The 125,129-nt window shown below is 37.6% G+C and overlaps 2 protein-coding genes across 3 annotated transcripts; both read right to left on the bottom strand.

The window, feature by feature from the left end:
* Window positions 1-2,126: 2,126 nt before the first annotated feature.
* Window positions 2,127-68,858, bottom strand: LEMD3 (LEM domain containing 3). Of its 2 annotated transcripts, none has more exons than XM_057556876.1 (13): window positions 67,297-68,858; window positions 36,138-36,172; window positions 31,843-31,909; window positions 29,488-29,555; window positions 16,010-16,089; window positions 15,778-15,923; window positions 14,730-14,831; window positions 14,519-14,621; window positions 13,664-13,842; window positions 7,418-7,499; window positions 4,732-4,837; window positions 4,547-4,625; window positions 2,127-4,326 (listed from the first exon to the last, which is right to left on the bottom strand). In XM_057556876.1, exons 1-13 carry the CDS (start codon window positions 68,831-68,833, stop codon window positions 4,163-4,165), a joined length of 2,748 nt encoding a protein of 915 aa, XP_057412859.1. In that variant the 5' UTR covers window positions 68,834-68,858; the 3' UTR covers window positions 2,127-4,162. The 2 variants fall into 2 exon arrangements, with proteins under 2 accessions (XP_057412859.1, XP_057412858.1); XM_057556875.1 differs by having other exon boundaries at window positions 36,138-36,175.
* Window positions 68,859-91,570: 22,712 nt separating this feature from the next.
* Window positions 91,571-101,533, bottom strand: LOC103020328 (metallothionein-1-like). The gene is made up of 2 exons (XM_057557529.1): window positions 101,380-101,533; window positions 91,571-91,578 (listed from the first exon to the last, which is right to left on the bottom strand). Exons 1-2 carry the CDS (start codon window positions 101,531-101,533, stop codon window positions 91,571-91,573), a joined length of 162 nt encoding a protein of 53 aa, XP_057413512.1.
* Between the last annotated feature and the right edge of the window lie 23,596 nt (window positions 101,534-125,129).

Consider the following 125,129-nt stretch of genomic DNA (forward strand, 5'->3'; position numbering starts at 1 on the left):
GCCTTCTTTCCAACTTTAAGGAGCATGTGCAGGTCTCCAATGTCTACCCATAGAAGAAACGGTATAGCTAAGTACTCAGGTTCTACTGGCATTAAAGTCCAAGAATCAACAAAATGAGTCTATCCTGCTGCCCCTGGTAGAGGTTCTTGGGTACAGAAATCTACCATCAGGATGTATTCCTAGTCATAAAGTTTCTCCAGTGGGACTTACAGGCAGTAGCTAGTTATGCTCACTAGACCAGTAGAATGAGCATTATGGACATTCAGTTTCTTTAAAGCGCAACTTCTGGTTTCTAATTTTCAGTTAAGTACCTGTTCTTGAGCATCCTTTCCAAAAGAGTGGCTGCCAAAATTCTGCTTGATTTAGCATCTTTTGTTGAGTCATCTGGAAGAAGTGACTTGCCGAGATAAGTCTAGGAAAAAAGGGCGAAGAAGCCATGTAGATGACCTACAGTAATATCATGTCACTAGGAGCAGGGAATGAGAATTGCAAGGTCAATCTTATTAAAGGAAATGTTCCGGGCACATGATATATCAAGACACTGTTCACTTGGAAATCACAATTTGTCATCCACACAAGGAAAATGTAACAAAGTCCAATATCAGGCTTCAATATTCACAAGATATTCAGGTTTCTACCGACCAAAGAGCATGAAAATGGATTTTATAATAACTCAGGTTCCAACACGTTAATTTTTATGAGCTCATCTCAAGAACAGAAGCTTCCCTCAGAGCTCACAGGAAAAGAGACTTACCATTGTACCTATATTAATTAAGAAGTGTCTGATAAATTTTACCTCGTCTGCCCTGATGTCTTCTCAATCTATTAAGATGCATAAGGTACCTCTCTAATCTCCCAGAATTTTTTAAAAAATTATTTATTTTTGGGTCTTCGTTGCTGCCCATGGGCTTTCACTAATTGCAGTGAGTGGGGACTACTCTTTGTTGCAGTGCGTGGGCTTCTCATTGTGGTGGCTTCTCTTGTTGCGGAGCAGGGCTCTAGGCATGTGGGCTTCAGTAGTTGTGGCACATGGGCTCTAGAGCGCAGGCTTAGGAGTTGTGGCGCATGGGCTTAGTTGCTCCGTGGCATGTAGGATCTTCCCGGACCAGGGCTTGAACCCGTGTCTCCTGCATTAGCAGGCGGATTCTTAACCCCTGCACCACCAGGGAAGCCCTAATCTCCCAGAATTTATTCTGCTTTCTTCTCTCACTATATTTTCCACACTATCTTTTAACTTAGCTGCCCTAGGTTCTCTAGATTGTGCCCATCTTGAAGACTGTGCCATGTCTTTTTCATCTTTGCATCCCTAATATGTAACAGTGCCTGACATTTGTTAGCAACCAATAAAAGTCTACCAACTAAGTCAAGTCTTCTTTTTAGTTGATTAAACCATCGAAAAATCTAAACCAATGCTACTCAAAGTAGCTAGCCCATAAACTATTTTTTTATGATAAGGAGTTTGAGCCAGAATGTGTAAAAGAATGGCTTCCTTTGAGAAAGTCTTGCTATGAAAAAATGTCTAGCTGGGACTTCCCTGGTGGTGCAGTGGTTAAGAAGCCACCTGCCAATGCAGGGGACACGGGTTCGATCCCTAGCCCGGAAAGATCCTACATGCCACAGAGCAACAAAGCCCATGTGCCACAACTACTGAGCCCGCGTGCTGCAATTACTGAAGCCCACCTGCCTAGAGCCCATGCTCTGCAACAAGAGAAGCCACTGCAATGAGAAGTCCGTGCACCGCTACGAAGAGTAGCCCCCGCTTGCCACAACTAGAAAAAGCCTATGTGCGGCAACAAAGACCCAACGCAGCCAAAAAAAAAAAAAAAAGTCTAGCTAAACTAAGTAGTGCTTTAGTGATACATCTGATTTACATTCTTGCCCCACTTTAAGCCAAACACTTGAAAGTTAGACAAAGACATTTTCATAAAGAAAAGATGCTGAGGAATGGATGGTTAAAATTAACTTTAGGGTCTTCATCCATTTTTATAAGCATACATATATTTACAGATACCAAAAAAGATTAAAAATAAAGGCATCTATTTTCACCGGTAAAGAAAATAAAATAAAATAAAGACACAGGGCACTTAAAAAAAATTTTTTTAACGCCAAGACGCATTTAAAAAAAAAAGCCTAATAAATTTTTAATTAGAATTTTTTCCTTTTTTTAAACAGGACAAGTAACAGATTACATCAAAATTCAGAACTTCTCAAATATCTAGTTATTATACACATTCCCATCTGTCTTGCAGGGAGGGATCCTGGTCGGCTTAACAGTTTCAGGTAAAATAAGCTGCATAAAAGTATATATTACAATAATAAATGTACAACGTTTACATGGAATATGTTTTAGAAGCAAGAAAAAGATGCATCTGCATCAAAAGGCGACCTCTTAAAATGCCACAACTCTTTTTTACATTCACTCTTGTAACAGGTCACAAGATGGAGTCACTAAGCACAGATAAATCACTGTGATGCACATAAAATATAGAAAGATTGGTTATTTTATATATTATATATATATTTATATTTTCACACTTTAGCATCTGAGACATAAACTGAGAATTTAAAATTTATTCTCTTCAGATAACAAATCATTTTTTATTCTTCATAAACATGGTGCCCACAAAAGCACATAGGTAAGGCACAATAGGGTTTTCTGTTACAGAACAGTGTGCATCATGTTTACTTAACCAGAAAACGTGCATTAACTGTGCAAGTTCATGCTGCAAACCCAACACATATACAATTAAAAAAAAAAAAAAAAGAAAGAAAACTGAGCTTTAAACAAAATCAAAATTGGTACAATTCCAGCTGTTTCACATATTCATTTGGACTGACAACGACATATCAACAGGTTATTTTTAAAAAGCCAATTGTTACATTACAAGTAAACTTTGCTCCATAACTATTTTAATCTGAAATCATAAACAGTAATAAGGTAACTTCACTGAAACAAAGTAAATACTGAGGCACAAAGCAACCATCACTCCTGCATTTACTGTACTGCAAACTTTCATGACCCAAAATTGCAAATATAATTTCTCAAATACACATTTTGCTGCAACAATGTGCCCTGCTTTAAACTTGACATACAACAGGGAAGCTAACATCTCATTAAATTATAAATAGATTGGGAAAATGACTTAATCCCAATGGTACTATGTCATAGCCCTAGTATTTATAATAAATACAGCTTTTCACAAAATACTTTTCCAATATCTGCCAATTGCTTTTTTATTGCTCACATAAATTTGAATCCATTACAACTGGTATCGGAACTTTCACACAATATCATACTCAGACATTTTTATATAAAACCTATAAAAGATATTTTAAACTTTTATCTAATACTTCCAGGTGTTTGGCTGTTTGATCTATATGATAGTACAGCCATATGTATATATGTGTGTGTATATATACACATATACACATACATATATATATATATATACATACACACATATATACACATACATATATATACACATTAGATTATGAATAAAATAGGAAGCTTATTTTACTGCTTTAATGCAGACATCCTCACAAAACAAGACTACTTTCGCCATCACCAGCATTTATACATATATACAAAAGCCAGTTTAAGTACATGTACATCCACTTATACTTATATGTAACCACTAAACCCAAATTGATTTTCCCATATTCCAGCTATAGCAAATGAATCTCTTACAAGCAATAGAAACCTAAGATTAAATTGGGAAATTAACAGTTTTACCACATTAGCCTGTAAGGAACTATGTAGGTGACTGTATACAAAAATTCACAACATTAGTTTACAGGAAATTATGGAAATACAAGAAGTCTTTTCACCATGCTTTTGTGTGGTTATCCAAACACTTCTTGGTGCAAAAATAACAACCACCACATCTGAAAATGCTTAATAAGGTCAATGTTCCTCATGCAAAACTTTAAGTGCATTGGTTTAACTGAGCTCCAAAAACTGAATGAAACAATTATTCTATCTACTCAGCATTGCTGCTTCACTGCTAAGTCCCTTTGGAACCTTAAGATTTCTGGAACGTTCAAACAGATCTGTACTCAATAAAAATATTACATACAAAAAGCATTTAAAAAGGGAGACGAAGCCAAACAGGAATTTTCCTGTTGTAAAGAACAGTCCTAGGAGTGGAAGAAAGTCTTTTCAGGAACCTCCTTGAGAATTGGCTAGGCCAGTCCGAAGACGAAGATGAGACATAGAGTTCATATGTTTATTTGATGGCTTCAAGGGAGTGTTGCAAGTAAGAGCTTGGGGAAAGCGATGGTGATATCTATCTAGTCGTAAATATTTTACTGTAACCAATTTCCCTGTTGTAAGATAAAAATAATATTTTAGATCTGTATGAATGTGCTTAATAGAAAACAAACTGTGGTAAAAGATATATGAACACAAAACACAAATAAAATAATCTAAAATTATTACTCTAAAAATGCTAACCTAAGATTCTTTAATTTAAAATCTGGTATAGTTTTAACAGTAAACCATAATTTATCTTTTCAAAATGTTTGTCATACTCAAATTTCTTACCATCAAACCAAGAGCCATGCAATGCCTTAAAAGCTTTCCCAGCATATTCTGGAGACAGACATTTAACATATACACAACCCTGTGGTATTTTTTAAAAAAATAAAAAGGGAAGAAAGAAAATAAATAGTCTTAGTTTAGTAGCAACAAATCCAAAACGTAGAATTCAATAGTAAAAGTTACTTTACCTCACGTGAATTTTTGTCTACTGCAATGTGAACAATGCCATCATTATCACTGCATTTTTCTAAAATTGCTTCTTGAATTGCCAAATGCCACTGATCCCCTATTTCCCTAAAAAATTAATGAAAACAAAAATCAACAGCCATCATCAAAAAGTCTACAAGTAATAAATGCTGAAGAGGGTGTGGAGGAAAAGGAACTCTCCTACACTGTTGGTGAGAATGTAAATTGGTACAGTCACTATAGAGAACAGTATGGAGGTTCCCTGAAAACTAAAAATAGAGTTACCATGTAAACCTGCAATCCCATTCCTGGGCATATATCTGGAGAAAACCATAATTCAAAAAGATACATGCACCCCAATATTCATCCAATATTCATAGCAGCACTATTAATAGCCAAGACATGGAAGTAACCTAAATGTCCATCGACAGATGAATGGATAAAGATGTTGTATATATACATAAATGGAATATTACTCAGCCACAAAAAAGAACGAAATAATGCCATTGGCAGCAACATGGATGGACTTAGAGATTATCATACTAAGTGAAGTAAACCAAACAGAGAAAGACAAATATCATATGATATTGCTTATATGTGGAATCTAAAAAAATGATACAAATGAACTTATTTACAAACAGAAAGAGACCCACAGACAAAGAAAACAGTTATGGTTACCAAAGGGGAAAAGGGGGGAGGGATAAATTAGGATTTGGGGATTAATTTACACACACTATATACACTATATACTTATACACAGTATTTTATATATATAATGTATACATAAAATAAATATAAAATAGATGTAAAATAGATAAACAACAAGGATCTATCGCATAGCACAGGGAACTACACTCAATATTTTGTAATGACCTATAAGGGAAAAGAATCTGAAAAGGAATATATATATACATATATATACACACACATATATATGTATAACTGGATCACAGTGCTGTATACCTGAAATTAACATGATATTGTAAATCAACTATACTTCAATAAAAAGAAATATTTTTAAAGAATGAGCAAAAAAAAAAACCCAAAAACACAAAAGATCTGTTGTACAACATAAAACTTTTACTTTTCAATCATACCTCAATACAGCTGGGGGAAAAAAGAAAAAAAAATCAACAGCTATATTCCTACTCAGAAGAAGTCTTTTGTTTCTTACAATATATATACCCAACTAGAATGGGGATAGTTTAAAAACCATATATTGTTAAAATTAACAGTACATTAATGCTTGTTACTAACAGTAGGTAGATTAAAAAATAATTAGCATTCAGAAGTCCCAGCCCTGCTCTCACTTTCCAGTCTAAGAATGCACACGCTGAGGCACTGAAGGATCAGCCTACTACAGCAGAATAAATGTGCTGTCATTTTTATGTTTAAAATCCTACGTACTTAAAGTCATTTCTCTTTTCTATCTAGGCAAATGTTAATGAGCACTTTAATGAGTTACAGTAAACTTGTAAAGTATTATTTTTTAATGACGTTTTCAAATCCTAAACTTAAGGAAAATTCTTAGTATATAGTGTATTCTGAGCTTCTTTTTTTCCAAAATAATAGAAGCGTGAATATAGGACACACATTTTGTACAAATAAGTCACCTTACTATTATGAAAGAGTTCCCGCTACAGTAACGCACATTTGTTTTTCTTGTGAGATATAGATGGTGGGTCCAAGGAAAAGGCTGTTACACTTCAAATTGTAAATCTTTATCTCAGGTAATAAAATACTGGACTGGCATAGACTTCCTAATCCCTAAGGTATGAGGTAAGATTCCAAATAGAGGGATCACCACACCGTTAATTGTTTCTACCTCTGCAAAATGGAGGGGATGCGTGCGTGCATGCGTGCGTGTGTGTGTGTGTGTGTGTGTGTATGTGTATACTGACAGTGCTTTGTCGCATTTACAATTTTGCTGTCACTTATTTGGAATCTTACCATATCAACTATTTCTTGAAATAAATGAGCTATCAGATGGGACTTACGGGTATTTTAAATGTAACACAATTTCTACTGTCAGCTTTTTTTAAAAAACAGAATTTGACTTGTCTTATCATTGGACAGATAAGTAGTCACCTCTAGGAAGCAAGTTCTAAAGATTATTACAGCTTATATGTGAAATATTATGGATTCTAAGGCAATAACTTTTGACTGTGCTATTTTCTGGATGCATGTGTTGTTGTAATTACATAGACAGAAAAGTTTCTCAAACAATAAACGGACAAGTCTTGTAGAGGGGAAGGTATGTACATTTTTGTAGAAAACTTTTTACGAGTAGGATTTGGAAATTTTAAAAGAGCAGATATTTCCATCTATATTGCCTACTGAGGCAAAGAACGGTGGCAGACATGACTTATACATCTAATAAAGGGTACTGTTGTTTGTCATCATATCTGTCATTAATTTGACTCAAGCATTTATCTGCTATGGGGATTCCCAGTGAATGCAAAGATTTATAAAAGTTTTACAAATCATTATACATCTGTGTCTTTTGGTGAAACCTTTGCTTGAAATTTAACAAAAAAGAAGAAATGAGAAAAGCAGAACATTTCGGTAGTTAGAGATTCAGAAGTAAAAGATTTTTCAATTATAGACATAGCATTATAAGAGTATCATGCATTTTTCAGCCAAATATTCCAAATAAAAATTACATGTACCTTTCGTCATAATACTTACATAACTGGATCAAACATATTTCGAATCTTTAGACATGGCGTCAAACTATTTGGTGGTGAATTTCTTCTATCTAAATGAAATGCTATAAAAAACAAATTAGTTTTACTATTTTCCATTGTTCCATTTTGTTGAAAAGTATTCAGCCATTCAGTTTATTCAAAAAGTATTCACTGCGTACTTTTATTATGAGCCAGACCCCTGGATCAAGGTGAATAAGACAGACACAGTCATTGTTCTCACAGACTTTAGTTTAGCGGGGGAGACAGATGAAAAACAGTGTCACCCAAGAAATCATAATTGTGGTAAATCCTAACAAAGAAGAGTACAGAAAGCTCTCAGTGTAAGTTAAGCTAATCTGTGAATATCAGGTAACACTTCAAGGAGAAAGTATAATTTATGCTGGGACCTAAAGAATAAATACAATATAAATAGGCAGAGTAAAGAGAGGTGTAAAGGACATCTCAAGCAAAGGTGACAGCTTGTACAAAGCCCAAGGCAAGAAGGAATTTGGTATATTCGAGTAACTAAAAGATAGTCACTGTGACTAGAGTGGGGACAATAGAAAGATAAACCTGAAGAAGGGGATGTTGGATTATGGAGGACCATGTAGGCCACATTAAAGCACTTAGACATTACCATAAAAGCGATGGGAAGCCACTCAAATGTTTTAAGGAGAGGAATAGTATGATGAGACCTCTTAAAATTATAAAATTTTTAAATAGAGTGTTATGTGGAGAATCAATTAGACGGAAGCAAAAGTGAATGCAAGGACACCAGTTAGGAGGTTATTATAGTTGTCAAAGAGGGAGATGATAGTAATGTGGATAAGACAGGCCAGCAATGCAGATGGAAATAACTGGACAGAATCAGGACATATTATAGAATAGATTTGACATGACTTGTTTAAAGACTGCACATGTAGGGGCTAAGGGAGAGATTAAGGATGACTCCCAGGTTTATGACAGAACCAACTGAGGAGGGGTAGGTATCATTAATTAGACAGGAACACCGGAGGAAAGGTCAGTTTGGAGAGAGACGACATTAGGTTCATGCACATGTTGAATTTCCAGTGCTTCTTAGAAAAGAAGACAAGTATACAGCTGGGTATAAAAATCTGAAAACAAGAACAGAAGACTTAGTGCAAGATATAAATTTGAAAGTTATCAATATATATATAAAATGAAGTTGCAGCATAAGATCATCTGGGAAGACAGGGAGAATGATGAAAGATGGCCTGGAAAAACCCCAATACCTAGAGGACCAGGAAAATCTAGAAAAGAAGATTTAAGAAAGGGTAAGAGGTAGGATGAATACCAGAAGAAAGCGGCAACCACAAAGCCAAAACGAGAAATTTCCAAGGCAGGCTCAATTGTTAATACTGTTCAGTAAAATAAGGACAGGAAAGAAAAATGCCCACTGACTTTAGCAATATTGAAATCTGAGAGCTGTTTCCTTGAAATGATGGGGATGGAAAACAGGTTGGAGTCAGCTGAAGAATAAATGGGAGGTGAAAAAGTAAAGACAGTGAGTAAATTGTTTAATGCTATCTGGCTATAAATAGGTAGACAGCTATAGGACAATGTATAGTGCACCAGTGTGTTTTAAAGATGAGACTACAGTATGTTTAAGTGCTGATGAAAAGATCCAGGAGAGGCAGGGATTTAAAACACAGTAAGGGAAGACACTTGAGAAGACCAGAGGGAATGGGATCCAGAGGGATCCTCTGAAGAGAAGGGCTCGGATCTTTGTTAAGTGAGACAGCTCCTCAATTGCAAGAGGAGGTGAGGATGAGTGTAGATTTTGGTAATTCTATGGATTTGGTGGTGGAAATTTGAGGCAGGTACAATCTGATTGCTTCTATTTGAGTCATCGGCTGAGAATTAGAAGACAGGAAGAAGGGCAAAAGGTTTGAAAAGAGGGGAAGAAATCTAAAATTGTTATTGAGTAGAGTAAGTAAGTGAAGTGACTAGTAAAAAATGGTAAGAATAAGAAAGGCAGGTAGTACTGAAGACCTAATTGAGGTTGATTAGTTATAAAGGTACTAGTATGCCAAGTTTCATGATTTTCTCCTGCTATGCTCAGCCATTTGCACATAGACAGGCACAGATAAACAGTTTCATCCTTGGTTGGAATATACCAGGGTAAGATGAAGGACAAGTGATGACTTAAGGGTACTAGCAAGAGTGATTGAAAAGATGGATCATGAACACTAAGATGCACAGGAAAAGAAGTAAAGATAGGAGAAATGCTGAAGAACTGGAGAAAGTAGGTGCATTGAAGAATCAGATTCTGGAGTTCCCAAATACATAAAGCAGGAAAGTTGAAAGGATGAGTTTATGATAAGGACCAGAGCATATCAATTAAAGATTTCAGAACTGTCAGTGATAAGAAACATCTGGAGCATAAACGTCCGAACAGTGCCTGATATGGGGTGGAGGAATGGTCACTAGACATGAAAAATCTTTGCCAAATCTCAGATCAAGAAGGTTTGTGAACATCTAGTACCTTCCGAACTTCTCTACCAGTGTACAGATTCTGTTCTTAGATGACCTTTTAGCTGCAGACAATCTGACTTCCTTGAAATTCCAATAATGGCCTGGGCCAGCAGGGCATGAACCAGAGAAAACAGAAGCATTCATACCACCTTATCCTAGCCTAGACCCAAGTTTCCACAAAATAACAGACCTGGGAGAAATTATCCTTGGCCAACTCTAGTCAGAAAGTAGTCCAAAAGATCAAATTGATTTTTAAGATATAAGCTTTATCTCCCTAACTAAACCCTAATTACCATGGCCATGTAGAGATACAGTAGTTATTGAATGATACATTTCAAATACCTCAGGAACTACCTTTGGGTCCTTCAAATGAATGTTGTTTATACCAAACATTACATTTGTCAGAAGCATAAATAATTCTCTGGCTCCCCAGCAAACTGGTACTTTAAAATAACTTTAGGGACTTCCCTGGTGGCGCACTGGTTAAGAATCTGCCTGCCAGTGCAGGGGACACGGGTTCGAGCCCTGATCCGGGAAGATCCCACATGCCACGGAGCAACTAAGCCCGTGCGCCACAACTACTGAGCCTGCGCTCTAGAGCTCGCGAGCCAGAACTACTGAATCTGTATGCCACAACTACTAAAGCTGCACGCCTAAAGCCTGTGCTCCGCGGCAAGAGAAGCCACCACGGTGAGAAGCCCGCGCACCGCAACAAGGAGTAGCCCCCCACTCGCCACAACTAGAGAAAGCCCGCGCACAGCAACGAAGACCCAACGCAGCCAAAAATAAAATTAAAATTTTTAAAAATAAAAATAAATTAATTAAATAAAATACCTTTAGAGATACTAATGTTATATTATCACTGAATTTATATTTAACTACTTTTTAGAAATTGAACTAAAAATTCAATAAAGCTGATTATTTAACAGTTACTTGGGAAAAGTATCATTAAATGACAACAGCTTGTAGTGGTAGTGAACTCAAAAGACTACTGTAATTACCAACCCTCCAGATATGTACCATTTATTTATTTGGCCATGCCGTGCGGCTATGGGATCTCAGTTCCCTGACCACGGATTGAAATCCAGTGAAAGCTCGGAATCCTAACCACTAGGCCACCAGGGAACTCCCCAGACATGTAACCTTTTAAACCACTGCATTTATGAGGGGAGAAACATTAAGCTTGTTAGTAAGTTAAACTATCTGTTCACATAAAAAACCATCAGAACCCTCTAGTATATGCCCATTTTTATACAGTACAACATTTGTGCTCAGATATATTTAAATGAAAGCAAAACTTATTTTATGTATTAATCATTTTAAAAAGCTAGGTCAGAGGCATTTAGTTACATTTAAATAGAATATATATTTAATAGCATAAAAATGTAAGTAATATTAAAACTAAATTCTCTCTGTATTAGAGCTATATGTTCTTAAATGAGGCAAAAAGATGTATAACTATCATTAAGAAAATTCCAACAACTTCTCATTATCAGCTTTTTGTAACAATTCTTCTTATGATGAAATTCTTAAAAGAGCTCAAGTCTTTCTTGCTATAAATCTAAAGATTTCCATTTTATCACCACAACCATCCAAAAATTGAATTGGTATACTTCAAGTGAATAGTTACCAAGTGTTCTATCTCAGGATTTGCTGCCTTCAGGCTAAAATTATCTCAGCCATTACACCTTTTTTTCTATTTGCTAAGTAGCAGGTGTCTTACTTTACTCTCAATTCCTTTCTAGGTCCAGGAACCCCTAATCACTGTAACTGTTTATCAAAGACCGTCAAGAAAAGAGAGATTAAATTTACAATTCTTTACATGGCCCATTTAGAAATATGCAAATTAAGGTAGCTCAGTACTTGGCATATAGTTTCCAAACATTTAATACACTGAAACCTGGATAAAACACTTAATACGTAAAAAGTAGCTGGAGGGCTTCCCTGGTGGCGCAGTGGTTGAGAATCCGCCTGCCAATGCAGGGGACACGGGTTTGAGCCCTGATCCGGGAAGATCCCACATGCCATGGAGCAACTAAGCTCGTGCACCACAACTACTGGGCCTGCTCTCTAGAGCCCGTGAGCCACAACTACTGAGCCTGCGTGCTACAACTACTGAAACCTGCACACCTAGAGCCCATGCTCTGCAACAAGAGAAGCCACTGCAATGATAAGCCCGTGCACCACAACGAAGAGTAGTCCCCGCTTGACACAACTAGAGAAAGCCCACACGCAGCAACGAAGACCCAATGCAGCCGAAAATAAATGAATGAATGAATTAATTAATTAATTAAAAAATAAAACTATAAAACTTCTAAAAAATATATTTAAAAAAGTAGCTGGAGATTTAAAAAATATTGTATTAATTCAGGTTGAGTTTTAACTACTACTATAACTTACCTAAAGTTGTATTTTATCATTTTTGCACAGTCTTTTCCTAGCTAAAGATAATGATAAAGTGAAAATAATAGTCTGAGGTTTTAAATCCTAGAGATTATAAAGTGTCCAACTTAACACACTTAAATAAATCATACCACTACTAATTTTTAAGAACAACATGGATTATCTAGTTGAAAATTGCCTTTGGATTCATCTTGAAAATCTCACTTATTTTAAATATCTTATTTTAAAATAAGACAACTATAATGATAAAAAAAATTCATATGAACAAATACAATGGCCTAGAACTTCAGATGCATACATGAGCACCAACTGTTAGCTCTATGATGAAATTAGGCTGAGACTCCACATGCATCATTATAAGGCACTAAGGTAATCAGATCTGACTGACAGCCTATGGTTTCATAGGACCCTTCTGCATGTACCCTAAAGCACATAGTTTATGGTTTAGTGTCATTTTGGCAACATAAAAACTTTATTTTTATGCCACGATTATAGAACCTATTACTCAAGCTCTTTGAAAGTGAAAATCAATTACAGAAAATCAGGAAGAGATTGGATTTTATTTTATTTCAATTTCAAAACAATTAACCTACCTTTCCCATGTAGTCTATGTTTAGCAAGCATTGATAAATATGCTTTTTATCCAACAAGATTAAAAGAAACTCAACTCATTCCTAGTTCTGAAATACAAATTAAACTAGCCATGAGATTTCTTTTTGTAAATAACCATTAAGATACAAAAAATTCAAATGAGGTAACAGTTATCACTTTGGGTACATAAGGCCAAACCCTTTGGGTACAAACACCAAACCCTCTTATAAACTTATAAATACCTGTTTTTGCAACTATGCAAGCATTAAGAAAAATATGGAACGATACCCACAAAAGCTACTTGGCATGGGATATGCAGGTAGAAGACTCTTAATGAAAAAGAGAAAGGCAAGCAAAAATTGAAAAAAGAGCAGTTAAAAGTTATGATTCCACTTACACATGTTTTAAATGCAGAACAAATTACATGTGTCTTATTTGCACAAAAAATCAGGGAAAAAGAATGCAGTTAGATCTTTAATATACTAAGTTGCTTTGGTAAGCGAAAGAGGAAAAAAAAATCAAAGTAATGTATCTAGAATTCTATCACAGTGAAGACAAACTATGTTGTTTATATTAGCAAGGAGAAAAGTGGGAGGACGTGTAAGAAGCTAACACTGATTCCTTCTATGGGATGGAACTGGAAGGGAGCTCTGCCTTCATACGTCTTTCAGTTGTACTATTTTACTTTAAACACGTAAGACTTTTTTATATTTGAAAAAATTACATTTATATTTTTTTGTTGTCTAAAAATACATACCTTGACCTTGCCACACTTTAGAAGGTATTACTAATATTTTGTCACAGGATGCAGAAGGCTGGATCCACCGCCAAACTAGAAAATCTGCACCACCTATTCTTCGTGTTTCCGTGCGAACTCTAGACTCATTAGCAGCAAGGAAGTCAACAGCTCTATCCCAGACTTTCCTCATTTTTCTCCTATCATTTGAAGGAAAATGACAACTTTACTATCATCTTGGCTTGTCATCTTTTTCAAATATTAGTCATTGAAGGTAGTGGTTACTCTTAACGCGGGCTGTTCTTATCACTGCTTATGGAGGAGTTTTTTCCAAAAAGATTTAGATGACTGAACCTCACCTCAGATTGACTATATTTGGAACAATGCACTGGTATCCCCCCCACCCCCCCAACCCCCCCGCACAAAAGCTCCACTGGTGATTCTGATGTGTTGCTAGGGTAAGAATGTTGCTTTAGAATGTGACATCATCTTTTATTTTCAAGATGTTATTGCTTAATTCTTTTATTTAAAAAGCTTCATTAACAACAAAAGGAAGTATTCTAAAACATTATTAATAAAACATCTCTGGCTATTCTCTGTCTCTGTTTCCTTATCAAGATAGAATTAAAGGAAATAAGGTAGAGACTGACAACAAAGAATCAAAAGTGTATATTTTGAAATCCAGTTGTCTATTATGCCACTCAAAATCAGGAAGATAATAGATGAAAATTTAGAAAAGAGTTTAAAGTACGAAAATAAAGCCTGTACAATAAAACAGGTCTAGCTGAGAAGGGTCACAACTCTCAGTGTAATTTTCATGACTGCAGAAGATACCAACATTCTGATTTACTTCAACTCATAATGTGTTGAACACACCTGTCGTGAGGCTGTATTAAGGAATTTCGCACATGGGGAATAGGCATGTATGGCTGTAAATCTTTATTTTCCTGGCAAGCTTCATTATGACTTCGTAAAACATCTGAAAGTAAATCAAACAAATTTACAAATGAAGCAATCACTGGACATCATGTCATTTATCACATAATGACTATCCTAGAAGTAGTTTAGATTTTTACAAATACTATACCTATAATCTTTACCACCATATCATACATCTGCCTTGTTTCTTCTTCCTCTTTTGTCCAGCGATATTTCATGTAACGCAGAACAACGCAAACCATCACTACACCTGCAATATTTATATATTGTGTTTTTAAAACAGTGGTCAATGGCATTCAATAATATTCACTGCAACTTGAAGTTATTTTGTCAGTTGTTAAATGTGGTATTAACAAAACAAAGCAAAAAAAAGCCATTTTGACAGTTTCTACAGTGACTATTTTAACTGCCATAATGGGATAATGGAATAAGCCTTCAAGACAGTGGTCTGAATTACCTACATGATCAAATTACACAGAAAAATTTAATATTAAACATTTCCCAGAGTGTCACTTAATATCTCCAGAAAAACCATTTCTTCATGACGCTGACAACTGAACATTTAAATTCTATTATTTTTTTTGAAAACAAAGTAACGTAACTATGTTTCACAAACTTTTTTCTTTCAGCACTAAGCTACGAGAAAAGTGAGTCTTATGAGACTGTAAACAAACTACCTCTAACTTTAAGTAACCTGAATTATTTTTACAGGACTTGGGCAGAAAAAAGAAAAAAAATGAGTATCTCCCAAACTCCTAATATGAATCAAAATAGTCACATAAAATCTAGGAATCTGAATGAAAATTTTAATTCATTTAATGGTATTTTTTTAATTAAAAATAATTTTAATGAAGTTAATTTCTAATATAGTATTTTAAAAATAAGCTTAATTTTTGTATCTTCCTGTTCTATTTCCTAAAGTAGATTTCTATCTATGCACTAAATTTGCTTTTTCTGTGACATTCACATGACAAAGTTTGATTCCCACCTCTCCTCACAGCACTGTTTTCTAAATCCTTAGATTGATACGGACATTATAGAAACCCTCAATATTATTATACCTTACTGAAGACTTCTGGATGTGATTTATAATGACAACTATCACAGAAGTATATTCTCAACCCTGGCATTTGGTGAAATACAGACACAAAAATTCTAGACTACAATGTATCTGCTTTCTCATCCTCACAACTTACCTAAGCATAACAACAATAACCTGTGGGTGACAGTAATAAAAGCACGTCGAAAACGACACCAGAAGGACATCTGTGGTCTTGTGGATTGTAAAAACTGTACATCAACTATATCTGTCAATTCTTCCTCAGGGTCATAACCAACACACCTATTTAAAAATAATTAAGGGAGAGTTTAGAGTCAAAATCACTTCTTAAACTACAAAATGGACAAAGTGGAAACCAAATCCTTTACCTTATTCCAACATCTTTTCCATTTTCAAAAATCCACTGCAATGAGATGTTAAATATATCTTCATATTCAGGATCTAAATCCTAATAAGAAAAATAGAGAAAATAACTAACTATTCTTAATAATTCACATCCACTTGTTATGGGTAAGCTGTCCTATAAATAACATACTTTATATAACACTTTAAACTATATAACATAATAAAAATGTATTATTCATTACAGAAAAATGAAAGGAGAAAAAAGAAAAAAGTCACCATTTCCCCACCACCCTAAGATAACCACTGAACACTCTGCTATGTTTTCTTTTCATTTTTTTATTTACAGGTTTAAAAAAAAATAATTTTCTTTTCAAGTATCATTGTGATTAAGAGTACATTAGCCGCCCCCCCCCCCCCTTTTTAAGGGAACACTATCTGTAGATGAACAAATGACAAATTATTCAGACTTGGATGTTTAACAGCCGTTTTCTCAACAAGTGAATGAAGTTAAGCCTATCAACTCCAGAAAAACAACTGATTGTGTTATCAATGATAAAATTCCAGCTTTCAAGTGAAAAGTAGAATTTCAAAAAATGCGCATCCCTTACTATGAGCCTAACAACTTCACAATACTTGAAAACCTTTGCAATGAGACTATGCTGTGATATTAACAAATATGACTTTTGAGCATGGCATAATAAAATGTGTCAACATTTGGAAGATCTGCATAACCAGTGAACCAATATTTTCCAAATGAACAATCATGAGCTATAAAGTCTTGCATGGGTAAAAGATCCATTCTAACTGCAAAACAGACCAAAGGGCTTTAGTATGAAAAGTATGAGTACGAAAAGTTCGCTGACATAGTTTTAAATTCTACATTGCCGCTAATCTTTAAGAAACTACTACTTGTAGAGTTTTGGTGTTGAAGAATATCTACAATTATCGGAATAGAGAATTAAAATACTTTTCCCTGTTTTGACTACGTATCTGTGTGAGGCTAGATTTTCTTGAGGTACTTCAACCAAAACAGCATCACGATGGATTAAAATGAAGAAGCAGATATGAGAAGTCGGTTATTTTTAATTAAGAGAGACATTAAAGAGATTTGCAAAAATATAAAACAATGCCACTTCTCATTAAATGTTTTTATTTTGGAAAATATAGTTATTTTTCATAAAAATACAGTATTTATGTTAACATAATAAATTCATTATTCTTATTTTAAATGAATAAGTAAATTTTTAAATGTTGTCTTAACTTTAACATGGCAAATATATATCTAAGTATAAATAAATACATATCTAGCCCATAAACAGATGTCATTTAGAATCATCAGTAATTTTAGGAGTGCAAAAAGTTTAAGAATTGCTGAGCATAAGTGGATTATGTATTTTTTAAATCAAAATATTAAAAACAAAAGTGGTATTACATTACACATACTGTTTTTCTACTTGCTTTTTTCACAGAATGAGGTGGCATGAATGTCAATGTCAGTACACATGGAACAACCTCAATTTTTTCCAGCAAGATAATATTCCATTGTGCGGTTATTTTACACTAATCACCCCCTTATTAATGAACATGAAGTGTTTCCAATTTTAGTATACCAAATAATACTGTAAATAAACATCCTTGAAAATTCTTTCATTCAAAATATTTATTGAGGGCTCACTATGTGGCAGGTACTGTTCTAGGACCTAGAGATGTAGCGCTAAACAAAAAGCCGAAATTCCCTGTGCTCATGGAGCTTGCATTCTATTCAAAAAGTATGTCTTCATGTACTTTTGGAAGTGCAAAAAATGAATTTCTAAAAGTAGAAATAAGAAATCACTTTTTAAAATCCCTTAAAAATGTTTATAAGTAATAGCTATTGAATTTTAACAGCATATTCTTCAACAGCTTTGGAAATTACAAGGTTCTCATTTGATCGGTTTACTTCCTAATATGAAACTGGCAGTTATTTTAATATATCAAATTTGAAAGTACAGTAAAGAATTTTATGAAGCAGAACTAATCTTGCTAGGCATCATTTCTTATGTGTAACTACTACCAGGATTTTCAGATGCTGAAGATAACTATAGGCTATCTGTTACTTTTTAAAGTGTGATAATTTTGGCAATATTTATAAATATCAAAAAATTGCAGCCAATGTTAGTATTTAATTATTGAGAAATGGTTTATATGTGAGATCACTTCAGTGGGATATTATGAATTTAGAAATGATCATGATGAGAGCTAAATAGCTATATGCTTTAAAAAGTAAAATACAACATTCAACTTGTTTATAACTATAAAAGATATATACTCATTTGAGTAAGAACTAGAAAATAATGAAGAAAAAGTGAATTTTGTTTAATATTGCCCCAAGATGTTATGCGACTATACAAAACAATTTCAGGCAATTACTGTTTTAATTGTTATAAAATTAGAAATCACTTTGTATATAACTAAAAATCAAACAGAATGCACATTCACATACTCTAAAATTAGAGCAGATTCAAGCTTTGATAAAGGAACACCAACAGAACATACTTCTGGTTACACTGCATGGATCAGGATTAGATAAAGCACAAGTTATACAGGATTTTGAAAATCCATAAAGCAATATTAATATGGGTTATTAATATGGGAGCTGAAGACCTTGCGTTGATTCCTCTTTCTAATGTATTGGTTTTTAAAAATGATTTTGTACTCATTTAGTTCCTTTCAAATACTTTATCTTTCAAAGACAAAGACATGAAGCACCCTTGAAAGACGTGGATATTTTAAAAAAATCAATGAAATACATACATTGTATTTAACCTGTTTTTACATATATGCTCTTCAGTTTGTATTAATACCATATGCAGAATATTATGACATGTTTGCATTATTACACAGAACTTAGAAGGCTAGACTATAAACATATGTCAAACAATGTAAAAACAAATAAATTTCCAAGTTTACTAGTTATATAATTTAAATATAAAAATTTTAGGAAGCTAAAAACATTATAAAAAGCATTACTACCCTCATTAATTATCCTTAAAAATGTACATAATGGTTCAAATTAACAAGGACACCTACTCTAATAAGTTAAGTATGTGGAGGAACAAAGAGCTTAACACTTCTAGTTATAAAATACTAAGGATAGAAAAGGGCATCCGTTGTTATCTTCCCATTTTCTGTTTTCCTTTCCTATGTTAATACCCCTGGATATCCAATGACTACCTGGAATACAATAGAATCATGGAATGTTCCTTTATGAATACAGATTTTCAAAAAACAAATGATAATTTATTTAAAACTTCATTAAAGATTAAAAGGGTGTTGAGTTCTTAAATAAGCTATTACTTCCACAAGTATTCTACATAGTACTTAGACTTCTACAGTATCATAAAATGTAATTTTTATAGACATAGAAGTTGAATTTTTTTCTGGCTTATGCTAATTAAATAGCTCATGCTAACACTGTAGCATACACAGCATCTACCTGATCTTAAGAGTCTGAAGTGTTTTACTGTTCACTTTTTGGAGCTACCTGGAAAGCTGTAAGGCAGGGGTAGGCCAACTTTTTTGTAAAGGGCCAGAGAGTAAATATTTAAAGCTTTGCAGCAGTATACACTTCTGGTCTCTGTCACTTTTTTTTTTTTAAGCAACCTTTAAAAATGTTGTAAAAACACAGCTAGCAGGCCATACCAAAAAATGGCTCATAGGCTGCAGTTTGCCAGCCCTTGAGGTAAGGCATTCCTGTATCATAAAATACCCATTTTCTAATAACTGATGACAAAACTCAGGAGGAAACTAAGTTTTTAATTGTTAAAGCAGGTCTAATATTAACATAATTGCTTATTACTAGTTACTTATAGGCAATAGTTCTAACACACTGCTGATTGCTTCATAGAAATCTTTCCAAATTCAAAGCATGTTTTCCCAAATCTTTAACAAATCTATTTTATATGTGTACACATACACACACACCCATGATTCCCAATTACTAATTTACTTATTTTCAAAATAACTAGCCAAAAATGTGTATTTAAAAACCTGTATCAGGGCTTCCCTGGTGGCGCAGTGGTTGAGAATCTGCCTGCCAATGCAGGGGACACGGGTTCGAGCCCTGGTCTGGGAAGATCCCACATGCCACGGAGCAACTGGGCCCGTGAGCCACAATTACTGAGCCTGCGCATCTGGAGCCAGTGCTCCGCAACAAGAGAGGCCGCGATAATGAGAGGCCCCCACTTGCCGCAACTAGAGAAAGCCCTCGCACAGAAACGAAAGACCCAACACAACCATAAATAAAAAATAAAAAAAAAAAAAGGCCTCTTTAAAAAAAAAAAAAAACCTGTATCAGATGCTTCAAACTTGGATTACAAAGTACAAAAATAATACTGTTTCATGCAAAAGATTCCGTTCATTAAATAAAGCAACAAAACATTTGTAAGGAGGGAAAATGATACTGGTACAGGGAGAAGTCAAGCAAAGATTAAAAATCTATTGGATATAGTTCACAAATGGATAATTTACATGGTAATAATAGCTACGTGGCTTTCTAGTTAGTGAATATTCTGCCTAATTGTGAGATGATATATGCCATACATTAGGTGCTACCTTTAAATTAAGTAAAATACGACACACAGAAATCAATAGTGAGTATGACTTAATTCTTGATGATTCAGTGGAAACTTGATCTTTCACCTGCAAGAATAATGGAAAGAACATGGTCCTTAGGATCAAAGAGGCCTGGAATCAGATCATGACTCCACTACTGAATAGCTATGTGTATAACCTTAAGCGGAAATAAGAGAAAGTAAGTCATTTATGCAGATGCATATACTTTGATCAATTCTTCAGATTCTAAACCCTATTCAGGGTCAGTCCCTTGACCACTCAATAGATGAGGGTAGGGGCTATAAACCCAGGCCTTCCATCTAAGAGGCAGAACAATACAGTGAAAAGAGCAAATACTTCGATTCTATTCACAGTTCCATCACTTACTAGCTGGATGACCTAGTTATGAAACCTCTCTGAGCTTTAGTTTCTTTATAAAGTGGGTCTGATACCACCTACCTTTCCGGATCATTGTGAAATCAAAGGTAACATACAGAAAGTACTACGATAAATTATACTTGAAATATTATAATTATTATGAAATGTATCCCTCACTCCATTTCTTAGAATACTTATTTTTCCACAAAGACACAATTTTATTAACAGTGATTAGCATTCCAAGCTAGTTCATAAAAAAATCTATCCAGCCCATAATTTGGCACATTTGCAGCTATCTTCTTTCCTATTATATTCTTCACAAACTTTAAACACATTGGGTTAAAAATTAAACAGGTCTTGAAAGTGATCTAGGAAATGAACCACCATCCATTACATCATTCTATTGTTAAGTTATCATACAAAGCTCCCACCATTTAACTTAAAAAGCAATCTATGTCTTTTCATGAAAATATAGTGCCATGTATTTCCTAAATGTTCCACCAGAGGGACCTCTTAACTTTTTACAAATCAAAACAAGCTTTCAATCTCAAAAATGAATAAAAAGTTCGAGAAAAACACTGGAGAAGTAAGAAAAAGTGTTTAAGTTATTTAAATTAATTGTCACATTTATTTAAATTTCCTTTGAAGGAGAAAGTGGGAGCAATAAAATAAAAATAGACTGTAAAGAATCAAATTGAAGAAAAATTTTAAACATTTTTACTGAGGCTTATTCACTCATTTTACTCCATCAAACATTTACTAATACTGTGCTTAAAATGCACTAGAAGTTGGGAAAAAAATTAGCTTATACTGTAGGAGTGCTACATATTCTCTGGCTCATTTACTCCTGAATGCAAAAACTTAATTGTGTTGCAGGTGAAACCATAGTACAAATACATAAAAGGTACAACAGATCTCTCTCCACAAGCAGAAAGCCTACAATATATATATGGTCATCATTATTTGATACCAGCTTCGTAGTGGGGTTCTTCCATACTTATTCTAGAACTTGGGTAAAATAAAATATCAATTTTGGATAGATTGTGCTAAAATTATCATTAAAAATTAGAGATTAATTTGGCAACATATATCAAAAGCATTAACAAAAGTTCTTTGAACAAGTAATTTCATTTCCAGGACTATTTCCTAAGGAAATGATCACAAAATCAAGTACTATAATGCAAAAATTAAGGTGCTTTCGTAATACCAAAAAAACCACAAACCAGTACAATACAATCATGTAAAGAAATATTATCCAGTGATAAAAAGAAACAATTTTTAAAAACCTGAACAATGACATGGGAAAACACTAACAACTTTAAGGAAAAAAATATGTAAATATTTATAATATGACATATTTATAATATTTATAGTGATACTAATTTTGGGGAAAAAAATATAAGACTAGAGAAACATGAACCAAAATGAGTGGCTAACCTTAGGTGGTGAATTTGAAATGCAATTTTCCTTTTATTTTCTGTATGAGTTAAATCATAAGCATGGGTTAATGTTATACTGAAAAAATAAGCATTATTAAAAACAGCACCTAAAAGCTTTTATCTAAACCTTAAAACTTTATTTTTTTGGAAAAAACCCTGTTTAATGCTTTTCTTCCTTTTAGTAGCAGTCCAAACTGCATCTTTGGTGGTAACAAGCCATACCAGATTTCACAGCATTTGAAAAGCTAAAAATGGGACTCCAAAAAGAAAAGAAAAGGTTAACACTAACAAACACACACACACACACACACACACCCCTAAATGTATAAGGATATTACCTACATAAAATAACTTCACTTAACTAATTAAGAAATTAATCCAAAATCTTTTGTAAAAATATACGTTAGAAATTCTACTGAATTAAAAAAAAAAAAAGGGCAAAACCCAATCTGAAACATAAAATAGTCCCAGAGGAAAGATATTAAAATCTTTTAAGACCGGAATTCATTAACATCACTTTTTTTTTTTTTTAAACTCAACACCGGCAGTTCCCAACTAACTCATGCATGGGTGTATCCATTAACTCCTTTGCTGTCAGTCTTTAATCTAACTAATCTCTTGTACCCTACTGCTACCTGGCTTAGACTCCAACTTGTCCCAACCCTGGTTCTGTGTCCTTCTTTTTACTTTATCCAATCAAATGGCTGGGGACGGGAAAGAGAGGCAGTTAATCATCCTTCCACAACAACCCGACTCTTCTTCAGCTCCAGCTTAACTACTGATCAAGCCCTATCCTGTTCCCAAGCCCTATCCCAACCAACCCTTTAGTCCTTCCTTCAAATACAATTCAGTAGATTTTAAGAGTCTTGAGGTTTGTCTGAAATGTAAATTAATCCTGCTCCAGGAATTTATGACCAGTGATAACAGATATCTGATATCCGTGCCATTACCTCTCTGAGAGATTCAACTGGGAAAAAAAAGAAGAGAAAGCAGGAGGGAATCACTGGTTGGGATCAGTTTTTCCCACTGCTAAAAGTAAAAACGCTTTCAAATCATAACGAATGGCTTGCTGGCTTTGGATTCCCACATGCTATGCCCTCTTCCTGGAATATTTGATTCTCTGTTCCCTTTAGCCTACTCAATCCAATCCCTTCTTTGCCCCCACCCCCATAATCTATCTAGCAATTTTTCCATCCCTTAAGACAAAGTCCCATAATCGTAAGCCCTCCTTATTTAGACCTTTTTGGATCCTAGTCCTTTAGGTATCCAATCTATTAACTATTACGCTATCCACGAATCTGCCTGTCATCAATGTTCTCATCTAGGTCAAAACTAAAAATGAAGAAAAGAACAAGGTTGAGAGACAAATCCTGCAGCATGTTATTAGAAAACTCTCTTCAGAGTGACACTGGTTTAATTAGTTAGGAAAAACACAAAAAAAGATATAAAATTTATTGGAAGTTATTATAATCATCAGGCACTGACCTAGGTACTTTATATTCTCACAAGTCTCCCAACAACCCTGACAGGCATTAATAAGAACAGTCCCACTTTCACACTGAGATACAGGTACAGAAACGTGAAGGGACTTTACCAAGACACACGGCTTCTATGAGCCAGTGCTAGAATTGGAATCAACATCAAATCTCCATCATATTATTCTGTCTCAACATCTTTTAAGTATCTACATATAAGTTATGAATTAAGTATCTACATATAAGTTATGAATTAAGTTAAAAACTGAGTCCATATTTCTCTTTTTTGACGAGCATATCATGGCAGATTGTCACTAAAACCTCGCTGAAAGCCTTAGAACTATACTACATTGTAAATTAAAAAAAAAGAGGGGGGTGACGTCAGCAAGATGACAGAATAGGAAGCCCCAGACCCTCCTTCCCCCATGGAGACACAAATTCAACAATACGCAGACCAGTTCCCATTGTAAGAAATCTAGAAACCGGTTAAGAGCCTCCTGCACCCCAAGCATGTGCAAAACTAGCTGCATTAAAGTAGGAAAATTCATAACACTCACTCACCAGAGCCCCTTCCCCTGGCATACCATAATATGATCTGGAGAAAATTCCCAACTCCTGGCTTATCTTTGAGGAGGGAAAGAGAAGACTGGAACATATGCCCAATGTTCAGACTTTTCAGGGGCTGCCAGAGGGACTGGCTTTTGTCTTGCTTGAATCTTAGCACTAATAGCTAAGGGCACCAGGTTGGGGGCTGCCAAGAACAAAGGCAATGAATGAATACACACTCACTTGCCACTGCCCCTCCCTGCAGCTCGGTGCAGAATAAGTGGCAGAACACCCCCAACTCCTGGTTTCTCCCCGAGGAGAGAAAGAGTTGGAACATGTGTCCAATGTTTCAGTTTCTCAGGGAGCTACCCAAGGGACTGGTTTCTGTATCACCTGTTTCAGAGCCCTGAGATCTGACATAGTCTAGATGCCTGGGGGTTGCTGAAAATAAAAAAGAGCTGGACAGCTTCCTGCTGTCCCAGAGGACCCGCAGTATAGCAGACAGACACCAGAGGGAGCAAGAGATTACAAGCTCCTATAAAAAGAAACCTGCAAAATCTCTCTAGTTGGGAATATACGCCCACAAGTCCAGAAAAGATGCATCCACAAAAAAGGTTTGAGGGGACCCCAGAATCTCTATCTGAGCTCAGTGGTAAAGGTCTTCCCCTGCATGAAGGCAGTCTGTAAAGACTGGGAGATGTGGCTGTGTTTTCAAATGGTAGATCCCAACACAAGGTAACAAGGCACACAAAGGAAACAAGGAAACACGACCCAACTAAAAGAACAAAATAAATCTCCAGGAACTGACCCTAAAGAAACTGAGCTATGTGAATTTCCTGATAAAAATCTAAAAATAACTGTCTTAAAGATGTTCAACAAGCTCAGGAAAACAATGCATAAATAAAATGAGAATATCAATAAAGAGAAAACACTAAAAAGAACCAAACAGGAATTTTGAAGCTGAAGAATACAATTACTGAATTGAAAAATTCACAAGATGGGTTCAAAAGCAGTCTTAAATCAAGCAGAACAAAGAATCAAGGAACTCAAAGATAAGTCGTTTGAAATTATCCAGAAGAACAGAAAGAAAAGAGAATGAAGAAGAATGAAGAAAGGCTTAAGGGACTTACAGGACATTGTCAGTTAGATCAATACATGCATTATGGAAGTCCCAGAAGGAGAGGAGTGAAAGGAGCAGAAAGCTTATTTGAAGAAATAATGATCCAAAACTCCCAAATCTGGGGAAAGAAATGGACATTCAGATTCAAGAAGTCCAACAGCTTCTTATGGGATACAGCAAGGGCAGTTCTAACAGGGAATTTCATAGTGGTAAATGCCTACATTAAAAAAGAAGAGACTCTCAAATAAACCACCCATCTTTACACCTCAAAGAACTAGAAAAAGAAGAATAAATTAAACCCAAAGTTAACAGAAGGAAATGTTAAGGATTAGAGCAGAAATAAAATAGAAAAAAATCAACAAAACAAAGAGGTGGTTTTTAGAAAAGATCAGCAAAATTGACAAACCCTTAGTTAATAAAAAGAGAGAGAAGCCTCAAACAAAATCAGAAATGAAAGAGGAAGTATTAAAATTGATGTCAGAGAAATACAAAGGATCATTCATAACAGACTACCATGGACAATTACTCACCAACAAACTGGATAACCTAGAAAAAAAATGGATAAATTCCTAGAAACATATAACCTATCAAAACTAAATAATGAAGAAATAGAAAATCTGAACAGACCTATAACTAGTACAGAAACTGAATCAGTAATCAAAAACCTCCCAACAAAGAGAAGTCTAGGATTCAATGGTTTCACTGGAGGATGCTGCTACTAAACATTTTAAAAAGAATTAACACTTAAGCTTCTCAAATTCTTCCAAAAAATTTTAAGAGGAGGGAACACTTCCACACTCATTTTATGAGGCCAGCATTACTCTGACACCAAAGCTGAACGAAGACACTACAAGAAAGGAAATACAGACCAATATCCCTGATGAATACAGATGCAAATCCTCAACAAAATATTAGCAAACTGAGTTCAACAGTTTTAACAACACATTAAAAGGATCAGACACCATGACCAAGTTGGATTTATTCCAAGAATGCAAGGATGGTCCAACATACAAAAAACATACACCACATTAAAAGAATAAAACTTAAAAATCACATGATCATTTCAATAAATACAGAAAAAGCATTTGACAAAATTCAACACCTTAAATTATTAAAAACACTTGACAGATCAGGAACAGAAGCAAATTACCTCAAAATAATAAAGGCCACATATGAAAAGCCAATGTCTAGTATATACTTAACTGTGAAAAACTGCAAGTTTTTCCTTGGAGACTAGGAATAAGGCAAAGATGTCCACTGTTACCATTTCTACTCAATATAGTACTAGAAGTCCTAGCTAGAGCAGTTAGGTGAGAAAAGAAAACGCATACAAATTGGAAAGGAGGAAGTAAAATTATCTGTTTGCAGAAACACAATCTTATACGTAGAAGACTCTACAGACTCCACAAAAATACCATTACAATTTAAGCAAATTCAGCAAACTTGCAGGATTAAAAAATTAATATAAAAAAGAAATTGCATTTCTATACACAAAAATGAACAATCAAAAAAGAAAATTAAGAAAATGTTCTTTACAAGAGCATCAAAAAGAATAAAATACTTAGGAATAAACATTACCAAGAATGTGATAGACTTATACACTGAAAACTACAAAGCACTGCTTAAAGAAATTCAAGACACAAATAAATGAAAAGGCATCCTGTGTTCATGACTGGAAGACTTAATATTGTTAAAATGTCCATACTACCCAAAGCAATCTACAGATTCAATGCAATTCCCATCAAAATCTCAGCAGCACTTTTTTGAGAAACAGAAAGATCAATTCTAAAATTCATATGGAACCACAAAGGATCCTGAATAGCCAAAACAATTTTAAGCAAGAAGAACAAAGCTAGAGGCCCCATACTTCCTGACTTCAAAACATATCACAAAGGTACAGTAATCAAAACAGTACGGTAATGATGTAAAGAGAGACACATAGAACAATGGAAGAAAACAGAGAAAGTCTCACATATATGGTCAACTGATCTTCAACAAGTGTGCTAAGAACACACAATGGGAAAAGGATAGTTTCTTCAACAAATGGTGTTGAGAAAACTGGATTTCCACATGCAAATGAATGAAACTGAAGCCTTATCTTACACTACACAAAAATCAACTCAAAATGGATTGAAGACTTAAACAAGACATGAAACTATAAAACTCTTAGAAGAAAATACAGGGGAAAAGCTTCATGATATTGGTCTTAGCAATGATTTTTTAAATATGACTTGGCAATGATTTTCTGGATATGACACCAAAAGCACAGGAACATAAGCAAAAAGAGACAAGTGGGACTACATTAAACTAAAAAGCTTCTGCAGGGCAAAGGAAACAATCAACAGAGTAAAAAGGTGATCGGTGGAATAGGAGAAAATATTTGCGAACCAAATATCTGATAAGGGTTAACATCCAAAAGTAAATAAGGAACTCCTACAAGTCAATAACAAAAAAATCAGATAACCTGATTTAAAAAATGGGTAAGGGACCTGAATAAACATTTCTCCAAAGAAGACATACAAATGTCCAATAGGTATATGAAAAGATGTTTGACATCACTAATCATCAGAGAAATGCAAATCAAAACCACTGTGAGATATCACCTTACACCTGTTAGCATGGCCATTATTAAAAAACAAACCAGAACCAAAAGAAAACAAAATAAGAGTTTTCAAGGATATGCAGAAAAGGGTACCCTTGTAAATGTTGGTGGGAATGTAAAATGGTGTGGCCACTATGGAGACCAGTATGGAAGTTCATCAAATTACTAAAAATAGAACTATTATATGTTCCAGCAATCTCACTTCTGGGTATTTATCAAAAGAATTGAAAACAGGATCTAAGAGATATTTGCACTCCTATGTTCACTGCAGTATTATTCACAATAGGCAAGAAATGGAAACACCTAAATATTCACAAGCATATCAATGGATAAATAAAATGTGGGGTATATACAGTAGAATATTATTCCGCCTTAATAAAGGAAGGAAATCCTGTCATATAGTACAACATGGATGAACCTTGAGGGCGCTGTGCTAAGAGACATTAACCAGTCACAGAAGGACAAATACTGCATGATTCCATTTTTACGAGGTATCTGCTGTAGTCAAACTCACAGAAGCAGAAAGTGGCATGGTGGTGGTCAGGGGCTGGGAGGAGGAGGAAAGGGGGAGTTGCTGTGCAATGGGTACAGAGATTCAGTAATGCAAGATGAAAAAGTTTGAGAGATCTGCTGCATAATGATGCATATATAGTTAATAATACTGTACACTTTAGGGTAGATCTCATGTTACGTGTTTTTTTACCACAAAAAGAGGGGAAATGAAGTTTGTATGACATAATTTGTTCACAATGAATGGATGCTAACTTCTAGGGATCAGCATTTCCATCTGCAAGTACTCACATCTTTATGGAATTATCTTTATGGAACTGGATTAACATCAAGCTCCCCAATATGGTTTTCAAAATCCACTATCCCCTTTTTGGAAATCAGAGTGACACCTGTCCATCTTAACCTTCTAGTACCTTTCCTTTTATCTAGGATTTCCTAGATTACTTACAGTGGTATAGAAAATACATCTGCAAGTTCTCTTAGAACCCTGAAATAAAATTATCCCGGGGCAGAAGAACTGAAATAAATGACAATGGTTAGATGCTTACTTGCTTTCTTATATGCTACTTACTTATCTCAATTTCTCTCTCACCAATGGTGTCTGCACCCTTTCCAAACTAATGTGCATTCTCTCACGGAGAATGTTCTAAAACAAACTAAAACAGAAAATGTTGAGTAATTTTGCTTTCTCTATCTGCTCACATTACACCAAACAGCAGGCCCAAGCTTGTAACAGTACAATTAAAGTAATCAAATGCATGGTACTGTAGATATAAGTTGTGATGATTTACATAAACTTTAAGAATAGAGCTATTAAAATTCTAATTTCACTGCTTACTTTCAAATATGCAGCTGCCTCTTGGACAGAAAGTGTTCTCTGACTAGAACTGCCACATTCATGATCTCCTGGAAAGATTAGCATATTATTAATTTTGAATCAGTACTATGTTAAACAGAAGAAAACAAATATGATTAATCAAACTAGTTTTACAAATTACACAATTATAGATTATATTACTATAATCAGTAAAGAAAGAAGATAAACACTCAATTTTATTTTCTAGAAATAAATTCGAATAGGCAATATAAACAAATATTTTTATATCAACCACAACCTTTAAATGTATTTCAGTCTAGATAGAAACATACATTCCTCTTACATTCCCAATGAAACTGTTGGCCAGGGGTAGGGACCGTGTCATGCTGATGCCTATCCACAGGTCTTGGCACGAAGAAAGCCCTCTAGAGATGTATTATTTTTCAAGGGGGAAAATTCATTGTGCTAACTCATACATCTATTAACTAAAGCTAATAATTCAAGAGTTCAAGTAGGTTTGAATTAAAATGTGCATTTTCGGAGTATTACTAAGCCTATCTTTAGCAAGGAGTATGCAATAACTTAAAAAATTATTATAACACAAGTCAACAGGGAAATTAGAAGCTTCTACCTATAATCTGGTTTCTACAAATACGTGTACTACATACAAAAGTTTGGAAAAACTACATTTTCCTTTTCTTGTAACTATTTATAAAAGAATCCAAAGCCTTTTTTTTTTCAGGCTATCTGTGGTTATTAGAGATCAATTATCCTTACATTGAACTTCAATTTTAAGTTTCTCCTACTTGTTTCTTTCAAGTACTTTTTAAAAAAAATTTAACATAAAAGTACAATAATTAAAGTAAAATCCTTGGCAAATTTTTCTATCATAAAAGCAACCACGTTATCAGTTTTGTTCAAGTAGCCAGATTTTAATGGTCATGGTTGTAAAACAGGTAGAAATACCTATTAGATGAACATGTAAGTCTTCAAACTTTATAATCCATCCTCAGAGATTCTGATTCCACAGATCTACAGCAGAGGTTGGCAAACCCACAGACCAAATCTGGCCTACCACAGGTTTTTATAAATGAAGTTTTATTGCAACACAGCCACGCTCATTCATGTATTATCTATGGCTGCTTTCAGGCTCTAACAGCAGAAATGAGTAGTTGTGACAGAGACAGTCTAGCTCGCAAAGCCTAAAAAATCTACTATCTGGCTCCTTCACAGAAAAAAGTTTGCAGAACCCTGCTGTAGAGGAAGGAATCTATATCTTTAAAAGCACCCCAGACTATACTGATCTAACACACTTCATAAAACACTGCTATAGAGACAGCTATAGAAGCTTGTATCAGCAACATGAGGAATTCCATGTAGATTATATACTTCATTTCTGGGTGCCACAGCATACCAAATAAATGTCATCAGTTTGCAGCATATGTATATAACAGTCTGTCAGTCAATGCAAAGAAGACTTTTAGTGATATACACATAATTATTAGCCCCAAAAAACTGACCAGAATTAAGGACCCCCCCCCAAAAAAACAAAAACAAAGATTGGTGAGAGGATGGGGAACTGTCAGGATTCTCAATGCTTCCATTCGACCAGAGAAGTTCCACATTCACCTACTAGGTTTCTACCAATGATCTAGTTTCTACAAAAGGATCTGCTACAAACAAAAGTTTGGAACACTACATTTTTCTTTTCTTGTTACTGTTTATATGAAGAGAATCCAAAGTCTCTTCTTTCAGATTATATGTGAAATAACTGAAAAAAGTTAAAAGGTAATAAACAGATAAGGTGCTACTACGGCTTTTATAGATGCTAAACTTCATGCCAATTCACCTATATTATTCTAATTGCAGATATGTTGCATACCTGAGAACTCTCAAAGTCTTACTAAGACCAGAATATGAGGAAAATGCGATGTTTCAGGAGAAAAAAATTCTGTAATATATTTACTTTATCCAAGGAAATGACACCTATACAATCACCAAAGGAAAATCTGCACTTTTATATTTAATCGAGGATTTTAGTTAATCCACTGCTTACCCAATTTAACTGATCTATAAGCTTTCAGAATTTTGTTATTATCAATGCAATAAAAAAATGTGATGACTTTTACTATAGAGTATATATCTATATTTCATCGTATACATATGGCAGGCAGGAAAAAGGCCTTGATTAAACGTATCTATACAGATAAAAACCCACTCCATATAAGGACTAAAAACTTCTAAAGAGAAAACACCCCACAAATATAACATAACAACACTGAACTTGGGAAAAACCATTTCTACTGATACTGCATGCTATATATGCAAATTAATTTTCAAAACAATTTTAGAGACTATGAATGTTAAAACAATTACCTGCAAGCTGTGCCAATCGATCATGAAGCTTGTATAAAGTGTTCATCATAAGATTTTTCTTATTTTCCTAAATTTAAAAGAAATTATTATAAAATATCCGATTCCAGGGGGAAAAATGCACCAATTAATAATTTTTATTCGAAAAGAAAAACAGTGAATGAATTTAAAAACCATAGAAGCTACATAATCTGAAAGACAAATTCATATTTAAGCAACAGCTACCATATTTTAAAGAAACCTTAATCTAAGAATCTAAACTATCACTCTAAATATTTTACCTTCTTGAGGATGATTGGGAAACTGGCACTAAGGTTAGTGCTAGAAAAGTTCTTATATACAACAAACTCCCCCAGCCACCAAAACAATGCTCCCAATCCCCCTCTATACAATGCAAGCTCCTGTATTTTTATGAGACTGTTTTCTTCATGTTTTGTTTTAACCTGCCTCAACCACATAATAAGGGAATGAGTAGTGACACTTCAATTAAATTAACCCTCAACCCCTCCTAGGTCCCAAAGTGGCCCTGTATAAATTTAAGAACCATTAAAGTGAAACAAACATTTAATGAGCCTCTACTAGGAGTTAAGAACTGTTCTCAGCAAAGCAAGAAACCCAGGGAACAAGATGGTTCCTGTTCTCAAGGGCCAAAAACATACTAAACCGTTATATTATAGTTGCAAACAAGGTACAATGTAAATACAGAAGATGGAGGGGAGGGAAGATCCATTTATGGAAGAGGGAATATCTGAATAGGGCTTCACAGAAAGAACAGAATTGACCAGCATTCCAGGCAGAAGGAACAGCATGGGCCTGAAGGAATAAAAGCTTTGGTTATATTTCTTACATAACCAGAGCCTACTTTGACTCAGCAAACTACTAGAAAAGTAGTTTGGAATCAATGGCTAGAGAGCTCTAGATACCAAGACAGAGTCTGACTTCATTCTGAACATTTAGGAGAAGAAAAGTAAAACAGAACTGTGCATCAGGAATATTATTCTGACCATATGAAAGGAAACCAGAGTGGAGGCTACTGCAATGTCTAAGCACCCTGACAAGTAGTCTAAAGCAATGAGACCTCAATTTAAGAGCAATCACAATTAAGAGAAACTGATATAAGCAACGGGAGAGGGTAGGTTAGGAGAGGGGGTAAGAATAGCTTATCACACTCTTTGAAATAAATTCATGATTTATGAGGGGGCTATGTCTTTATTATTTCCTTTCTCCTTAGGTTTCTGACAAAATAGGATTACTGTATGAATATGACCAGGAACAAATTCAGACAGGATAGTAAAAAAGCTGGGAAAGTAAAATTCATATGCCCAATGACATGTAATCTCATCCATTTGTTTTCACGCTATATGTTCAAGGACCGAAGAGACAAGTCTGCACACTATGGATGGCATGCTTCTATCAATGCAGCTTTAATGAGTGGTACTAGGAAGAGAAAAACTCATCAAAGGCTCCACAATCCTACCACCAGAGTCCCTGGCTTTATGTGAGATGGTTGATAGAGGTAAGTGACATTCCTTCAGCTGACTACTTGCCTTCCAACCCATTTGCTTTTTACCCCCTCAACTCTATCTCAACCTGATTCAGAATCAAGCCAGTCCTTATCACATAAGCTTAAAAATGCAAACTGCAAAAATCAGACATCAAAAAGTAACCGCAGGAGTTGAAATTCAAGATTCTGAAAGCTATGCATCTGTGATAGATTAAACCACAAAATCATTTTTTAATAAATATGTTCAATATAACAAGATGAGGAGTTCCAATGATAGTATAGGTTGTGGACTTGACATATAAAACCAAGGTAAATCTGATTAAGCTTCAGGACTAAAGTAGTTGAGAGTTTTGAAGTTTGTTTCCTTCCTTAACTGGAAAAGAGACCGATTCCCTTTTCGTTTTGCATGTCCTGATCATGCCTATCCCCACACCCCTTTCAAAACCAAAACTAAATCCAAAAATTTGACACTGTCCTCTGTGATTACATCTTTAATGAACGTCAGAGGCCTGGGAATAAACTTCATCTTTTGATTCACATATATTAACCCTGGACTAGGACTTCCCTGGTGGTGCAGTGGTTAAGGATCTCCCTGCCAATGCAGGGGACATGGGTTCGATCCCTGGTCTGGGAAGATCTGACATGCCATGGAGCAACTAAGCCCATGCACCACAACTACTGAGCCTACGCTCTAGAGCCCATGAGCCACAACTACTGAGCCCGCGCGCCACAACTACTGAAGCCCGTGCACCCTAGAGCCCGCGTGCCACAACTACTGAGCCCACGCGCTCTAGGGCTTGCGTGCTGCAACTACTGAGCCCGCATGCTGCAACTACTGAACCCGTGCGACTAGAACCCATGCTCCGCAACAAGAGAAGCCACCGCACTGCAACGAAGAGTAGCCACCACATGGCAACGAAGAGTAGCCCCTGCTCACCACAACTAGAGAAAGCCTGTGTGCAGCAACGAAGACCCAATGCAGCCAAAAAATAAATAATAAATACATTAAAAACAACAACAACAAAAACACTGGACTAGACAAGTAGAAGAAATAACAAAACCTAATCATATGTAACTGGATCTCATACTGGATAACATACATGCTATTACATTTGCATACAATGCGTTTAAACACCCCAAAAGCTCAGCTATAATTTTTTCAAGAATTATTTTTCCAACAGCAACTCATTCAAAATGACCATCTATATATTACAAGGGTGTCAAGTGCCATCCAAATGATCAACTAACTTATGATCTAAATAGTTTTTATGGACATTTTATTAATGGGAACAAACCAATTTTGAGAAATAGAAAGGTTCAATAATCTTTAGCACCAATATGCTAAACTAGAAGTAAATCTGAAAAGGGTGCAAATCAAATGTTAAAGTTACTTTCTTACAAAAACTTATATTGGCTTATAGTTTCATTACAAACTTCTTCCATTCTGTCTGCTTTCCAGATTGCCTCCTGATATTCAGCTTGAAATGTGTCTACTGATCACCCTGAAAACAAGTTAAAGATCTACAAATAAATCCATATTTAAGGTAAGCTTTCAAGTAACCTTCCATTAAACAAAAATAATTTTTTAATTTGAAATAGCTACCTTCTAATTGCATGTTTTGGTAAGCTCCAGATTTTCTTTTACTAACACAAATCATTCTCTGAAGCAAAGTTCTCATTCTTGGGGGGAAAAACTAGACTGTAGGGTGACTATACCAAATTTTCTCACATATTATCACCTTTAAATATTTCCTTCTTGTATCTCAGCCAATTTCCTCAAGGATATTTTCAATTTTTGTATCAAGTCCCTGATTAAATGATACTAATGGATTTTAAACACTTAGCATAGTGCCTGGCACAGAATAAACACTTAACGTAAGTTAATTGCCATTATCTTCATTACAATTATTACTATTATTTAGAGATTAGGAACTTCAGGTTCCCTCAAGGGGAAAATTATACAGAAGAAAATAAAGTCTTGTCTTTTCAATGTTCAGTGAGTATACTGTGCAAATTTAAATTATGATGCCAGCAGCAATGTTATACTTAATATGATAAAGCAAACTTTTTAAAAAAAACAAGTATCACCACAATAGAATACTACAGAAAATAATCATTACTAACAATCTAAAGTAACATTCTATGGATCTGGTTACACATTATTACATATCGTTTAGTACAACAAATAATGTTTTCCGTACAGGTCTGTATTACTGTCAGTTCCTATAATAAAAAAAAAAATTAACAACTAATTGTGCGTTATAATATAAACTCAAATATCATAATCTTTGGAGTGCCTATAATGATGAATGGTAAGTGAAAAATATTTTCATGTGAGTAAAACTTAGGTTAAAATTAATATTATAAATCCTTTAAAAATAAAAGGAATCATAAATAAGTTGCATAAGACTCTAAATCCTTTGCCTTCCTAACAGTTGAAAAGGCATGCCAATGAGCAAAAAATTGAAAGAGAACAAAAGGAGGGCAAAAAAGACAAAAGCTGCTAAGGTACCCAACAATTAAGGAAACAGGCATACTTTTAAGGGTAAGACCAGATCCCCAGATGACATGCCACTGCCATTTTACTTGGCAGTGGCTTTTACCTCAAAGTGATATACAGGTCAGCTCTTAGGTGGAAATCGGTGTCAGATTTAATTATACTGTGGTCAAGGAATGCTCAAAAATAAGAAAATCTACTGCCTTTAAAATTACTACTTTTTAGGTGATAGTCATCCTACTACCTTTATCATATAAAACATGAGACAAAGTATCAGTATTAAGATTTTTTACTTACTTTTATTTTTCCAAATGTTTCATCAAAGGGGTTTTCTACTATCAAGGAAAGAAAAAGAGAGAACTATTAGCATCATTTAAGAATGAGAATTAGAATCCCCCTAAACAAGCCCTCGGAAATGCCAACATGTACTATGCTAAAACTGAATGTAAACATGCAAACAATATATAAACAAACTGATGATAATAAGGGTTGGGGAACTAATTTTTCAGACTTACTATATTTACCATTCTCACTATGATTTTGTGGTTTGCTCTATAATACTTAGAGTGACTTGGTTCAAGTCCTAGCTCCACTACTTACTAGCAACGTGACCTTGAACTACTATCTACTTAGCCACTCTAAGTTGTAGTTTCCTCTTCTGTAATGGAAGGATGTAATGATGATACCTACCTTATACAGTTGTGAGGATTAAATGAGATAAACCATATAAAATGCTTGGCATAGTGGCAAACACTTAATATATGTTACCTATTATCGTTACTATTAATGACTATCATTTCTTCACCTTAACTTGGTTTTTCTTCAAAATATAGACTAAAGGCAGTTACTACTTGAGGAAATCTATAAGATGCTTTAAAACTGAATAATTCATTTAGAATTCTTACTTCCAATGATTAAAAAACAAAACTTCCTAGTCCTTGCTAACATTTGGAAAAGTGGCAAGAAACAAATATACACATCAAAGTAGCTAAGAATAAAGTCTCAGTATTAAACAACTTCTTAGTTCTAATAAATATTATAAAGAAAGGATTTACCACTTTCCATCCAACCTCCATACACCCACCCTCCCCCAAAAGATACAAACAAGTTCATGGCTGATTATGTAGCATCTCTCTGGTTATTACTTAGAATCTCCTCCTTTTCCTCTATTTTAAAATTGCATGCAAAAATATTCAAAGCTTTCAGATACCTGGATCTCTATACGCCAGGTCACAACTAAGACTAACTGAGCCTACAAAGTAGTTCACACTGACCAGGTTTCCTTTCTGAGGTGCTTTTCTATTTTTATTTGAGAAAACAGGAAGTCCCATAGGAACCAGGAACTGCCTGATTCTAAGAAAGTTCATGTGTGAGACCAGTTTAAGTTAAAAGGTACAATAAAAAAACAAGGCAAAAATGTATTCTGCTATCATCTAAAGGGATTTGGTAATGAATTTTCAGACATCAGTTTTCTATAAAGCAATAGGGTTTTCATGCTGAGAAAGAAAAAATTTTGAAAAACAGAAGATCAAAAGTACTCAGTAGGGGACTAGGAAGAGGAATATAGCTTAAAGATTAAATAAAATGTTAAGAATCAGAACATGCTTAGACTAAAAAGATACTTTTTAATAACACTAATTTTAATTAATGTAAAATTTGAACAATTTAAAATAAAGCCATATTTAGTTCAATATACTACCAAAAATGCTTTTGTCAATCTACTTAAAATAAACTGGTCAAACAATACTAAACAATGAGTATTTTATTTGCCCTCTATAAGAGTAATTCTAAAAAATATTAAAACATGCAATCCTAAAAACAGGTTTTAATATCTATGAAGAAAGGGCATGAGAGGACCATTTTTTGACTGCTTACAAATTTGTTTCTGTCAAAATTATTAAATGGAAAACTAGCTCTTCAAGTATCTCTATGAAAGTATTACTGCAGATTGTGGACGCTCTGCCACTAGACTGCTCTACTATGAGTTTCTCATGACAAGGGATCACGTGTATTCATGTTTGTATGCTTGGAGCCAAGCATAGTACAGAACATACAGTCAGTGCTTGAAAAGTACTATTTGAGCTGTCTAGGCTAAATCTGCCCTTCTTTACTCTACTCTATGTGTTAACACTGAAGCAAAAGTGTTAAACTCTGCAGGAAGCTGGAGAAGGGTATGTTCTGAGTAACCGGGAAGGGAGAGGAATAGGATAACAAAGAGAAAGCCAAAGAGCAGAACAGTAATTCTGTTGAAAAACACTGCTCTGCCATTTGTATCTTTCTAAGTTTCTGCCTCTTGTCTAATAGGCTTAGATACCTGAGAGTGTACCATATCTGAAAGCCAACAATATACATACCTACTGATAAAAAAATGTTCCCCAACTTCCTGTGACAACTGTCACCTATTAAATTAACAGATGGACCTATTAAATTAACAAAAGTAAATGTAGTCTTGAGGTTAAGTTTAGAAAGGAAACTCCATCTAAAAACAGCAATTTTAGCAAACCAAAAGCATTTTTATGCATCTAACTTTTATTCCCCTAAATCATTTCAGTATTTCTAAAACTACATCAGTACTTTTTATCTCATCCACATTACCTACAATTTTTAATGGATACAACAAATATTGTTACCCCTAGTGAAAACATTCCTCTCTCCCCCTGCTAACTAGGCAATTGTAGAGAAGAAACCATATTCCAAAAGCAATCTACAGCAAGTGCCACCTCATTTTTTAGCCTCTTTTCTAGGGATGGAAACTGAGAGTAAATTACAGTTCTTATCTCTTATCCTAAAGCAATGATAATGCCAAGTTGGTATTTCAAACTTATTGTCCTCCTATATCCCCTACACCCCGAACAGCTTCTCATTACTGCTTTTTCTCAAATTCTCTTGGTGTGGCCATTTCTCCTTCATTTTTCTTGTTCAGATTATTTCAAACCTCAAATATACCAAACTTTTTTTTATAAATGTCCTTAAATTTTGACTTCTCTTCTTCAGACTATCCTAATAATTGTACAAATCGAAGTCCTAAAAATATTTCTTTAATTATACTACTAGACCCCTCAAAATGGTCCAATGATTTCTCATCACATTTTGCTTCAAGGAACTAATTCTAATCTTGTGATACTTTGCTACTTACTTTCAAGACACATTGTTTCCTCTCCTTCTCTAAGCCTCTTTCTCTCACATAAATTGCAAAAAAAATGTTACTAGTTTTACTGATCCTTTCTATCAAGTGTAAACTTTTTTCCATTCTCTTAGGCTGAGATCAAATTGTCAACCATTATGAATTCCCAGATAAAAAGGAAAAAAATGAAGTATATTATAAATGTATGTACATTGTTTTTTTAGACATAAGGCTATTGCACGCTTAATGGACAGTATAGTGTAAGCATAACTTTTACAGGCACTGGGAAACCAAAAAACTCTTGTGACTCCCTTTATTGCAATATTCACTTTATTACAGTGTCAGGAACCAAACCTGTAATATCTCCGAGGTATGCCTGTATTCGCAAAGTATATGTTTAATGTTGACCAAATGAACTGATGTCCTCCTCAGGAAGGCCCCATTTTGGTCACTCAGTGGCAATAAAGGGAAGAAAAGTCTGTGGTGACCAAAGTTCTTTTACAACTCAGAAAGAAAGATAAAGTTTATTCATTTAATAAGTATTTACTGAATAGTTGGTGCTAAGCACTGGAAATGTGGCTGTGAATAAAATAAATGATATCTCTGCCCTCAAGGAGCGTATATTGTAGAGGGGTTAGAAAAGACAATGAGCAAATACACTTTTAAAATATATAGTATGTCAAATGGTTCTAAATGCTTTGGAAATAAAACAGCAGGAATGGTGCTAGACATGTGAGGGAACTTCTGTACTGTTTTCCATAGTGACTGTACCAATTTACATTCCCACCAACAGTGTACCAGGGTTCCCTTTTCTCCCCTTTTCTCAGATTGCATTTGAATAGAAACCTGAGAGAGCTGAGGGAACAAGCCGTGGACTGGGAAGGAAGAGATTTACAGACAGAAAGAACAGGAAGTGTATGGGCTGTGAAGTGGTGGCATGCTTGCCATACTACTGGAAATAGAGCAGTGTGGATGAGAGGCCAAGTAGCAAGAAATGAAGTCAAACTGGTAAAATTATTTAAGGGAGTTGGGAGGTAAGATAATGTAGAACCTTGAAGGCTTTTTATATATTACTCTGAGCAAGAAACCTCAGAGAATTGGAAACATGTTATCCGGCTTATGCTTTAAAAGAAAGACACATGTAATAAGAGACGGGCCACTCTCTGGATTAAGTTTAAGAGTCCTAAACATTTAGATAATGAATGATCTGCTATTCATGAACCAGGAAAACTGAGGAAATAGTACATTCAGGGTACTTTCCTCCTGCTTTCTCTACATCAGCACAGCCAACTGCAGACAGCCTCAACATTTTTCTGTTCTGAATACTTGAAACTACTATTACCAGTCATATAAAAATATTCTGTCAGAAAGAACTGAATAGACATTTTTGTAAAGAAGATATACCTGGCCAACAGGTACATGAAAAGGTGCTCAACATCACTAATCATTAGGGAATTGGAAATCAAAACCACAGTGAATTATCACCTCATACTTGTTAAAATGGCTATCCTCAAAAAGATGAGATAACAAGTTTGGTGAGGGTGGGGAGAAAAGGGAACCCTTGTACACTGTTGGTGGGAATGTAAATTGGTACAGTCACTATGGAAAACAGTATAGAAGTTCCTCAAAAAATTAAAAATAGAACTACCATATGATCCAGTAAAATCCCACTTCTGGGTATACATCCAAAGGAAATGAAAACAGGATCTCAAAGAGAGATCTGCATCCCCATATTCATCGCAGCGTTATTTACAACAGCCAAGATATGGGAATAACGTAACCGTCGATGGGTGAATGGATAAAGATGATGCAGTACGTATATACAATTCAGCCAGGAGACAGAAGGAAATCCTGTCATTGGCGATAACATGGATGGACCTTAAGGGCATTGTGCTAAGTGAAATAATTCAGACAGAGAAAGACAAATACGGTATGATATCACTTATATGTGGAATCTAAAAAGCCAAACTCAGAGAAACAGAGAGTAGAGTGGTGGTTACCAGGGGCTGGGCAGCGGAGGTAACGGGGAAATACTGGTCAAAGGGTACAAACTTCCAGTTGTAAGATTAACAAATTCTGGGGATTTAACGTACAGCATGGTGATTATAGCTAATAATACTGTATTATAAACTTGAAAGTTGTTAAAGAGTATTTCTTAGATGTTCTCACCACAAAAAAGAAATGATAATTATGTGACAGGATGGAGGTGGTAGCTAATGCTATGGTGGTAATCATTTTGCAGTACATAAATTTACCAAATCAACATGCTGTACACCTTAAACTTACACAATGTTATATGTCAATTATATCTCAATAAAGCTGGAAAAAAATTTCTGCCAGAAAGGCTCTGAGCTTTTGATCTTTCTGATCTTCTTCAAGCCTGAATGTTTTTCCTTCTCCTTCATTCTGTCTTTAAGGTCCAGTTTGCAGCTCTCCTGCATGAAGGATGCCTAACCACTGCAGCTTATCAGGACCTTCCTCTTCTCAGAACCTCCACGTATTTACTCTCAGTATCCCACTACCTTAACTATTTGTTGTTGTTTCCTCCACCAACAAGACTGCAAAATCTCTACCTGCTTTGCAGATACTGGGTGCTAAATATATGCCGAAAGAATAGAAGCTTGGAGGCACAGTGCAGTCTCCTAGAATAACAGCTTCACCAATGCCAGACGGGTACTATAATCCGGCTTACTCTACAAGATTCTCCTTTGAATAAAAAGGAAATAATATTTCTTGAGCTCTTGATATGTTCCAGGAATACTGATGCCACGCTTTTAGGAGGTAGCTCATTTCATCCTTACACCGCTATTTTACAGCAGGTATTACCCCTATTTTTATGGACAGAGAAACTGATGCATGATCCTTCAGGTAAATGCAGTTTAAAGAGCTGGGATTCAAAAAGATGGGATTCAAATCTATGTCTGACTCCAAAGCCTGCATTCTTTTCATTATAGAACAAAACTACAGAAAAGAAAATATTTATTCTATTTGGTTTAAGGAAAACATTCTTCTCTAGAACTTTCAGGTTTGGAATCATTAAACTTTAATCTCCTTATGATGTAATGCATGAAAAATGCCCAAAATCGGGATAAGGAGGAAAAGACACTGCTTTTGGGAAAATACACTGATGTCTCTTAGATGAGGAAAACTCTTCAAAACCAAGTTCTCTAATTGTAGTCTAGAAAAGATTTTCTATGACCTATCAAAACATAAAGTGTCTGATGACCACCACGGGCAGCATTAATCATTGCCCTTCTCTCTGCTGCCATGGCACTTTGTTCTTAACACTGCTATAAAACTTACCACAAGGCATCAGCTTTAAAAAAAAAATCATAATTTTCTAATTTAGTACCATACCACATCTAAACAATATTTTGGCTTCATCTGGTAACGTAAGATATTCACAAACATATATCAAGTTGCCTACTAAGTGTCAGGCGTTATGCTGGTTGCAGGATATTAAAAAATGAAAATATATAAGCCCTGAACTCAAGAGGTTCAGTCTGGAGGGCAGTAACTGCAGATATGTTCTTTCAAAGTCTCTTGTAATTCTAAAAGTCTATGACCTTAAGGCTAGGTTTTAGTCTTTGGAAACTTCAAGTCATCTAGGCAATTAAATTCAGCTGCCTAAATGACCAATTATCTCTCTGAGTTGTACCTTTTTGTAAACAGACATTCAAATTCTCAAATCCCATCTTCTAGCATTAATGGTTTAAACAGAGCATAATTATATGTGAAGAAGTGGGGGGTAAGGGGGAGGGCAAATGTTTCCAACAGCTGCAGAACACTGCACCTGTATGGCCAACTCTTCTGCATTTCACTGCCAGCCAGACTGATCTAAATATGGACAGGGTGAACAAGGCAGTACATTCTTTTGCAACACAGCACGCTGCCCATTTGTTCTCTGCAAGTTCACCTATTGTTTCACGGCTCTGCCAAATATGTGGTCATTCTAAAGCACAGGAACAGTTCACTTGAAGTGTACTTATTAGTAAACTACTGTGAATATTGAGATTAAATCAGCAATCAAAATAGACAAAATTATATGGACAAGAACTGTCTACTATAAAACTTGCCTAAGGTAAACTCTTATACCACCTTGTTCTACTCATAAATAACCTTTCCATGTTTACCCCACTTATCTATCTGGATTTACAGAGGTACAGACCTAGATGGGGATAATCAGTGCAAGAGAAGGGAAGGAGGGCAAAAACGCAAATACTTCTTTACTTCTCATATCCTACAGGACTCCCAACTTTTCACTGGCGCTATTTTGAGAAGCAACAATCCTGTGCTGCTTCCACATAAGTTTTCTTAAAGAATAACAGAATATACAGAGTGATTTTATAAAATAAAAATAAAAAGGGCTTTAAATGTGGTTATCAAAGTACTAAGAATATAGTGAAAACTGAAATAATGTATCCAAGGAAATAAAAGGTCAAAACTCATAATTAAATTGGCAATAGCCTTACTATTTGATTGGTTCTTATTCTTCATCTCTATATGATAAGGAACATTATGGTCTCTTTCAACCTTGTGGTCATTTGAAAGTCTCACATTTGCTCACCATAAAAATGAAGACTTCCTTGGAAAAAACTGATAACAGACTGTAATTGAAATTGCTATTAAATTTTTGTTTAATCTTCATTCAAGCACTAATTTCACATTATAATTGTACCCCAAGTTTGGGATCTCCGTAACAAAAGCTGTAAGAAAGACTTCTAACCATAGACTGTTCAACAAGTATTAATGGAGCATTTTCTATACACCATGTTCTGAGAACATGCTGCATACGGAGTAGTGGAGATAAACGAGTAGCTATGATATAACAGCTATATATACATGGCTATAATATATATAATAAAAATAGCTATAATATAATCAATACCTTAGAGTTTAGAATAGAGTGCTTTAAGAATTCAGAAGGGGATAAATAATTTCTGTGTAAAATAGATCTGAGCCTTAAAATAAACCAAGAGTAATAAAATGGAATGTACTAGAAAATGCAACATTAATATATCTCAAAAATATCATGCTGAGTGAAAAAAGCCTCACAAAAGAGTATTCTATGAATCCATTTATATGAAGTTTTAAAACAGGCAAAGCAAATCTATGGTGAAAATGATCAAAACAGTGATGGAGTATTGACTGGGCAGGAGGAAACTTACAGAGGTGACGGTAATGTTCTATATCTGTAGGGATTTAAGTTACACAGCTGGAAGCGTTTGTCAAAATCATCTGATGGTACATTAAAGATTTGTGCATTTGACTACATGCAAATCTTACCTAAAAAGAAAAAAACACCTCACTCTAGTTAATAATATACACGAAGTATGTAAGGGTGGAATATCCTAATATCTTCAATTTACTCAAATATATTTTTTAAAAAAACAGAACGGTGGATGGAGTGATGAATAAGATATATAATAAAGCGAATATAGGAAGTGTGTAAACTGTAGACTAGGTGTGGGTATGAGTGTTCACAGCACAATTCTTTCAATTTTCTGTTTGAAATGTTTCATAATAAAATGGTAGGGGAGGAAAAGTATAAAAAAACAAAACGATGAATATTCGTTGATGGTGCTAAAATCATATCAGAGAACTGGTAAAAGGTCACTTCACATTAGGTTAAACCCCAATTTTAAAAGCTGCAGCTTATTGTACAAGAAAAAAACTTTTCTTCCTTACAAATCAGTCTAAATTCTTAACAAATTGAAAACTGAAAAAGAAAATTTCCTCTTCTTTTGCAAAAAACTAGAAGAGTTACTGTAACATAAGGGTTTTTTTGTTTTGTTTTGTTTTAGAAAGACCTGGCTATTATAGTCCTAGTTTTAAAAATTCATATAATTCACATTTACAAATATGAGTTTATCTTTTTTACTAAAATAGTGTCATAAAGTTGGCAGATAGGGAAGTAGCCAAAATGTAGGAGCCTGTATCTAGTAATTTTTAAAAAGTAAATGTTTGACAAACATTCACGATTATTTTCTAACACGCTTAACCTACTGAGTTGGAGATAATTCATCTACCAATGATTTTACAAGACTGGCTTCATTTACCTAAAATAAAATTAATACTATCAGGTTGGCCAAAAGGTTCGTTCAGTTTTCCCATACGATGGCTATAGCGGCACTTAGCTGTCTTTAACTTCATTCAAAACAATTTTGTTAGATTGCACTGTGACAGCTGTCATATCAGCGTGCATTTAAAAAGAAACTTATCGGGCTTCCCTGGTGGCGCAGTGGTTAAGAATCTGCCTGCCAATGCAGGGGACACGGGTTCGAGCCCTGGTCTGGGAAGATCCCACATGCCGCGGAGCAACTAAGCCCGTGAGCCACAACTACTGAGCCTGCGCGTCTGGAGCCTGTGCTCCGCAACGGGAGAGGCCGCGACAGTGAGAGGCCTGCGCACTGCGATGAAGAGTGGCCCCCGCTCGCCGCAACTGGAAAAAGCCCTCACACAGAAATTAAGACCCAACACAGCCAAAAATAAATAAATAAATAAATAAATTTTAAAAAAAAATAAAAAGAAAAAGAAACTTATCAAAATTGATGAATTTTTGTGTAGCCATGTTTTTAATATTGAAGATGGAAGAAAAAAGCAACATTTCCTGCATATTACGCTTTATTATTTCAAGAAAGGTAAAAACGCAACTGAAACGCAAAAAAAAAAGATTTGTGCAGTGTATGGAGAAGGTGCTGTGACTGATCGAACGTGGCAAAAGTGGTTTGCAAAGTTCTGAGCTGGAGATTTCTCGCTGGACGATGCTCCACTGTCGGGTAGACCAGTTGAAGTTCATAGTGATCAAATCGAGACATTAACTGAGAACAATCAATGTTACACCACGCGGGAGATAGCCCACATACTCAGAATATCCAAATCAAGCGTTGAAAATCATTTGCACCAGCTTGGTTACGTTAATCTCTTTAATGTTTGGGTTCCACATAAGTTAAATCAAAAAAATCTTCTTGACCGAATTTCCGCATGCAATTCTCTACTGAGTAATGAAAACATTCTGTTTTTAAAACAAATTGTGGTGGGCGATGAAAAGTGGATACTGTACAATAATGTGGAACGGAAGACATCATGGGGCAGGCGAAATGAACCACCACCAACCACACCAAAGGCCGGTCTTCATCCAAAGAAGGTGATGTTGTGTATACGGTGGGATTGGAAGGGAGTCCTCTATTATGAGCTCCTTCTGGAAAAACCAAACGATTAATTCTAACAAGTACTACTCCCAGTTGGACCAACACGATGAAAAGCAGCAAGAATTAGTCAACAGAAAATGCATAATCTTCCATCAGGATAACGCAAGACCACATGTTTCTAGATGACCAGACGAAACTGTTACAGCTTGGCTGGGAAGTTCTGATTCATCCGCCTATTCACCAGACATTGCACCCTCGGATTTCCATTTATTTCAGTCTTTACAAAATTCTCTTAATGGAAAAAATTTCAATTCCCCAGAAGACTGTAAAAGGCACCTGGAACAGTTCTTTGCTCAAAAAGATAAAAAGTTTTGGGAAGATGGAATTATGAAGATGCCTGAAAAATGGCAGAAGGTAGTGGAACAAAAGGGTGAATACATTGTTCAATAAAGTTCTTGGTGAAAATGAAAAATGTGTCTCTTATTTCCACTTAAAAACTGAAGGAACAAACTCAAAATGGATTAAAGACCTAAATGTAAGGCCGGACACTATAAAACTCTTAGAGGAAAACACAGGCAGAACACTCTATGACATAAATCACAGCAAGATCCTTTTTGACCCACCTCCTAGAGTAATGGAAATAAAATCAAAAATAAACAAATGGGACCTAATGAAACTTAAAAGCTTTTACACAGCAAAGGAACCCCTAGACAAGACGAAAAGGCAGCCCTCAGAATGGGAGAAAATATTTGCAAACGAAGCAACTGACAAAGGATTAATCTCCGAAATATACAAGCAGCTCATGCAGCTCAATATCAAAAAAACAAACAACCTAATCCAAAAATGGGCAGAAGACCTAAATAGACACTTCTCCAAAGAAGACATACAGATTGCCAACAAACACATGAAAAGATGCTCAACATCACTAATCATTAGAGAAATGCACATCAAAACTACAATGAGGTATCACCTCACACTGGTCAGAATGGCCATCATCAAAAAATCTAGAAACAATAGATGTTGGAGAGGGTGTGGAGAAAAGGGAACCTTCCTGCACTGTTGCTGGGAATGTCAATTGATACAGTCACTGTGGAGAACAGTATGGAGGTTCCTTAAAAAGCTAAAAAATAGAACTACCATATGACCCAGCAATCCCACTACTGGGCATATACCCTGAGAAAACCATAATTCAAAAAAGATACATGTGCCACAATGTTCATTGCAGCACTATTTAAAATAGCCAGGACATGGAAGCAACCTAAATGTCCATTGACAGATGAATGGATAAAGAAGATGTGGCACATATATACAAAGGAATACTACTCAGCCATAAAAAGGAACGAAATTGAGTTATCTGTAATGAGGTGGATGGACCTAGAGTCTGTCATACAGAGTGAAGTAAGTCAGAAAGAGAAAAACAAATACCATATGCTAACGCACATATATGGAATCTAAAAAAACCTGTACTGATGAACCTAGTGTCAGGGCATGAATAAAGACACAGACGTAGACAACGGACTTGAGGACACAGATGGGGAAGGGGAAGCTGGGATGAAGTGAGAGAGTAGCCCTGACACTACCAAACGTAAAATGGATGGCTAGTGGGAAGTTGCTGCATAGCACAGGGAGATCAGCCCGATGCTTTGTGACGACCCAGAGAGGTGGGATAGGGAGGGTGGGAGGGAGGCTCATGAGGGAGGTGATATGGGGATAGATGTCTACATATAGCTGATTCACTTTGTTGTACAGCAGAAACTAACACAACATTGTAAAGCAATTATACTCCAATAAAGATATTTTTTAAAAAAACCTGAAGGAACTTTTTGGCCAATCCAATAAATTAGCAAATTAGATCACTAGCAAATCAAAATATCAAAATATTACATTTAAAAGACTTTAATGAGACAGTCTATTCCTTCTAAAAATTAATTCTGATATCTTAATAGAGCATCCATAACTCAAAGAATATCTGATAGAGTTACTGATTCCTGAATCTGAATAGCAAATAAAAGTGAAGTTCCCATTCAAAAAATGTTTAATCCAAAAGAAGACTTTGACTTTAAGAAAATATCAACAGCTTACTCTAAAATAAACTATAAAGATAATAATGAATTTCTCCCCACGTCAACAAACATACATACACACACACCCCTAGTCTCAAAACCAGAGGGAAATGATTGGGCTGCTGCCTCCATCTAATTTCATCAGCTAAAGACACTCCTGCAGTTTACCCAATATTGGGAGGAAAGACAGTATAAGAACACATTCAAATAAAGACAAAGCAATATGTCTACTTAAATTATGGGAGCTTTATACTGCCCAAGATCCAAAAGTTTGAGTGATCTGCTTTATCAGTACTTTCATAGTTTCTTCTTGAAAACTATTTTGCATATATGTCAGTTAAAGAATTATGCTACTCCATGGTGACAAATGAATAGAAAAATAAAAGTAAGTCAGCCCACAAAGGTTAGAAACAAACCTATAAATAATAGCAAGCATCTGTGCAACAGATATCTTGGCACCCAAAGGAATTTATGCTAATGCAATACTGCAATTTATTAAACATGGTGACAGCTCACTGTATTAAGAGATTTTAAACATTAACTGCTATACACTAGAGACTGGCTATAACACTTCCTCAAGGTTTACATTGCCAAGAATACAAAAGAAACTGTGTTATAAAGAGGGCTGTTCTGAAAGAATATTGCTAAAAGAGAATTTAGAGATCCAAAAGGGATCTGTGATACACCATACAACCCATCTCCAGCACAACACAATAAAGAAACATGCATTTCCCATAGAATTAAATTCATGAGGTCTTCTACTTAGTAACATTCTCAATTACAATATGTGTGTTTACCATTTTAAATGACTAGAGATAAACACTACCACCACTTTAGTTTTGTGTAGCAGAGACATTATGCAAATAAGAAAACTGGAGAGAGAAAAGCTACAGTGCAATGAAAAGGTGAATAGAAATGAAAAAAAAAAAGGACAGTAGTTCTTATTCCATTCATCAAACAGGGATAAGGAGCATAGCTCTGATAAAAGGGAAAAAGGCATTATATGCATAGACAAAGAACAGAGATTAAAGTATGACCAAAACTAACATATAAACTGAATATGGAGCTAAAAAATATATATATATATATATATATCCCTAACATTGACTTTATGAGCAACAAGCTTAAAAGTTACATCTTGACTTTTAGCTATGGAAGAAACCAGACAGAAATGAAAAGTCATTTGGGGAATAGAGGAATTTATCATCATTAGGTTAAAAAAAACAAAAAACAACACATTGGGTAAAACAAATATAAGCAGTTACGACACGTGGTAAACTAGGCTAAATGAGACTTTTTTGTTGGTTAAAATATATTATATGAAACCTTAAGAGTAAAACCCATGCTTCCACATGAACACAATGAACAGAAAGTACAACGTATGCTGGAATCATCAGATTTTCACCTAACGTCTACTTCTAACTTCTACTTGTAGCAGAAAGAGACAATAGGAATAAATGTGTGTGAACAAATACTTAAGGGGGGAAAAAAAAGGCATGCACTTCCCCACAACTGTAACTGTTACAGTCAATAGGCATGTGCCCTAGACAAAGCCTGAGATGGGAGATGCGATATTGCCATTCCCTCAGCTGCTCTCAATTTCCATGTGGCTCTCTCATAACTAAGAATACTTCAAACACTGAGTATGATTCTAATGTTTAAAGATGTACTATGTTCCTTAGTGCTCCATCAGGTACTAAAATGGTCTATTCTTACACTGGATGGGGGGGGCAAAAACTGGCCTTCTTGAGAGATCACACGGCAGCCTCTAAATCTAGTGGACTTTTCAACAGCAGTTTTGAACACACAAATTTTCCTTTATGCTCTGATTTCAAAAACCTAACTTCATAGAACTACTATATACTAGAGCTGGAAATTTGAAACTGTCAGTAACAAAACAATTTTCTGAACCAAGTAAATAAAACTGATGCTCTCATACCCATCTAGTAAACATTCAAGGTATCTTAAGACTCCCATATTATGACTAATTTTAAGCTTATTTCCCCACACACCATCTCTTATTTGTTAAATTCTCTTCAACAAATATTTTTGAACAATCAAAAACCAGGAGCTAAGGAATACAAAGATGAAAACTCATACAACCTTCCCCAGAGCAGCTGACAATGCAGTGATTCTCACTATTTTGGAGGGTCAGAGACCCTTGAGAAATGGATAAAATCTATGGACCCTATCCCCAGAAAAGTGAATACACTTTCAAAAATTTGCATAGAATTTCAAGGAGTTACTGTTCACCTGGAGGCCATTTATGGCTTCTTTAAGATTCAGGGACCACTGGGCTTAAGAACTCCTGGTCTAGTAGAATGTAAGACTTTTTTGGGGGGTGGTGATGATAATTCCAAAGGAAATCAAAAAAAAAAAAAAAAACAGGAGATGATACAGAATCATGTAGAGAATATAGTACAGGGACAAAGATCCCATACCGGAAGTCAGATTATCGGTATTCAAATCTTGGTTCTACTACTTACTGACTTTAGACAAGTATCTCCTAAACCTCAGTTTCCTCATCTAAAGGGAATGCTAATAATACCTCGCTCTTAGGATTGTTTTAAGAATTAAGTGAAATAATTGCATGCAAAATTTAGGACAGTGCCAAGACAGAGGCACACACACAAGTACAGACCCAGAGCCCTTTGAGTTGAATTGATTTCCTAAAGTCTTTACAGTCCTAGCCCACATACATCCTCAGAGTAAACCCTGTTTCTTAAGACTGTCTTTATGACCAAAAGAGCCCAACTAAAACATCATCTTCTCTCAAACGCCACTGCACAAAGTAGCTAGTGACTTCTAAAAGTCCTTTAAACTCTAAGGTGATCATATATGGCAAAAATGTTGACTTTATCTACTTTTATTTATTCAGTGTAACCTTCCTTCTTCCTTCCCCCAGAACCAGAATTTATTAACAAAAATAGCCAAAAAAAAAAAAAAGTATGGCAACAACCCTGTAGTAAACTGGTAGAAAAAAAGTCTTGTAAATTAAAGCACAAGATAACATATTTACATTCATATTGTGTCTGCTCTAGTTAGCAAACTGACTTGCCAGAATTTTGATTTACTACTTTAAGCTGTTTTTTTTTCCAAATTGTACACCCTACTATAGGCTATTTAATCTTGCTTTTTAAACATCAAAATCCATACACCATGGATTTACAAAATCCATTACAAAATTTATTACCAAAAAAGAATTTTAAAGAAGATAGGAAGTGTTTGCTTAAAAAAATAAAATAAGCAATCTAAACCAACCCAACAGAATGTTGTATTCCTATTTTTCTTTAATGTATTTGGACTGATATTCTGCCTACAACAAAATTCAGGCAAGGACACTAAATCACTCTAGTTTCTCTCATTTTCTAACTCAAATATTACAGAATTTTTTTAAAAGGTACTAAATATTTTCAAAGTAATTGGATGATGATCTTTATCCTTTTTCCTTCTTGGATGACACAGTATTAATATAATTTATAACTTTAATATATTAATTTCAACCTAGTATAATTTTTAAACTTTAAAATACAAATTAAAATTTTTTAATTTAAATAAAAATTTCCACTAAGTAATGCTTACTTCTGAAGTTAAGTCATTTAGATGAATGAAAAATATCTTTTCACACTGAAAGGCAGTGAGGTAAAATGGAAAAAAAAAACTCTCTGGAGCAAGGAATACTTCTTCCAAAATTTATGACTTGTGACCTTAGGCAAGTCACCCTCTCTGAGACTCTATCTAGTAAACTAACATAAAATGGGATGTTTTGTGACTATGCATACCAATATGGGGAGAAAAGAGATTAATAAATCTTAGCTTTTTTTTTCTTTTCCCAATCCTCGCATGAAATTAAAAAATAGACAGCACTCAGTTTACAAATAACACGATATACCACTACTCCACTCCTCATTCGTCTCTGCCATGGAGCTACTGGGAAGAAATGACAGAGTTCTCAGAAAATCTGTGAGTTAGAAAGAGACGAAACGGAAGACCTCAAGGCAAGGCTCCCTGCCAAAAACCTTCTTATAATACCTGAATTTTACACTAAATGCCAAAAATTTCACTAATCAGAGAGAAGCTGGGTTAAACTAAGATCTTGTATTTAAAGTGCAATCACCTCTGAGAAGATTAAAGGGCTTTTACCAGTTGATAGGTTGGTCAGTCAGTCACTTAAACATTACAACTGATTTCCCAACATTCACTATGATTGTCTTGAAAACAAATTCTAAAATATAACCAGTATATACAATTTCCTTATAGCATGCTTTAAGCAGTGTTTCTTCACTTTTTAAGTAAAAGGACTTCTTCATTTATATCAAGATGTTCAGGTCCCCAAAGTAGTATTTTTAGTATTCACATACTAAGAAAATATGACAAAATTCTACCATGAATATATAATTTTTTTGTATTCTAATCATAGCAGTATTGATACGTAGTTGAAAAATAATAGAACAATATGAGAAGGGCAAATCATTTGTTAGGTCCTCAGACAATACCTTGTAATGCATGGTGTTCCCAAAATGTTTTTCAGCGCATAAGTTGAGCACTATGGACCTAACTTCTAACTGAAAAATGTAGGCAACCCAACTAACTATACATATAAGGGTAAAGGATGATTTAGGGAAGCTGGGTTAATTTCTGATTCCATATTGGCTCAATCCTCACTAAAGATAATCACATTATCAAATTTTATCATAAAATCACATCATTTTTATTATCAGAATTCTATAATATTGTGAATTAATTCATTCGAATGGATTTCTCTATCATTTAGCTAAAAGTACCTGAACTGAGAAAATAAAGAGTTCCAATTTGGTAAAAGGGGAAGAGGGAATGCGAGAGAGAAATGCAGTATAGTACAATGGTTAGGGGATGAGCTTTCAAGTCATACTGCCACAGTTCAACCAACAAAGTAACGCCACAACTCCCCTCCCTGACCTATAACCTTGGACAGAGTGATTAGCTTAATCTTCCATTACAGATTCTTCATTTATCAAATCATGTAAAAAATGCTTAAGACTTAAATGCTTAAGTGTAAACATTTATGTTTATACTTGCCAAGCACCCAGTAAGTAGACCTACTATTTATTATAGAGTATTATACTACATGAAGTAAGTCAGACAGAGAAAGACAAATTCTGTACAATCTCACTTGTATGTGGAATCTAAAAAAAAAACAAACTTGTAGAAACAGAGCAGACTGGTGGCAGCCAGAGGTGGGGGGTAGGGAGGTGGGTGAAATGGGTGAAGGTGGTCAAAAGGTACAAATTTCCAGTTATAAGATGAATAAGTCCTGGGGATGTAATGTACAGTGTGGTGACTATATTTAACAATACTGTACTGTATAAATGAAAGCTGCTAAGAGAGTAGGTCTTAAAAGTTCTCATTACAAGAATATAACTATATATGGTGACGGATGTTAACTAAACTTATTGTGGTAATCATTTCACAAAACATACATATATCAAATCATTACGTAGTACACCTTAAACTAACACAATGTTATATGTCAATTATATCTCAATTTTTTTAAAAAAAGAAAAAATTTGAAGTACTGAGCACTTAGATGTTTAACCAAGATCACAGTAGAATGCCAAGTAGCTTAGGCCAGCATAAGAACAGGAATTAAGAGACAGAAAAGTATAAGAAGAGAAAACATAAAAAGCCAAAAATAAACTTGCTTCCTCCTAATCCAACTCCCACAGAACATGACCCACACTCTGAGGACCTAAAACTTACACCAATACTATACTAGTACTAAGACAGGATACGTTTTTTTTAATTGAAGTATGGTTGCTATACAATATAAGCTACAGGTGTACAATACAGTGATTCACAATTTTTAAAGGCTATACTCCATTCACAGTTATAAAACACTGGCTATGTTCCCTGTGTTGTACAATATATCCTTGTGGCTTATTTTATACATAATAGTTTGTACCTCTTAATCCCCCACCTCTATGTTGCCCCTCTTCCCTTTCCTCTCCACTGGTAACCATTAGTTTGTTCACTATAACTGTGAGTCTGCTTCTTTTTTCTTATATTCACTAGTTTGTTGTATTTTTTAGATTTCACATATAAGTAATATCATAGAGTATTTGTCTTTCTCTGACTTATTTCACTTAGCATAATACCCTCCAAGTCCATTCATGTTGTTGCAAATGTCAAAATTTCATTATTGTTTATGGCTGAGTAGTATTCCATTGTATATATACATATATGCCACATCCTCTTTACCCATTTATCTGTTGATGGACACTTAGGTTGCTTATCTTGGCAACTGTAAATAATGCTGCTGTGAACATTAGAGTGCATGTATCTTTTTGAATTAGTGTTTTTAAAATAGGATATGGTTTTAAATAGGCTTCTATGGGCTAGCCTGGGAACTTAGAAACAGTGTAGTTAGATATGTTCCAAGTTCAAACAACTATTTTACACATGATCTGGAAGACAACCATTCAAAAATTAAGGACTGTCCATTTTTTTCTTTTAGAAGTAAACAGCTTGTCTTTGTGAGCAAACATTCTCTATGAATCTAAACATAATTCAAAGAAATTACTCAAATTCATTAATGTTGCTAAGTATAGATCCATCATAAAATAACACCATTCAAAAGAACTGAGATAATTTTTATAATTCAAAGAGCATGATGAATAAGATCATCCAAAAATCTTTCTCAAAGTGAGGTACTGAAACCTTTAAAATTTTTTTTACTACAACAGAAGTTTTATTAGTCATCCTGTTTTCATTTTTCTCAATAGTAGCTGACTTTCCCCTTATCTCCCAAAACAGTCATGTGCCAGTATCAAAAGGTCACCCCTCCCTCCTACGTGTCTACTTTGAAGAGCTATACAAAGCAGTTTACAACAGGACATGGTGAAAAGAATATAAAGGAATATTCCCAATTAGAAATATAAGTAAGAATTTAGGGGATACCTCTTCCACTTTAACCTAAAAATGCTCTGTATTTATATTTTAAAACAAGGACTAATTAAATCAAAAGTCACTGCAGTGAATCAAAAATAACTGAGCAGTGGAAGAACGAAATCTCATTCACCAACCTGCCTTAGGTAAGTGGCCATGCTTTAAAACAGTGCAATACAATGAAAAGGACAAGAATTTGGGGGTCAGACTTGGTTTTAAATCCCTGCTCTCCTACAGACTACCTGTTTGACCTTAGACCTTAAACAAATTAACATCTCTTATACCTCACTGTATGTATAAAATGAGAAGAGTAAAATCTGCATCATGGAGTTATTATAAAGATTAACTGAAAATATTATAGAGAACACAATGCAAGGCACATTGTAAGATTCAAAAATTAGTAGCTGTTAGATCTCATTAAACCAACAATATAACTCCATAACTCAGGGCAGTCTAGAGCTGCGCTATCCTATATAGTAGCCACTAGCCACATGTGGCCACTGAGCACTTGAAATTTAGCTAGTCTGATTTGAGACAGGCTGTAGGTATAAAATAGGCTGTTAGTACAAAAAAAGAATGTAAAATATCTCAATAATTTTTAAACTGATTATGTTGAAATGATAATATTCTAGATTACCAGATTAAGTAAAATCTATTATTAAAGTTAACTTCACCTGTTCCTTTTTACATTTTAATATGGCTACTGGAAAAACTAAAATTACACATGTGGTTTATATTTCTATTAGACAGCTCTGGTCTGAAACCACATCTTTGATACAATTTCAAATGCAAAATGAGATGAAAATTTCATTATGTGCTTCATATGAATTATCTAGGAGACTTAAGATCCTAATGTACTTTAAATTCCTTATAATTTAATTAGCATGATTTTAATGTTTATCGAATTCATTTTATTATTTCATCCCCCCCCCATTTCTTGATTACCCCCACTCAATCTATTGCCTATTCATGGGGACACACCTCACCTTCCCACTTTACCAATAATAGTACTCATGGTATCTTACAAACGGGATGAAGAACAGCATGTGACAGGCTATTCTTCTCTACCAGCTGCAAGTACTTTCTGTCCTTCAGATAATGTTAACAGAAGACTCATCCATATTCCTAAGAAATGTTTTTCTGTCTCAAATTCACTACTATATTTGGATTAAAGCAATGTATCCCATCTCTGTCTTTCCTATCAGCAAGTCTACCTTCTAGCGGTCCAGGAAGCTAAAATCTAGTTTCAAATTGTGCTTCACAATCTATTACATTAATATAACTGCAAAGATAGAAAATTCTTTTTCAGCACCTAGAGATAAGGCACTAACTAGGTAATGTAAAAAGATGATTCCTTTTATCTGCTCAGACAACTTGAGAGAAAGCTTTAACAAAATACTGATAAGAACTATAAATTTAACCAACTCTTCCATTACTTATTAACATTACCGACAGGACATGTCATAGTGCTGAACACGTGCTGTTTAAATTAAACTACTATAGCTGGGAAATTCTAACTTACAGCATTAAAAATATACATTTATACAACACTTCTAATTTCTCCAAAGCATTTCCATAGACATTATCACATCAGTTCCCTACAAAAGTCACTGGCTGGAAGTAGAGCTGATTTTACTATCCCCTCATTTGACAGATGCAAAAACCAAAGCCCAGAGGTCACAAGCGATTTACCTGCCGAAATAAAGTTAGTAGGTGAGAAAAGATACCTAAGAAAATCTACAGCTTCCCAGTGGCTAAGACTGTGGACCCTTAGTCAGATCATGGGTTCAAATGCTGGCTTTAAAACTTAGTAGCTGTGGGATCTTAAGTCACACCTAACCCTATTCCCTCTATATTTCAGTTTTCTCATGGAGATAACATTAATAGTTTCCCTCATGGAAATTAATATAAAGGTGCTCACACACAGAAAGTTCTCAATAAATGCTTTTATCATTTAAGGCTTTAGAATCTAAAAGAAGGGACATTTAAAGGTGATTTTCTTACTTTAAAAAACAAAGTAAGACTTTTGTCATAAGCATAAGAACATTTATAGAACATCTTAAACCACAATCATAAACATTTCAAATTGATAACATTTTCATTTTTGACAAATTCATTCTTCATGTCTCTTCCTTTTTTTACTCTTGAAATTACTTCTAAAATCCTGTAAGAAATGAAACTATTTCTTTTGTAGTAAACTTTATCATAGGGCATACTCAAATTTGCAGAAACTAATTTTTAAAGTCATGTTTCCGGAGTCACAATGGACAAATCTGAAACAATGTTGCACAGTAACCAAATCTCAGTTCTGAAGGCTAGCTAGTGCATTTTAGGAAAAAGAAGAGAATGTGGGGGCTGGGAGGGGGAGGGAGGCCGCGTGCTGGGGAAAGAGTATCCCTCCTACAGTTCTAGAAAGTATATACTCATCTTCCGGTATCACATAGTAGGCGATCAATAAATAATTTATGAGTGAGTAAATGGATGAATGAACAGGAGAACTAAATCAAGCAAGAAAGCATTTGTGTTACCATAGTAGGTGTCCTTCTAAACCCAGAAGTCATTACCAAGGTTTACCAAGGTTCTAAGCCATAGCCCAGGGACTGGGAGAAACAAATATTCTAAGATTTCCTCCTGCTAATTAATTTCAATGACCCTCTTTATATGTGTTTAAAAAATTATACCTAGGTTGACATGTATACACTGATGTGTATGAAATGGATGACTAATAAGAAAAAATAAATAAAAAATAAATAAACATTAAAAAAAATTATACCTAGGTGAATTCCTACAGAGCAAAAGCTTCCTTTGTAAGTATAACGTGCTTTCAGGAATTAGCCACAATCAGCAAATTCCTTTTGTACATATATACACACATAAAAGGGGTCTCTAACTGCAAAACAAAATTGATGTTCTATGTGTTAAAATGCCCATTGCTCCTAAAGGATTTTTTTCCATTCATGTATATTCAGGACAGGAGAGCAACTGTTGGTGTATACTTAACCACTTACCACTCAACTTGCAGTTTTGCACCCAGCCTTATTTTAAATGTTAGCTTGCCATTTGATATCAACATAGCTATAAAGATGAATTTAGAAGTCATCTTGCAAAAACATTTTAAGCAAAAAACTATGACATAGAGCAATAACTCTGCTACCCAGGCAAAACAAGTGGTATAATTTTAAACTCTATACCTCTAGAAATAAAGAAAAAAAATTAAGACCTTGTAAAAATAATAATGACGACTTCAATGTGACAGACTTGTTATCCTATTTTCAGATATTACCTGTTAGTATAAATTTTCACAATCTTTTTAAAAGCTAATTTCCTTAGAAATATATTCTCAAAAGAATGATGTAAAACATGTAAAATTTAACTATAAAATGTTAGATAAATAAATATTAAAACCTAAACACTTCCTTCCTAGTCAACTCTTGTTTTGCTTTGTTTTTTAAAGATTTTATTTATTTATTTGGCTGTGTTGGGTCTTCATTGTTGCGCGCGGGCTTTCTCTAGTTGTGGCGAGTGGGGGCTACTCTTCGTTATGGTGCATGGGCTTCTTATTGCGGTGGCTTCTCTTGTTGCGGAGCACGGGCTCTAGGAGTGTGGGCTTCAGTACTTGCAGCACGCAGGCCCTAGAGCGCGCAAGCTTCAGTAGTTGCGGCACATGGGCTCAGTAGTTGCAGTGTGTGGGCTCTAGGGAACATGGGCTTCAGTAGTTGTGGCACTCGGGCTCAGTGGTTGCAGCACACGGGCTGAGTTGCTCCGCGGCATGTTCAACTCTTGTTTAAAAATTATTTTTGACAGTGATGTTAATAAAGAATATTAATTAGATCAAATTTTACATATTTTTTTTAACTATCACTTGTGTGATTCAGGTTAAAACATGCATTATTAAAACAGCAAAATCCAAATATACTGCTACTGGTTCACTTTAAAATCTGTTAAAAATAAATTCTGGGGCTTCCCTGGTGGCGCAGTGGTTGAGAATCTGCCTGCTAATGCAGGGGACACGGGTTCGAGCCCTGGTCCGGGAAGATCCCACATGCCGCGGAGCAGCTAAGCCCGTGAGCCACAATTACTGAGCCTGCGCGTATGGAGCCTGTGCTCCGCAACAAGAGAGGCCGCGATAGTGAGAGGCCCGCGCACCGCGATGAAGAGTGGCCCCTGCTCGCCGCAACTAGAGAAAGCCCTCGCACAGAAACGAAGACCCAACACAGCCATAAAGAAAGAAAGAAAGAAAGAATACACAGCTTCTTTAAAAAAATAAATAAATAAATAAATTCTGAGTATGAAAGTCAAAATATAAAGTTAGGAGACAATACATGTTATAATAATTTCTACAATTAGTATTGTGCTGGATTCCCAAATTAAATAGTAGCAATTTTTAGTGTATAATAAATTAATACAGGATTAGAATAAAGATATACCATTAGTAATATGCTTTTCGTAAAGAAGTTACTACTACTTGCTTACCATATATTTTACAGATTTCCAAAAGTTTAAGGTATACTTCATTTTTTATTTATTTATTTACTTATTTAATTTTTGGCTGCGTTGGATCTTCATTGCTGCGCATGGCCTTTCTCTGGTTGCGGCAAGTGGGGGCTACTCTTTGTTGCAGTGTGCAGGCTTCTCACTGTGGTGGCTTCTCTTGTTGTGGAGCATGGGCTCTAGGCTCGCGGGCTTCAGTAGTTGCAGCACATGGGCTCAGTAATTGTGGCGCACCGGCTTAGTTGCTCCGCAGCATGTGGGATCTTCCCAGACCAGGGATCAAACCCATGTCCCCTGCATTGGCTGGCGGATTCTTAACCACTGCGCCACCAGGGAAGTCCAAGGTATACTTCATTTTTAAACTCTTATAAACTAAATATCTCTTTGCACTGACGTTATAACCTCTTTGCTCTGAGGTTCCTTTTATTTATATAAAATATTTTTCAGATAGGTAAATATATAGAATGATTAGTGAGCGAGGAGAAGCTATTTTAAAACTTAATAACTCTACTGGGTAATCATAAAATTATCTAATTTTTTAAAACATCCCTGAAATTACAGAATGCTTCATTTCCATTGAAACAAATATACGCATAGGGAAAATACATTAAAAGCTTTTTTAAAAGGTGCAAAAAAAGGGAGAACAAATGTACTAAAAGATTTTTACATCTTGAAAATGAACAATGGAAAACCTAAGTTTTAAAGTGGTAATGCAGGGGACTCCCCTGGTGGTCCAGTGGTTAAGACTCCGTGCTTCCAACGCAGGTGGCGCGGGTTCAGTCCCTGGTCAGGGAACGCCGCGTGGCCAAAAAATAAAAATAAAATAATTTTTAAAAATTAAAAAAAAAAAGTGGTAATGCAAATCAGGGGACCACTATCCCCACCAGTCTGAGACTATGCAAATCTTTTAAAAATTAGAAATAGTATCATATGCCTTATAGTTTTACATATTAAATAATTTGTATTGTATTATAGCAGACTGCCCTCCTCATATATCAATGAATTGATTAATCTAAAACCTTATAGAAGGATAAACAGTTCCACATGATTCCTAATCATCAAGTAAGTACAAATTTGTACTTTCTTGTACTAACGTTAGGTTTCAAAGATAATCCTTGGCACTTCTAGGATTTCATGCATTAAGCAGCTTCACCCATCCATATCTTTCATAATTTCCTAGATAATAATAATAGTGGAGAACATATACAGAGCCCTTATGTACTTGCACATATTAAAAGGCAATCTAGCAGGGTGGTTAAGTGCCACTATCTGAGTCCAAATACTGCCTCTGCACTCATGACCCTAGGCAAGTTATGTAACTTCTCTGTGTCTCAGTTTCTTTATCTATAAAATGGGATAAATACCTGCCTCATGAAGATTACTTGACAATTATAATTGTTTAGGCTCAGTGCCTAGCACAAAGTGTTACATAAGGGTTAGCTGCTGTTATTATTATTCCTATGTGTCATGTGCTGAGTCGAGTACTTTACATGCATTATTTCATTTAATTCTGACTTAACTCTATTTTACAGATGAGAATATTGAGGTTTACAGGGGTTCAGCAACTTGCCTTTAATAAAAAAGCTAACAAGAGGAAGGGCCCAAATTCAAACCCAGGTTGCCTCTTTAATGATCCAAGCCCTGATATCTATGCCAATGTTTCAAACTAGGCTCCATGAATACACTCATAGGGAACTTACAAGTTTTCACTCTGATGATTTTTATTTTAAATTATGCTAGAGATAATTTTCAGATGAAAGACATTTTTACATAGTAGATTTTAATATCTCAAATCATCAGACTGGGATATGCAATCCCCTGGTATTCCCAGGAATATTCTTAGAGGTCTAAGAATTTTTTTGTTCTTACAAAGTAGTCAACTTCTCACTCAGCTATCATTCTTCAAGAATGAGGGCAACAACTACTTTTCAAAATCCTTATGCCCATTTCATTACAGATTCAAAGTTTTGACCTTTTGGCTAGTCTACTTGAAAAAGTAAAAATATAATTTTTTAAAAACTATGGTACCTTTTGCAGCACTCAGTCTTGTCTTTAAGAACGAAACACCCACACGAAAAGAAGAAACAAATATTAAAAAGGTTATCTATTCCTTTAGTAAACAGTACTTTACTTTCACATTAAGCATCAGTTTCTCATCTTTAATCCAATTATATAACTACAATAGCCTACAGGATATTGCTACTTGAATAACTCAAAAAATAAGCCCCAAATAAACTCATTTTCTCTATGCTGCCTTTCCCCCAAAAAGATCCCTTTTCAACATCTCTAATTCCTGTCAATGGTATTACTGTTCTCTCAGTCATCCAGGCTCATGACCCTGTGGTCAAGAGAGAGAAATGAAAGAGCCTGTGCTCTTTTCCAGTGTACTCAATTCCTCCTGTAGGAACATTACCTCAAGGAGCTGTAATCTATCTGGCACAGTGGACATACACAGTTATAAACATGAAATAAATGCTATGAAGGATGCATAAGATCTTCTTTGAGTAGAGAATGATGGGCCAAACTCTAGGGTAAAGAGGATAGGGAGACAGAGAAGACATCCAGAGGTGAGGCTTTTAAGAACGAATAGCAGGGCTTCCCTGGTGGCGCAGTGGTTGAGAGTCTGCCTGCTAATGCAGGGGACACGGGTTCGAGCCCTGGCCTGGGAAGATCCCACATGCCGCGGAGCGGCTGGGCCCGTGAGCCACAACTGCTGAGCCTGCGCGTCTGGAGCCTGTGCTCCGCGGCGAGAGAGGCCGCGGCGGTGAGAGGCCCGCGCATCGCGATGAAGAGTGGCCCCCGCTTGCCACAACTGGAGAAAGCCCTCGCACAGAAACGAAGACCCAACACAGCCAAAATCAATCAATCAATCAATCAATCAAACATACGCATCTGATTCAAGATCCTCATTAAAAAAAAAAAAAAAAAAGAACGAATAGCAGTTAGTAGAGAGGAAGAAACAACCTGCACATGCACAAAGGCACAAAAATCTCAGTGACATATTCAGTGAACACCAAGCAGTGTTCCAGAAAGTTCCAGTTTTCCAGAAAGTAAAGTGTGATAACAGGGACTGCTAAGAAATGAAGCTAGAAAGAGCAGGCATACTTAGATCATGAACAGCTTAGCCAAGGAGTTTACATTCTATCCAATGAGTAAGGGAAAGCCACTGAGTAATTTTAAGCATGAATGAATTACTGCATTCTTGTTTTAGAAATATTGCTCTGACACTGAAAAACAGACGGGAAGAGCTACAGCCGAGAAGCACGGACAACTGTTAGAAGACTGCTAAATCAGTTCAGGCAAGAGACTAGCCTAGAGCAGTGGGGAATGGAGAGAAATAGATGGAGTCAAAAGATAGGTAGCAGGTAAAACTACAGGATTTGGTAACAAGATAGACTGTGCTTTGAGGTTTGGTAGGAAGATGGAGGAAAGGAAGGAATCAAGGCAAATTCAAGGTTTTTAGCTTGAGCTCTGGGTGGATGGAAATGCCATTAACTAAAACAGGGAACAAAACAGGAGAAACAAGGTAAAAGGAAGTAAAGCTGATGAGTACAGATGGTGTTAGTACTTCTGGTACATCCAGAAGAAATTGTCTAACAAATGGTTAAGTCTAGAACCCAAGAGAGAAAAATTTAAGATGAAAATATAAAATTGGGAGGTATTAGCCAGTAGAGTGGATGAAACTGCCTAGGAAAACTGTACAAAAGGATAAGCGTTCCAGAGACCACCAATATTTAAAACACAGGCAGACAAATAAATGAAAAGTAGAAGAGAGTGGTGATACAGAAGTTTGGAAAGGAGAGTTTCACAAAGAAGGGAACTGTCAGTGTATTGAATGTATCAAAGAGGTGAAGAGAACTTTAAAGCTTCTCTCTTTAGCAATTAAGTAACTGGTGACAGAGAGGTTACAGAGGAATGGATGGTGAAAAAAAAAAAAGCTAAACTAGACAGGGGTTGAGTGAATGGCAGGGGAGGAAAGAGTTATCTTGGCTGAGATGAGACTAAGAGCTAGAGGAGAACAGAGGGTTAAAGAACATTTTCAGGATGGCAGAGATTTTAGCATTTTTATCGGACTAGAAAGGGACAAGTGAAATGTGAGATTTTTAAATTATGCCTTTGTACTTAAACTTACTACAAGGAGAGCTACCCATTATACAATACTAAGTGAAAAAAGAAACTGAAGAATATGTATAGTAGGATGTTACTTAAAATAAAATTCAGACTCTGTTTTATGCCTTTCAAGTTACTACCATTACCATGTGTTAGCAACTATCTGAAATTCTTATTTGTTTAGTTGTCTATCTTCCCCCCTAGAATGTAAGCTCCATGAGAAGAGAGGTTTCATCTGCCTTGTTCTCCACATATTCCTGCTGCTTAAAATAGTGCTTGGCACATAGTAGGCACTCTACTGTTGAATGAAAATGTGTATGTGCACACACACATACATATATATGAATGCATGTATTTACATGAAAAGCATAAAGAAAGTTCTAATTTATTATTTGAACTTATTTATGCCAAGGGTGAGTGTGAGACTAGGAGGAGAGGTAAACAATACTGATTCATTTTTTGCTTCATAGATCTCTATTCAAATTTTCTACAAAAATCATGTCTTTTGTAACTGAAAAACAACTTTTAATAATGATCAGATGAGCCTAAGAAAGTTAATCTATTCTGCCTCTCTATGTTCTTTTGGTGGGTTGTCTTGATCTAATCTGACTGCAGGCTGATCCTTGAGCTGTTTTGGTAGGGCAGTTCAAAGCTAGAATCTTAAACCTTAGAGCTGGAAAGAACGTAGACATCATCTAAGCCAACTCCCTAGTTTTACAGATGAGAAAGCAGACACTCATAGTAACTTAATAAAAGTAACTTAATAAAAGTAACTTAATAAAATTAGGGTACTGATGAGAAGTTTTTAAAGAACAAATGATTAGGAACTATTTAAAAGGCTAATCTATTACATGCTATACATAATTTAAATGGTAACTAATGAAAGCTTACGAAAGCTTACTCTCACATATAACCTACAATCTTCTGGTGAAATTATTACTCAAAGTAAAACTATTTCCTTAAGCACACTATTTGACCAATGAACCCTACAGTTAAGCACTGGCTAACCATTATAATATGACAAAGGATTCAGAATACATAAATATAGGGAGTGAGGTTATTCACCGTTAGGTGTGCAAACTAACTGAACTAACAGGCACTTCTTTCTACCAGGATACACAATAGGTCGAGTATATAATACATTTAAGGATTCATCACACTTTGACTCAAATTTCTGTATCAATGTCTACAATGTGTATTTAATAGAATTTAATAAAAATTAAATGTTGAATAGGTAAGAAATACACTACTAAATATTTACAGAAATGACTTAACTATTTCTCTTTACATATATACTGTAGTTTACCAGGAATACAACAAATTTTATCTAAACTTCTGAATATCACTTTAAGCTTGTTTACAAACTATCTCATTTGATCCTCACAACAACTCCACAGACAGCAGAAATTATTACTCCCATTTAATATGTAAGAATGAGGCTCAGAAGTTAACTTGACGAAGGTCATTTTGACAAGTCCTAGGACCCAGATCCTCTACCTCTTAGCCACTGTTCTTTCCATCACCCAAGCTACCTCATATTTACCATTTATTAAAGTGCAAACCACTTTATAATTTCCTTCCTTCCACAATGGTGGAGGTGGGGGGGGCAGGTACCTAAGCCCTAGCAATCCTATCCCTAGTACTTAAGAGAATATTAGCCATTCATCTTAATAGTGACAAGAAAGATGTGACAAGTCACCTTAGTTGAGAATTGTGCACATCAGTAATTCTGTATGAAATCCTACCAAGTACTCAATTATTTTCTTAATTCTAATAAAAGCATCCTCTTATTTAGAAAGCTCTCTATAAACAATACCCAAATTAGTATGGGCTTAATAGTTGAAAAAAATCTGAAAACAAATCTTAGTCCTATCACTCACTAGCTGGTCAACTGTGGGTACATTTCTTAACTTCTTTGAGTCTCACTGTCCTCATCTCTAGAGTGACGATGACACCATCTGCCTCTGTGAGTTGTTGGGCAGATTGAGTGACAATAGGTGCAAAGCCTTTAGTTCTTAGAAAAGGGCCAGAACAGACCAGGTTCTGTTGGAGAAACAAACATGCAGGAAGGCACTACTCATGGGTAATGTCATTTATGTGAACTTTACTAGTATAACTTCTAGTGTGACCTTATTTCTTGTCTCTCTCTAATATCTGGGGCAGGATACAATATATCACTCTTGCTCCCAGGGTACCAATTTACAGTGAGTGCTGGATTTCAGCCCTCTTCTAAATCCTCTAGTTAAGGAATATCATAATCTATTATTTGACTATCTTAGAATTGGCTATACCAAACCAAAGCTTACACTATTTTCACTCCACTCTTTATGTCTGCTAACTGTATCATTCACTATTTTGAAATAAAGTAAGAGTAAGCCAATTTTATAAATACAAATCATGATACAGCGAATTCATGTTGGGTAAAAAGGGCAGGAAGCTTCAGGGGGCAGGGGGAGGGGAGAAGGACCTAACATTGAGAAATTATGTATTCAGCAGTCCATCATGCACTAAATTTACTTTCTCTCTTTTAATCTTCCCAGGCATCATTCTAATCAAGATTAGCATCGCTTTACAGATTTTGCAAGGGAAGCTTAAACTCTGGCTCACTCCCCCTTGCTCAAGGTACTATAACCTACAGGAAGGCTCTTGCTCAACTCAAGGCCTTTCCTCCTCCTCTTGTGATCTCTGCCCAGAATGCTCTCCTGTCTCCTACAAGGCCGTCGCCTTCTCCTGCTTCAGGTCTCACTTCAAATAGTTCCTACTCTCTCTATCTCTAAAGTAGAATACACCAGTTACTCCATCCTTATTTCCTTCATAGAACACAAAGCCATCAGTATTCATCTTCCTGTGTTGAAGGGCAGCATAGATGATGCTGGCTTAATGAATGAGTGAACACACCTGCCTACAGACATTTGGCAAGTAAAAGGCAGGGCCTGGAGACCAATCCAGATTAATTTGACTGCAAACCCCTGCAGTTCCCTACCACTACTTTTTTCCACTGGTGGAAGGGGAGGTGCTTCGGGCTGGGAAATCAATGTAGAGGTATGCCTTCCTACTTTCTATCTGTATTCATTCACTTTAAAGAAATTACAAAACTACCTACACACATACTTAATACTACAAAACATTTAACCAGAATTTCAAGAGATCTTACATTGCCTTTTAGAACCACAACTCAATTTGGGAAAACAAAAACAAACCAACAAAAAACCCACTGCATTTATGATGCCCCTGAACAAAATACCTCCAAACTGTTGAGTAATTGGATTGGCATCTCCACATATGGTTATTTAAGGCCAAAAGAAAATTTAACAGACTTGCTTGTAATACTTTGTTCTTTTATAAGATGTTCTGAATTTCCCCGTACTTCATACAGAAAAATCTTAAAACCAGCCATGGGATTATCATTCTTATCATGGTAATCACGTTCTTTCTTAAAGAAAGATGATACGAATGCACTTCATCTGTTGTGTTTCACTATCAAACCACGTTCTTGCAGACAGAAGTCACCTCGGGTAAAACGCCCAGTGCGGTGAGAGCCGACCACTAACACCATTCCCTTTGTTGCCTTCCCCACGGGGTTTAATACTTACTGCTGAGTCCTCCATCCTCGGAGACTCCTGTCCCTCTCATTCCTAGGTAAGTCAGTCCCAATATGAGGAAAAATAGGCAGGCAGCAGTTAAGAGAAACATCGACAAGTAGTGGGCACTGAAACCCCCAGTTGGGGACACCTCCTCCCGTTTAAATTGCTGGAGAAGTTCCTCCTCAGGTTCGGAAAGCTTCGGTTTGTTATATGTGTTCTTCAGGTAGGTATGATTGGAGCCCGTGTGATTGGAGTGATTGATCCTGAGTGAACTAGAGGCGGCCACCGCCGCACTGGGAGGGAGGCTGTTGGAAAAAATCCTGGGGGAGTCCACGCCGAAGGCCACACCGCCGATATGATTATTGGTTTTAAGAAGGGAGCCTGCGGACGAATCCAAGGTTGAGTCCACGTCCGCGAGCGGTGGCTGCAGGAGAGGGGCCAGTTTCTTAGCGTTAGCGCGGTATCTAGGAATGGGGCTGGAGTCCAGGGGATCAAACCCTCCTCCCTGCTCCGCCGCCGCCGCCGCCGCCGACTCTTCGACGTTTCGGCTCCTGTCTAGACTCCCGGCGGCCGCCGCCCTGTCATTCATCGCGATTCCTCCCCCTCCCTGAACTGAGGTCTCCAGTCGGCCGCCGGCCGATTTCGCAGGCAGTGGAGAGAGAGGCTTACTATGGCCCCGCCTGGGCCGATGCCGGGAAAGGGAGTCGTCCTTCAATACCTGTCTGCTGGAGGCCACGTCGTCGTCCTCCTCTTCTTCCGAGTCCGAATAGTTCTCCCGGCAGCTGTAGGGGAGAAGCCGGCTGCCATTCACGGTCCGGCCGGACCACAGCGGCTCCTCGGTCTCCGGGTCCCTGTCCTCGCCGTCTTCTCCCTCCTGCTCCTCGTCATCCGCCGCCCCATCTCTCCCCGACGGGCTCGGCAGCTCGGCAGCCGCCGGCCTCCTGGCCCCCCACCACGAGTGGGGCTTCCTCCGCTCGGCCGAGTTGCTGTTAGTCACCTCGCTGGAGGCCAGGGGCGCCGACGTCGGTTTGAGCCCGCGATACTGGAGCGGAGCCCGGTCTTTCCTCCCGCCGCCGCCGCCGCCGCCGGCCTGGTCCCGGGGACTGGCCTCCACGTCCGACTCGTCCGAGCTGAAGCCCAGCAGTACTTTGCTGCCAGCCGTGGGGGCGGCCGAGGCGCCCCCGGGCCCTCCCAAGGGGCTCTCCGAGCCAGAAGCCGAGATCCGGCCCAAGCCCCCAGGAGTCCGTAAGTAGGAGAGGTCGCCTGAGACCTGCCGGACCCCCATCCCCACGGCCGCCGCCGCTGCTCCCGCGGCGGCGACCGTGGCGGTTGCCGTGTTATTGTTATTACTGTTCCGCGTCTTGGTGCCGCGGCCCCCGGACCGGTGCTGCTGCTGCTCGTCCTCTCGAAGCTTCTTCAGTTTCTTGAGGTAGACCGGGCGGGTGCTCTCCGTCACTGGGCCAGGAGATAGGCCGTAACGGCGGAGCTGAGAGAAAAGCTCCTCATCCGAGAGCTGTTGAGGCGCCGAAGCCGCTGCTGCCGCCATTTTCTCTCCAGGGTGTTTTACAAGCTCCGCGCTACCGGAAGTGACGCGCCGCCCTAGACCCTGAACTAGACCGGACTGCGTCGCCCTCCCAGCGCCACTGGCGCCTTGGCCAATGGGAGGCGCGGGAGGAGCTCACCTGAGCGGGAAAGGGCCACCTGAGTCGCGCGCGGCAGAGACTTCTGCGCTTTCACCTCGGGGTGCCAGCGCCTTCTTCCCCTCCCTTTCTGTCACCTTCTCTGGCTGTTCTCCGCCCTGCCCTTCCCAGCGCCTCTCCCGGGAACTACCTCTCGCCAAACCACACCTTGACCTCTTCTTCCCAGGTTCCTGCCACCGGGCAGTAATATTGAAGGGAAAACTGAAGTTCATGGCAGTAGTTTTCTTTCATCTTGATTACCGCTGCCAAGGGGAGCTTAGAGACTTAAAGGAATCTTGATGGCCAGACGATTGGTAATTTCCCTGCCTGACTCCTGGTACTCTCTTTTCGCTTTGTCTTTCGGACTGACTTACCAAAAAAAAAAGTGAGTTACTCTCGCTTCTCATTTTGAGAAGCCTCTCCTTTAACATTCCAAGGAAAAGGTAGAGTAAACCAGCCCCAATACAGTTTTCTTCAAGAGTAATGGCTATTCGTTCCCTAGTTCGTTGTAAGGTATTATCGTTTTTCCCCTTTTAAAATCTGATAACCTTGATAGGTCGTCGTTTTCGGAATTGAAAGAGCCAATCACATTATATGACTGAAAAAAAGAGAACGTGCCATCCTGCTTATTTCCTTCTTAAGACCTTTCTAACCTATAGTTATTTATTTATTTATTGCTAATGAGTATTTTTATGCATTTGTTTTCCTATTTTTTAATTTATTTATTGTCTTATCCCTTTGAACTGTAAGCTTTATGAGCAGAGGAACCTTGCTTCACCGCTTTAGTGCTTGACACTTCAGGCACGTTCAGTAAACGTTTGTTGAACTAATTAATGAATTGCAAAGCTAGGGTAGTGTGAGATGAATATTTTGACATGGGAGTGGTGACAGATGAAGAGGAGAAACCTTCACACACAGTCAAGAAAACAGAGACGATTAAGACCTGGATATCCAACCCCCTCATTTATAGACTAGGAAATGAATCTCAGAGAGATGAACTTTTCCCAGTTTGGTAAAGATCGCTTCCCTTTTCCTCCAACACTGGCAGAGCTGACACTTCTTGAATACTTAAACCCTAGCATCTACATGGCAGCACCCAGCACAATATCTGGCACACTATGATAAGTTTTGTCAAATAAATTATTTTGCCCTATTACATTATACACATCTGAATGGAAAAACATGTTAGTCAAAAGCATAGATACTAGCTTTTCAACATCCTGAATCCAACAGCAGAATAATACTCATTAACCTGAACTTTTGATTTTTCTTAGCAAAAGCTTGCCGTCTCCTCAAAAATACTCTTACGTGGACGGGCACTTCCTTGTCCTTTATCAGAGGACTTTAAAATCTACAAATATTCCTGAATTCTAGGACTGTTAAGTACTTTAAAAAGCGCTTGACATAGAAAATTTTAGCCACTATGATGATAATGACCCCAAATTTATTACCATAATTGTCTGGGTGGGGAATCAAATGATTACAAACGTATTAGACCTGTGTCTCAGGATAGCAGAGGAGTTAAGCTGTGAGTCTGAAGTTAAACAAAACTGGATGGGGACCCAGCCCTGTCACTTACTTTCAACATTTGTTCCACACCCTACTGGCTCTCCAGGTAGGAATCATAGAAGTCAGCCTCTGATTTTCAGGGATCTTTTGATATCCTATAAGGATTTGCAGACCATTTATATTTCTGCCTGTGACTTAGGGCAAGTTACTTAATCTTTCTGAGCCTTAGTTTCTATATAAACAAAAGAGAGATGATGAACCTTCCTCAGAAGGCTATTTTAAGGATTAAATGAGAATATGTCTCCATAATTCTTAGCACCACACCTAACACACAATGTACATTCAAATGTTAGCCAGTAATGTACAGCCAAGCATTGTGTGTGTGTTTGGTAGCATGACTTCTGAGAGAGAACTCCATGTAACAGCAGTTAAGGAAAATACCACTGCACAGACAGAAGTAGAAATGGTGAACCTTTGCCCAAGGCATCAAATAATCACATTTAGTAATTAATGAAGACAAAGGGGTTTGGCAACCATAGTCCTTGGTCGTTTTAGCCCTTGGGGGCAGAAAGATTTGGAATGAACTAGGAACCAAAGGTCTGGAGTCTCCAAGTTATGGGACTTAGGGAAAATCTTAGGTTCTCAGAACCTCAATTTATTCTTTTCTAAAATGCTGATAATATTGTCTATCCTTCTTGGGCACACAATTAATATTCAGTAAGTATCTGTCAAGAATAATGAATGAATACTGTATGTGAAAATTCTGTTCAAATACGTTGTTTACATGCTAGGTATTATAGCCAGATATTCACAACGATGAAAACTACAATTGGTATAAACTTTATACTTTACAAAGAGATTTTATATACATGGTCTCATGGAGTCTACAAGAAACCTTTCCTCCTTAAAGATACTGAGGGCATGATTTATTGCATGGAACTATGTGGGGTTATAATTACCCTTTGAGTGTTTGTGCAGATCTTATACTTTCTCAGGAGAACCTTCAGGGACTCAGCACTGTCACTACCTGCTTCCAAAGTTCTCCTCATTTACCAATGGATCTTACTCCTGCTTCCAGATTGGCTAACTTTTAAAGCACAAGCCTGTAAATTAGCAACCTGCACCCATGGTCTGCAGGGAATGCAATCTCAAACTCACTCCTGCTCTACAGCTTTCAAAATTTTGACTAAGGGAAACATTTATGAAGGATTATAGAAGGATAGGCAGTCTATCTCTTCCTCTATATGTTTTTAATATTATCTCTGCCTTAAGCCTGCTGGTCAGAGACCAGTGAAGCTTGGGCCACATTGCTAACACCATACTCCCCCTGGTTCCCAGTTAAAATACATATTGCCATATTTCCCTTCATAGTCATGACATCAGCCTTTATTGAAGGACCTTCTAAAGAATGATAAGACACTCAGCATTATGTTCAGAGATATTGTTAAGGGTTTATTTCCTTAGAGAATGTCCTTTCAGGCCTCAGTATTAGTATTAGTTGTACTTTTCCAGACAACTCATTTGTTTGGGTTTTGGATTGGTTTTGCTTTGTTTAATCTATTTATTATTTTTTTTTATTGAGGTAAAATTCACATAGCATAAAATTAACCATTTAAAAGTGCACGATTGGTGGCATTTTGTACATTTTCAAAGTTGTGCAACCATCACCTCTATCTAGTTCCAAAACATTTTCAACATTCCCAAAGGAGACCCCATACCCATTATGCAGGCATTCCCTATTTCTCCCCCTCTTCAGCCCCTGGCAACCTAATCTGCTTCCTGTCTCTATGGATTTAACTATTCTGGATATTTCATATAAATGGACTCATACAATAATGTGACCTTTTGTGTCTGACTCCTTTCACTTAGCATTTTGAAATTCATCAGGATGTAGTATGTGTCAGTACTTCATTTCTCTTTATGGCTGCATAGTATTTCCTAGTATGGATATACTACATTTTGTAGATAATTCATCCATTGATGGAAATTTTGGTTGTTTCTACCTTTTGCTATTGTGAATAACGCTGCTATGATGTACAAGATGTACACTGATGTACAAGTATCTGTTTGAATACCTGTTTTCAATCATTTTGGGTGTGTACCTAGAAATTTCAGTTCATATGGTAATTGTATATTTCACTTTTTGAGGAATCACAAAACTACTAATTTGTTTTTAACCTAATGGATGGATGCTGTTGGTTTGCTGACTTGCCATGTTTCCCTGTTTGAGATGACAGCTAGGAAGTTCATACTCAAATTTGTGTCCCAACTATAGCAAGTGTTTAGGGCTCCATAGCATATATTTTAAAAATTAATCCCATTGCTAATGCCATCTAAATTTTCTGACTTTATATTCATGTGCCTCATTTTAAAAAAGTGATTTCAATTTTATTTTCTCTTCCAAAGATGATATGCATCTTTTTAGCTGTCTTTTAATTATTTGGGGAATACCATATAATTCCTTTGACAATCCAAAGGGTAGGTTTTATTAGTTTTCATCTTTTAAAAATAAGGAAACTGAGGTTAGAAAAGTTACTTGATTCAAGTCTCAAGAAGCAGATGGAAAACTGAAACCCATGACCTCCGAGTCCAAATTTCATGTTCTTTCCACTACAGCACACCACTGTTCCCTCTTTTCTCACCCATCCTAAAGAGGGAGTAGTCTGTAATGAGGTGAGGAAGACGACAAAAGCTTTTACAGTTGACCTATTTCTTAGTTTTATTTCTACATGCAACAACTAGAAAGAAAACTCAGAAATATAAACTGATTATTTCACTTAACTTTTTAGCAGATCAAAGAAGTAACACAATATCATAATGATGGTATCACTTAACTTCTCTTAAAGTGCCTCAAGGATGTCTTCTCTAGTTTGATCTACAAAGTTCCTGATGTTTATTTTTCTTTTTAATTGCTTAACTTTTATTCAACACCAACAGTGATTCTAAGGAAGAAGCCAGAATAAACAGGCTGAAAATACAACATGGTATTGAGAAATGTTAGATAAAATTCTTATCCTATGTTGTTGTGAGAATTAGCCAAGAAAGTTTCATAGCAAGAGCATCTGTTTTATTTTTCTGTATATAACTCAGACAGGTAAGGAACGGTCATACAACTCCAGTAAACAACATACATATGATTGATAATTATAATCTACTCTGTGCAAGAAGGTGAATTGCTAAATCATATACTGGGAGTCGTAGAGAGTATTTCGCATTAATATGTGAGGGACAAGGGTCTAAAAGTTACGAGATTTGAGTTCTGTTTCCAGTTCTGCAGTTAATTAATTGTAGTAATATTTTACATTTTTTAAATTGCCTCATAATCAGTAGCGCCTTTTCATGATCTCATTTGATCTTTCCACCAACCCTAATAGGCAAGCAATTATAATCCTTGTTCTGTAGAGGAGAAAACTAAGGCTTAAGGAAGTTTGATCATTTGTTCTTTATGAGAGCTTACTAGATGAGATCCAAAATCATTCCTAGATTGTCTCACCCTAAGTTCACTGTTCTTTCCAGCCCACCACAATGCCTCACATGAGTTGACTGTACTTCACAGAATGAGTTATTTAAACTTTTTTAGTTTCTTCATCTGTAAAATGAAGAAGTAAGAATACTTGACCATTAAGGTCTCTTACACATTCAAAACTTTCTGAAAGTACTTTCTTATAATACTTCTTATTGTACATTTTTATTAGACTTATTTATATACTTGCCTTATTTCTCCATGTTCTTTGAGATAAGGATCTGTGTCTGATTGAAATTTGCATCCCTCCAAGCTCCTGGCTTATTAAGTGATACCACATGTCACAAAATAGTATTAGAAAGACTTTGAGGTGACACACAAAGGAGAAATACATTAGGGATAAGACTCGTATAGGATTATCTAGAAATAGGAGAGAAATGTGAGTCTACAAATTCGGCATGAAGTTTAAGGAATACACCTGTAAAGAGGCTCATGACCCAGGCTGCTCTAGAGATTTGGTTTCCTTAAGCAGCAAAAGGCATCTTAACACCGAAGTTTTCTGTCCCACATCATATAAGCAATGGTGTAAAGAGATCTGAACGCCTCAGTTTAGATTATCTATTCTTTTCAATGCAATCCTTTAAGTGTTGTTTTATTTGTTATACAGGAACTTCATAGGAGATAGGCATAGAGAATCATCAGGTTTGTGTTTTATAATACTTTCAAAGTTTGGGTTATGTATCCTTTGATGTTTCTTATCCATCCTTCCCAGAAGCTTAAGCATGGAGAGAAGGGATAACAGGGGGACAGGACCACTTTCAGTTTTTGTTGATGGGATGGAAAGCTTTGTCTCCCATCACTCATGACTGAAACTTGTTCCTGACCCCTGCTTGCCTCTGAATAAGATCATTTCTGGCCACCCATACGAGAAGAACATTTCTTCTTCTTCTTCTTTTTTTTTTTTGGCCGCATTGGGTCTTCGTTGCTACGCACGGGCTTTCTCTAGTTGCGGTGAGCGGGGGCTACTCTTCATTGCGGTAGGCAGCCTTCTCATTGTGGTGGCTTCTCTTGTTGTGGAGCATGGGCTCTAGGTGCATGGGCTTCAGTAGTTGTGGCACATGGGCTCAGTAGTTGTGGCTCGCGGGCTCTAGAGCACAGGCTCAGTAGTTGTAGTGCACGGGCTTAGTTGCTCTGTGGCACGTGGGATCTTCCCGGACCAGGGCTTGAACCCGTGCCCGCTGCATTGGCAGGCAGATTCTTTACCACTGCGCCACCAGGGAAGCCCTGCAACTTACATTTTTGGTCAATACATTATTTGTGCAATTCAGATGTATGTAACTCCAATTCAGGCATTTTCCCTATATCAAATCAATGAATGTCATGCCAACTTTTCAGTTGCTCATGTGTATTTTGTCAAGTCTCTAATTAAGACTACAGGGTTTGTTCATTCACTTGTTCAACAAATATTTATTGAGTGCTTATTGTGGGCCAAACATTGTTCTAGGTAATGGAGATACTACAGTGAACAAGGTAACATCATAGACCTTACATTTTAGCTCAAGAAGGTAGACATTAACAAATAACATGTAATGGGTCAGTTAATGATAGGTGCTAAGAAGAAAAACAAAACAAGGTAAATGGGATAGGGCGTAAAGGGGACAGGTGGATGATGCTATCTCATGTGGGTGGTTAGGAAGACCTTTCTGATAAAGGGCCATTTGTGTAGGCATCTGAAGGGAATGGTAAGGACAAAAACCCAGAGTGAGAATGTGCAAGGTGGGATCCTGCTTTCACAGAAAGGAAACCAGTATGGCTGGTGAAGAGGGGTGGGGTGGGGCATGAGCCATGGAAGATGAAGTCAGATCAGCGGTGGAGAAAGAATGGAGATCTTGTAAGGCCTTTTAGGCGATGGTAAGGACTTTGGATTTCACTCTGGGTGAGATGAGAAGCCAAAGTAGGGTTTTGAGGAACAGAGCAACGTGATCTAATTTACTTGTAAGACCTGTTGTGTTGAGAATAGACTTTAGGAGGGGAAAGGGAAAGAAAAGAAATAAGTTAGGAGGCTATTGCAAAAATCCAGGTGAATGATTACGGGTTGGAACATAGTAATAGGGGGTGGAAGTAAGAAGCATTGGGATATTTTAAAGGTAGAACTAAGCGGGATTTACTTACAGATTGGGTGTTGGATATGAGACAAAGGAGTCAAGAATGACTCCAAGTTTTGGGGGCTGAGTATCCAGAAGAAAGGAGTTGTTATTTACTGAGATGTAGCAGCCTGGAGATACGATATTTTTCGGGGGGAGTCAAGAGATTCATTTGGATATGTTATGTTTGGGATTTCCAAGTAAAAGAGTCTGATAAACAGATATATTATATGAGTCTGGGCTAACGTTATAAATATGAGTATCAGCAGCATATGGATGGAATTTAAAACCATGGAAAATAACTAGATAGAAAAGAGAAAATGTAAGGGAACTGAGCCCTGAAGTACTGCAACATTTAGGGGATGAGAAGATAACACGAAACCTGCAGAGGAGACTAAAAGCAAGCTGGTGGTGTGTGAGATAGAGAAAAACTAAGAAAGTGATGTCTTTGAAGGTGCTAAGCCAAATTTCCGAAGATTCTCCTCATCTACTCTCCCTGTGGATAATGGACTCTTCCCATGAAGTCCTACAGTTGATTATTGCCCCAAAGTTAAGGAACTCAAATATAAACCTGAGTAAATTTATAACTAATTAAACTAAATTAAATAAAACTAAATTAAAAACTAATAAATGTTTATAAAGTTTCATACAGTAGTGGGATTATGAATAATATAATATGAATTTTGCTTTAATCGTTTTAAATGTTTAATCACGTTTTTAATAAAAATTAGCTTTGTAAAAGAATCTGAGGTAATGTCCCAACTCATCTTTCTCTTCTTCGTTCATATTAACTTATGTTCCCTTCTTAGCATTTTGACATTTTTGTGTAAAAGTCCAAGTGGTGCATTTTTTCTAAAGGAAAGAAGAAGTAACTGATGGCTAATGTCTGAATCATTTAAACTTCTTATAAAAAGATTAACTATTTTTATTTAAACAAGATGCATTATTGTTATTAAAGTCTTTAGTACCCATGGGTTTTGGGTGGGGTCTGAGCTACAAAACTTATATTCAGTAAGTGGAAAATTCTTTCTAGTTTAGCCCAAGTGGTTTTTTAATTACTTACCTAAACTTCTTGGTTTCAATTTGGTGTTTTAGGACTCTTTTAAAAGGCTTTAGCTCTTACAGGCCTTGCACCTCTGCTCCTATTTGAAATGCAGCATGAGTATCTTAGTCATTATAAAAGCCACCAGACATGTACCTTAATGAAGACAAATGTGCAAGTAAGACTTGTGTTATTCTTGAGTGTGGGCCAGCATGACAGCTTTTCAAAAATTCAAAAGCTGAGAGGGATCTTAGAAAGTATGTAGGCAAATCCTATTGTTTTTAGGTTAAAAAAATAAGGCATAGCAGGTTATATTGTTTGTCCAAGGTGCCTCAACTAGTTAGTGAGAAAATGAAGGTTAGAACGCAGGCATCCTAACTTCAGACCAGCTCTCTATACTATAGAGCTATATTTTAAGGGGGAAAAAAGTAACAGGATAAGAGAAGAAGCTTACGAGTTCCCTGGTGGTGCAGTGGTTAAGAATCCACCTGCCAGTGCAGGGGACACGGGTTCGAGCCCTAGTCCAGGAAGATCCCACATGCCGCGGAGTAATTAAGCCTGTGCGCCACAACTACTGAGCCCGTGTGCCACAACTACTGAACCCCGCGTGCCTAGAGCCCATGCTCCGCAGGAAGAGAAGCCACCGCAATGAGAAGCCCACACACCTCAACAAAGAGTAGCTCCCGCTCACAGCAACTAGAGAAAGCCCATTCACAGCAACAAAGACCCAACGCAGCCAAAAATAAGATATAAATAAATAAATAAATTTATATTAAATAAGAAAGAGAAGATGCTTGTCTGATTGTAACTTGGTTAAGGGTCTCTGGCCATTTTTCTTATTTTATATCAATACTCCTTTGTCACTGCCATGATCTCACTGAACAACCCTATTGAATGGCAGAAGCAAGTTATGATTCTCAGTTTATATAGGTGACGAAGTTGAGGCATAGAGTTTCATTCACTTCTCCAAGATCACAAAGCTAGTAGATGTGATAGTACCTAGGTTTTCTGAATTCTATTTAATTTTTCTTTCTATAATTAATCATATCAGGAGAAATATTTAAATATCTAGCAAAATAGTCTCAGCAAAAAACAAAACAAAACAACAACAACACTTTCAAGGTGCATACCAGTTGGAAGACAAGGGGGACAGGCTGATGATGGAAAATGTAATGGCTGAAAAAATAGTAACAACTAACAGTGTTGCCATAGTAGCAAAACTGAGCAATTAGAAGCATCGATGCAAATGTCTTTGAACAAAAAGAATCAAATTCTATGAAAGAAGTAATTTTTGGTCAGTCCTTACATTGTTTCAAGATACCAACTGCACAAGTGCAAAGATGAGTAGATTTGAATTAACATCAATTTCTGGGTGAAGACATGGGAATTTTCGTTCATTAAAAACAGAATGGATCCAATGTTATGACACGGCTGCCAAAAAAGCTATTGTAATCCTACGTGACAGTAAAGGACAGTAAAGGATAAAAGGATGTATGGAGTAAAATTCGCTGATTATACTAAAATTGTATAACAATGTTAATCTTGGTGCCACATTTTAAGAAGGACACTAAAAACCTAAAGTTCATATAAGAGGCTGACCAGAATGGAAGTCTGGAAGCCATTTGAGCCATTGAGGAACTTTTTAGGAACTAGGGCATTAATTTGAAAATAAGGAGAATTAAGAGTTCTCTAAATTTATTCATTCAGTCAACTAAAATTTATTGAGTGCTTACTACATGTCAGATTAGGTAGGGCCTTTTAGGTGACTGCAAAGACTTTGTCCAGTTTCTGCATGAGCTGGGGAGCCATGTGGAGGATTTTAGATAGAGGAGTGACTGTATCTCACGTGTTTTTGAGGCATCATTCTGGTAGTTATGTTGCAAAATAGGCTGTTGGGGGTGGGGCTAGGGTGGAAGCATGGAGACAAATCAGGTTACTGAAATAATCAGGCAAGAGCTGATGTTGTTTGGACCAGAGTGGTGGCAGTGGAGGAAAAGAGAAGTGATTGGATTTAGGATATATTTTGAATTTGGGATATATTTCATATATGTGAAGGTTTTTTTTAGGTTAAACTTAATTTAAATCTCTGTGTCTCCAGAAGATAGCACCAGGATCCGTGGATGGTGTCGGGAGGGGAAATGGGAGCAGGAGGAGGGGATTTGCCAATTGACAGACTTTTCAGTGGCAGAGAGAAGAAGTGGGGGGTGGGGGAGGTGGGCAGAGCTGGAACATGAGTCTCTCCCTCTATGTCAGCATTTTTACTCTGTCACAGAGGAAGACAACATTCAGAGCTGTGAGAAATATTATAGAATTTCAAAAAGTCCATGAAATTAGCAATATAAATTGCAAAGCATAAAACTGCTATTATATTTGTTCCACAATAGTGTAAAAACAATACATTTTTTACAAAATATAAAAGGAGAAGAAAGACTATGACCCACCACTTTCTTAAAGAGTCACTTGGAATTACTAATAGCAAGTTATCTGCATGACCATCACCACCTCACATGCCCATTCATCCCACAATCATTTTTTGCACTCTACAACTATGAAACATAAGAAGTAACTAATAGGGGAATTCCCTGGCTGTCCAATGGTTAAGACTCAGCACTTTCACTGCTGTGGCCCGGGTTCAATCCCCGGTGGGGGAACTAAAATCCCGTTAAGCCATGCAGGGCGTGGCCAAAAAAAAAGTAACTAATAGAAAAATGAACAGCAAGGCTAAATATAGACGAATATTTCTACCTCAAAATGGTCTGATGTAAAAGTAATTGAAATTGGACTCATAGGACATGAACACCATACCTATGCCATTTGGGGAAGAAGAATTGAAATGTGGGCTGAAAGCAAGTCTAACATAAAAGCAAAGGAGAACTCTAACTAGTAAAGGTATCACAATAATGGGCTGATTTTTTTATTGAAGTGTAGTTGATTTACAATGTTGTGTTAGTTTCTGGTGTACAGCAAAGTGATTGCTATATATATATATATTTTTTTTTTCCCCCTGTGCTATACAGTAGGACCTTGTTGTCTTGTTGTTTATCTATTTTATATACAGTAGTTTGTATCTGATAATCCCCTTTTGGCCATCTGCATGTCTTCTTTGGAGAAATGTCTAGGTCTTCTGCCCGTTTTTTTGACTGGGTTGTTTGCTTTTAGTATACGAGCTGTTTGTATATTTTGGAAATTAACCCCTTGTCGGTCATATCGTTTGCAAATATTTTTCTCCCAGTCCGTAGGTTGTCTTTTTGTTTTGCTTATGGTTTCCTTTGCTGTGCAAAAGCTTGTAAGTTTGATTAGGCCCCATCCATTTATTTTTGCTTTTATTTCTATTGCCTGGGGAGACTGACCTAAGAAAACATTGATATGGTTTATGTCAGAGAATGTTTTGCATGTGTTCTCTTCTAGGAGTTTTATGGTGTCGTGTCTTATATTTAAGTCTTAAGCCACTTTGAGTTTATTTTTGTGTATGCTGTAAGGAAGTGTTCTAACTTCATTGATTTACATGCGGCTGTCCAGCTTTTCCAACACCATTGCTGAATAGACTGTCTTTCCTCCGTTGTATATTCTTGCCCCCTTTGTCAAAGATTAATTGACCATAGGTGTGTGGGTTTATTTCTGGGCTAAAAAATCTAAAAAACAGTGGATACATGTATACATATAACTGATTCACTTTGATGTACAGCAGAAACTCACACAACATTGTAAATCAACTATACTCCAATAAAAGTTAATTTAAAAAAATAAGAGGGATTGCTTTTTTCACTGTCCCTTTCTGATATTTCATCATTAGTGTAAAGAAATGCAACCGATTTCTGTATGTTAAACTGGTATCCTGCTACATTGCTGAATTCGTTTATCAGTTCTAGCACTTTTTGTGTGGAGTCTTTAGGGTTTTCTATATATAGTATCATGTCACCTGCATATAATGCCAGTTTTACCTCTTCCCTTTCAATTTGGATATCTTTTATTTCTGTTTCTCCTCTGATTGCTGTGGCTAGGACTTCCAATACAATATTAAATAGAAGTGGTGAGAGTGGGTATTCTTGTCTTATTCTAGATTTTAGTGGGAAGGCTTTCAGCTTTTTACTGTTGAGTATTATATTGGCTGTGGATTTGTCACAAATGGCTTTTATTATGTTGAGATATGTTCCCTCTATATCCACTTTGGTAAGAGTTCTTTTTTGTTGTTTTTTTTTTTAACATCTTTATTGGAGTATAATTGCTTTACAATGGTGTGTTAGTTTCTGCTTTATAATAAAGTGATTCAGGTATACATATACATATATCCCCATAACTCCTCCCTCTTTGCGTCTCCCTCCCTCCGACCCTCCCTATCCCACCCCTCTAGGGGGTCACAAAGCACCGAGCTCATCTCCCATTACTATGCGGCTGCTTCCCACTAGCTATCGGTTTTACATTTGGTAGTGTATACATGTCCATGCCACTCTCTCACTTTGTCCCAGTTTACCCTTCCCCCTCCCCGTATCCACAAGTCCATTCTCTAGTAGGTCTGCGTCTTTATTCCCGTCCTGCCCCTAGGTTCCTAGGTTTTACATGACTTTCTTTTTTTTTTTTAGATTCCATATATATGTGTTAGCTTATGGTATTTGTTTTTCTCTTTCTGACTTACTTCACTCTGTGTGACAGACTCTAGGTCCATCCACCTCACTACAAATAACTCAATTTCATTTCTTTTTATGGCTGAGTAATATTCCATTGTATATGTGTGCCACATCTTCTTTATCCATTCCTCTGTCGATGGACACTTAGGTTGCTTCCATGTCCTGGATATTGGAAATAGAGCTGCAGTGAACATTGTGGTACATGACTCTTTTTGAATTATGGTTTTCTCAGGGTATATGCCCAGTAGTGGGATTGCTGGATCATATGGTAGTTCTATTTTTAGTTTTTTAAGGAACCTCCATACTGTGCTCCATAGTGGCTGTATCAATTTACATTCCCACCAACAGTGCAAGAGGGTTCCCTTTTCTCCACACCCTCTCCAGCTTTTATTGTTTGTAGATTTTTTGATGATGGCCGTTCTGACTGGTGTGAGGTGATATCTCATTGTAGTTTTGATTTGCATTTCTCTAATGATTAATGATGTTGAGCATTCTTTCATGTGTTTGTTGGCAATCTGTATATCTCCTTTGGAGAAATGTCTATTTAGGTCTTCTGCCCATTTTTGGATTGGGTTGTTTTTTTTTTTGTTATTGAGCTGCATGAGCTGCTTGTAAATTTTGGAGATTAATCCTTTGTCAGTTGCTTCATTTGCAAATATTTTCTCCCATTCTCAGTGTTGTCTTTTCATCTTGTTTATGGTTTCCTTTGCTGTGCAAAAGCTTTTGAGTTTCATTAGGTCCCATTTGTTTGTTTTTGTTTTTAGTTACATTTCTCTAGGAAGTGGGTCAAAAAGGATCTTGCTGTGATTTATGTCATAGAGTGTTCTGCCTGTGTTTTCCTCTAAGAGTTTTATACTGTCTGGCCTTACATTTAGGTCTTTAATCCATTTCGAGTTTATTTTCATGTATGGTGTTAGGGAGTGCTCTAATTTCATTCTTTTACATGTAGCTGTCCAGTTTTCCCAGCACCAATTATTGAAGAGGCTGTCTTTTCTTCATTGTATATTCTTGCCTCCTTTATCAAAAAAAAAGGTGACCATATGTGCGTGGGTTTATCTCTGGGCTTTCTATCCTGTTCCATTGATCTATATTTCTGTTTTTGTGCCAGTACCATACTGTCTTGATTACTGTAGCTTTGTAGTATAGTCTGAAGTCAGGGAGCCTGATTCCTCCAGCTCCGTTTTTCTTTCTCAAGATTGCTTTGGCTATTCGGGGTCTTTTGTGTTTCCATACAAATTGTGAAATATTTTGTTCTAGTTCTGGGAAAAATGCCAGTGGTAGTTTGATAGGGATTGCATTGAATCTGTAGATTGCTTTGGGTAGTAGAGTCATTTTCACAATGTTGGTTCTTCCAATCCAAGAACATGGTATATCTCTCCATCTGTTTGTATCATCTTTAATTTCTTTCATCAGTGTCTTATAGTTTTCTGCACACAGGTCTTTTGTCTCCTTAGGTAGGTTCATTCCTAGGTATTTTATTCTTTTTGTTGCAATGTTAAATGGGAGTGTTTCCTTAATTTCTCTTTCAGATTTTTCATCATTAGTGTATAGGAATGCAAGAGATTTCTGTGCATTAATTTTGTATCATCATGCTACTTTACCAAATTCATTGATTAGCTCTAGCAGTTTTCTGGTAGCATCTTTAGGATTCTCTATGTATAGTATCATGTCATCTGCAAACAGTTACAGTTTTACTTCTTCTTTTCTGATTTGGATTCCTTTTATTTCTTTTTCATTTCTGATTGCTGTGGCTAAGACTTCCAAAACTATGTTGAGTAATAGTGATGAGAGTGGGAAACCTTGTCTTGTTCCTGATCTTAGTGGAAATGGCTTCAGTTTTTCACCATTGAGGACGATGTTGACTGTGGGTTTGTCACATATGGGCTTTATTATGTTGAGGTAAGTTCCCTCTATGCCTACTTTCTGGAGGGTTTTTATCATCAATAGGTGTTGAATTTTGTCAAAAGCTTTTTCTGCATCTATTGAGAGGATCATATGGGTTTTATTCTTCAATTTGTTAATATGGTGTATCACATTGATTGATTTGCATATGTTGAAGGAGAGACCGAAGATATGATCTATCTTGGAGAATGTTCCATGAGCACTTGAGAAGAAAGTGTATTATGTTGTTTTTGGATGCAATGTCCTATAAATATCAATTAAGTCCATCTTGTTTAATGTATCATTTAAAGCTTGTGTTTCCTTATTTATTTCCATTTTGGATGGTCTTTCCCTTGGTGAAAGTGGGGTGTTAAAGTCCCCTACTATGATTGTGTTACTGTCAATTTCCCCTTTTATGGCTGTTAGCATTTGCCTTATGTATTGAGGTGCTCCTATGTTGGGTGCATAAATATTTACAGTTGTTATATCTTCTTCTTGGATTGATCCCTTGATCATTATGTAGTGTCCTTCTTTGTCTCTTGTAATAGTCTTTGTTTTAAAGTCTATTTCATCTGATATGAGAATTGCTGCTCCAGCTTTCTTTTGATTTCCATTTGCATGGAATATCTTTTTCCATCCCCTCACTTTCAGTCTGTATGTGTCCCTAGGTCTGAAGTGGGTCTCTTGTAGATAGCATATATATGGGTCTTGTTTTTGTATCCATTCAGCCAGTCTATGTCTTTTAGTTGGAGCATTTAATCCATTTACATTTAAGGTAATTATCGATATGTATGTTCCTATTACCATTTTCTTAATTATTTTGGGTTTGTTATTGTAGGTCTTTTCCTTCTCTTGTGTTTCCTGCCTCGAGAAGTTCCCTTAGCATTTTTGTAAAGCTGGTTTGGTGGTGCTGAATTCTCTTAGCTTTTACTTGTTTTTAAAGGTTTTAATTTCTCCATCGAATCTAAATGAGATCCTTGCTGGGTAGAGTAATCTTGGTCATAGGTTTTTCCCTTTCATCACTTTAAATATATCCTGCCACTCCCTTTTGGCTTGCAGAGTTTCTGCTGAAAGATCAGCTGTTAAACTTATGGGGATTCCCTTGTGTGTTATTTGTTATTTTTCCCTTGCTGCTTTTAATATTTTTTCTTTGTATTTAATTTTTGATTGATTAATATGTGTCTTGGCATGTTTCTCCTTGGATTTTTCCTGTATGGGACTCTCTGTGCTTCCTGGACTTGATTAACTATTTCCTTACCCATATTAGGGAAGTTTTCAAGTATAATCTCTTCAAATATATTCTCAGTCCCTTTCTTTTTCTCTTCTTCTTCTGGGACCCCTATAATTTGAATGTTGGTGCATTTAATGTTGTCCCAGAGGTCTCTGAGACGGTCCTCAATTCTTTTCATTCTTTTTTCTTTGTTCTGCTCTGCAGTGGTTATTTCCACTATTTTATCTTCCAGGTCACTTATCCATTCTTCTGCCTCAGTTATTCTGCTATTGATTCCTTCTAGAGAATTTTAATTTCATTTTTTGTGTTGTTCATCATTGTTTGTTTGCTCTTTAGTTCTTCTAGGTCCTTGTTAAACATTTCTTGTATTTTCTCCATTCTATTTCCAAGATTTTGGCTCATCTTTACTATCATTATTCTGAATTCTTTTTCAGGTAGACTGCCTATTTCCTCTTCATTTGTTTGGTCTGGTGGGTTTTTACCTTGTTCCTTCATCTGCTGTGTGTTTCTCTGTCTTCTCATTTTGCTTAACTTACTGTGTTTGGGGTCTCCTTTTCACAGGCTGCAGGTTTGTAGTTTCTGTTGTTTTTGGTGTCTGCCCCCAGTGGCTAAGATTGGTTCAGTGGGTTGTGTAGGCTTCTTGGTGGAGGGGACTAGTGCCTATGTTCTGGTGGATGAGGCTGGATCTTGTCTTTCTAGTGGGCAGGTCTGCGTCCAGTGGTGTGTTTTGGGGTGTCTGTGACCTTATTATGATTTTAGGCAGCCTTTCTGCTAGTCGGTGGGGTTGTGTTCCTGTCTTGCTAGTTGTTTGGCATAGGATGTCCAGCACTGTAGCTTGCTGGTCGTTAAGTGGAGCTGGGTCTTGTCGTTGAGATGGAGATCTCTGGGAGATTTTCACCATTTGATATTACATGGAGCTGGGAGGTCTCTGGTGGGCCAATGTCCTGAACTCGGCTCTCCCACCTCAGAGGCACAGGCCTGACACCCGGCCGGAGCACCAAGACCCTGTTATCCACACAGCTCAGAATAAAAGGGAGAAAAAAAGAAAGAAAAAATAAATAAAATAAAATAAAATAAAAAAGTTATTAAAATTAAAAAATAATTATTAAAAATTAAAAAGTAAGAAAAAGAAAGAAGAGAGCAACCAAACCAAAAAACAAGTCCGCCAATGACAACAAGCACTAAAAACTATACTAAAAAAAAAACAAACGGACAGACAGAACCCTAGGACAAATGGTAAAAACAATGCTATACAGACAAAATCACACACAGAAGCATACACAAACACACTCACAAAAAGAGAAAAAGAAAAAAATATATATATATCGTTGCTCCCAAAGTCCACTGCTTGAATTTGGGATGATTCATTGTCTATTCAGGTATTCCACAGATGCAGGTACATCAAGTTGATTGTGGAGATTTAATCCGCTGCTCCTGAGGCTGCTGGGAGAGATTTCCGTTTGTCTTCTTTGTCCGCATGGCTCCTGGGGTTCAGCTTTGGATTTGGACCTGCCTCTGCGTGTAGATCGCCTGAGGGCGTCTGTTCTTCGCTCAGACAGGACAGGGTTAAAGGAGCAGCTGATTCGGGGGCTCTGGCTCACTCAGGCCGGGGGGAGGGAGGGGTACGGATGCAGGGCGAACCTGCGGTGGCAGAGGCCGGCGTGACGTTGCACCAGCCTGAGGTGCACCGTGCGTTCTCCTGGGGAAGTTGTCCCTGGATCACGGGACCCTGGCAGTGGCGGGCTGCACAGGCTCCCGGGAGGGGAGGTGTGGATAGTGACCTGTGCTTGCACACAGGCTTCTTGGTGGCGGCAGCAGCAGCCTTAGAGTCTCATGCCCGTCTCTGGGGTCCGCGCTGATAGCCCTCAGCTCGCGCCTGTCTCTGGAGCTCGTTTAAGCGGCGCTCTGAATCCCCTCTCCTTGCGCACTGTGAAACAGAGGCAAGAAAAAGTCTCTTGCCTCTTCAGCAGCTCCAGACCTTTTCCCATATTCCCTCCCGGCTAGCCGTGGCGCACTAGCCCCTTCAGGCTGTGTTCGCGCCGCCAACCCCAGTCCTCTCCCTGCGATCCGCCCGAAGCCCGAGCCTCAGCTCCCAGCCCCGCCCGCCCCGGCGGGTGAGCAGACAAGCCTCTCAGGCTGGTGAGTGCTGCTCGGCACCGATCCTCTGTACGGGAATCTCTCCGCTTTGCCCTCCGCACCCCTGTGGCTGCGCTCTCCTCCGTGGCTCCGAAGCTTCCCCCGCCACCCGCCTGTCTCCACCCGCAAAGGGGCTTCCTAGTGTGTGGAAACCTTTCCTCCTTCACAGCTCCCTCCCACTGGCGCAGGTCCCGTCCCTATTCTTTTGTTTCTGTTTTTTCTTTTGTCCTTTGCCCTACCCAGGTACATGAGGAGTTTCTTGCCTTTTGGGAGGTCTGAGGTCTTCTGCCAGCATTCAGTAGGTGTTCTGTAGGAGTTGTTCCACACGTAGATGTATTTCTGATGTTTTTGTGGGGAGGAAGGTGACCTCCACGTCTTACTCTTCCGCCATCTTGAAGGTCCCCAGGTAAGAGTTTTTTATCATGAATGAATATTGAATTTTATCAAATGCTTTTTCTGCATCTATTGAGATGATCATGTGGTTTTTATCTTTTCTTTTGTTGATGTGGTGTATAACATTGATTGATTTACATACGTTGGACCATTCTTGTGATGCTGGGATGAATCCTAATTGATCATGGTGTATGACCTTATTTATGTGTTGTTGGATTTGGTTTGCTAATATTTTGTTGAGAATTTTTGCATCTACATTCATCAAAGATATTGGCCTGTAATTTTCTTTTTGGTAGTGTCTTTGTGTAGTTTGGTATCAGGGTCATGGCATCTTCATAGAATGACTTTGGGAGTGTTCCCTCCTCTCAAGTCTTTTGGAAGAGTTTGAGAAGGTTTGGTATAAGTTCTTCTTTGTATGTTTGGTAGAATTCCCCAGTAAAGCCATCTGGTCCTGGACTTTTTTTTGCAGGGAGTTTTTGTTTTGTTTTGTTTTTTTAATAATTGGCTGATTTTTGGCACCTTACAAGTATTCTTAGTAATTGATAGAAATATTTTGGTATTGTAATATAATCAAGAGTTTATGATTCAATCAGTAATTTTAAGTTAAGCCTTATCACTGTTATTATACATTTGTATATAATCAGAATTATGTTGTAGACGTAAGTGATAGTTTATTGAAACTGTATGTGTCTTTTATGTGCCAGGCAATGTGTAAGGGATTTAGTCCTGAACAGGACACACTAACTGTGCCACGTCCTCAAGTAATTTATATTCTGGCTTAGTGGTTCTTAAACATTAATGTACTTGAAAATCACCTAGAGAATTTGTTTAAAATGCAGATGGCCAGCTCCTTCCACTCCTACTCCTGCAGAAATGCTGATTTGGTAGATCTAGAGAGAATCCCAAGAATCTATCTCCATTTTAAACAAACTTCCCAGTAGATTCTAATGCAGGCGGTCCATGGACATCACTCTGAGAAATCCTGGAATATGACAGAGAATGAGGAGAAACGATGGGTCTCTGTCAGCCTCTCGGGGGCAACAACTGGTGACTAGAATCAGTATGACTACTTACAAACAAACAAGCAGGTATCCTTTGGTGGAAAGATTATTCTTAGTGAGTAGGAAATCTTGGATGATTCTTAGAAAAGGATAACTTCCAATTCCCAGGCTATAGTTTTTCAAAATATCTGACCTTGTGGGGAGCATTTATCCATCAAACACACACCGGACCAGTCAGTCCATTTACCAGGTACTCCCAACAGTACCTTCTACCTTGACCTGCCACATCCACTGCCTCTAGAGGGATATACAGTTAACCTGCCCCTACCTCTTCCCTAGCTGATTTGACTAAAGGTGAGTAACTCAAAGCCAGCCAATCTACTGGCAGCCAGAGAGCACATTTTTCTCCCTTGGATAATCTGAACTAAGAGACATAGAGTTGTAGTCACTGATTGTATGTTAAGCTAAAAGATCATGGACAGTCGATATGAGATGATTAAACAGGAACCCAGGGGCTTCCCTGGTGGCGCAGTGGTTGAGAGTCTGCCTGCTAATGCAGGAGACACGGGTTCGAGCCCTGGTCTGGGAGGATCCCACATGCCGCGGAGCGGCTGGGCCCGTGAGCCACGGCTGCTGAGCCTGCGCTTCTGGAGCCTGTGCCCCGCGACGGGAGGGGCCGCGATAGTGAAAGGCCCGCGCACCGCGATGAAGAGCGGTCCTCGCACCGCGATGAAGAGTGGCCCCCGCTTGCCGCGACTGGAGAAAGCCCTCGCACGAACCAAAGACCCAGCACAGCCAAAAATAAATAAATAAATAAATAAATAAAAATTAAAAAAAAAAAAAAAAAATTAAACAGGAACCCAGCAAGAATAGAGACAAGAATACATGTGTAGAAAATAGCAGTGAAGCCACAAGAGAGACACAAATATGAAGGAGAACGCTTGACTCCTGAGAGATGGAAAGAAAAACCACAGTTCCTGACTTCCCATTTCCCTGCTTCAGTTCCCTTGGACACAGCTCTAATTCCTGTCCTTAGTGCCTTGAGGCTTCTTTGTGCTCTTTCAATAAAACTCATTTTTTGAGTTAGCTGGAGTGGGTTCTGTCTATTGCAACCAAATTGTCCCTAACTAAGTTAAGCAGCAACTAGACACTTCAGGGAAAAAAAGCTACCCACTCATTCATGTATAATGTTTTGGTTAGAGATTTGAATTGCAAGCAACAGAAACTCTAAAAGATAATTTAACCATTGGGAGGCTATTGGCAGTGCTTAGACTTGAGATTAGAGAGCCAGATTCTGAGATGAACAATAACCAAGGTAACACAACTTTATCTGAAAGCTGAAAGTGCAGCCACTGTCTCATAACTGCACATGTAGTTGGCATACTACCTCTGTGCTGAATGATGTCTAACTTTTTTTTTTAATTCATGCCACATTCTCTTAAAATTAAAAAACTGAAGAGAAAGTTGACCAAACCTAGGACACATACTTTTCCTGGTTTTATGAGGGCGAGGAAAGGAAAGATTTGCCCTTTGTTTCCAAAGTGGGAGGCAGGCACACAGGTTTTTTTCTTCCGAAAACCATACATCACAGAAGAGATATGATTTCCTAAAAGGAAATTGAGGCCTTTTGTGAGTGGGAATGGATATCTCTGGAGAGATATACAGAGATACTTTGAAACAGAGATAAGTAGCAAAAGACCATGTGCTTACCCTGAGACAGAAAAAATTACAGAGAAATGATTTGGTATTCAACATTAAAAACAAAGTTCTGATGACTAGAAAAATGGAATAGCCAGGTTTGTGAAATAGTGAACTCTCTATCACTCTAACTATTCAAGCAAGAGCTGGATAACCATTAGTCAGTAACATGGAGGGGATTTCTAAATTAGATGACAAATGGGCTCAATGACTTGTCTGACTACTTACAATTCTTAACGGTATATGAGGAAAAATACATATAAATATATATATCTATTTCACATCTTGGGGGTAATGAGTACCATACATATACTAAATACTTTATGAAGTACCTTTGCCTTTTATTCACCTTGAAATTATTCTTTTAAGCTTTAAACTGCTCTGCTTATTGCCCTGTCCCTGCATCTCTCTAATTGTTATCGCTGAGATAGCTTCACATTGAGCTAAAGGTATAATCTTGCCCAGCAATTTGGGATCAAACTTGTCCCTAGTTGTAGGGAATGGCAGGAGCCACAAGAGCCCCAGGACAGAGGTTTACCAACTCAACACACAGGCTGCATTGCAGCACAGCCTGTCCTGAAGTTGATTCTGGTTCCCTGATAACTAGGGTAGTGCATTGTTTTCTTTGATAGAGACTGTGTCTGGCACACCTGTCTCTCCAGGGTCTTAATTTCTGTCCCTGAACTGGCTGGTTATTTCCACATCTGCCGATTACTGTTTGTTTAAACCTTTGCTGAATGTCTCTCCTGACTGTGTGTATCACAGTGCTGGAAAGAGATGCCACCTGAAGTATTTTAAACAGAAAGGGATTTATTACAAAGAATTAGATCATTTTAAAAAATCACTGGAAGGGCTGGAAGACTGAGTTATAAGCTGAGATCCAGAAATGACTCCTTAAACATCACAAACTGATCTCCCAGTGGCGTTACCTCCTCTGCCATAAGCAGGAAGGTGGGGAATCAGGAGTTTGCCACTAGGACTACTAAAGTTAAAAACAAAATAAAACCAACCAACAAAACACTGTAGCTGCAATCCAGAGGTCAGGAAGCTGATTCTACCGCCTCTTGAGAGCCATGAAACTGGAGACTGGACACTGCCGAAAACCCCACAGTTCCATGACCGTGTTTGTCATCAGTAAATAGCCAAAAGCGGCAGTAAGAGGACCTCCACTTTAGCTTCACATTTTCTCATGTGTGTACGTGTATCTAATTGGTGGAATCTAGCCAACTGTAGAACTCTGATGCCAAGGGAGTCTGGGAAACTTAGTATTTAGCTTTCCATCTACTCAGCACAGAAGGTCACACTAGAAGGAAGTGGGAAGAAATGCCAGGTGCTGTATCCACCACATCATGCCCACGTTGTACTGGAAGTCCTAGCCAGTGCATTAAAGCAAGAAAAATAAATTAAGGGCACACAGTCAGAAAGAAGGGAGTAAAACTAGTCTTATTCACAGATGACATGTTTTAGTACAAGGAAAATCATCAAGAACCTACCAAAAAAAAAAAAAAAACCTACTAGAAGTATTATTAAGTATATATATCAAGATCCAGAATATATGGTCAGTATTTTAAAAATTCAATTTTTTTTCGCCATGTAAGCAGTTAACAACTGGAAATTTAAAAATTTTAAATAACAATAAATAATAAAAATAATAAATTTACAGAAGCATTATAAAACCTGAAATACTCAAAGATATGTGTAACATTTGTACATTGAAAACTATAAAATATTGCTGAGTGAATCGAAAAAAGACCTAATTAAATGGAGAGTTGTATTATGTTCACAAATTGGAAGACTTAATATTAAGATGTACACACTCCTCAAATTTACCTTTAAATTCAATGCAAGTTCAACCAAAATCTCAGCAGGTTTTTTAAAAAATTTATTTTATTGAAGTAAAGTTGATTTACAATGTTGTGTTAATTTCTGCTGTACAGCAAAGTGATTCAGTTATATATTTATTTACATTCTTTTTCATATTCTTTTCCATTATGATTTATCACAGGATATTGAATATAGTTGCCTGTGCTATACAGTAGGACCTTGCTGTTTATCCATTGTATATATAATAGTTTGCATCTGCTAATCCCAGACTCCCAATCCTTCCCTCTCCCAACCCCTTTGGCAACCACAAGTCTGTTTTCTATGTCTCTGAGTCTGTTTCTGTTTTGTAGATAGGTTCATTTGTGTCATATTTTAGATTCCACATATAAGTAATATCATATGGTATTTGTCTTTCTCTTTTTGACTTACTTCACTTAGTATGATAGTCTCTAGGTTCATCCATGTTGCTGCAAATGGCGTTATTTCATGCTTTTTTATGGCTGAGTAGTATTTCATTGTATATATGTACCATTCATCTGTTGATGGACATTTAGGTTGCTTCCATGTATTTTTTTTAATAAAAGCTTTATTGAGATAAAATTAACATACCTAAAATTCCCCCTTTTAAAGTGTACAATTCTGTGTTTTTTAGTATATTCACAAGGGTGTGCAGCCATCACCACTATCTAATTCCAGAACATCTTCATTACCCTAAAAAAGACTCCATACCTAGTGGCAATCAATCCCAATTTCCCTCTCTCCCTAGCCCCTGGAAACCACCAATCTTTTGATACTTTCTGTCTGTAAAGATTTGCCTGTTCTGAACATTTCATATAAATGGAATCATATAATATGTGGTCTTTTGTGACTGACTTCTTTCACTTAGCCTAATGTTTTCAAGGTTCATCCATGTTGTATCACTACGGAATTTCCTTTTTATAACCAAATAATAGTTAATTGTATGGATATATGACATTTTGTTTACCCATTTGTCAGTTGACAGAAATTTGGGTTGTTTCCACTTTTTTTTTTTTAACATCTTTATTGGAGTACAATTGCTTTACAATGTTGTGTTAGTTTCTGCTGTATAACAAAGTGAATCAGCTATATGAATACATATATCCCCATATCCCCTCCCTCTTGCGTCTCCCTCCCACCCTCCTTATCCCACCCCACTAGGTGGTCACAAAGCACTGAGCTGATCTCCCTGTGCTATGCAGCTGCTTCCTGCTAGCTATCTATTTTACATTTGGTAGTAGTGTACATATGTCAATGCTACTCTCTCACTTCGTCCCAGCTTACCCTCCCCCTCTCTGTGTCCTCAAGTCCATTCTCTATGTCTGTGTCTTTATTCCTGTCCTGCCCCTAGGTTCATCAGAACCTTTTTTTTTTTTTTAGATTCCATATATATGAGTTAGCATACGGTATTTGTTTTTCTCTTTCTGACTTACTTCACTCTATATGACAGACTCTAGGTCCATCCACCTCACTACAAATAACTCAGTTTCGTTTCTTTTTATGGCTGAGTAATATTCCATTGTATATATGTGCCACATCTTCTTTATCCATTCATCTGTCAATGGACATTTAGGTTGCTTCCATGTCTTAGCTATTGGAAATAGTGCTGCTATGAACATAGGGGTGCATGTATCTCTTTGAATTATAGTTTTGTCTGGATATATGCCCAGGAGTGGGATTGCTGGATGATACGGCAACTGTACTTTTAGTTTTTTGAGGAACCTCCATACTGTTTTCCATAGTGGCTGCACCAATGTACATTCCCACCAACAGTGTAGGAGGGCTCCTTTTTCTCCACACCCTCTCCAACATTTGTTATTTGTAGTCTTTTTAATGATGGCCATTCTGACTGGTGTGAGGTGGTACCTCATTGTAGTTTTTTTTTTTTTTTTAAGGATTTTCTTATTTATTTATTTATTTATTTATTTATTTTTGGCTGTGTTGGGTCTTCGGTTCGTGCGAGGGCTTTCTCCAGTTGCGGCAAGCGGGGGCCACTCTTCATCGCGGTGCGGGGACCGCTCTTCATCGCGGTGCGCGGGCCTTTCTCTATGGCGGCCCCTCCCGTCGCGGGGCACAGGCTCCAGACGCGCAGGCTCAGCAATTGTGGCTCACGGGCCCAGCTGCTCCGTGGCATGTGGGATCTTCCCAGACCAGGGCTCGAACCCGTGTCCCCTGCATTAGCAGGCAGATTCTCAACCACTGCGCCACCAGGGAAGCCCCTCATTGTAGTTTTGATTTACATTTCTCTAATAATTAGCGATGGTGAGCATCTTTTCATGTGCCTGTTGGCCATCTGTATGTCTTCTTTGAAGAAATGTCTATTAGGTCTTCTGCCCATTTTTCAGTTGGGTTGTTTGTTTTTTTTGTTATTGAGTTTTATGAGCTGTTTGTATATTTTGGAAATTAAGCCCTTATTGGTCATATCATTTGCAAACATTTTCTCCCAGTCCATAGGTTGTCTTTTCATTTTGTTTATGGTTTCCTTTGCTGTACAAAAGCTTGTAATATGATTAGGTCCCATTTATTTATTTTTGCTTTTATTTCTATTGCCTTGGGAGACTGACCTAAGAAAACACTGCTACAATTTATGTCAGAGAATGTTTTGCCTATGCTCTCCTCCAGGAGTTTTATGGTGTCATATCTTATATTTAAGTTTTTAAGCCATTTTGAGTTTATTTTTATGTATGGTGTGAGGGTATGTTCTAACTTCATTGACTTATATGGGACTGCCCAACTTTTCCAACACCACTTGAAAATCTCAGCAGGTTTTTAAAATAGACATTAATAAACTGATTCTAAAATCTATACAGAAATACAAAGGACCTAGAATAGCCAAAACAATGTTGACAAAAACCCCACAAAGGTGGATATCTTACATTACCTGACTTCAAGATTCTTTTGGGTTCCTTGACCCAGTTCCAATGTATGACGTATGTGTGCATGCTCACTGGATAGGAGGAATTTCCCACACAATACCAAACAATTCTCTGGCATCAACAAGGTGTCCACGAATTCAACTCAATTCTGACACTACTTACCCAGAGATAGCATCAGATTCCACAGGTAAAGGGCTCAGTCACAGATGACTAACACCCCCCAGGACCCCTCATCCCCTGCAATTCAGATGCCCCTTGCAAGCCCAGATTGTCATTTGTGCTTCTGACCAACTGGCTATAGATTGGGGGTTCCAATGACTCCCCCCGACCTTGGACTTTAGACACCAGTCACAAGTTCAGGTTGCTACCTATACTTCTGACCAACTGGCTATAGATCAGAGGTTTCTAGGCCCCCTTCCCCGTGTTTGATTAATTTACCAGAGCAGCTCATGGAACTCAAAGAAACATTTTACTTACCAGATTGCTGGTTTATTATAGTAAGATATAACTCGGGAACATCCAGATGGAAGAGATGCATTGGGCAAGGTATGGGGAAAGGGCATGGAGCTTCCATGCTCTCTCCAGGTGCACGATTCTCCCAGCACCTCCATGTGTTCACCAACCCAGAATCTCCCAAACCATGTCCTTTTGGGTTTTTATGGGGACTTCATTACATAGGCATGATTGATTAAATCATTGATGATTGATTCAACCTCCAGTCCCTCTCTCCTCCCTGAGGTCAGACTGAAAGTTCCAACCCTGTATTCACATCATTGGTTGGTTCCTCTGGTGACCAGCCCCCACCTTTATGTAATTTAGGGATATTCCAAAGATCACCTCATCAACATAACAAAAGACACCTTTGTCACTCTCAAAGTAATTCTTAAGTAATTCCAAGGGTTTTAGGAGCTCCGTGCCAGAAATATATATTTCTTATTATAAATCACAGTATCACAAAGATATGTTGTCAAGTTACAGTAATCAATACAATGTGGTATCCATATAAGAGTAGAGATACAGATCAATGGAACAGAACAATGGTTCCAGAAATAGACCCACACAGACTGTCAATTGATTCTCCAGAAAGGTGTCAAGGTAATTCAGTGGGAGAAAGGATAGTCTTTTCAACAAATGATGACAGAGCAACTAGATATCCATCGGGGGAAATGAATTTCAATCCTTCCTCACACCATATACAAAAATGAACCCAAATGGATCACAAACACAAAAATAAAAACTAAAATGTAATACTTCTAGAAGAAAACATAGGAAAATATTTTCATGACTTTCACATATACAAAGATTTCCTAGACAGGATACTGCATAGTATTTAAGATCCAAAGGGATTTGGAGTCAGGTAGACTCTAGTTCTGCTACTGATAATATTTAAGCATTTAGTCTACTTATTTTATTACTCAAAATCCAAGTTTCCTCTTCACTAAGGCTTTTTGTAAGGATTAAATGAAACATTATATGTGAAGTATTTAGTACACTGCTTTGAATATCATACACCCACAAAATGATACATATTAATATAAACAAAAGTGTTTATAATATAAACAAAAGTCATATTCATGGACTTTTGTAAGATTTACCTAGATTCTAACCTAATTCTGCAATTTTCAAGCATCCCAAGTGAATAACAGAAAGGTAGCAAATTGAAGCTGAGGCTTACATTTTCTTAAGCTGGAGTTCCTAAAGTTCTAATCATATTTTTAAAGAACGATAAATGAGATGTCATTAAAACTAAAAACTTCTGCTCTTTGAAGACCACATTTAGTAAAATCAAAAAGCAAACCACAGACTGGGAGAAAATATTCACAAATACATATATCTGATAAAGAACTCATATCTCAAATACTTATAATTCAATAAGAAGACAAACAACCCAATTTAAACATGGGCAAAGTATTTGAGCGGACACTTCTCAGAAGAAGATGTATGAGTGGCCAATAAACACATGGCAGTATGCACAACATCACTAGTTATTAGAGTAATGCAAATTAAAACACAGTGAAATACAATCACACACCTACTAGAATGGCTAAAATTCAAAGGAGTGATAGCATCAAGTGTTGACAAGGATGTGGAGCAGCCAGTGCTTTCACACATTGCTGGTGGGAATGTAAAATGGTACACCCACTTTGGATAACAACTTGGCAGTTTCTCATAAGGTTAAATATATACTCACCATATAATCTAGCAATTCCACTTCTATATATGTGCCCAATAAAAATGAAACATATCCACACAAAGATTTAAATATGAATGTTAATGACCTAAAGGGACAGGAGAAATCCCCGCATGATTAGGTAGGACGTGAGGGGGAAGGAGGGGAGGAGGAAAAGTGGAGGTGGGATGGGACCGGCACCCCTGAGGGGTGGCTGGGGAAGGGGAGGGGTTCCCACTATCAGAGGGACCCACCCACAGTGCAGGGATCAGTGGGGACAGGGAGGGACCTTCAGGGGATTGGGGAATTGGAGGGGAACTCAGCCAGTATTTCCCCCACCCACTTGGGCCCTGGAGAGTCTGCTGGGGTCCCGGGCCTGAACCTCCACCTTCCAGAGCCCCCTCCATTGGCACTGAGCCTAAGCCCTGCCCCTGCAGTCCCTCCAGGGCCCTTTCCAGCCACATAGGTCCTGAGCCTAGGCCCTGCCTCCATGAAAGTCCGCGCCCCCCCGCCCCCACTGCACCAAGGGCTTTTCCGGCCTTTTTTTTTTTTTTTTATTCTTTGTTATTGTTCTGCTCTTTTTTTTTCTTTTTTCTTTCTTTCTTTCTTTTCTTTTCTTTTTTTTTTTTGCCACGCCGCACAGCTTGCGAGATCCTGGTTCACAGGCCAGGAGTTGGGCCTGAGCTCCTGTGGTGGGAATGCTGAGTCCAAACCGCTGGACTAACAGAGAACTTCAGACCCCAGGGAATATTAATCGGTGTGAGGTCTCCCAGAAGTCTTCATCTCGGCACCAAGACCCAGCCCTACCCAGCTGCCTGCAGACTCCACTGCTGGATGCCTCAGGCCAAACAACCAGTAAGACAGGAACACAGCCCCACCAATCAAAAAAATGAGATGACAAAAAAATATGTTACAGACGAAGAAGCAAGGTAAAAGCCTACAAGACCAAATAAATGAAGAGGAAATAGGCAACCTACCTGAAAAAGAATTCAGAGTAATGATAGTAAAGACGATCCAAAATCTCGGAAATAGAATGGAGGCACGGATCGAGAAGAAATGTTTAACAAGGACCTAGAAGAACTAAAGAACAAAGGAATAGTGATGAACAGCACAATAACTGAAATGAAAAATACACTAGAAGGAATCAATAGCAGAATAACTGAAGCAGAAGAATGAATAAGTGAGCTGGAAGATAGAATGGTGGAAATAACAGCCAAGGAGCAAAATAAAGAAAAAAGAATGAAAAGAATTGAACCTAGAAGAAATGGACAAATTCTTAGAGAGGTACAACTTTCCAAGACTGAATCAGGAAGAATTAGAAAATATAAACAGACCAATCACAAGTAATGAAATTGAAACTGTAATTAAAAATCTTCCAGCAAATAAAAGTCCAGGACCAGATGGCTTCACAGGCTAATTCTATCAAACATTTAGAGAAGAGATAACACCTATCCTTCTCAAACTCTTTCAAAAAATTGCAGAGAGAGGAACACTCCCAAACTCGTTCTACAAGGCCACCACCACCCTGATACCAAAACTGTATAAAGATATCACAAAAAAAGAAAATTACAGACCAATATCACTGATGAACGTAGACACAAAAATCCTCAACAAAATTCTAGCAAACAGAATCCAACAACACATTAAAAGGATCATACACCATGATCAAGTGAGATTTATCCCAGGCATGCAAGGATTCTTCAATATAAACAAATTGATCAGTGTGATACACCATATTAACAAACTGAAGAATATAAACCATATGATCATCTCGGTAGATGCAGAAAAAGCTTTTGACAAAATTCAACACCCATTTATGATAAAAACTCTCCAGAAAGTGGGCATAGAGGGAACCTACCTCAACATAATATAAAGGCCATATATGACAAACCCACAGCAAACATCATTCTCAATGGTGAAAAACTGAAAACATCTCCTCTAAGATCAGGAACAAGACAAGAATGTCCACTCTCACCACTATTATTCAACAAAGTTTTGGAAGTCCTAGCCACAGCAATCAGAGAAGAAAAAGAAATAAAAGGAATACAAATTGGAAAAGAAGAAGTAAAACTTCTTCTGTCACTGTTTGCAGATGACATGATACTATACATAGATAATCCTAAAGATGCCACCAGAAAACCACTAGAGGTAATCAATGAATTTGGTAGAGTTGCAGGATACAAAATTAATGCACAGAAATCTCTTGCATTCCTATACACTAACAATGAAAGATCAAAAAGAGAAATTAAGGAAACAATCCCATTCACCATTGCAACAAAAAGAATAAAATACCTAGGAATAAACCTACCTAAGGAGGTAAAAGATCTGTATTCAGAAAACTATAAGATGCTGATCTTTTTTGACCCACCTCCTAGAGTAATGAAAATAAAAACAAAGATAAACAAATCAGACCTAATGAAACAAAAGCTTTTGCACAGCAAAGGAACCCCTAAACAAGACGAAAAGACAACCCTCAGAATGGGAAAAAATATTTGCAAATGAAGCAACTCACAAAAGATTAATCTCCAAAGTATACAAAGCAGTTCAATATGAAAAAAACAAACAACTCAATCAAAAAATGGGCAGAAGACCTAAATAGACATTTCTCCAAAGAAGACATACAGATGGCCAAGAGGCACATGAAAAGCTGCACAACATCACTAAGTATTAGAGAAATGCAAATCAAAACTACAATGAGGTATCACCTCAAACCGGTTAGAATGGGCATCATTAGAAAATCTACAAACAATAAATGCTGGAGAGGGTGTGAAGAAAAGGGAACCCTCTTGCACTGTTGGTGGGAATGCAAATTGATACAGCCACTATGGAGAACAGTATGGAGGTTCCTTAAAAAACTAAAAATAGAACTACCATATGACCCAGCAATCCACTACTGGGCATATACCCTGAGAAAACCATAATTCAAAAAGACATACGGGGGCTTCCCTGGTGGTGCAGTGGTTAAGTATCCGCCTGCCAGTGCAGGTGACACGGGTTCAAGCCCTGGTCCAGGAAGAACGCACATGACGCGGAGCAGCTAAGCCCATGCGCTACAACTACTGAGCCTGTGCCCTAGAGCCTATGAGCCACAACTACTGAGCCCGCATGCCACAACTACTGAAGCCCGCATGCCTAGAGCCTGTGCTCCACAAGAGAAGCCACCACAATGAGAAGCCTGTGCACCGCAACAAATAGTAGCCCCTGCTCGCCTCAACTAGAGAAATCCAGCGCAGCAACGAAAACCCAACACAGCCAAAAATAAATAAATTAATTAAAAAAAAAAATGTGTACCCCGGTGTTCATTGCAGTACTATTTACAATAGCGAGGACATGGAAACAAGTTCAATGTCCATCGACAAATGAATGGATAAAGAAGATGTGTTACCTGTATACAATGAAATATTACTCAGTCATAAAAAGGAACGAAATTGGGTCATTTGTAGAGATGTGGATGGACCTAGAGTCTGTCATATAGAGTGAAGCAAGTCAGAAAGACTAAAAACAAATATCATATATTAATGCATATATGTGGAATCTAGAAAAATGATACAGATGAATCTATTTGCAGGACAGGAAAAGAAACACAGTTGTAGAGAATGGACATGTGGACAGAGTGGGGGAAGGGGAGGGTGGGACGAATGGGGAGATTATGATTGACGTATATACACTACCAGGTGTAGTGGGAACCTGCTGCACAGCACAGGGAGCTCAGCTCCGTGCTGTGTGATGACCTAGATGGGTGGGATGGGGGTGGGGGGGTGGGAGGGAGGTACAAGAGGGAGGGATTATATATATAAACATAGCTTATTCACTTCATTGAAACTAACACAACCTTGTAAAGCAACTATGTTCCAGTAAAAAAAAAGTTAATAGAAAAAATGAATGTTAATAACAATTTTATTCACAATGAGCAAAAACTGGAAACAATCTATCAACAGGTGACTATATAAACAAATTTTAGTGGAACTAATGAAATTGGAACTGTATTGGAACTACTCAGTAATTATAAGGAATGAACTATTAATGTACATCAATCTGGAGACATTTGAAAACTTTTCTTTAGTTACAAATGACACAAAAATTACATACCATATGATTCCATTTATTTGAAATTTTGAAACAGGAAAAATAATCCATGGTGGTGGAAAGCAGAATCATGTTTATGTTTCGGGGGGGGGCGGTTAGAGAGAAAATGACAGCAAAGGGATATGAATGAACTTGGGGAGTAATAAAGTTTTTTTTAAGGAATCTAGATGAGCTTACTGTCCTTCAAATATTTTATAGAAAAAGGAATGCAGCAATCCGGTTAGGGTAGCATAAAAAGAAAAAAGATTGCAGGTTTGTACGCGGTGCTGTTTACATCCAGGAGCGGGATCTGCCTGGCATCAGGGGCAGTGGTTGCACTTGTCCAGTGCTGCTGTGCAGACACAGCTATGGGTACACTTGGCACAGCCCATGGGGCAGCAGGAGTGGCAGCCCTTCTTGCAGGAGGTGAGTTTGCAGGAGTTAGCACAGGTGCAGGATCCACCAGTGGAACAGGAGCATTTGGGGTCCATTTCAAGCCAAGGTGATGCCAGAGGTCCAAAGCAGTGTCAGAGAGGCATTTGAGCTGGTGCAAGGTTTGTACAAAGTTTCCTTTATTTTAATTGGAGTAGTAGTTACGTGGGTACGCTTTCATCAAAACGTACCAAACAATACACTTACATGAATGTATTTTATCATAAGTAAATATCAATAAAGTTGATTTAAACTGTAAAACCCCGAAGTATATAGTATATGTACCTCTAAATATAAAATCTAATTCCCAATTTATACTCCCCTCCCTCAGGAGCACATAACCATATCTTTTTTTTTTTTTAACATATCTTTTATCTACACTGATAACAATACTGCAGGTGATAAACCCTTTAAAATTTTTTTCCATTTGCTACACAGAAAGAGGTATCTAACTGGCTTGCATTGCCCAGATATTAGTGACTTGTCTGAAATGCTAACTTTTAAAGAACAAACAAAGGAAGAGAAACCAACATATAAGACTAAGAAGGAACAATGAGGGAAGTAAGAAGAAAACCTGTTTTCACAGGAGTAAAGGAAATAAAATTAACATTTCCAGCTCCTCTAGGGTGTTCCCTGTCTCCCTCGCACTCTCTCTCTCTCTCTCTCTCTCTCTCTCGCTCCCTCTCTCCCTCTCTCCCCACATTATTACTCTCTGTCTGTACTCTCCGAGTCAAAACTTGACCTATTTTTGGTTTCTCCTTACCCTGATCATCGTTATCATTTTCAGGTCACTTGCTAATCCTTTGTAATAGTTCCTGCATCAGCATCCTTTCCCTCCTGTCCATTACGTCTGCCACTTTAGGGCATTTGACCTTTTTCTACTCTAAGTAGACCAGCTAGGTCCTTACCTCTAGGCTCTCTTTCCAATCCAAACTACCCTCTGCTCTGCAGTTAATTTTCCTGAAGCACATTTCTATGATGGTGCTCACAGGATCAAGCACAAACAATAAGAAACAACAACAAAAAATTTCAATGAGTTGCTTACTAAATAAAATCCCGATACCGGCATTCCAGGTCCTCCAGAATTCGGCTGCAATCTGCATTCCTAGCCCTGTATTCCATTATTTTCTCACCTCTACTCAGGCTGTACAGTGTAGTGTTTGAAAGCTGTTGTTCTCTCTGTATTAACAAAAGTAACATAGAGAGCCAAATATTTCTAAATAAGCTGTGTGCAAAGAGCAATCTCTGGCACTTCATCAAATATTCAGAAAGACCTTTATTCATATGCCACAGGTGTTTCTGTGGCCTGGTTTTTCTACAAAGTACATGTTTCTTTCAGGTCTACTGCCATAAAAATTGTGTGTGCCTTGTCTTGTGTTGTTCAGAGACATATTTAGCTAGTTCATTCTCTAAGCAAAGATTTACATATAGTAAATAGCCTTTTGTACTTGAACAAGCCTTTATTTCCTCTTTGATTTCATCAGTGATCTCTTGGTTATTTAGTAACATATTGTTTAGCCTCCATGTGTTTGTGTTTTTTACGCTTTTTTCCCTGTAATACATTTCTAATCTCATAGCGTTGTGGTCAGAAAAGATGCTTGATATGATTTCAATTTTCTTAAATTTACTGAGGCTTGATTTGTGACCCAAGATGTGATCTATTCTGGAGAATGTTCCATGCGCACTTGAGAAAAAAGTGTAATCTGCTGTTTTTGGATGGAATGTCCTATAAATATCAATTAAATCTATCTGGTCTATTGTGTCATTTAAAGCTTCTGTTTCCTTATTTATTTTCATTTTGGATGATCTGTCCATTGGTGTAAGTGAGGTGTTAAAGTCCCCCACTATTATTGTGTTACTGTCGATTTCCTCTTTTATAGCTGTTAGCAGTTGCCTTATGTATTGAGGTGCTCGTATGTTGGGTGCATATATATTTATAATTGTTATATCTTCTTCTTGGATTGATCCCTTGATCATTATGTAGTGTCCTTCCTTGTCTCTTGTAACAGTCTTTATTTTAAAGTCTATTTTATCTGATATGAGTATAGCTACTCCAGCTTTCTTTTGATTTCCATTTGCATGGAATATCTTTTTCCATCCCCTCACTTTCAGTCTGTATGTGTCCCTAGGTCTGAAGTGGGTCTCTTGTAGACAGCATATATATGGGTCTTGTTTTTGTATCCATTCAGCAAGCCTGTGTCTTTTGGTTGGAGCATTTAATCCATTCACGTTTAAGGTAATTATCGATATGTATGTTCCTATGACCATTTTCTTAATTGTTTTGGGTTTGTTTTTGTAGGTCCTTTTCTTCTCTTGTGTTTCCCACTTAGAGAAGTTCCTTTAGCATTTGTTGTAGAGCTGGTTTGGTGGTGCTGAATTCTCTGAGCTTTTGCTTGTCTGTAAAGCTTTTGATTTCTCCATCAAATCTAAATGAGATCCTTGCCGGGTAGAGTAATCTTGGTTGTAGGTTCTTCCCTTTCATCACTTTAAGTGTATCATGCCACTCCCTTCTGGCTTGTAGAGTTTCTGCTGAGAAACCAGCTGTTAACCTTATGGGAGTTCCCTTGTATGTTATTTGTCATTTTTCCCTTGCTGCTTTCAATAATTTTTCTTTGTCTTTAATTTTTGCCAATTTGATTACTATGTGTCTCAGCGTGTTTCTCCTTGGGTTTATCCTGTATGGGACTCTCTGCGCTTCCTGGACTTGGGTGGCTATTTCCTTTCCCATGTTAGGGAAGTTTTCGACTATAATCTCTTCAAATATTTTCTCTGGTCCTTTCTCTCTCTCTTCTCCTTCTGGGACCCCTATAATGCAAATGTTATTGCGTTTAATGTTGTCCCAGAGGTCTCTTAGGCTGTCTTCATTTCTTTTCATTCTTTTTTCTTTATTCTGTTCCACAGCAGTGAATTCCACCATTCTGTGTTCCAGGTCACTTATCCGTTCTTCTGCCTCAGTTATTCTGCTATTGATTCCTTCTAGTGTAGTTTTCATTTCAGTTATTGTATTGTTCATCTCTGTTTGTTTGTTCTTTAATTCTTCTAGGTCTTTGTTAAACATTTCTTGCATCTTCTCGATCTTTGCCTCCATTCTTATTCCGAGGTCCTGGATCATCTTCACTATCATTATTCTGAATTCTTTTTCTGGAATGTTGCCTATCTCCACTTCATTTAGTTGTTTTTCTGGGGTTTTATCTTGTTCCTTCATCTGGTATATAGCCCTCTGCCTTTTCATCTTGTCTATCTTTCTGTGAATGTGGTTTTTGTTCCACAGGCTGCAGGATTATAGTTTTTCTTGCTTCTGCTGTCTGCCCTCTGGTGGTTGAGGCTATCTAAGAGGCTTGATGGGAGGCTCTGGTGGTGGGTAGAGCTGACTGTTCACAAGCCTTTATTTTACATAGTCTGCTTAAGAAACCTTGGTCATGCTTTCAGAATAATTTTTTCTGTCTTAAATTATACAATCTTTATTAAATTTAACAAATATTTATTGAATACCAACTCTGTGAAATATGCTATACAAACAAGGGCCTACAGAAAATTAAAAGATAAGTGGGACAAAACCCTTTAAACAATTTATGATCTGGTAAAAGATCAAGATAACAGATCCTGAAAATCTTTAATTTAAAGAAAAATATTTTCATTACTATTAGAGGCATACAGGATGCTACAGTGGCTTAAAGAACAAGCCATAGCTGGTGCATGAACCAAGGCTTTTTGACAAAGGTGGTTTCTGACAATGTCCTGGAAGGTTAGATAGGATTTGACAGACAGAGATGGTTCAAGAACACTTTCCAGGCAGAAGAAATATCAAGGATAAAACCAAAGAGTTCAGAAAATGTTTGGGGTTATCAGGGAGGGGTCAGTGTGCCCGGGCAACTGAGCCATAGTGTCCATAAAGGCGGCAGTTGGTGATGTAGTTTAGACCCATGTTAGTAGAAAGCCTGGCATGATGGGCTGACGGGTTTAGACTTATGTTCAAAACAAGGAACCTGTTAGTTAACATATAACAAATGCATGATTGGCACGATGTTTGAGGAGGATTAATCTGTAAGGATAGCAGAAGGGAGAAGAAATTGGAAAATAATGAGGAAAACTGGGAGTCTAACTCAATACTAGTGAAAAGTAATACATTGGAAGGGGGGAGTCATAAAGAGGAAGGTAAACACAGCGGCATTTTTAAAAGTTTTTTTTTTACAGGGCTTAACGATGTATTAAAGTTAAAGGAGGACGATAGAGAAGATGGCGGAAGAGTAAGACGCGGAGATCACATTCCTTCCCACAGATACAGTAGAAATACACCTACACGTGGAACTGCTCCTACAGAACACCCACTGAACGCTGGCAGAAAACGTCCGACCTCCAAAAAGGCAAGAAACTCCCCCCGTACTTGGGTAGGGCAAAAGAAAAAAGAAATAACAGAGACAAAAGAATAGGGACGGCACCTGCACCAGTGGGAGGGAGCTGTGAAGGAGGAAAGGTTTCCACGCACTAGGAGCCCCTTCGCGGGCGGAGACTGCGGGGGGCGGAGGGGGGAAGCTTCGGAGCCACGGAGGAGAGCGCAGCCACAGGGGTGCGGAGGGCAAAGCGGAGAGGTTCCCGCACAGAGGCTGGGCGCCGAGCAGCACTCACCAGCCCAAGAGGCTTGTCTGCTTAGCCGCCGGGGCGGGCGGGGCTGGGAGCTGAGGCTCGGGCTTCGGTTGGATCGCAGGGAGAGGACTGGGGCTGGCGGCGTGAACACAGCCTGAAGGGGTTAGCGCACCACAGCTAGCCCGGAGGGAGTCCGGGAAAAAGTCTGCGGCTGCCAAAGAGGCAAGAGACTTTTTCTTGCCTCTTTGTTTCGCGGCGGGCAAGGAGAGGGGATTCAGAGCGCCGCCTAAACGAACTCCAGAGAAGGGCGCGAGCCGCGGCTATCAGCGCGGATCCCACAGCAACAGGGGCGCAGAGGGAAAATCGGAGAGACTCCCGCACAGAGGCTCGGCGCCGAGCAGCGCTCACCAGCCCGAAAGGCTTGTCTGCTCCCCCGCCGGGGCGGGCAGGGCTGGGAGCTGAGGCTCGGGCTGCGGTCGGATCGCAGGGAGAGGACTGGGGCTGGCGGCGTGAACACAGCCTGAAGGGGTTGGCGCACCACAGCTAGCCGGGAGGGAGACCGGGAAAAGGTCTGCAGCTGCCGAAGAGGCAAGAGACTTTTTCTTGCCTCTTTGTTTCGCTGCGCGCAAGGAGAGGGGATTCAGAGCGCTGCCTAAACGAACTCCAGAGAAGGGCGCAAGCCACGGCGATCAGCGCGGACCCCAGAGACGGGCGTGAGACGCTGGGGCTGCTGCTGCCGCCTCCAAAAAGCCTGTGTGTGGGCACAGGTCGCTCTCCACGCCTCCCCTCCCGGGAGCCTGTGCAGCCCGCCACTGCCAGGGTCCCAGGATCCGGGGACAACATCCCCGGGAGAACGCACTGCGCGCCTCGAGCTGGTGCAACGTCACGCCGGCCTCGGCCGCCGCAGGCTCGCCCCGCCTCCTCCGTACCGCTCCCTCCCCGCGGCCTGGGTGAGCCAGAGCCTCCGAAGCAGCTGCTCCTTTAACCCCGTCCTGTCTGGGCGGGGAACAGACGCCCTCAGGCGACCTACACGCAGAGGCGGGTCCAAATCCAAAGCTGAACCCCAGGAGCTGTGCGAACAGGGAAGAGAAGGGGAAATCTCTCCCAGCAGCCTCAGAAGCAGCGGATTAAAGCTCCACAAACAACGTGATGTGCCTGCATCTGTTGAATACCTGAATAGACAACGAATCATCCCAAATTCAGGAGGGGGACTTCGGGAGCAGGAGATATTAATTTTTCCCCTTTTCCTTTTTTTTGTGAGTGTATATGTATATGCTTCTGGGTGAGATTTTGTCTGTATAGCTTTGCTTTACAATAGCTTTCTTTTACTTCACTATATTATAGCCTCTTTCTTTCTTTCTTTCTTTCTATTTTTTCTCCCTTTTACTCTGAGCCGTGTGGACGAAAGGCTCTTGGTGCTCCAGCCAGGCATCAGGGCCGTGCCTCTGAGGTGGGAGAGCCAACTTCAGAACACTGGTCCACAAGAGACCTCCCAGCTTCACGTAATACCAAACGGCAAAAATCTCCCAGAGATCTCCATCTCAACATCAAGACCCAGCTTCACTCAACGACCAGCAAGCTACAGTGCTGGACATCCTATGCCAAACAACTAGCTAGACAGGAACACAACCCCATCCATTGGCAGAGAGGCTGCCTAAAATCATAATAAGGCCACAGACACCACAAAATACACCACCAGACGTGGACGTGCCCACCAGAAAGACAAGATCTAGCCTCATCCACCAGAACTCAGGCACTAGTTCCCTCCACCAGGAAGCCTACACAACCCACTGAACCAACCTTAGCCGCTGGGGACAGATACCAAAAACAACGGGAACTACGAACCTGCAGCCTGTGAAAAGGAGACCCCAAACACAGTAAGATAGGCAAAATGAGACGACAGAAAAACACACAGCAGATGAAGGAGCAGGCTCAAAACACACTGGACTTAACAAATGAAGAGGAAATAGGTAGTCTACCTGAAAAAGAATTCAGAATAATGATAGTAAGGATGATCCAAAATCTTGGAAATAGAATAGACAAAATGCAAGAAACATTTAACAAGGATGTAGAAGAACTAAAGAGGAACCAAGCAATGATGAAAAACACAATAAATGAAATTAAAAATACTCTAGATGGGATCAATAGTAGAATAACTGAGGCAGAAGAAAGGATAAGTGACCTGGAAGATAAAATGGTGGAAATAACTACTACAGAGCAGGATAAAGAAAAAAGAATGAAAAGAACTGAGGACAGTCTCAGGGACCTCTGGGACAACATTAAACGTGCCAACACTCGAATTATAGGGGTACCAGAAGAAGAAGAGAAAAAGAAAGGGACTGAGAAAATTTTTGAAGAGATTATAGTTGAAAACTTCCCTAATATGGGAAAGGAAATAGTTAATCAAGTCCTGGAAGCACAGAGAGTCCCATACAGGATAAACCCAAGGAGGAACACGCCAAGACACATATTAATCAAACTGTCAAAAATTAAATATAAGGAAAACATATTAAAGGCAGCAAGGGAAAAAAAACAAATAACACACAAGGGAATCCCCATAAGGTTAACATCTGATCTCTCAGCAGAAACTCTGCAAGCCAGAAGGGAGTGGCAGGATATACTTAAAGTCATGAAGGAGAAAAACCTACAACCAAGATTACTCTACCCAGCAAGGATCTCATTCAGATTCGATGGAGAAATTAAAACCTTTACAGACAAGCAAAAGCTGAGAGAGTTCAGCACCACCAAACCAGCTTTACAACAAATGCTAAAGGAAATTCTCTAGGCAAGAAACACAAGAGAAGGAAAACACCTACAATAACAAACCCAATACATTTAAGAAAATGGGAATAGGAACATACATATCGATAATTACCTTGAATGTAAATGGATTAAATGCTCCCACCAAAAGACACAGGCTGGCTGAATGGATACAAAAACAAGACCCATACATATGCTGTCTACAAGAGACCCACTTCAGACCTAGGGACACATACAGACTGAAAGTGAGGGGATGGAAAAAGATATTCCATGCAAATGGAAATCAAAAGAAAGCTGGAGTAGCAATTCTCATATCAGACAAAATAGACTTTAAAATAAAGACTATTACAAGAGACAAAGAAGGACACTATATAATGATCAAGGGATCGATCCAAGAGGAAGGTATAACAATTGTAAATATTTATGCACCCAACATAGGAGCACCTCAATACATAAGGCAAATACTAACAGCCATGAAAGGGGAAATTGACAGCAACACAATCATAGTAGGGGACTTTAACACCCCACTTTCACCAATGGACAGATCATCCAAAATGAAAATAAATAAGGAAACACAAGCTTTAAATGATACATTAAACAATATGGACTTAATTGATATTTATAGGACATTCCACCCAAAAACAACAGAATACACATTTTTCTCAAGTGCTCATGGAACATTCTCCAGGATAGATCATATCTTGGGTCACAAATCAAGCCTTGGTAAATTTAAGAAAATTGAAATCGTATCAAGTATCTTTTCCGACCACAACGCTATGAGACTAGATATCAATTACAGGAAAAGATCTGTAAAAAATACAAACACATGGAGGCTACACAATACATTACTTAATAACGAAGTGATTACTGAAGAAATCAAAGGGGAAATCAAAAAATACCTAGAAACAAATGACAATGGAGACACGACGACCCAAAACCTATGGGACACAGCAAAAGCAGTGCTAAGAGGGAAGTTTATAGCAATACAAGCCTACCTCAAGAAACAGGAAACATCTCGAATAAACAACCTAACCTTGCACCTAAAGCAATTAGAGAAAGAAGAACAAAAAAACCCCAAAGCTAGCAGAAGGAAAGAAATTATAAAGATCAGGTCAGAAATAAATGAAAAAGAAATGAAGGAAACAATAGCAAAAATCAATGAAACTAAAAGCTGGTTCTTTGAGAAGATAAACAAAATTGATAAACCATTAGCCAGACTCATCAAGAGAAAAAGGGAGAAGACTCAGATTAATAGAATTAGAAATGAAAAAGGAGAAGTAACCACTGACACTGCAGAAATACAAAAGATCATGAGAGACTACTACAAGCAACTCTATGCCAATAAAATGGACAACCTGGAAGAAATGGACAGATTCTTAGAAATGCACAAACTGCCGAGACTGAACCAGGAAGAAATAGAAAATATGAACAGACCAATCACAAGCACTGAAATTGAAACTGTGATTAAAAACCTTCCAACAAACAAAAGCCCAGGACCAGATGGCTTCACAGGCGAATTCTATCAAACATTTAGAGAAGAGCTAACACCTATCCTTCTCAAACTCTTCCAAAATATTGCAGAGGGAGGAACACTCCCAAACTCATTCTACGAGGCCACCATCACCCTGATACCAAAACCAGACAAAGATGTCACAAAGAAAGAAAACTACAGGCCAATATCACTGATGAACATAGATGCAAAAATCCTCAACAAAATACTAGCAAACAGAATCCAACAGCACATTAAAAGGATCATACACCATGATCAAGTGGGGTTTATCCCAGGAATGCAAGGATTCTTCAATATACGCAAATCAATCAATGTGATACACCATATTAACAAATTGAAGGAGAAAAACCATATGATCATCTCAATAGATGCAGAGAAAGCTTTTGACAAAATTCAACACCCATTTATGATAAAAGCCCTGCAGAAAGTAGGCATAGAGGGAACTTTCCTCAACATAATAAAGGCCATATATGACAAACCCACAGCCAACATTGTCCTCAATGGTGAAAAACTGAAACCATTTCCACTAAGATCAGGAACAAGACAAGGTTGCCCACTCACCACTATTATTCAACATAGTTCTGGAAGTCCTAGCCACAGCAATCAGAGAAGACAAAGAAATAAAAGGAATCCAAATCGGAAAAGAAGAAGTAAAGCTGTCACTATTTGCAGATGACATGATACTATACATAGAGAATCCTAAAGATGCTACCAGAAAACTCCTAGAGCTAATCAATGAATTTGGTAAAGTAGCAGGATACAAAATTAATGCACAGAAATCTCTTGCATTTCTATACACTAATGACGAAAAATCTGAAAGTGAAATTAAGAAAACACTCCCATTTACCATTGCAACAAAAAGAATAAAATATCTAGGAATAAACCTACCTAAGGAGACAAAAGACCTGTATGCAGAAAATTATAAGACACTGATGAAAGAAATTAAAGATGATACAAATAGATGGAGAGATATACCATGTTCCTGGATTGGAAGAATCAACATTGTGAAAATGTCTCTACTACCCAAAACAATCTACAGATTCAATGCAATCCCTATCAAACTACCACTGGCATTTTTCACAGAACTAGAACAAAAAATTTCACAATTTGTATGGAAACACAAAAGACCCCGAATAGCCAAAGCAATCTTGAGAACGAAAAATGGAGCTGGGGGAATCAGGCTCCCTGACTTCAGACTATATTACAAAGCTTCAGTAATCAAGACAGTTTGGTATTGGCACAAAAACAGAAATATAGATCAATGGAACAGGATAGAAAGCCCAGAGATAAACCCACACACATATGGTCACCTTATCTTTGATAAAGGAGGCAAGCATATACAGTGGAGAAAAGACAGCCTCTTCAATAAGTGGTGCTGGGAAAATTGGACAGGAACATGTAAAAGTATGAAATTAGAACACTCCCTGACACCATGCACAAAAATAATCTCAAAATGGATTAAAGACCTAAGTGTAAGGGCAGACACTATCAAACTCTTAGAGGAAAACATAGGCAGAACACTCTATGACATACATCACAGCAAGATTCTTTTTGACCCAGCTCCCAGAGAAATGGAAATAAGAACACAAATAAACAAATGGGACCTAATGAAACTGAAAAGCTTTTGCACAGCAAAGGAAACCATAAACAAGACCAAAAGACAACCCTCAGAATGGGAGAAAATATTTGCAAATGAAGCAACTGACAAAGGATTAATCTCCAAGATTTACAAGCAGCTCATGCAGCTCAATAACAAAAAAACGAACAACCCAATCCAAAAATGGGCAGAAGATCTAAATAGACATTTCTCCAAAGAAGATATACAGATGGCCTACAGACACATGAAAGAATGCTCAACATCATTAATCATTAGAGAAATGCAAATCAAAACTACAATGAGATATCATCTCACACCGGTCAGAATGGCCATCATCAAAAAATCTAGAAACAATAAATGCTGGAGAGGGTGTGGAGGAAAGGGAACACTCTTGCACTGTTGGTGGGAATGTAAATTGATACAGCCACTATGGAGAACAGTATGGAGGTTCCTTAAAAAACTACAAATAGAACTACCATACGACCCAGCAATCCCACTACTGGGCATATACCCTGAGAAAACCATAGGTCAAAAAGAGTCATGTACCAAAATGTTCATTGCAGCTCTATTTACAATAGCCAGGACATGGAAGCAACCTAGGTGTCCATCGACAGATGAATGGATAAAGAAGATGTGGCACATATATACAATGGAATATTACTCAGCCATAAAAAGAAATGAAATGGAGGTATTTGTAATGAGGTGGATGGAGTTAGAGTCTGTCATACAGAGTGAAGTAAGTCAGAAAGAGAAAAACAAATACAGTAGGCTAACACATATATATGGAATCTAAGGGGAAAAAAAAAAAAAAAAAAAGGCCATGAAGAACCTAGTGGCAAGACGGGAATAAAGACACAGACCTACTAGAGAATGGACTTGAGGATATGGGGAGGGGGTGGGGTGAGATGTGACAGGGTAAGAGAGTGTCATGGACATATATACACTACCAAATGTAAAATAGATAGCTAGTGGGAAGCAGCCGCATAGCACAGGGAGATCAGCTCGGTGCTTTGTGACCACCTAGAGGGGTGGGATGGGGAGGGTGGGAGGGAGGGAGATGCAAGAGGGAAGAGAAATGGGAACATATTGTATATGTATAACAGATTCACTTTGTTATAAAGCAGATGCTAACACACTATTGTAAGGCAATTATACTTCAATAAAGATGTTTGAAAAAAAAAAAAAAAAAAAGTTAAAGGAGGATAGGGAAGTAGACCGGCATGGACTGTGCAGCTACATGATCCAGGCACTGGGCTCAACTACCTTGCTGAGGGATACGGGCAAGGTAAGAGGAGCAGCAAAGGTTTCCAGATTAAGGAATGGGGAGAATGCTTGTTCCATTAACAGGAATTAGGAAGTTAGGAGATAGTTTAATTTGGATGTGTTGAGCTCGATGTGCTGGTGGAATATTTAAGTGGTGATTTGTATGAGAAATTGAAAGTAAAACAAGGAAACCCAGGAGTGGTGTCCAAGTAGGTGACATAGGTTTAGAAATCATCCAGGTAGTTGTGATAGTGAAAGCTGAGGATAAAATCACGAAAAGAGAGCTTGCAGAGAGAGAAGAGCTCTGTGTGGAGTGATAATAATATTGATAATCCTCCTCATCATTGCAAACACTGTTGAAGGATTAGTATGTGCCAAGCATCATGCCAAATACTTTTCATGTATTAGCTCATTTAATTATCACAGTAAAGGAATCTGTAAATGTTATCACTATGACTAATTTATTATTAATACACAATGTAAAAGTTAATTTTCCAGAAGTAGAATTCCAGATGATTTCAAGATGTTAAGTAGTGAGGAGGGGGCCATAGAACTGGATTTATTTTCCATTGGAATTTGAGTCTTTGACTTTTTACTACAAATATTAAGCTCATTTACATTTATAATCATAAATCTTACATGCATGTATTTGGTTTTAACATGTAGAAATTCATCTTGAATTAACTTAGGCAAAATGGAAATTCACTGGCTCCTGTAACCAGAAAGGGCAAGAGTGCAGCTAGAGGCCCCCTGAGCCGGAGACCTGAGGCTACCACCATCTTCTAGCTTCACCTCCCTTCTTTGCTTCTCTCTGACTACTCTTTTTTTTTTTTTGGCGGTGCCGACCAGGGATCGAACCCACGCCCCCTGTCGTAGAAGCGCAGCGTCTTAACCACTGGACCGCCAGGGAAGTCCCTCTCTGACTACTCCTTGTCCACACATACTTCTCCACTCATCTTCCCAGCTTTATCATCAAAGTTAAAAAAACCCATTTGCACAAGTCCTGTTGAACAAACCCTGGAGAAGTAATATGATGTTCACAGTTTGTGCCAAATGTCTATTTGCCTATGAACCCAACCAGTATACAGAACTGTGTGGTGAGTGGGTGGGGATGATGAGGTTCTAGGATTGACCCAGCTTAAGTCAGATACTCACTTCTGCATAGTCTAGACCAGGTACATAAGATCATGTAAAACGACGTTATCTCCATTTGGAGTCTATGGTTAGAGTGGGGATGGGGGCATGGGGTTCTTTTCTCAGAAACATGCAGAGGTACTGGGCAGAAAAAGAGGAAATGACCATTTTAATTGTTACAAAAATTAAAAGATCTTATTTTATACTTCCTGGGTTTTAATCCCTTTCCTCTTTTAGACATGGATTGTTAGTTTGTTCTTATTCTCTGCAATAATTAAGAAGGAAAGCATCCTGTTTCAGTTAAATCATTCTTAGACTTTTGCCATCTAATTATTAAAATCAAGGGCAACATAAGAACTTTACTCCCCATTATGAAGGATGTGAAACCCAGGGCTTTGGTTTCCTTTGGTGAAGCTTCTCCTTTCTCTCCAGTGTTTTTTTTTTTTGGTGGTGGGGGGAGGGGGTGGGTTCATTTAGACTGTAGTCATAAACTGCATCACTGTCTTCGTGTTAAATAGTATAAATCATCTGTTTCAAGTAACTTTATTTCAAATTTATACACTATTTGTAAAAATTCAACTTCTCTCTAGATATTTAACTTACCTTATTGATTACCCCAATTCCTTTAGCCACTGCTTTTGTTTTCTTGAATCTAAATTTTTATTAATATGTTGGGGTTCTGAAGCAGGCCTTCAGGGCATTTATTTGGGAAGACAATCTGGCTTCTGTGTTCTTGGATACCTAAAAATGTCATTCTATGGCTTTCTCACCTGATAATAAATGGCCTAGGTAGCTCAGAATGAATGGAACGTCAGTTCCTTTAGTTACTGAGTCATGGTCACTGTGGCAACAAGTAATGAGCAAGAACAAGGTTCTTATATTTCAATCCTACTTCACAGAAAGTTAGACAGGATTATTTTGTCTCTTAACAGAGTCTGACTATATCTTTTATTTTACCATGTTCATAGACGAGTTTTCTCATTTAAGATACTCTCCTGGTTAATCAGGAGGGAATTTGGAAGAGATTTTTCATTGTGTCCTTTATCACCATTGTAGGCAGAAGGCGAGATTAGTTCTGTGATTCTACAGCTGGGTTTGGCAGCTTCAGAGTATGAGCAAAGAAAACAGACATTAGATTCCTAAGCTCGAGGTCTGGCCAAACAGACTATGGCACAAGTATACGTATCGGTGAGAGAGTCCAGTCTAGTGATCAAATGAGCACCACTGGCATAGCGTCACACTGTGTAGGGAGATAAATGAAGCTGCAGCCTGTAGATATGCTGAAAGAACAGGCAAATGTAAAACCTGAATTTATTATTTGGACAAATAGGACGTTCAGTAGGAGTGAAAGAATGGGATGATTAGGATGCTGTGATCAGAGACTCTGTGCTTCCACTGCAGGGAGTTTGGGTTCGATCCCTGGTCAGGGAAGATCCCACATGCCGCGCTGTGTGACCAAAAAAAAAAAAAAAGCAGAGAAGGAAATGTCAGAATTGGAAATCTGATCGCATCTTAGTTGCTCATATCCCTTTTAATTCAGCATTTCAGGTTTATCCTACATTCATATTTTATTTGAATCCCTCAGTCATTATCAGTTTGATGCCATTAGTCCATTATTGGGTTGTCTTTCTTCCCATTGTATAATTAAAAAATAATTTTATCTCTGGCTCATACAAATGTGGGATTGCTTATTTTCTATAAGCTAGATTCCTAAAGAGCCTTTCCAGTTTTCTTTATGGAAACATACTGTAATTAAGAGTCAGGGATAAGATACTCATTTTCCTGTCTAAGAATAATGCCACCTCTGTTTTAACCATCAGCTCTGGCTTTTGAATGTTCATTCTCACTGTAACTAATATGCCAAAACTTTCATAATTATGCATATGCAGGGAGAACAATGTGCACGTCTCTTCTGAAGTAGAGAAGGATTAGAAGGATAGACTAATGTTAACTCCAGCTTAGTAAACACATACTTGCTATGCATGTCACAGAGCATTCAGACTCTGATGAAGAAGCTTTTCGTGATTCCCTGATTACATAATTGAGCTTTATAATTTATGTTCTACTATATATTTTGCAGCAGATTTCATGGACTGCTTGATTGTGGTTGTGACAAAGCCTAAAATCAAATTCTAGTGTTTTAATCCCAAGTTGCGTTCTTTCCACTATCCCACATTGGTCTTTGTGTCTTTTTAAAAAAACTTTATTGAAGTATAGTTGATTTACAGTGTTAATTTCTGTTGTACAGCAAAGTGATTCAGTTATATATATATATTCTTTTTCATATTTTTCATATTCTTTCCCATTATGGTTTATCCCAGGACACTGAATATATCCTATGCTATACAGTAGGCCCTTGTTGTTTATCCATTCTATGTAATAGTTTGCATCTGCTAATCCCAAACTCCCAATCCTTCCCTCCTCCACCCCCCTTGGCAATCACAAGTCTGTTCTCTACGTCTGTGAGTCTGTTTCTGTTTTGTAGATATGTTCATTTGTGTCATATTTTATTTTTTTTTTATTTTATTATTTTTTTTTTTGGGCATTTGTGTCATATTTTAGATTCCACATATAAGTGATATCACATGGTATTTGTCTTTCTCTTTTTGACTTACTTCACTTAGTATGATAATCTCTAGGTTCATCCATGTTGCTGCAAATGGCATTATTTCATTCTTTTTTATGGCTGAGTAGTATTCCATTGTATATATGTACCACATCTTCTTTATCCATTCATCTGTCGATGGACATTTACGTTGTTTCCGTGTCTTGGCTATTGTGAATAGTGTTGCTGTAAACACAGGGGTGCATGTATCTTTCTGAATTACAGTTTTGTCTGGATATGCTCAGGAGTCGGATTGCTGGATCATATGGCAAGTCTATTTTTAGTTTTTTAAGGAACCTCCATACTGTTCTTCATAGTGGCTGTACCAATTTACATTCCCACCAACAGTGCAAGAGGGTTCCCTTTTCTCCACACCCTTTCCAGCATTTATTATTTGTAGACTTTTTGACGATGGCCATTCTGACCAGTGTGAGGTGGTATGTCATTGTAGTTTTGATTTGCATTTCTCTGATTATTAGAGATATAGAACATCTTTTCATGTGCCTGTTGGCCATCTGTGTGTCTTCTTTGGAGAAATGTCTATTTAGGTCTTCTGCCCATTTTAAAAAATATATTTATTTATTTATTTGGTTGTGCTTGGTCTTAATTGCAGCAGGCGGGCTCCTTAGTTGTGGCATGCGAACTCTTAGTTGTGGCATGCATGTGGGATCTAGTTCCCTGACCAGGGATCAAACCTGGGCCCCCTATTAATTGGATTTACACCTGTGGTTCAAAACATTCAATCAGAAAAATACAAATATACTGGCAAATCAAATCCTTATTCAATAAGCTACTCTCTCCAATTTCATCAGTTCAAACCTTATACAAGCACGTCCACACAAAATTATAAAAATTGTGGACATTCACTAAGTACGGTTTTATATCTCATTCTCACTTAAACGTTGTTTTATGAGCATTCCTTAGGTTAGTCAATACAATTATGCAGTTAGCCATTCATAGCTGCCTCATATTCCATCTTTTCCCTTGTGTTGGCCATGCACCTTGTTTCTAATGTTTTTGCTGTTGTAAATTATGCTGCAAACAACATTCTTGCCCCTAAGTCTGTGTCTGCACCTTTGATTATTTCTCAAGGATAAATCCCTATATCAGCCAGGGTTTTAGCACGGAACTGATGGCATATTCCAAATGTTTAATTCAAGAGACTTTCATGAAGGGACTGATGACAAGAGGTGTGGGCAGGGTTAAAGAATCAACAAGGAATGGTGAAGCACTCAGGGACTGGCAAACACACCCTTCCCATGCCTAACCAGAGAGAGAAAAGGGCTACAGTGTCACTGCCTCACAAAGAAAGTCTCAGCTGAGCAACTAGGGCTACCCCACAAGGAACCGTGGCCTTAAAGCTGTACTTCTCAAAGTGTGGTCCCCGGACCAGTGGCATCAGCAACACCAGGAAACCTATCAGAAATGCAAATTCTCAGGCCTTACCCTGTCCTACCAATTTGGAAACGAGGCTCCCAGATGATTCTGATGTGTTGAAGTTTGAGAACCACTGGCTTTAAGGAACAAAGTTGCTCACAAAACCATGGCAGCAGTGAGGAATCAGGTGGTGGGCAGTAGATGTCCCCAGATCTCCCATTTTCTGTCCTCTCTTCTCCTTTCAGTGCTTTCACTGGCTAAACCCAACTAGAAGCTAGAAAGCAAGGGAGCTCAGGGATCTTTCCCTAGACAACATAGAGTAGGACCTAAAAGGGGGGAGTGGTGACATGGAGGGACAGAAGGAGAAAAACCAGCCAATCCCTGTATGTAGAACCACTGGAGCAAAAAGGCAAACATTTTTATACCTTTTAATACATATTAGCAATTTTTTTCATAAAGTATTCATAAATAAACATTTTTACCAGCAGTGGCTATGACTGCCAGTCTGGTGGAATTCTTGCTAACTCTGAATATGAGTTTAAAAAAAAGTCTGTTCCAGTTTTGTCAATTTAAAATGGTATCTTGGTTGTGTTTTAATTTGCATTTCTTCATTTAAGATGAGATAATTTTTTAAAAACATATGCTTGTTGCCATTTGCATTCTTCCTAGTTATTATCTATTTATGTCCTTTGTCCACTTTTCCATTAGGAAATTTTCTAATTCGATAGAGCTCTTTTTCGATACTAAGATGATTTCTTCTATGTCTGTCATATTTGTCGCAGCTATCTTTCTCAGTTTGTCATTTGTTTTTTATTTTGGATATATGGAAATTTTACATCGTCAAATTTATTAACCTTATAACTTGGCTTCTTGGCTTGGCTTGGATTCTCTATCAGTTTCCTGTCACTGCTGTAAAAAACTGTCTCATAATTAATGGCTTAAAACAATACAAATTTATTATCTTATAGTTCTGGGGGTTAGAAATCCAAAATGGGTCTAATTGGATTAAAAGCAAGGTATAGACAGGGCTGTGTTGCACCTAGAGGCTCTAGAGGAAAAACCACTCTGTTTTCTCGTCTAGCTCCTAGAGGCTGCCTGCATTCCTTGGCCTGTGGTCCTCTCCTCTCTCTTCAAAGCACATCACGCCAATCTGTGCTTCTGTTATCATGTCTCTTTCTCTAAGTCTGACTCTCCTGCCTCCCTCTTTCACTTACAAGGACGCTTTGATCACATTGGGCCCACCTGGATAATCCAAGATGATCTCACCACCTCAAGATCTTTAACTTAATCACACCTGTAAAGTCCTTTTGCCATGTAAGGTAACATATCCAGAGGTTCTGGGGATTAGGACATGGACATCTTTGGGGGCCATTATTCTGCTGACCACAGTTCCTACCACCGCATTCTAGCTCCTTCCCAGCATGGTCCAGTGTAGAAACCCACCTAGGTACATTGCCCTTATTCTCCTTCAAAGAATATTTTCCAGGCACTCTTTCCACGTTGAAATAACCTTTTGTTCAAAGACCGTTTTATTATCCCCTTTCTTTTGTAAATCACCCACAGAATCTTAAAGTATCTGTTGACTATGACAGTTTTCTCCATAACCCAGAGAGCAGTTTCTATAACCAAATTCCCCATATTCATAGGCTGTTTTACTTCAGACTTACCATTTGGCTGAATCCCATGAACTATACTGAATAACTAAAGCTAATTCATTTGTGAAGCTAAACATCTGCCAAATATTACACTATCTCTTATACTTATGGTCACTTCCAATTTGCATCACACTTAAAGCATTAAAAAGTCATTTTTAGAGGAGTCCATCATATTCCAATATTCATGATTTAAGAAGTAAATCCCTATTCATTGGAATGAACATTTCTTTTTCACTCACTTACACTGTGCTTAGTGTTAGGGATACAGACAAAAATAGGACATCAGGACTTCTCTGGAGGTCCAGTGGTTAAGACTCTGCGCTTCCACTGCAGGGAGTTTGGGTTCGATCCCTGGTCAGGGAAGATCCCACATGCCGCGCTGTGTGACCAAAAAAAAAAAAAAGCATATTATTTAAAAAAAATAGGACATCATCTTTGCCCTCAAGGTCAAGGGGAAAACATGGTTCCAATCAGATTTTTTAAATCAAAAATAAAATCAGAAGTTCATATGTTTGTCTTTTTTCTTAACATGTAAACTCATTGAGAACTTAGATTCCATGTGGTGTGTATGTATTTGTATAAGTATATTCATATATGTACTATATATTCTGAAAAGAGAATATGGTATAGTAAATAAGACATGGGTTCAAATCTTGGCCCTACCCTTTATTTGCTCCATGATATTATATGAATAATTTAACTATGAACCTTAGTTTCCATATTTGTAAAATGTGGGTAAGAGTACCCACCTCACTGGACTTTGTAAGGATTAAGTGAGAACTTGAACATATATAAAGCATGTAGAATAACATGTGTGGGTGGAGTCAGAATGTAGGGATGGTTTCCTTATACTGCAGAGAGATTAAGAGCAAACACTCTGGAGCCTGGCTATTTGGTTTAAAATCCCAGCTCTATCACTAACTAGCTGTGTGACCTTGACTGTCAAGTGGGGATAATCATCATTATTATTAGAGTCATCACAAAGATTATATGAGTTATATACGCTAACACATGTAGAATGCTTAGAAGAGTGCTTAGTACCTGGTAAATACCATATAATTGTTGGCTATAATTATATATCTCCCTAAACTTTTAGTTCCTCAAAATAAAATGTTACAGATATATTAGTTACATTAACTAATACAGTTCTATTAATTATATTAAGCAAACTTATGGTTTCTCAACATAAGGTATTAGAGCTATTATTACAGTGTAATGAAAAGACAAGTATAATGGGTTGACCCACATTTATAAACAAGGCTGAATGAACAAGGTAGTCCTGCTGTGAGATGGTATCTTCCTCTGTGAAATGGTTATACTAATCTTTGCCTAACACAGGATTCTTTTGTCATCAACACTGAGAAATACAGGTATCACAGACGATCTAGGTTTGAATCCTGATTACTGGATATTTTACCTTGGATGAGTCCTTAACCTCTTTCTTTCCCTTTATTATATATAAACATGTTTAATGGAGAGAAATGATTTCTACAGCCCTCACCATAGTTCTTCCCAAGGTGGGAGAGAGCTGTTTTCATTTAGGAAAATACATTAACAGTAATTGGGAAGTGCAAGTGGGATCTCAGAGCATGTACTGAAAGGGGAAATTTTACCTAAACTGTGCTTAATGGAGAGGTAAACAGATTAGAGATGAGGGAGAACATGAGGGAGGGAAGAGAAGAAAAAAGGTGAGAGAACAAGGCTGGTGCCTGGGGAGAAAGCTAGCCAGTGGGAACTGTAGGGTGAAACAAAAGGAACTTTAAGGAAAAGGGATGTCTAGTATTTAAGTCTATGTTTGCATTTCTTTGATGTAAACACCCTCTCCTTCCCCAAGACTTCACTGAAGTCTGACCTGTCTGTTCTTACATGTAAGTGAGTCAGTGGGGAAGAAAAAGCCAGCATAGGAAGTGCAGCCTACCCCATAGTCACTTCTTCCTGATACTTGTGTGGAGCTTAAGAGCATCATGTGACGATAAATTTGGAGTTTCAGGTGGCAACAAGGAGCAAAATACATGGTAGTCCAATGAAGTATCTCTTCTATACCATATTATAGGGATGTGACTTTAGAAGGAGGGAAGCTGTGAAAAAATTACCAATATCTATTTTCTAGTGTTGTGGTAATGGTTAACTGTAAAATATGTCACACATAGGGTTCCTGTATAGGGCTTTTTATTTTCTATCTGTCTTAATTGATTCAACAAATATGCATAGAGTGCCAAATAAGTGCCAGGCATGATCCTAAGTCCTGGGAATATAGCAGTGAACAGAACAGACAAAATCCCTGCTCACAAAACTTAGTTTCGGGGAGTGTGGAGATAAGGAGAAGAGAGAGTGTATTAAGTGCATAAGCTATGTCAGATGGCGATAAAGGCTACTGATCAAAATGAAGCAGGGAGGGGAGACAGGGAGTGTCAGAGCAGGGTGGAGGAGGATATGGCTTTAAATAGGGGGGACAGGAGACTTCAATGCAAAGACAAATTTGAGCAAAGGCCTGAAGGAGGGGAGGGAGCAAGCCTGTGGCTGTCTAGGAGAAAAACATTTCAGGCAGAAAGAATAGTTGATACACAGACCTTGAGCAGGGAGTGTGATGGTTGGGTTGGAAGATCAGTGTGGCTGACTGAAATGAGCTAGGGAAAAGTTGTAGAAATCAGAGAGGTAGAGAGTGTACGTGTTGGGTACAAGCAAAGGTTCTGCACACTGACTACATGTTAGAATCACCTGGAAAGCCCCAGCTTGATGCTGCCAGCCCTGATGTTATTAGGTTAGGATAGGACCTTAGCATGGGTAGGTTTCAAAAGAGCCCCATGAGATTCTGTTATGCAGCCAGAATTGAGAACCACTAATGTGAACAATGTAATCAACTGAAAACTTCTTCCTGTGACAGAAGGGAGGCTTCTGCAAGGTTTTGAGCTGCAGAGTGAATTACATGTTCTTTTTTTATTTTTATCCTTTTTATTTTTTTTTACAGCAGGTTCTTATTAGTTATCTATTTTATACATGTTAGTGTATATATGTCAATCCCAATCTCCCAATTCATCCCACCACCAACACCTCCACCCCCCGCTTTCCCCCCGGTGTCCATACATTTGTCCTCTACATCTGTGTCTCTATTTCTGCCTTGCAAACCAGTTCATCTGTACCAGTTTTTTAGATTCCACATATATGCATTAATATACGATATTTGTTTTGCTCTTTCTGACTTACTTCACTCTGTGTGACACTCTCTAGGTCCATCCATGTCTCTACAAATGACCTAATTTCATTCCTTTTTATGGCTGAGTAATATTCCATTATTACTTATTATATTGGGGCACATGTGTCTTTTTGAATTATGGTTTTCTCTGGGTATATGCCCAGTAGTGGGATTGCTGGGTCATATGGTAATTCTATTTTTAGTTTTTTAAGGAAACTCCATACTGTTCTCCATAGTGGCTGTACCAATTTACATTCCCACCAACAGTGCAAGAGGGTTCCCTTTTCTCCACACCCTGTCCAGCATTTGTTGTTTGTAGATTTTCTGATGATGCCCATTCTAACTGGTGTGAGGTGATACCTCATTGTAGTTTTGATTTGCATTTCTCTAATAATTAGTGATGTTGAGCAGCTTTTTATGTGCCTCTTGACCATCTATATATCTTCTTTGGAGAAATGTCTATTTAGGTCTTCTGCACATTTTTTGATTGGGTTGTTTTTTTGATATTGAGCTGCATGAGCTGCTTGTATATTTCAGAGATTAATCCTTTGTCAGTTCCTTTGTTTGCAAATATTTTCTCCCATCCTGAAGGTTGTCTTTTCATCTTGTTTATGGTTTCCTTTGCTGTGCAAAAGCTTTGAAGTTTCATTAGGTCCCATTTGTTTATTTTTGTTTTTATTTCCATTTCTCTAGGAGGTGGGTCAAAAAGGATCTTGCTGTGATTTATGTCATAGAGTGTTCTGCCTATGTTTTCCTCTAAGAGTTTGATAGTGTCTGGCCTTACATTTAGGTCTTTAATCCATTTTGAGTTTATTTTTGTGTATGGTATTAGGGAGTGTTCTAATTTCATTCTTTTACATGTAGCTGTCCAGTTTTCCCAGCACCACTTATTGAAGAGATTGTCTTTCCTCCATTGTATATCATTGCCTCCTTTGTTATAGATTAGTTGACTATATGTGCGTGGGTTTATCTCTGGGCTTTCTATCCCGTACCATTGATCTATATTTCTGTTTTTGTGCCAGTACCATTTTGTCTTGATTACTGTAGCTTTGTGGTATAGTGTGAAGTCAGGGAGTCTGATTCCTCCAGCTCTGTTTTTTTCCCTCAAGATTGCTTTGGATATTCGGGGTCTTTTGTGTCTCTAATCACAAGTAGTGAAATTGAAACTGTGAGTAAAAATCTTCCAACAAACGAAAGTCCAGGACCAGGTGCCTTCACAGGTGAATTCTATCAAATATTTAGAGAAGAGCTAACACCCAACCTTCTCAAACTCTTCCAAAAAATTGCAGAGGAAGGAACACTCCCAAACTCATTCTACAAGGCCACCATCACCCTGATACCAAAACCAGACAAAGATACTACAAAAAAAGAGAAGTACAGGCCAATATCACTGATGAATATAGACGCAAAAATCCTTAACAAAATACTAGTAAACAGAATCCAACAACACATTAAAAGGATCATACACCATGATCAAGTGGGACTTATCCCAGGGATGCAAGGATTCTTCAATATACACAAATTAATCAATGTGATACACCATATTAACAAACTGAAGAATAAAAACCATATGATCATCTCAGTAGATGCAGAAAAAGCTTTTGACAAAATTCAACACCCATTTATGATAAAAACTCTCCAGAAAGTGGGCATAGTGGGAACCTACCTCAACATAATAAAGGCCATATATGGCAAACCCACAGCAAACATCATTCTCAATGGTGAAAAACTGAAAGCATTTCCTCTAAGATCAGGAACAAGACAAGAATGTCCACTCTCACCACTATTATTCAACAAAGTTTTGGAAGTCCTAGCCACAGCAATCAGAGAAGAAAAGGAAATAAAAGGAATACAAATTGGAAAAGAAGAAGTAGAACTGTCACTGTTTGCGGATGACATGATACTATACATAGATAATCCTAAAGATGCCACCAGAAAACTACTAGAGCTAATCAATGAATTTGGTAAAGTTTCAGG

Source organism: Balaenoptera acutorostrata, chromosome 11 (genome assembly GCF_949987535.1).
Source record: "Balaenoptera acutorostrata chromosome 11, mBalAcu1.1, whole genome shotgun sequence".
Taxonomy (NCBI): Eukaryota; Metazoa; Chordata; class Mammalia; order Artiodactyla; family Balaenopteridae; genus Balaenoptera; species Balaenoptera acutorostrata.

Coding starts and splice junctions, on each gene's coding strand:
- LEMD3 (XM_057556875.1), bottom strand. CDS start 68,833: ATGGCGGCAGCAGCGGCTTCGGCGCCTCAACAGCTCTCGGATGAGGAG. Junction 31,910..36,137: donor AAACATTTGGAAAAATAAAA/GTAAGTAAAAAA, acceptor TTTTAAATTTAG/GAAAATAAGAAAAATCTTAT. Junction 29,556..31,842: donor TCGATTGGCACAGCTTGCAG/GTAATTGTTTTA, acceptor TAATCTTTCCAG/GAGATCATGAATGTGGCAGT.
- LOC103020328 (XM_057557529.1), bottom strand. CDS start 101,533: ATGGACCCCAAATGCTCCTGTTCCACTGGTGGATCCTGCACCTGTGCT.